Source organism: Lepidochelys olivacea (genome assembly GCF_965140295.1).
Source record: "Lepidochelys olivacea isolate rLepOli2 genome assembly, chromosome: 24".
Taxonomy (NCBI): Eukaryota; Metazoa; Chordata; order Testudines; family Cheloniidae; genus Lepidochelys; species Lepidochelys olivacea.
Window position 1 is genome coordinate 7695030 of NC_140434.1, and position 105709 is coordinate 7800738.

The window sequence follows — 105709 nt, forward strand, 5'->3', positions numbered from 1 at the left end:
ACCCTTAAGTCTTGTTTCGATCACCTAAGTGAGACTTAAGTGATGTGTAGGCCTTGTGCTAAACCGCCTTTAATTCAACTGAGCAAGTACTGCAATAATTCTGACACACACACACACACCAATCCTGCAAGGCAGTGAGCGCCTTCCGCTCCCATTGAGATCGGTGGGAGTGGGGGGCTCTCAGCACCTCCCAGTATCTAGGCCTTAAAGCCCAATCCAGCAAACAGTTATTCCCAGGCACGGTGGAAGTAAACATGGCTGTTTGGAATGAAGGGTCAGGTCCTTGGTGGGAGATATAATATGATAGCGCCTCTTACTGACCAATCTGTTAAGATACCCATCGGCTAGTGAGAATCTGGTTTGAAAGGGTGCCTCCCCTGCTGAGCCACGTGCTCTGTGCCCAGCACAGTTTTCATCACGCTGTTGAAAGACAACTGTGGAAATATTTTCTTGATGACCTGGGCTATAATTTCATCTGTGAGGGATCATTTTGCTCTCATTACTGGGAGTGCCTGAAACCCAATGCTGTCACATTTCTGAAGTATTTATGAAGCTTCTGTAGCAGCAAACACAGCAAGGAGTCAGGGAGAGCAAGCAAGTCACAGCCCCAGCCAGACTGCCTAGGGTAATGAAAGTGTCGCACCACGGGGCAGAAGATGGGAGCTATTGAAAGATCCTTTGGGGTAGGTAAGGAATGTCCAGAGGTCAATAAAATCCAGACACGTGTGAAGGTAATGGGTCGCCAATGTTATATTACACTTAGAAAAATCTTTATACAGTGTGTACCTTTCTGTGGATTCTGTTTCTTTACATGCTATTTCACGTGTGTCTATAATTGTGCTCAAATGATATATAGTGCATGCGATGTAATCTAGCTGTCTAGCCCCATACACACCCCTCTCTCTTGCAAATGACATATGGATGGTTACGAATTTTTAAAATGCTATTGACTTTTCACCATCAATGCTGTTTGTTTATACTTTTTTTGCACATTTGGACAATGGAAGGAGGCTACTTAGTTTCATTTTCTGTTTCTAGTCAGTTTCACTTTCTGGCTAGCCAGAAGCTGCTGCATTTCTGTTTCCAGCACTAAAGGGGAAGATTTTGATGACTGTGTTTTCACCACATTTTTTAATAAATAGAAAATAGAACTTGTGTTCAGAATAGAAGTTAAAACAAAATGAGGGCTATTCTTTGTCTTATTCAACCAGCGATGCTGGAACCATTTTATAGTGGGGTTGCTGAGAGCCATTGAACCAAACTGTAAACCCTGTATGTAATGGAAACCACTTCAAGTCAGGGGGTGCTGCAGCACCCACCGCACTCCTACTTCCAGCACAGCACCTATGTATTCAGCCTAAATTCGGGGGCCTACAGTGTGACAATCTCTAAAAGAACTGGCTGTTCAGTGCCGAACTAAAACAGTGTCACTTAGAGCATTGCTCAGAATTAATACACAAATAGCAACACATTTCATCAGCAGCCAAAATTACTAAGGTCTGGTCTACACTTAAAAGTTTTCCAACAATTTTGTCAGGAGCATGAAAAAAAAAAATCAAAGCCCAAATGACACAGCTGTCCTGGCAACATCCCTAGTGTAGACAGTTATTCTGTCAAACCATGACTTTTGGCAGCCCAGCTAATTTTGTTCAGGGAACTGGTATAAGATACAGCAGCAAACAAACTGTTTTTGCCTGTATAAGCTGTCTCCACTCAGAGGGAGTGATGGTCTAGCTCGATGAGTTTGGATACATTGGCAAACCCTTTCCAGTGTAGGCAAGAGCTAAGATTGTGCAGTGAATGTTCAGTCTGTTTTGTGGAGGGAGAGCTCTATAATGAATGGTTTAAAAAAAAAATCATTCTGGTATGGAAAGTGGCTTAAAAAAAACCTTCTATTTGCATAGCTGCTGCCAGACGGAGATGACTCACGCCCTGTTCTTGTTAAATCACTGTAGCAAGGTTGAACACTCACCGCCGTGGCGCCTCCTGCTAGTCATCCGGGAATTAGCTCAATTCCAGCACTCAGAGCACCTCCTGCTGGCCAGGGTCCCTCCCAGACCCCAGTGCCCTTTGCCTTAGGGTTCTGCCCACAGCAGTGCCCCCACACTCCAGGTCTCCCTTCCCAGGGGACTCCCCAACCCCTGTCTACTTTGCCTCAGTGGCTACTACCAGTCATCATCTAGCCCTATTTCTCTGGGGCAGACTGCAGTCTGTAATGGCCACTCATCAGTGGCAAGGGGGTTGGACCAGCAGCCTCTGCCTATCCCCAGGTTCCACTTCTGCAGCCCCAGTACCTCCCTAGGCCTTAACAAGGCCTCAGCCTGGGGAGTTGCCAGGCTGAGGCTCCCCGGCTCCTCTTGCCCTTCCCTAACACTACCCTGGGCTCCCAGACAGCCAGGTCCTTCCCACTCCAAGGCTGGAGAGAAACACTCTGTTACCTGTCTCACCGCCCTTTTATCAGGGCCAGCTGTGCCCTGATTGAGCTAGCCACACCTGGAGCCAGGTAGCCAGCCAGTCTTCCTCAACTGCTCTTAATCCCTTTTCTAATTGGTCCCAGCCACAGCCCTCTCCAAGGGCTGCTTTTAACCCCTGCTCTCCTTGAGTGGGGCAGGCGCCCCACTACAATCACATACTCTGATATCACAGAAATGCACAATCGTTATCATGAATGCATTAGGCAGTAATTTACATCTGTACCTATATGAAACTAATAATGTATGTGTACTCTAGCAGAGAACCTTGTACCTACATAAAAGATACATAGACTTTAAGGGCAGAAGGGACCATTAGATCATCTGGTCTGACCCCTTATGGAACAGGCCAGAGAACTTCTGTACTGAAAGCAATAACTTGTGTTTGGCTAAACATCTCTTTCCGAAAGGCACCCAGACTTGATCTGAAGACGTTAACAGACAGAGAATCCACCACTTCCCTTGGGAGTTTGTCCCAGTGATTAATCAATTTTGCACCTTATTCCTCATTTGAATTTGTTTGGCTTTAACAAGCCAGTTATAAGCCAGTATATAATTATACTTGAAAGATGTAGAAAGAATCTATAATAAAGACTCAATCATCTTTAGCTACAGAATGCCAGGTGTAAAAGCAAAGTCCTTCCATTGCTTGCATGTGCGCCTTGTGCAGGTGTGCCGTGTCCATACAGTCACATTAGGATGTTTTTAAATAAGGAAAGACACAGCTTTAAAGCTTGCTGTTAACACTCCGCTATGCTCTACTTTCCATTCTCCAACCACAGACTCTTCCAACTTCCCACGAGGCATTCTGAATAATGGTATCTACGAGGCATTTCTTGTACTGAGAAGCCCTGTAATGAGAACTGCCACTAGAAGGCATTCAAAAAACTACAGACCATGTTGTTGAAAGCACTCAGGCCTCGTCTACATTTAAAACTTAGGACAACCTAGTTACATCATTGGGCTGTGAAAAATTTCCCTGTGCAACCTAGTTAAGTTGAGCTAACCCCTACTGTAGATGCACGTAGGTCAACAGAAGACTACTACCTCCCAGAGAGATGGATTACCTCCACTGATGGAAAAACCCCTTCCGGCAATGTAAGACGCGTCTACACAGCTGTGCCACTATAGTGTAGACATACCCTCAGTATTGTTCTAATGCTGTTCCCATTAAAGATGAAGGAGCAGAGTTTAGACTAATGTCGGGTGCTTTAGGAGTAGGGTTACCCACTCTGACAGAAGCTATTCCAGGAGATTCCCCCCCCTCAACATGACGTACTGTCCTTTTCTTAAAATATCCTATTAAAATTTCCTGGATTGCTTTCAGTAGTGGGAGATCGATGGCGATTCCAGGAGACTCCAGGCCAATCCTGGGGGGTTGGCAACCCTATGTAGGAGCAGAGAGCAGCCAAGCCTGACAGCTTTGCACTGTTGCATCGCTGGAAATAAATCTTTCCAATGAAATCCCCATTTATCTCATTGTCTCGTGACAAATATTTTCTCCTCCTAAATTGGCCTGGATGCCCCATACCCACTCCTTGGAGATCTGATTGCTAAGGCTCTGGACTTGGCATTGAAAAAAAATCTTAGCTATGTTTCTCCTGTGACCTTGGGTGAGCCACTTGAACCCAGATCCACAAAGGTATTTAAGGGCCGGAACCCCACTGATTTTAATGGGAGTTCGGCATGTAAGTACCTTTGAGGATCTGGCCCTTCATTTTCCCTCCTGCCCTTTGTCTCAGACTGTGAGCTCTTTGGGACAGGAATTGTCTCTCCCTATGTGTCTGTGTTGCTATAGTAATTCAAATCGTGATCTGCAACTTGTGAGTTGCAAAGGTCAAAAGCAGCCCTGGTGTTACAAATCAGTCAGCGCCCTGATAGCATGGCTGAGCTGTTGTTTTCTTAGCTGGGGGGCAGGTTGTTTACCAACCCTGCTCCTGAGTCGAAATTTCCTTAGCAAAGGAGCAGCTACAGCTCACTGTTCTTTTTCTTGGTTTTGCTGGAAAGAGAAAGATTTTGATTTTCTCACAATTAGGAGCTCGGCAAACTCTTTACACTGGCGTTGGAGAGGTGGAAAAGCACCACCAGAAAAACACACAGCCTGCTGCAGCATGGACGTTGGAAATCACAATTAGGATCTGAATGCAGCATAACCACAGCCGGCCCATGACCTACTGTTCCGCCCATCATCTGCCATGCCCTCGCTAGGCGTTACTAATGGGAGTCAATGAAATGAAGATGGCTAAACAAAAGGGAGCGAGAAAACAGGGAAATTCCGAATCTTTGCCATCCAAAGCACCTGGAGGCATGTCTGTTTGGACGAAAAACAAGGAGGCATTGCAGATCTTCTAAAACTGTAGCTGTTTTACGCTGGGCACTGCTGCAATTGAGGGCGTCAGAATTTCCACTGTAAAAATCTTTCTGCTGTATATGCCGCGTAACGAAGCCTAAAAGACGATAGAAACAGCCCCCCTGAGAATCCTTCCCCAACACAGGGGGCCTCCCCAGCCTGTGTGGAGCCAGCACAAGAGTCCTGCACTAGCCTCCGGTGAAGGGAGTGAATTGTGCCGTAGCCAGAGCTCAACGCACTGTGGCTAAGTTCTGCTTCCCAGGGTAGTGGAGTGTAAGTTAGAGCAGCTGCAGGATTGCTCTGACTTACATCAGGACTGGGCAGGCCCAGAACAAGTTGAGTGCAGTTTGGGGATGTATTAGCAGGAGTGTCATAAGCGAAGCAGGAGTAATTCTTCAGCTCTACTCTGCGCTGATTAGGCCTCAACTGGAGTATTGTGTCCAGTTCTGGGCGCCATGTTTCAGGAAACGTGGACAAATTGGAGAGAGTCCAGAGAAGAGCAACAAAAGTAATTAAAGGTCTAGAAAACATGACCTGTGCGGGAAAATTGAAAAAATTGGGTTTGTTTAGTCTGGAGAAGAGAAGACTGAGAGGGGACATGAGAACAGTTTTCAAGTACATAAAAGGTTGTTACAAGGAGGGAGGAAAAATTGTTCTCCTTAACCTCTGAGGATGGGACAAGAAGCAATGGGCTTAAATTGCAGCAAGGGCGGTTATGTTGGACATTAGGAAAAACTTCCTGTTGGGGTGGTTAAACACTGGAATAAATTGCCTAGGGAGGTTGTGGAATCTCCGTCATTGGAGATTTTTTTAAGAGAATGTTAGAAAAACTCCTGTCAGGGATGGTTCAGATCATTCTTAGTCCTGCCAGGAGTGCAGGGGACTGGACTTGATGACCTCCGGAGGTCCCTCCCAGTCCTGAGTCCATGATTCAAGGCACCTTAACATGCAACCTCCCACATGCTCCTGCCCCAAGGGCAGGAATGGAGTAACTGAGAATCAGGCCCAATATTCTTACATCTAAACATCAGCATAGGAGATGGCTAGTCTGTTACACTCCTTTAACTCTTTCCTTCATGCCCCTGTGTCTCTCCCTCTCCCGTGGATCAGATACACTTCAGGGGTGCAACGAGAACGGGAGGTTGAATGGGGACATCACTAACCCTGACTGTGAGCACCTTGATCCCTCAACGATCTGCTTCTCCCACAGGTCTCTTACCACCACCACCTCCCACGCGGCCCACAATGCTGGCAACATCCTCCTCGAGCTGATCCACAAAGCTACTCGCTTGCCTCCAATCTCAGACCCACTGATTTCACGGTGCTCACAAGAAAATGTCTAATTATGGGCAGGCCGATGGGCAGCCATGAGGAGGCCTAAGGAGAGGAAGGGTGGTCCAGTGGTCAGGGGGTGGCTGACTTGGGAGAGCTGGGTTCGGTTCCACAGGTTTCCTCTGTGACACTTTAACAGCCACGTCAGACTTTGCTCTAACAGTCTGGTTACCGAACAGCTTCTGTTTGTTTCTGTGCCACCTCCTGGCCCATCAGGGAATTGCAACTCAGTTTGACTCTACAGGTTTAGTGGCCTATGCAAAATGAGGTTGGTGGGTCTCGGTATATCCCCAAAGAGACAGATGTCCACACGGCACAACCAGCACCCAGGCAGGCGATATCAGACATACAAACGCTAGTGAGTTTGGGGCCTCATGGAACCTCAGTCCTTGCCCTACTACAGAATCCCTGTGTGACATTGGGCCAGTCACTTAGTCTCTGTGACTCAACTGCAAAATGTGATTAATAGCCCTACTGCCCACTGATGTTGTGAGGATAAATACAGTAAACATTGTGAAGTGCTCCAATATTGCAGTAAAGGGGGACATATTGCAGTAGTGCCACGGGGCCAGTCATGGATCAGGTCCCTATTGTGTTAGATGCTGTATAAACACAGAACAGCCTCAAAGAGCTTACAACATAGTTCACTTTTTGGCAGGTTCGGCAAAGACGCCAAAGACTGAGCAGGCGCCGGCGTCTGAGCGACTCTCGATCGTAGTCCTCCGTAGGGAGAGAGGCTTCAGGGGAGGGGGAATTAGGGATGCTTGCCCTGCTTCTGCCCACGTTCTCTGGATAAACAGAGGACTCCAAAGTCACTGAGACAGTCCATCCGGCACCTTTCACCAGTTCTATTCTACAGAGGTCCTTACACCATGCTCATCACTGTAGCATTTGAGCTCGCAGGGGCGCGCTAAGCAACGTGACTACACATCTGAAACAGTGAAAATACACCAGTAGTGAAATCACGCAAGAAACAACCCCCCACCAGACATAGGATGGGCATGTGCTAAGATTTCAGCCTGGCATTTTCAGTGTCATTTTCCCCTGGAACTAAATGGACATCAGGACGTAAACAAGTTATTTATAAACTGAAATTCACCATCATCTTGATGGTGAGTCAGGTCATGTATCAAAGGTATTTCCATGCATCACGTCGGGTTGAGCACTTCACCCTCTTTAATGTCTGTATCTTCACAACCCCCCTGGGAGGTGCTATTATCCTCAGTACACACATGGGAATGGAAGCACAGAGGCAGGCATGCTCCGAGTCCCCTGTAGAGCATAGCTACCAGATCAGGCCCCCCACAAAACACAGCAGAAGGAAGAGCTGCCACTCCATAGCTCAGTGGTTAGAGGGCCGAAGCCTGCATCAGAGAAGGAACTTGAGTGTAGGTCTCTCCCCTCTGAGATGAGTGCCCTACCCAGTAGGCTAAGGGGTTTTTCAGGGTAGGCCTTTCTCCAGCTCTCCTCTTGAAGCTGGTCCACTTTGTAGATATAGAGAAATAAACACGAATTGGGCCAGAGTGAGAATGAATGTATAGCTCAGTGACTAGGGGAGTGTGGGAGAGTCGGGCCTCTCTTCAGAGCACTTCTTGGTGCATAACCAAGGCAGTACGCGCTGTGGCATGTGCCTTAGGTGGAATGTGCTTGCTCCGGGCTGGGGTTGATGGGCAATGGAAAGAGCTTTATAAGTTTATGGAGGGGGGTGATCCGAGGAGATTGCCTGCAATGACACATGGCCCATCCACGACGGCTGTTAATAAGTATCTCCAATGGCCAGAGATGGGACACTAGAGGGGGAAGGCTCTGAGTTACTACAGAAAATTCGTTCCCAGGTGTCTGGCTGGTGGGTCTTGCCCACATGCTCAGGGACTAACTGATCATCACATTTGGGGTCAGGAAGGAATTTTCCCCCAGGTCAGACTGGCAGAGACCGTGGAACCTTTTTTGTCTTCCTCTGCAGTGTGGGGCCTGGGTCACTTGCTGGTTTGAACTAGAGTAAATGGTGGATTCTCTGTAACTTGAATTCTCTAAATCAAGTTTTGAGGACTTCAGTGACTCAGCCAGAGGTTATTTATGGACCTACTGCAGGAGTGAGTGGGTGAGGTTCCGTGGCCTGTGAAGTGCAGGGGGTCATAGGCAACAACTTTTCCCGGTGCCGGTGGGTGCTCCCCCCTGGCCCCGCCCTGATTCCACCCCTGCCCCGCCCCCATTCCAACCCTTTCCCCAAAATCCCGGCCCTAACTCCGCCCCCTCTTTGCCCCTACTGCACTCCTTCCCTAAATCCCTGCCCCGGCCCCGCCTCTTCCCAGAGCGTGCCGCGTTCCCCCTCCCTCCCAGTGCTTGCCGCTGCGAAACAGCTGTTTCGCAACGGCAAGCGCTGGGAGCTGGGGGAGAAGCAGGGAAGCGGCACGCTCAGGGGAGGAGGCAGAGATGGACCGGAGGTGAGCTGGGGCAGGGGGTGGGGCAGGGAGTTGCAGGTGGGTGCAGAGCACCCACCAATTTTTCCCCATAGGTGCTCCAGCCCCGGAGCACTCACGAAGTCGGTGCCTATGCATGGGGTCAGACTAGATAATCATGATGGTCCCTTTTGGCCTTAGAGTCTGTGAGCTGAAAAACCATGATTTTCTGCCACGGCAGGTAATATGGTCCTTCTGATTCCATACTTAGCTCTTTGGGCCAGGGACTGTCATTGTGTTGTCTACAACACTGAGCACTATGGGGACTTAACTGGAACCCCCGGGTGCTATCACAATACAAATTATTATCAACAATCATGATTTCCTTCCCAAACTCTGCCATGCAGGTGATGGATGTGCTGGAGCTCAGAGGACGGAGAAGGGAGTGAAGGCAGAGCCCGATGGACAGCCCGACAGTGCAGCCATACGTCGACGTGGACAAGGGATTTGCCATTGGGTTTGTCATCCTGATGTGCTTCTTCCTGATGGCCATGATTGTGAGGTGCGCCAAGCTGATCGTGGACCCGTACAGCGCCATCCCCACCTCCATGTGGGAGGAGGAGCAAATCAATTGACTGGCAATAAAGAGGAGGGAAATTGCTAATCAAGTCTATGTGTTTGACTCCTTTGCTGTCCCTGTAATCCCTGCCCCTGCAGGGAAAAAGAGGATTCCATAGTTTAAATTGTGCATTTGACAGAATCTGATGCTAACGATAATGCCTGGTACCCTCCATCTGAGGATCTCAAAGCACGTTTCAATGAACTCAGCTTCATAAAACCTCCGGGAGGTAAGTGAATATACTAAACCCCTTGTGTCAAGTGAGCCACTGGCCAAACCAAAACCTTGAATTTAGGAATCTTGACTCTCTTTGTCTGAAACAGTAGATTCCTTATTGAAGAAGACAGTAGCAGCCATCTGGGCTAGCCGACCCCAACAGCAAGACGGAGTAGGAGACGGTTGCTTATGCCAGGCAACTGTTTCTACAAGGGGCAAGCGAGAGGCTGCAGACTCAGCCACTCTGTCATGCCTGCACACCCACCACCGTGGTATCTGTGCACGATTAGCATAGGTCGCCTGGTGTTTCTCTCCTGTGATTCTGCGCATGTGTAATCACCCCAGCGAGGTCCTCACCAAGGTGTGAACTCCCTCAACCTCCAGCACAGGCCTCTCCCGTTTGAGATGAAGGGGCAGCAGTAGTAGGCTGTTATCCCTCCGGCGGTCCCACCGCTAGGGCAGGGGCACGTGGCACCCAGCTACGCGCCGCTCAGAGGCTTGTGCCCAAGCAGCCCCCGTGACTCCAGCAGGGATTCTGGAAGTGCGTGCCGGGGGCGGACTCCTGGGTTCCATACGCGGCTCTGCCACTGACTCGCCGTGTGATCTCGGGCAAGGCCCCCTGCCCCTTTAAGAGAAGCCTCAGCCCGCTGATGCGGCGCCTCCCACAAGGGTCTCGCAGCTCTCCCAGCGCATGCGCACCGGCCCAAACAGAGCGACGGGTCGCTAGCCCTTTAAGAGAGCCCCCCACCCCACCCCAGGCGTCATTGGCGCATGCGCAGTATCCGCGCGTGTGCTCTCGTCCCGCTCTCAATCGGAGCTGACTTGAGCTTCGCGGGCTACCGTCGCCGGAAGTGTCGTGAGGTCCCATCCGGTCCGCTCCCAGCGGCGGCTCCTCAAAAACAGTGCCCCCCCCCGGGGAGAGGTGAGGGCTGTAGGATCCGGGGGTGGGAAGGGAAAGATGGGGGGGGGAGTTCCCTGGAGGCGGGGCGGTGGGGAGGGTTCCGGGGGGCGGTGGGGGAGGTCAGGCGGGGGTTCTGGGGATCCAGGGGCGCGCTGGGGCGGGGCACATGGTCTCTGGAGGCGCGGGGTTGGGGAAGGGGCTTGGGCGGCTCTGGGGAGCCAGGGGCTGATGGGGGAGGCAGGGACCAGGGAGTGGGACTGGGGGAGGGGGGCTGGAGTGGGGGCCATGCGGGTGGAGCTGGTTGAGTGGTAGACGCATAAGAGGTGGCTCTGGGAGGCTAAAAGACGGGAGATGGCTTAAGGGAGTCAGTGGAAGGAGGGCTGGGAGCCAGGAGATGGTGGGGGTGGAGCCAGGAGCCCTGGAGAGGAGATGACCTTAGGGAGCCAAGGGGGTTGGAGGTAAGGGTTGAGGGGAGAGCTGGGGAGCCAGAAGATGATTGCAGGGGGGAGGCCGGAGCCATGGGACCAGGGGGTAAGCAGGAGAGTCAGGGAAGTAATGAGAAGGTGGCTGGAGCCAGGAAGTGGCAAAGGAAGTGGGATGGCATAGGGGAAAGACAGGTGTTCTGGGATGGAGGGATGGCTGGGGAGCTGGGGGCCGGTATCTAGATGCTGTTGTGATGATCCATGTTCTCTACATGGATGGATGCGTAGGGAGCAGTCTTGGGTTATTTTCATGTACGTAGGCCGGGGGTATTGGATGCCAACCGAAGGGTTATGGTATCTTTTTCTCTTTGGTTAGGCAAGTAGAACTTGTGTTAGCATGGGAGCGAGCCCAGCAGTGTCTCAGATGGCTACGAGGGGGATTGCTGGGGGTTGTTAGGGGAAGGATGGTGAGGTGTAAACTTTGAAAATTCAGAAGGCTTGGAGAATTTGTCCAAACTGAAATTCTAGATGTTTTAGGGCCCCTCAGCCCCCTAATTCATTTACAACCACTTCCAGCAACCCAAAATGTAGATGCGTCAGTTTAAAGGTTCTGTATAAACAAAACAAGATTACCTGGAAAAACTAGCTTTGTGTTCCTGCTTCCTACTCTGTTACTGAGTAACAGCCGTGTTAGTCTGTATTCGCAAAAAGAAAAGGAGTACTTGTGGCACCTTAGAGACTAACCAATTTATTTGAGCATAAGCTTTCGTGAGCTACAGCTCACTTCATTGGATGCATACGATGAAGTGAGCTGTAGCTCACGAAAGCTTATGCTCAAATAAATTGGTTAGTCTCTAAGGTGCTACAAGTACTCCTTTTCTTTTTACTCTGTCACTGGTGTATTGGAAGCAGCATTCTGAATAGTCATATTCTGTGTAGCTTCTTGTTTCGAGAGGAAGGCATGATATTTTAAATTATGTTGAACATTTTATTGATTCCATCTTTACATTCAGTCAACTCAAGTTAAGCACCAGTTCATGTGCACCTGTTGGGGATAGATCACTTGACGGTTACCTGTTCTGTTCATTCCCTCTGGGACACCTGGCATTGACCACTGTTGGAAGACAGGATACTGGGCTAGATGGACCTTTGGTTTGACCCACTATGGCTGCTTTTATGTTCTAATGTTTATATGCTTATGAGGCCTTTTGCTACAGTCAGGAGAGTATATAATTGTAAAATACATAGGCTGTGGCTTACAGTGTGTGTGAGGAAAACCTTGAAACCTTACATGTTGTCTCATATTTCTTTATTGCTTTGGTTTTAGCAAAAATGGATTCTCCGGAAGTAACAGAGTTGCAGCAAGAAGTGATGGAAGAGTTGGGGATCTCTATGGAAGAGCTCCAGCAATTCATTGATGAGGAGCTGGAGAAGTTTGAGTGTGTGAAGCAGCGGAAACAGCAGCTGGAAGAGCTGGAAAAGAGCGTGGAACAGAAAGAAGCAGAAGTGGCATATGTCGACCAGCTCTTCAATGATGCTTCGAGGTGGGCACACTTATAGTGGCAGCTTTGTGTTGAACAGTGAGTTAGTGGAGGTAGCAAGGAGCATTCTGGAACAGGGAATTGGGTCTCAGGCCTTGTCCGGATCGGTGGGCAGTGATCGATCCAGCAGGGGTTGATTTATCGCATCTAGTCTCGTATAGACATGATATATCAACTGCTGACCACTCTCCTGTCGACTCTGGTACTCCACCAGAAGGAGGAGCGCAAGCAAAGTCGATGGGAGAGCATCAGCTGTCGACTTACCACAGCAAAGACACCGTGGTAAGTAGATCTAAGTACTTCAACTTCAGCTACGCTGTTCACGTAGCTGAAGTTGTGCATCTTAGATCAACCCCGTGCGGTAGTGTAGACGAGCCCTCGGGTTCTATTTCCATCTCTACCACTGACTTTGCAGCGTGATGTGTAGGCAAGTTTTCGGAAGTGTTCACTAACTTTGTATGGTTCGGTATCTGTTTGTGTGTATGTCGTGCAAAGCCACGTTCTGTAGTGGCTTTGAGTCCTTCAGGTTAAAGTTTGTCCAACCCCTAATTATGGTTTGTTTACTGAGGTGAAGTCACAGTTCTTCTTAGTGCTAGTGATGGCAGCAACTGCTGAGTAGCCTCTTAATGTAGCAGGTACTGCTGTGCAAAACGTTCTCCTCCTTCTGGGAGGGGTGGGGTACAGCTGTACTCATCTTGGAGCTTTCTCTCTGCCCCTCTTTTCCCCCAATACTCTGCAGAGCCATTGGTAAATGCGAGATACTGGTAAAAGATCTCTACTCCAAGCTGGGCCTTCAGTATCGTGAGAGCAGCTCTGAAGATGAGGACTCAGCTTCCAAGCCGATGGAAGTGATCGAAATCCCAGATGAGGATGACGACGATGTTATGAGTATTGATTCGGGTTGGAAGCGCAGTTCAGTGTTCCATATGATGTTGGGGAGTGGGTTGGTGAAGGGTGGGGGAGATGAAAATGTATCCCTGGAAAGAATAAGAAGGGGAATGAGGAGTTGGTGAAGGAACATCCTCAAGAATATGCATTAGGACTATTGTTCCTCAGGCTGTGGAGACCAGATGGAGACTCCTGTGGAGTCTGTGGGAAGTGTAATAAAGAGTGGTTCTTGCGAGGTCAGTGCATTTGTTCCTGGAATTGAAAGGAGTTAAATTGGGAAGCTCTCAAATGACAACCCCCCCTCCCCATTCTCCTGCTGTCTCAGGAGTAGTGCAGATAAGCTGCATCGAGCACTCAACAGCCAGAAGGGCCAGTTAACTCATCCCAAAGCACAGCTTTCTGGTGGGGAAGGAGAAGGATGAAATGGGAGGGGATCCTGGGGAATCCTCTCTCCTCAAAAAATGAGGCAAAATTTGGGTCATGGGCTGAGATCCTGAGCGCACTCAGCTCCCATTGAAATCACTAGGTGTTGTGCATGCTCAAGCTGTGGCCCTCGGTTATCCTGAGATTCTGTTTATAAGGACTCCCTGTTGGAAGAGGGATGGCTTAATGGTATAAGCCTCAGTTTTGAAATAGCAGGACTTCTTGGAACTACACGTTTTAACCCTAGAAGGATTGGCATGTCCCTCCAGTCATTCTTAGGTATATAAAATGAGTTCCAATAGAGACTGGGAGTGGCTGGGTCATTACACGTATTGAATCTATTTCCCCATATTAAGTATCCTCACACCTTCTTGTCAACTGTCTTAATGGGCCATCTTGACTATCACTACAAAAGTTTTTTTTTCTCCTGCTGATAATAGCTCATCTTAATTAGCCTCTACAGTTGGCATGGCTACTTCCACCTTTTCATGTTCTGTGTGTGTGTGTGATTATTTTTTATATATATATATATATATACACACACACACACACCTCTTACCATATGTTCCATTCTATGCATCCAATGAAGTGGGCTGTAGCCCATGAAAGCTTATGCTCAAATAAATTCATTAGTCTCTAAGGTGCCACAAGTCCTCCTGTTCTTTTTATTAAGATTACTGTGCATGTATTTCTTGGGAGAGTCCTTGGAAGTTAAGATTCTGGATGACCTGCATAGATTGTAAACATTCTGTAGCTCTTAAGAGTTAAGGCCTGTCCAGGTCTTCCGTCCCAAAACTTTCCCTTGCCTGTTGACCGCAACGCTTGTGTGCCAATTATCCCTCTTTAATGGTGCCTTTCACCTCAGAGGTGGCTGGATTTCATGGGAACTGTGAAACTTGTCTTAAGTGGCCCACTCCAATGACCAATGTAAATCTTTGGCTTAACAGAGTGGATCTTCTAATACATTTGTAAAAGAATTATACTCTAAATTATATTTCTCCTTTTGGAATGGATGTTTTCCTCTGCCCCCTTCAATTTGCTTTGGTGTCTTGGCAGGAGGAGATTGTGGTCTGATTTAGACTCTTTTCCAGCGTCAGTTCCAAGCTTCAAGTGCTTTTTCTGTTTTCTTTCATTTAAATATAGGTGAAACAAGTAACAGAATCTCAAAGGATCAGACCCTGGTGAGTTGGAAAAGACTTGTTTTGTAATGCGTTCTTGTATTACAAGTAACAATCCGGGTGCGGTTGTGCTAGGCACTGGGCAAACATTAAAAAAGGTACTCCTTGCTCTGGAGAGCTGCCAATCTTACATTTTGTTGAGTTTTGCTGCCTTGAGAAACTTATAGGACAAACGAATCATGTTAAAGTTGCAACTCCTCAAAAAAAAAAAAAAAAAGTTTATATTGAAAAGCATCTTCATTTTTACCTCCTTCTTCCCTCCCTGTAGCTTCGAGAAGCCATGGCTGCGATGAGGAAGTCTGCCCAAGATGTTCAGAAATTTATGGAAGCTGTTAACAAAAAAACAAATGCCCAGGACCTGCAAAAAGGTGTGTTTGTGTGTGAGAGAGTGAGAGGGCTGTCCCATTACTGGCGTAACCATGTGCCCAGGCCTTTTATCTCAACCAAAGACAGGTCAAGGCTGTTCTGAGATAGAAAGTCATTGGGAGGATTGCAATAATCCATCTCTAGAATGTTACAGAAAGACCATAGTCTCTTCTTTGCTAATTGCCTGCTTGAAGGAACTGTCAGGTGGTTCATGCCCCAAGTTTAGGTTTTGTCTCTTGACAATCTTTTCCAAACCCTAATAGTAATAGCAACACTTCATAACACTGTGTTTTTTGTTAAAAGGGCTTAGTTTACACCTAACCCTGCAGGGTTTGCCAACCAAACATCACTGAGCTGGAGCATGAGAACCTGAAAGTGAAACTAACTAGCTTAGGCTGAGTGAAATAGCATAAATGGTGGCAAGCTAATGAGGTTTCTAGCTTGTCCAGCTCTAAGCTGAAGTGGTTTTTGGTTACACAAGTAAGAAGTTTGCTTTGAAAAATGATTTCGACTTCTCTTTTTTGTTCTCTCCTTGACAGATGGGCTATCCTCTCCTCCGAGCTCTGTTGGCGCATCCCAGCAGGTGAGCTCTGCGCTCGCTGGGGGTGACCTCAGCAATGATGGTGACCTGGTGGTTGGTATGCGTATCCTAGGCAAGAAAAGGACCAAGACGTGGCACAAAGGAATTTTGATTGCAATCCAGGCAGTAGGTGAGTGAGTCCCACAGTCTTGGCTGTAAACTAGCCAGTGGTGTCTCGAGGTGAATGCAATATGCGAAGCGTCATTGTGAATTTAGTGACCAACATGTGCTAGATTGCCAATCTTCCGTGCACAGAACAAGTACAGCAAGCGGAGTAGCAGTGCAGTTTACTGCCATGTGGCCTTGTCAACTAGATTTGGACTACCATCTTATTTGACTTGCAGTGGCCAGCGTATTGTATGTTGCCATGGCAACTACACTCCCATCTGGCCTGGTTTTGAACTTGCCACCTACAAGTGAAATGCTATCTTAAGGTTTTCTGCTGCTACATGTCGCCATATCCGAGCTCTTCATATCCTTAGGGCCATCCTATCTTTCCTTCAGATTAAGAGATTAAATATTTGAGTTTCAATACATAGTCCTTTGCTCTCCTCACCAGCTGTAGATCAGAGCAGCTTGCTTCGGGTAAGAAGGAGTCTAAAGATCGGTGGCGATCTACTGGTTATTTAATGTTTTCTTGTTGCTAATACCTGATGTTGAGGAAGGTACCTGAACCTTCTGTTTTAGCATCGCTTAGCTCAGGGTTGGCCAGACTCTGGTATCTTTCCTCTCAAGAACTTGTGTCCTTGAGATGGCAGAACTACACTGTTAGGAACATAGGAATTACTATACCAGACCAGAATATTCGTCCTTCTATTCAGGGGACCTGTCTCTGATACTGACCAGCTGCTTCAGAGGAAGATGCAAGAAACGCTGCAGGAGGCAGATGTGGGATAGTCGGGCCCCAGGGAAAGTTTCTTCCTGACCCCCATTGGAGGTTGTCTTTATAGTCTGAAGCAGGAGGGTTTATGTTTTCCCAAAACTTCTGTTTAGTTTTTACTACTAGAACTGTTCCTGCAGTTGAGCTAACAGTAGTAATGGAATAAGTGTGTGTTCCAATATTTGCAAAAGTACTTGGAGGTAACATGGGCTCTCTATTTAAAACAGGAGTTTCGTCAAGATTTCCTGCATTCTAGTCCCTGTTTTATCATGGAGTAGATGGCGGGGCAAATTGTTGTGCCATTTTCCCCCCTGTGTAAAAGGGCATAATACTTGAGTGTCTCACTGGGGTGCCAAGGTTGAACGGTTGTAGGTGCTTTTACATCATTGGATGAAAAGATACTGGATAAATGCAAAATATTCTAACTAGGGATGATAAATGATGTGGTCTTGCTAGTAATCTTCTGAATTAAACTCGTCTTAAGTGTTTCTATCTTGGCTCTTAGACTTGAATGGATGTTTTTGCTGCAAGATATGTTGTAGTTCAAAGGATAATTAATACAGGGAAGTCCCATGATTGTGTTTTATGCAGGAAGTCAGACTGGATGATTGCAATGGTCACTTCTTGCTTTATAATCTAATCTGACGTTCTTTTTGGTAGTGGGATGTTAGTGTGAAGTGATGTGGTTCTCACTGACCATAGCCCTCTTTAAAACACCTTTCAGGTGCTGGTAAGAAGTTCAAAGTGAAATTTGACAACAAAGGGAAGAGTTTGCTTTCTGGCAATCACATTGCGTATGACTATCATCCCTCTGCCGAGAAACTCTACGTCGGAAGCCGGGTTGTGGCCAAATACAAGGATGGGAATCAAGTCTGGCTCTATGCTGGCATCGTGGCCGAAACGCCAAACATGAAGAATAAACTGAGGTATTAAACAACCTTCTCCTCCATAGTGGTGGTCCCAGTCTCGGGGGCAGTATATGTAGAATAGTAAGACTATAGTGAAGTTGAGGCTTTGTCTCAGATTCTAAACCTTGTTGTGAATTTGGGTGAACCAGCTTTTTAGTGAAGTGGTTTGGATCTTTGATGCTGAATCGCCTGAGAAGCATTCCCATCCCACTAATCACACAGTCAGAATTGCTATTCTGTGTGCAACTTTCTTCTGAGAGAGTCAAATCGCACCTGCTAATGCCATGACCCTCCTGCTACAGGGTCTAGGAGTTAGGGTATGTCTACACTGCTACAACAACAACAAAAAGTGTCAGGTTTCAGAGTAACAGCCGTGTTAGTCTGTATTCGCAAAAAGAAAAGGAGTACTTGTGGCACCTTAGAGACTAACCAATTTATTTGAGCATGAGCTTTCGTGAGCTACAGCTCACTTCATCGGATGCATACTGTGGAAAATACAGAAGATGTTTTTTAAACACACAGACCACGAAAAAATGGGTGTTTATCACTACAAAAGGTTTTAACATCCATTTTTTCGTGGTCTGTGTGTATAAAAACCATCTTCTGTATTTTCCACAATATGCATCCAATGAAATGAGCTGTAGCTCACGAAAGCTCATGCTCAAATAAATTGGTTAGTCTCTAAGGTGCCACAAGTACTCCTTTTCTTTTTGCGAATACAGACTAACACGGCTGTTACTCTGAAACCTATCTAAAATTAACTGCATTCAGAGGCTATATTGAAAATACAACTTATTCTATAGGTGATCAGTGATCTTTTTGTAATATAACTTCAACTAGATGCTATTGTCCTAAAACTGTTGTGTAGTGTTACTGTATACCATTAAACTGCTACCACGGTCCACTCTATAAATCCATAGCCCCTGTAATCTCAATACTCCCGGCCCCCAGAAAAAGTGATTCCAGGGATTGGTTCCTGTTTGGTTTTGTTCTCCTCTCCTCCTCTGCAAACACAAACTATTTCTAACTGCCCCTCTGCTTACCCGAACTGCCCAGAAAATAAACTCCTCCCTCCTGGGTGCATGCTCTGTTTAGGTATGGGATGCCACTTGAAGACTATCGATCCGTTGTGGAGCACAGCTCTGATGTCAGTGTTTCAAGGGTGCAGAAGTGCTGCTGGGGAGTGCTTTTTGCCTCTGGGGAGTAAGCCCTGTCTGTGGGAGTGGCTGCAGCTTCTTGTGGTTTGAGGCAGAGAGCTTTCTACTGTTGAATGGGAGGGTGGATCCTCTCTCTGCCATGCTCATATCCAAGGCTGGGAAGAAGTCCTGGCTGGGATCCCTGCCCTGCTGTTGCTTCTTGCTGCTGAGGTATCTTTGGAGCCTCTCTTAAGGAAGCGCTGCTTCTCCTTTCCACAGCCCCTGCAGCTAAGTGGGAAGGATTCCCTTGTAGTGTGATATCTCCACTGTTCCGATCTATGGAGAGGAAGTGGAAGTATCAGATAACTTTGATTGTAAACTCTCTCGAGCAGATGCCATCTCTTTGTTCTGTGTCTGTACAGTGCTTAGCACAATGGGCTATGACTTGGGCTCCGAGGCACTATGGTAATACAAACAGGCTGTGGGTGAGGTCTTCAGCTACATTCATGAACACTACTCTCATCACGTAAGGCAGCTCCATAGCCGTATTAAATACATTTTCCAGGTTCCTGATCTTCTTCGATGATGGCTATGCTTCTTACGTCACTCAATCGGAGCTGTACCCAATCTGCAGGCCATGTGAGTTCTCTGTTTGTTTGCAAGCTTCTATGCTTTGCTAAGACTCTAGCTGGGTTCTGTCCTAGCATTGGAATTAAACACTTTGCCTGGAAAGATTTGCTGTGCACGAGAAGCTGCAGAACGTAACAATCAAATGTTACTAGGGCTGTCAAGGGATTAAAATAATTAATCGCTATTAATCGCACTGTTAAACAATAATAGAATACCATTTTATTTAAATATTTTTGGATGTTTTCTACTTTTTCAAATATATTGATGTAAATTACAACACAGAATACGAAGTGTACATTGCTCACTTTATATTTATTTTTGATTACAAGTATTTGCACTACAGTAATCACTCTATTATGATCCCTCATTGTCTTTTAGACTGTCCTTGTTCACTTGCCTGTTTTAACTAAAATCCATCTGAAATATCACTGGAGAGGCTGCGGAGAAGGTCTTTGTAAAAGCCTTCTCCCCTTTTTTCCTTTCCTAATAGTAAAGAAGACCTGGGAAGACATAGAAGATGTTTCCTGTCGTGATTTCATAGAGGAGTACATCAGTGCTTACCCAAACCGTCCCATGGTATTGCTGAAGAGCGGCCAGCTGATTAAAACAGAATGGGAAGGGACCTGGTGGAAATCCAGAGTGGAGGAAGTGGATGGCAGTCTGGTCAAAATCCTCTTCCTGGTATGAAAGCATTCCCTACCCCTAGAATGGGGGAAGGTTGAGTTTATTTTGCTGAGATGTTTCCAATCAGGGGCTGAGGACTTTCCTTCTCCAGTAGGTCAGGCTGGACAAAATGAGTTTCCTTGCCATGGGAAGTGACTTAAAAGGTGTTTTGGTTACTGACCATGGTTAGAAATGGGATACTGGATTAAATGGGCCTCAGCTCTGATCCAGGCTGGCAGTTCCTCTGTTCTGCATGGAATATGGTCTGATAGCTGTAGGTTGACTTGGAGGTGCCACCTGAGAGACTTTTATATTTAAAATGAGTGGGTCAAATTTTCCAAAGCACTCAAGTCCCATTTTCAAAAATGACTTTGGCTCCTAGGTCACATAGGTGCTCCTAAAAATGTCTAATTTTTAGGCTCTGTATCGGATAGATGTGTATGTTCAAATTGAAATAGACAATACAAGTTTGTTTTTTCTTTTTTAACGGTCTATGGGAAGTTCTTTGTTTTGGCTTCTTTCTGACTGACTGTAAACTCCTCCCAGTGGCCTCCTGAATCCAAACATAAGAGCACTGTGCTAGTGTGAGAGAACTGGTGTGAAACTGACTAGAAGCTTAAATGATAGTCTTATCAGAAAGTAACACTACTGTTCCCCACCCCTCCCTCTGCTTAACTCCCTTCCCTGATTTCCTGTCTCTTTCCATGCTTATCTAGGTATTGTGTGGGCTCCATAGTATGTGAAATCCTGGTGGTAAACACTAATCAATTTATCCTTCAAACACCTTTTAAGGCAACAAAGTATTGGTCTTGGAACGGAGACTCAGGGAGATTACTTGCCCGGCATCACCCAAGGAGTTGATGGCAGAGCTGGAAATAGAATCTAGGTCTCCTGGGTACCAATCCAGTGCGTTAGCTGCAAGGCCATCCGTTAAATGGAAGCGCCTAGTCCTCCCCTTCAGAACGCAGTCCTTTCTGTATCTTTTGCCAGCTTTGCCATCTTCTACCTTTCCTTTGCACGAGTCTCCTAACTAGTGCTGGCACCCTCCCTTTCTAGCTGTAAAAATCTCACCCTCTCTATTCTGTATTGTACATCTAGTGTCTCTAGAGCACCAGCTCGTCTGCACGCGTTTGACTTGCGTGTCCTGTTGTGTGATTCAGAGCACACTGTGCACTATGGTTTTTAAATTCTGCGTTTTAATACTCTGTTTCCATAGCGTAAACATTCATGCACTTTTTTAATGTATACTTCAAATCTTGACGTCCCCTTAAACACACACTTCTTGTCTTGAATCTCAGACAGATGCTGTGAATGTTACAATGTTCTCTCTGCCACAGGACGACAAACGCTGCGAATGGATTTACCGTGGTTCCACACGTCTGGAGCCTATGTTCAGCATGAAAACCTCCACGGCCTCCACTCTGGAAAAGAAACAAGGAGGGCAGATGAGGACTCGTCCCAATGTTGGTATGTCCCTCCCCCAAGTGTCTGTCTCAGGGCACGAACCTAGACTGCTTTCTCAGGCAGGACTCCAATGGAAGCTTTGACCAAATCAGGGCTACAAGATTGGCCCATCATTCGCTAGTTTAAAGACTTGGCAAGGAAATTAGTTGCATTAAGAGTCCAGTCTGTTGGAGAGAATTGGCAACACCGGTGTCTTGCAGCACTAGAAAATGGGATTCTTGCTGTCTTAACTTTGCTAATGTGGACTTAACCTTTCTTGAGTCTACGCATCTCCCGCTAGCTGCAACGTTGCTATGTGCTAGATATTCAGAGCTGTGGTTGTCTGCCTGAAGTCCTTCCAAAGAATAGATTGGATTGTTTAACAATTGTTCGCAATTCAATTGTACATTTTTCTGTGAGCGGTAACTGGAATCTCCCAATATCGTGTAGTTTAATTAATGCACCAATCTTTGGCTGAAGTAGAGATTCTCTCTTCCTCCAGGTGCTGTGAGAAGCAAAGGGCCTGTAGTACAGTACACGCAAGAATTAACAGGAACCAGTCCTCAGTTTAAACCTATAGAACAAGTCCAAGCAATGTCTCTAGCTGCACCATCTGTTTCCCCACAGCCTGCTGAGATGGAGTAAGTATCCTATTAATTCTCTGCTTTTTCTCTCTGCTGCACCAAATATCTCCAGTTCTTAGTTGTTACTGGCTCCATCCCTTCCTGTGGGAAGGAGTCTTCTGATGTGGGTTTCTTCCATCACTTGGCTTATTTCTTGGTTGCACAATTGTTTTAATTCCAGTGTGGGGAGACGGTAGATAAAGGCTGATGAGTATCTTGGGGCGGGGAGGCTGACAGCACAGTACCCATTGAGTAAAGCTTCTTGTCCTTGTTCAATCCTAATGCTTCACACTTGATATATTTCCAAGTTACAAAGTTTGTTGCTTCTCTGAATTACTCCCTCATGTCACGATCCAGGCATTGGCCCCCTGCTGCTTTGCATTCCTCAACTTGGACTGACCGGCTCATGGACCTCACTGACTTGCAAGGCCCTGAGAATTCAGAATCATTGGTTGGTCTTGATGGTCACGGACCAGACCTGATCAAGCCAATCTCCAACAAAATCCAACACACAGCTTCCGCCGCAAGAGGCACGATTTGGACACGGTCAGAGGCACAGCCTAGTGCCGGAGGAGGACTTGACGAAGGAGAGAAGCAACATTGCAATGGAGATTGTGGGTTGGAGAATGCAAGAAAGCATGTGTACTGGGACTTCAAGATAAACTTCCTAGGAGAAAAAGATACTGTCCCTGTTCACTTTTGTCACCACTGTGGATTTCCCATCAGAATTTATGGACGCATGATACCCTGCCTACATGTCTTCTGCTATGACTGTGCCGCTTTGCATGGGGAAAAGGGAGATAAGAAGTGCCCGAGCTGTAGTGAACCAGTGCAGCAAGTCGAGCATTATACCCGAGATTCTTTCCAGACGTAGCAGCATGCAAGTAACCCAGTCTGCGCTGCTGCCTGTAGCCCCGAAAGCCAGTGTAATACAAAGCCTTCTGCCCTGAACGTAGTGGCCAACTGGTAAATGCCCCCTCCACACCACTCTAACCCTAATGCTTTCCCAAGGCTCATGAATCCAAGCTGTAGTTTCATTCTTCCTCTTTTCGTTGCCAAGGTGAGTCCTACTCCCAAGTGGTGTCCTCTCCACCTTGAAGAACACAGAGTTTGGCTTCTCATTCTCCGCTCCCAGGGCCACGTCCTCAGGACAAGATCGAAACTACTTTGCTGCCATTGAAGTAACTCTAACTGAGGAGGCTACAGGAATGATAGACAGCAGCACTACCTGTAGACTGATAGAAGTCTATTACACTAAACTACAAGATACAGACTCCCTCTAGCTGTCCAAGCTGCACGCTTCTGTTATAGAACAGTCATTGCCGTGGCTGCAAGACACTCTGGGATCTTAAATCTTTTTTTTTTTTTTTTTTAAATCCTGTCTTCAAAGCACATAGTTGCAGACAAGTGGTTCGGACTACAGCTATTGTTCTAAGCCCCTTTGCCTTTAGTGCAGCAAACTGCTGTAAAGACGTTAGCTTCTAGTATAAACTAAAAACAGACTCCGTACTTTGAGTATTGCTGCTGTTCAAAGGGGCATGGTTGGGTTAAAAAATCCTACTAGTAAAGACTTTTAAGATTATGATTAAGATTATTAAAACTGAAAGAATGGCATCTTTGCCTTCGTGTCTTTGTGTACTCCTAGTTTACTGACGTTGCCTAGTCTTGTTTTGATTTCTAGTCTTTCACTTTCAGGTTCTTATGCAATGTCACAGTGTTGGGATTGCAAGTGCTGCAGGGTAACAATCTCTTCTTCAAGCCATTTCCCCCTGGATTTAAGTGTTCACAAACATTTCTCTTGGTCCTGGATTTTAGAATGTCTTATATAAATGTAGCCCCTCTGCCCGCTTTCCCCCCAATGTTTGACATACAATGGTTGGTTTCACATGTAGTGTGTTCTGTCAGTCAGTGTGTAATTTGGATTGGAAATTGCCATAATCTCTGCAAAGAATGAGACTTAATTGCTCTTCTGAGCGCCTGGCATCTTCCAGTATAGATGTTCTACTTCACTCAGCAGTTGGGCTTCCCTTTTGTAATTGATTCATGCAGCTCAATAGCAATATAGAGAGGAGACCTATATTCCCCTCACTCTTGCTGCTAGCTGATATGGTAAGGAGAGCATTACAACTGGAACGCTTTTTAATTTCTCACTGATGCTGAAAAGTGCCCCCAATACAGATTCCAAGGGCTCTGCTTTTAGTCTGCCAGCCCACGGATCTTCGGCTGTCCAGGTTTCTCTGAAACGCCTGAAATTAGTATAATATTCTCAAGCACCTGCCCCACTCCCCAGAAATCCCCTGCATGCCAACATTTTTTAAATGTAGTTTTGATATTCAACCTGGGATCCCTACAGTGTATGTATCCTATTGAGTTGAACGAATCATACCATCACACAAAATCTTTTCTTGAGTTTGTTTCTGGCAGACAGTAGAGGGCTGAGCTCTGCTGCGGTGTGGGGCAGGATCATGAATTTTCATAGTGTTTTAGGTGCCAGGTTCTGTTTGTTAACCCCTGCCACTCATGAGAGCATCTAGTCTTGAAATCGTGCACCGTTCTTCTTCCTTTATATAGAAGCCCTGAAAGTCAGCTGGCTCAGTCCAGAAAGCAAGTGGCCAAGAAAAGCACGTCCTTCCGTCCTGGCTCTGTGGGGTCTGGACACTCTTCACCTGTTTCTCCTGTCCTAAGTGAAACTCCTCCCATGGGGAAAGCTGCAGTGAACCAGCAATATCGGTAAGCAAGCTCTAGTCTGGTTTCCCTTTAACATGCATGCTGCAGAATCCCTAGGCTCGTGCATATTTTACATGAGAATATGTGCTGTTTGTACAGCGCCTAGCACGTTAGGTTCTGGTCCATGACCAGGGCTCTTAAGTGCTGTGATATTACTAATAATGAAAAGACCTGTTCTCTCTTTACAATGGTGCAGGTGTGCTAGCCAGCTCCTGGTATAGAGTTGAAAATCTTGTCCCTCCTCAGCCACCGTAGGGTCATCCCCCTATTCCCTGTGGCTTTTTGCTCAGTGTAGTCAGTGGTGCTTCCCTAGGGAGCCTATCTTACGGTGTCTCTGAGGAGGGCTTCATGTGCCAAATCAAGCTGTTAGTGTTGCCTTTCTCCAGGGGGGAGGATCCTTAGTGTATCTTCTTTGCTGTCTGTCTCTCTCCAGTGGAAGCTATTCCAGTGGCCAGCCAGGCAGCAGTGCGGTGCAGCCATTTCACGGCATGATGGATCGGGTGCCCAATGAGCCCTCGTACCGGGCCCCGATGGAGAAGCTCTTTTACCTGCCCCATGTCTGCAGCTACACCTGCCTGTCGCGGGTCCGCCCCATCCGGAGCGACCAGTACCGCAGCAAGAACCCCCTTCTCATCCCGCTTCTCTACGACTTCCGGCGCATGACTGCCCGCCGCCGCGTCAACCGCAAGATGGGCTTCCACGTCATCTACAAGACGCCGTGTGGGCTGTGCCTGCGTACCATGCAGGAGATTGAGCGCTACATCTTTGAGACGGACTGTGACTTCCTCTTCCTGGAGATGTTCTGCCTAGACCCCTACGTGCTGGTGGACCGCAAGTTCCAGCCCTACAAGCCCTTCTACTACATTGCAGACATCACCAAAGGCAAGGAGGACGTGCCGCTGTCCTGCGTCAATGAGATAGACACTACCCCTCCTCCACAGGTGGCTTATAGCAAGGAGCGCATCCCGGGGAAAGGAGTCTATATCAACACCGGCTGGGAGTTCCTCGTGGGCTGCGACTGTAAAGACGGCTGCCGAGACAAGTAGGTGACTCTGTGCAGTTCCTCACATCTCTGGGCCACACGTTGAGGAAAGACTCTGCAAATAGGCCTTGCTGCGTGGCCTGAATGTTACCAGCTCCTGGCTCGGTTGCACATAGTATGTGGGGGGTGGTAAGGAAGCAAATCTCAGAGGCCAGGGCTCCCCATGGAGAACACTGTCCCCAGTTCTGGGGTACTTGGCTTGAGCCTCCCAACTCGCTGCAGCAGCAGGAATGCTCTATAAAAGTGTGTCAGTAACACTGCTCTCGTAAGGTTGAGACTTAAGTTACCGTTTCTCAGCCGATTCCCAAGTATTCGAAAATCCACCTGTTTCTTCCGATTGTCTCAAAAATCGTTTCCCCTGGTGCGGATGCAAGTTAGGGTTGGTGGCCCCCGCTGATGGAGTGGGGGGTTCCCACAATAGCATTTTGCTTGTTCTAATTTCTTTTGCACATACCAAGGTCTCAGATTATGGCACAGATCCCACTGCCTCAGGATTGCTCTTGGCTAGTGTCCTGCCACCGCAGCTCCTTTGGGGAAGCAATGTTAAAAGTTTGGGGTAAAGGTTGGCTCTGCAGTGTGGCTCAAGTCATCTGAGCCTGTGCAGCAGGACAGGGGCTCTGTTGCAAGCCAATGTTTGAAGGTAACCTGCCATCAGAGTAAGTTTGAGGGGAGGAGGGGGGGCTCAAAGTGACCCGCTGTAACACTGTATAGCAAGAGTCCTGCCCTTGGCAGAGAGTCCCAAATGTTCATACCCCGTCACTTGTATGTGACTTGAAAGGTGTGACTTCTTTGGGGGGGCTTTGTGACCTTCAGATCTAAATGTGCCTGCCACCAGCTGACAGTCCAAGCAACAGGCTGCACCCCCGGTGGGCAGATCAACCCCAATTCTGGCTACCAGCACAAGAGGCTGGAGGAATGCCTCCCAACAGGGTGAGTAGAGTGGCGCTGTGCTTTTGTTAAGCTGGATTTCTGAGACCAGTATGGTCAATCTGACAACGTATTGGAGAGCTAGTCATGCACGTCGGAACTCCTGGGTTGTGTTCCTGGCTTCCGCTTCCGCTTTCCCTGGCATTTGACAATCCATGCCTGACTCTCATCGCTGTAGTTACTGAATACCTCACAATTTTAATGTAGCTATTCTCAACCAAAAAAAAACAAAAAACCCCACCCAACAAATAGGGCATTACATGATTCCTATTTTACAGATGGGGAAACTGAGGCACAGGCTTACGTGACTTGCACCTAGTTGCACAGGAAGTCTGTGATGAAACAGGGAATTGAAGCTGGGTCTCCTGAGTCCCAGTGTCATAACCAGTGCACCGTCCTGCCTCTAAGAAACTTCCCCACTTGCCAGGTGGGGGTAGTGCAATTCTTCCTTTCATGTGTTCTTGCAAAATGAAATTAGCTGGGAAGCACTTTGAGCACCTCTGATGATTTGACTGTTCAAGTCCAAGATATTGCTAAGGCTCCATGGCAAATTGGTCCTAGACATGGCACCAGGGAGGGGTTCAGCTTCTGTGGCACTCAAATGCAGCCGGCTGGATATTCTGTGACCGCTTCAGATTCACTGCAGAACTGAAATGTTGCTGAATGTGGTGAATGCAATCAGTGGGAGCCGTCTGTCACATTGCTTAATGCTCTAATGGAAGGCACTCGGGTACCGTAGAAGAGTTGCTAAATTGTAGAGGACCGACTGGTCAACTGCAGTTAAGGTTTATTTTTATAGTAATGCTGTCCCTGAATTTTCAATGTACTGTTGATTTATGTATTTATTTGTATTAGTAACACAAACGCATTGGAGAAAGCAGGGGGCTTCTGCACCAAAGTAATTATGCATTATTTCAGTCTACAGCGATCCAGCCTTATTACATGGGGTGTGTCAAATCCCCCAGTACGTCACTAGAAATCACTCACTTCTTATGGCAAGCGATTTACTTTGAATGAATTTTTTTCTCTACACAGCAAAAGCACACTTCAGATGCAGGGTTATGTCTGGACTTCTGTCCACTTCTACCTCTAACAGGGATAGGTCCAGTGCTCTTCAGCTGGGAAAACTGCCCTGAGTGGGTTTTATATCAGTTTTTGTAACAAGCAGTACCAATGCTATGCGCCCTCTAGAGTGGAAAGCTGGGATTTCCCCATTTGTCAAAATATCACATGCACAAAACCCAGGCAGTGCTAATGTAACATGGCAAGATTCAAAAGGAAACCAGGCAAATGGAGTGGCCTAGTCTCTCCTCTGTTTGGGGGGATTTTAAGAGCTCAGTCTGGGCTTTGAAACTTGCAGCAATAACCATCTGCTTTCCCTTCCCCAGAGTCTATGAATGTAACAAGAGATGCAAATGCAACACAAACATGTGCACCAATCGCTTGGTACAACATGGACTCCAAGTCAGACTCCAGCTATTCAAGACTCAGAACAAAGGCTGGGGAATCCGCTGCCTTGATGATATTGCCAAGGGCTCTTTCGTCTGCATCTATGCAGGTACAGGTGCCATGCCGCAGTGGTACTGAATATCCACCTGGAAGTCCTTTGGTTAAAATCGGGCACGACTAACACAGATCTGTCTTATGAAATGTCTGCTCCTACTAGACTGGGCTGCTATCGCCAACGGTCACAGAAATCCTAAATTACCCTTTCTTAAACAAAACAAATATTTATGTAAAATGACACCGGCATTCGGTTTTCTTTTTACAGAACTTCAGACGTGAACAGAATTGTCACAGACCTCCTCGCGTGCATATTAAACTCATTTAAGGATGCATTGCAGTTTCATCCCTGCCTTTCCCCGTAAACAAGGAAATACAGAAACCATGGTGACTGCGATGCCAGTATTGAAAAGTGAAGCATTTGCCTAGAGCGAAGGCTTCCCTTGCGGCATTAATTCAGCAGCATTGCACAGATATAGCTACCTGCTTCCTGTTTGTTTAAACAATCGAGCACTGGGTTGCCAATAATTGAGTGTTGATGTTGCTTCAGTGCTAGTTTCTTATACGAACTTGTGTTCTTGGCCTACGTGACTCCAGATGTCATCGCCAGTGTAGAGACTGGACACTCTGGCTAATCAGTCCTCTCTTCCAAGCGTCCCTGGCTGGGTAGGGCTTTCATGCAGTCATGAAAGTGCAGTAGGTTTAACAAAACAAAAAAAGGGCCTTAAACAGGGCTGCTGTTCTCCCTGCTGGCTTTACAGCTTGTTTCAGTGACCTGCCGGGGAAGGTCCGCAGTAGGGCAGATTGGAAATGCTGCCCCAGTGCCTCAGAGCCCTCACTCTCTGTGGGCTGGGCTTCCTGGCTGTACTATTTTCCATGACACACTATGGGCCCTCCTTTTGCTTGTGCTTGCATTGTGGGAGATGTAGTCCCTCTGGGGATCCCAGCATGTAGAGGAAAATAGGGACATGAAGGTCCTGAACTGCAGCTCCCATGAGGCCTCGTGGTGGCATTTCAGATTAAAAGTTCTGTTTTCTGGTGTTTGTTTTTTTTTTTTAGCAAAGTTGAATTTTTCCATGGAAGCCAGACGCCTTTTTTTTTTTTTTTTTTCACTTAAATTCTTGAGTCCAAATCCAATTATCCAATGAAAAATAGCTTCAGTGGAAAACTTTCCACCGGCCTTACTCAGCTGTTGTTATACTTTCAGCTCCCTGATTTGGGGGTCAACGAGGGTCATCTCAGGCACACCAAGCTGTTTTAACCCTCCTTGCCTTAGCCACAGGCATAGCCTGCTTTGTTTTCAGAGCATAGCTTGGGAGTAGACCCAGGCCTGTTTCTTTTTGAAGGGGTAACACACCCACTAAAGTTCATGCCGCGCTCGTTTTCCAGGGAAAATCCTGACGGACGACTTTGCCGACAAAGAAGGGCTGGAGATGGGGGATGAGTACTTCGCCAACCTGGATCACATTGAGAGCGTGGAGAACTTCAAGGAGGGCTACGAAAGCGATGCCAAGTGCTCCTCCGACAGCAGTGGCGTGGACCTGAAGGATGAAGAGGAAGAGAACACCGGCACCGAGGAGCAGGATGAGTCCAACGAGGACAGCTCTGATGACAACTTCTGTAAGGACGAGGATTTCAGCACCAGCTCGGTGTGGCGCAGCTATGCTACCCGCCGGCAGACCCGGGGCCAGAAGGAGAATGGCCTGTCTGAGACAGCCTCCAAGGACTCCGGCCTCACCAGGCAGATCAGCCATGACGAGGTCGCTGTGACCGCCGCCTGCAAACTACCCGTGTCTGAGGAGACCTCCAAAAACAAAGTGGCCTCATGGCTGAGCTCCAACAGCATGTCGGACAGCTTCCAGGACAATGATAGTGCCTCCTCGTTCAAGATGACCGAGGCCAGCGAGGTCAAGGCAGGCAAAGTGGAAGTCCTGGGTGACCGAGAGAAGCCCTCCACTTCTGGGCTTGGGGGCAAGGAGGCCTTTGGCTTGGATGCAGACTCAAAGATGCAGAAGAAGGAGGTAAGAGAGAGGCTGATGTGGTGATGCTCTAAGTACATGGCATTCCCAGTCTCTGGGGAGATGGAGCATCAGCACCCCTCTTTATAGATGAGGTGCAGAGGAGGGGAATGCCTGGACCAGCCATGCCATGTAGCATTCCTGGATCCCAAGGCTGTGTTCAGCTAGGCTACAGTGCCATTTTGTACAGCCGGCCTCGCCTTGGTATCTGTGAAGTAGGGAAGCATTCTCCTGATTGCATGCGTGGGAAAACAGGCGCAGAGAAGGCAAGTGACATGCCCAGGGTCAAACAGGGAGGCTGTCACTGAGCCAGAAATAGAACCCAAGACTTCAGTCCCAGGTCAGTGCCCCCTCTGCTAGATCAGTGGTTCTCAATTAGGGGTCTTAGGCCTCCTGGGGGGGCCCTGAGCAGGTTTCAAGGGGGCTGCCAAGCAGGGCCAGCTGCATAGGGTTGAAGCCCAGGCCTGAGCCCTGCCACCCAGGGCTGAAGCCGAAGCCTGAGCAATGTAGCTTCATGGGGGCCCCTGTGGCATAAGGCCCCAGACAGTTGCCCTGCTTGCTACCCCCTAACACCGGCCCTGGCTTTTATATGCAGAAAACCAGTTATTGCATATGGGGCCTCAGAAAAAGGATGAGAACCCCTGTGCTAGATCATCCTTCCTACAGCATACACGTTAAACTTGTTCAAGGGAATTGCAGCATTGAGTAGAGAAGTATCAAAAGACCCAAGTGCTAATTTGCATAATACCTAATTACTTGGCCAAGCGGCAACTAACAGGAAGGGTAGAAGCACTGAGGGATTGGAGTGATCCAAGGGCTATTACTCGAAGGAATGGATGACATTAAGAAGGGGAAGAATGCAGGGAAGACTTAACAGTTTGATCTGTTGCATCGTGGAATAGTCTCCTAAGGGAAGGTGAAGTGTCCTATTGTAAGATACTTAATCCCTTAAGGCCCAAACCTGTGCTGAGCAGCGTCAGTGGACTTTATGGAAATGAGATTGAAAATTAAGCCCTTGTAGAAGGCTGGAAAGCCCCAGATGAGTATATCCGGTGGAAACCAGTCCCCAGAAGAGTCTCTGTTTATAGCACCTGGGTCTTATGGCTAGTGGGTTACAGTACTTCAAGTCTCTGAGATGCTAGATCTATATTCACAGAAAGCGAAATGCAGCCTGCAGAAGAGGTGTTAACTGTCTCTTACTTTTTTCACTTTGTAGGAATCTGAAGAGCCAAACAAGCTTTCGCTGTAAGTGTTGAAATATTTGAATTTGAGTGAAACGTTGCAGTTTACCAGTGCTCTCTGGGTATCTTTACTGACACAATCACTGTCGCATGTAGATGCCTCCCCGGTAATTAAGCTAGCCTCTGTGTACAGCCAGTGAGGGAGGTCCATGGTAGATGAGTGAGAAACCAGCTCCATGCCAACAGAGGGGGCCGGGAAAGCTGCTGCATTACTACCGAGGCTGGTTAAGCCCTTGCATGTTAGGCCGTGGAACTGGACTGGGTAGATTAGCAAGTTATACAGTCAGCTGTGAGCGTCTCTTACCTTCTCCAGTTCTATGTTAGAAGCTCTCCTGGGCATCACTGTGTTTCCGAGTATCCCTAGGACAGGTGGGGGAGATGGCTAGGAAGCGGCGTGCGTGACTTATTTTGTTCTTGCCCCCTCCAGGGCATCTGAGACAGGCAAGGTGTATGGCTATAATCCAAGCCCTATGAAACTCGAGGGGATCCGGAGGCCACCAAGCAAGACGATCATGCATCAGAGCAAAAGGCACTTGGCTCCTCCCCAGCAAGCGGCTGACGTAAGAATCGTGCTTTAGGGCCTGATCTTTGAAGACTGGCCTGTGCCTTGTGGGCTTTTTGGTTTGCACTGCAAAACGGCAGGCGGTGTGAGGCTCTCTTTAAACTCGAGCTTTACATGCTCCAGCCTGATTAAGAGCCAGCTCCCAGTCCAGTGGATTATGATTGCTAGTTCCTTGTGATTACATCTTTCCAGGGTTTGCTTTGAATTGCAGGCACCTGTATTTGGGTTTTGAAGGCTCTGGCTCACTATGGTAAAGCAGCTGTAGTGACTTAGTCTAAATGGGGTGAGGGATTCCGCTGTGGGGACTCTTCCATGCGTGGTGTTCAGATGATTGCCAGAATTAGTGTTAAGAAGGAATTGTCCCTAGGGCACATTGAGAGGGACCGTAGGTTTCCTTATGCCTTCCCCTAGGACACTGAGCATCTGTTTGGGTCAGATAGACCTATCCCATGTGGTTGATCTCTCACAATTCCAGCGAGCGTGGATGGATCTTGGCACTTATTTCTTTTTGTAAGAGATCGTTCACTCCAGGCTGCACGACAACCACTTGTGTTCTGTGATCCTTAGCTCTTTGTATGAAATATATGACACACACAACATTATGCACTGAATTTGGGGTTTTTTAAATCAAAACACTTTTTTTGCATCATTAACTCATAATTGCAGAACATAAAAAAGGAAGCTAATCAAATCAGCCCTTGTTGCTATTATAAAAGTTGATGAAACCAAACTTCTGACCATTAGTGGTCATTAAAGAACTTATTTCACGCAGCGAGGGGAGGCATGTTACCTCCCAGTGTTCTGGTCAAATTCCACCTTGGAGTTACTAACCAGCCTCTCTGATGTTCCCCCTGCAGTTTCAACCTGAACATTATTCTTTTCCCATTTAATAAACTGTGGACTGTAGTGCTGCTTTGTGCTGTTAGCTGCCACGTACCACCTCAGAGGTGGCTAAAATCCTTCCTGTCCAAATAGTCTTCAAGCCAAAAGTTGCTATAGAAATTTTTCTGAAGACTCTAGGCCTGTTCATCAGGGTTCCAGGACCCAGGGTTCTGTTCCTGCCTTTTTCGTGTGTGTATTTAAAATGACTTCCCAAGGGTATCGGAAGCTTTAATGAATGAAAGGGCTTTGATAGTTGCTGAAAGGTTCTATAGAAAGGCACAATATTTAAGCACAGCTCCTTGGAAAAAGGGGAATTAATACTCTCTGAGGCTTTAGCAGCATGCTGGAGAAGGTAAAATGATGCTTTTGGCCTGCATTGCAACCCCTCTGAGACGCTGGTACACGTGCCTGTTTCCAGGATGTGCTGACACTGTCAAGTAGCACGGACAGCGAGGGGGAGAATGGCCAGCCGGCAGCAGGACAAGCGCAGGGCAACACGAATGATAGTGATGACATCCAGACGATTTCCTCTGGCTCCGAGGAAGAGGACATTGATGATAAAAAGAATTCCTCTTCCGGGCTAGGTAGGTGCAGCAGGGGCATTTGGCGAAGGGCTAATGGGATTGAACAGGGAGCTCTGTACAGAGGGCAGATGCAGGAGAAGAAACTGTTCAGAAGCAATAGGAGGTGTTGCTAACATGATGACAAATGTGTCTCCAGTGCCCGGGGCAGAACAGCCGTTTCTACATGTTACGCTGGTCCCAGTGCAGCTGACTACAGACTAAATTCTAATTGAGGGCTAAAGTTTCTCAAAGTGACTGGTTTTGGGTGCCCAACTTGAGACACTTTAAAGGGACCTGACTTCAGGTAGGTGCTCGGCCCTTCCTGAAAATCAGGCCCCTCACAATGGGCACCCAAAATTACTCCTCAGTCTGGAAAACTTTAAGCCTGAGATTCTGAAGAAAGAGAGCGATTTATTTTTCTGTGGATTTCTGGGCATGGACTGGCGTTGAGCAGGGATTCCAGGATCCCTGGGTCCCAGCTTCAGAGAGGATTCAGGATTTTTGTCCCAGCTCTAGAAGCTGAATCCTGAATGGTTTGAGTCTTGGCTGAAACAGGACAGTTTGTTAGCAGGCAGCGCTGATTGAGTTGAACTGATTTCAGCTAAAGTACTATCACTGTCTTCGATCCCTTTAAGAAAGTGAGAGGAAACCTTGCGGTGATGATTTCTCTGGTTTGGCAGGTCCCATTAAAAGGCAAGTGGCAGTGAAGTCCACACGAGGTTTTGCCCTTAAATCGACTCACGGGATTGCCATAAAGTCGACCAATATGGCATCAGCTGACAAGGGGGAGAACATGCTCGTGCGCAAAAACACCCGCCAGTTTTATGACGGCGAAGAGTCCTGCTATATCATCGATGCCAAACTCGAAGGGAACCTCGGCCGTTACCTCAATGTGAGTTCCCTGTTCTTGCGTGCTCTCCTAGGCAGTGCTGCATGTGTCCTCTCGGAGCATCAACAGTGCTGTCTGGCTCTCGGCTTCTGTTTGATTTGAGCAAATGTTGCACAGGAGTTTCACTTCTCTTAGGTAGCCTTGTGGGTCTGAAGCAAGTTCCCCATTTGCCGTGCTTCGAACTTCAGCCCTGTCGCGGAGGGTTTCCTCCTCCGGCTGACATGGTTAGGTGGGAGACCAGTGACTGCCAGTTCTGGTGGCTATTAAGTCAACACCTATCCACTAGGGACCGAACTGAGTTCGGTGTCGCTTCAAACATCCGTTACTGAGCTGTCCCAGTGCAGGGTGCTGGACTTCACCTCTCCAGGTCCCACCCAGCCCTCTAGTTCTGTGATTTAAAGGTGAACATTAACCTGCAGCTTGTCTGCTTTGGGTTTGTACGGGGTTCTGTTTGTCGCTCTGTGCTCGACTCTAGACCTGCTTAGCAAGGAAGTGAAACCTGTCAAAGCAGCTGCTCCATAGTGGAGCGCATTTGCTCTTGCTGTTGGGTGGGGGATGGAAATGCAAGAGTTGAAGACGGATGCGAAGTGCGGTTGTGTGACATACACGCAGCTACTAAAGCTATAGCTTAGCACTTATTCCATGTAGTGCGTGTGGTAAGAAAATAGTAACCCCTATTTCAGTGGGCTTAAATCGGACTCAGTGACTTACTTACTGATCTACCTGTTTAAAAACACTGTATCCCACAGCCTGCTTGTTCCCTGCCTGCCACAAGTGCCTGTTCATAAAGTGGCTTCTCTTGTCCCTTTACAGCATAGCTGCAGCCCCAATCTGTTTGTGCAGAATGTTTTTGTGGACACGCATGATCTCCGTTTCCCTTGGGTTGCCTTCTTCGCTAGCAAGTAAGTGATCTGATGCTGAGGGGTTTTGTTGGCTGTCGGGCTGCTGCTGGTGCCGCTGGTTGCTTTTTAGTTCCTGATGGTTCAGGAGGTTGAAAACTTCACCAGGAGGCAAGACCTCTTCAGAAGTTGTACTTGGCTTGTGCCATGAGGATTCTAATGTGGTCTTGGGGAATCAGGGCTTCTGGTTTCTTTTCCTAGCTCAGTCCCTGGCTTATTGTGAGCTTGGGCAAGTGGCTCGTGGAGAGACTTTCAAAGTCACAAGGTGCAGTTTAGGCACCCATCTGCCTTTGAAAGTCTTCCCCCCAGGGCCTGCAGTACCAGCTCTTGCCAAAGTAACTGGGAGCTGCAAGTTCTCCGCGCTTCTGGGGAAAAAGGTGCGGCCAGTTAATCGTTGGTGAAATAGTGACATTGCACCTTTCACAGATCGTGAAGCTTAATCTCTCAAGTACTTCTGTGGCCTTGATTACTGTAGCATATGAGCACCTCAGATCTTTAAGGAGGTAGAACAGGGCTTTTATGCCTCTTGTACAGATGAGGACTGAGGCCCAGAATGGTCTCTAGGACCTGGCAGAACAAGGAATTGAACCCAGGTTTCTTGGGTCGCAGGTTAAGGCTCTAACCACTAGGCTGTCCTGCCTCTGAATCCTATAACGAAATGTACTGGACCAGCCTTCGCTTTCTGGTCTTCCCAAAAAGAGCAACTACAGCACCCCTGTGGTGGTCTGGCAGTAGCAGGGAAACAGTCTTGGTCCATAGCCGCTGGCTACGCTGCCCTCTCCCCACCCACCTCTTTGTCACATGGGCTTCTTCCTTGTAAAGCTTGTGAAATGCTTCTGTTCCGCTGAGGCTGGTGGCACTGCCAAGGCACGGATCTCACCGATCAACAGGCATAAGCTTTGCCCTGTGTCTGCTGGCCGAGATGCACAGACTTCCTTGAGGCCAGCAACTGCATCCCCTTCTGCTAGTTAAGTAACATGCTCACTTCCCTTTCTTCTCAGGAGGATACGAGCCGGGACTGAGCTGACCTGGGATTATAACTACGAGGTGGGCAGCGTGGAGGGCAAGGAACTCCTGTGCTGCTGTGGAGCTATCGAATGCCGCGGCAGGCTGCTCTAGCCATGCTGGTGCCCGCACAATGAAGGACAGGGGCTGCTGGCCCTGGATTCCCCACAGCTCTGCTTCTGAGCCAGGAAAAAGTTGATTCTCAGCCACAGGCCTGGTCCCTACCCTCCCTGCACTACCTTTTGTCTGGGAGGGTGATGTACTGTATTTCAGTGGGAGCTGTTTTAATTACACCATGTTTGTCATTGTAGCTGTTATAAAGCTGGTGCCAGTAACTTGGAGCTGCCCGGTTCACTTGAAAAATATGCCTGCAGGTGCACGGACCACAACATGATCAGGCTCACAGAAGGGGTGGCTTGGCGTTGTGCAGAGGGCTGGGATGGCTCTCTGCCTTGGTGGGGTGCCTCCACGATCAGGTATTCAGCTAGCTGAGAGAGACTTAATACCTGTCATCATGACAGCTCAATTCAGGCATGAAACACACAAGGCAGGCAGTACAGAAGGGTCCCCTGCTTTGCCATCCTGCAGCCAGCCTCTACTGCACACAAGTCTGCCATGTCAAATCCCCCATCCCCCCCAAAACTAGGCAACTAGTTAGAATTGGTGCCCTCTTGTTGAAATAATGACAATGAAGGGCAGCATTTTAGAGGCACTAGGGGTAGATCATCCACTGCAGGAACCTTCTTGGGATTTCCCCGTGCTATTGCTGAACATGCTGGTAAGGCCCTGGGGGAGTGAACCAATGTTGGAGTTCAAGCAGAAGACCAAGGAGTTCAGCAGAAAGGCGAGATCTGTCCTCCTCTCTCTGACCTATTTGTGTTGTAAAAAAACCTGTCTGCTGTTGAAAGCAATGGATGTGTTTCTTAAAAAATAAAACCCCCACCCTGCAGAACAGTGTGAACTTGAAAGTGGCTGGTGGCCTGCTCTTGGGAAAGCAGCATTTCTGGGGTGGATTTAGACCTAGCTGGGTAGTGGCACATGGGATTGTGCCTAGGACTTGGACACTGGGAACACCACTCACTTGTTGGTTAGTGAACAAACCCAGGTCTGTAAGGCTTCTGTACAGCTGCTCCCAGATGATATAGGCATGGAGGAAATATGATCAAACTTCACTGGAGGAAGGGATGTAGCACCTACCAGTGTGTATAAAATACTCAAAGCAGGTGTGATTAAATCTGGCCCATAACTCCCCAGGCTTCAGTAGAGCCAGACCAAAACTGGTACAAGGCCCTTACTTGCTGTAACTGGAGTAGCCATGTTGGTTCCAGGGTATGTGTGTGTCAAGGCAGGTGAGTAATAGTTTATGGGACCAACTTCTCTCACCCTGTCTCAGTAGAGGAAGCAAGGGCACAAAACCACAGTTTTAGGAGGCTGGTGCTCAGTTATACAGCTGAGGATTGTTCTAGGGTTAAGTTATAGCTACATCAAATAGCAGACTAAGTCTTCTACAGGGCCAGGACTCTAACACACTATGCTGCCTGCCCTGGGCCAGGTGAAGGCACACTGTCTTTGAGAGCTTTGCATGACAACTAGCCCCCTCAGGGCTCATTGTCAAATTCCTTCACCCAGCTTTCCCTGTGGCTAGAGATGCCAGGGCATGTTGCTCACATTGGAAACAAATCTAAAAATATCTGCTCAGAGAACATTTGTAAAGATGTGGGTGCATCTAGTGGCAGCTGCAGGTTTGCATGAAGAGCTTAATCTAGGGTGGCATGGGCTGCTAGCAGGGACAAATATCTACTGCTAGGCTCCAGCTGACACTGGCAGGAGTAAGCTTGAGCCGCTGTGGTGTCTATTTTGACCTGCTCATGGGGTTTCTCAGGGGCCAGTCTCAGCCTTCCAAGACCAAAGGGTTATGGCTGCAGGTGAAGCTAGAAGTGGCTCCTTTCCTTAAAGCAGATGTGTAATTTCAGGCCTCTTTTTACAGGTGTAGGCGGTGTAGCCTGTCCAAGTCCCTGCACATCCAAAGGGGTTGAGTGATTTCCTTGTCAGGGTCTCAAACTAAACTGCACTTACAAAGGGATGCACTTGTGTCCTAAACCCATAGCAGGTTCTACTCAACTCCGCCTAGAGCAGCAGGTTTAGCTTAACACACATTGGACCTTGGGTGGTTCTGGCAGATTCGTGAGGTGATAGTGCCCAATCAGCACATGGCACCTGCCACAGCATCTAGAGGAGATCCCTAGGCACCAGCTGTCAAACCGCAAAGGCCACGGGCAAGTCTGAGTTCATGGTGATCATGAGCGAACCAAGCTAGGGGAAGTACACTGTTCCGGTTGCTCCCCCCTTTCCAGCCTGCAGGGGCACGTACAAGCCAGCTCAGGGTCAGACCATCACCACCCCACAAGGCACAGAGCTACAAAGAGCATCAGTGCAGGCCCCCTCTACTGAGCTAGTCAATGAAACGAATGGGTCATGGGAACGGAGGTTCCCTGGAGCAGCAAAGGGGGTCACTCCTGAGCAGAGGTACTACACACATGTGGAGAAAAGGGACTCCACCCTTGCTAATGGGGGGAGAGAGTCTGACATTGGATTTTAAAGTAATTACCTTTCCTCGGACATCTGAAAGCTCATCCCGTCTGTCCTTTTGAGGGGCTGCATGGGAATCTTGCAATGCTAATAGATAAGTGCTATTAATAGCAGGGTTAAATCAGCAGCTGGTTCCTCCCAAGCTGCCTGTAGGAACAGCTGCCAGTAGCCACACTAGTATTTCAACCGTGCAACCTCAGAGGGCTGTAGCAGGTGGCTTTTCTAGGAAGTGGGAGGCCAGTTGTGTTTAAAAGTAGGGCAGTAGAAAGCATATGAAGTTCTGAACCCACATTCTGGGCTTGGTTCCCCCAAGTGTTCAAGCTCTTAACTAAAGGCCAGACTTTCAAAAATTCCCCACACCTCCCAGTGGCCTCATCCAGGTTTCCAGGACACCTCAAAACCCAGCATGCTGAGTGCTTTTGAAAATCTGGCTGCTTATTTTGATGCCTTAAAAATGGGAGCTGATCCCTGCTATTGTAGTGACCATGTTACCACCACAAGGAAAACCACCTGTGAAAACCACACCAGCTCAAGTCTTGCAAGCCTAGCACAGCTGATAGAAAAGCTGTGCATTTCATACTGATCCAAACCCCTCAGATGGGCGGGGTGGGAAAAGGGTGACACTCCCCACAGAAAACACCACGCCTGTTTTTACAGAAGTTTTAGTTTTATTTAACTTTTAATAAATTTTAACTTTTAAAAAAACAACATTTTGGTCTGAAGTTAGGTTAATGGTCCTTTTCTCCAACCCCTCTGTCTAGCCTGGAAAGTTTTAATGCCTTCAGCATTTCAGCCCCCACCAAATCTGGGTTTACAGGGAAGGCTCTCTGCGCTCCAGTTCCTCTTTGTACTTAGTCCTCGCTTTAAAACAAATAAATAGGAAAAAAATTCAGTTGTAAATTCATGTGTTGATTTACAGCCTGGGCAGAGGGGGGAGCAGCACGTTAGAAGGGAAGTGGAATAGATTGTTCTTAAGGGGGATCAGGACCAATTCTCATAGAGCAACACAACGGGACGTATTAAATCCCACCGAAATAGGTATGAGGGAGCATGTCTAAACCACACAGCTTCCTTCCAGCAAGTATTCCATAGTGTCTATTAAATCAGCCATTAATACCCAGACCTTCATCTACTTAATCTAGCCTCCCCCCTGGTAGAACAAATGTCACCTGATCCCACAAGTCTGTTACTGTGGTGGTGAGCTGTAAACAGAGCACAAATTCATTCTGGCTGCTCTTCCTGCCTGCTCCCCCAATTCCTTTGCTTTTCTGGGCGCAATGGGCACATTTCGGTCACGCTGGGGAGCCAGCCGCCAAAGCTTTGACCTCCATTCACTAACTGTGGCAAGTAGCAAAGTCAAAATGGGGACCAGGGTCTTCTTTCAAAACTAGACCCCTTCATCTTAGTCCCTGAACTCCTTCACTCTGCAGCTGAGCAAAAGGCTCCCAGAAGGGCCTGAACTGCAGGAATCCACTTAGCTAAGAGGCAGAGCTGAAACTGACAGGACAGTCTCTGGCCTGCCTAGGCTTTGATTTCATGGTTTTACTATTACCCAAGAAAGCAAAATTCTATGCCCCTTCTGCATGGGAAACACTACAATTTCCTCTGCAGCTGGAAAGGAGTTTGGGGAGAGGGCTTGCAGTCATTTAAAAAAAACCCAACAAAGGGGAATGAGCGAGTCTTTGCAATTGAATCCAAACCCTCAGAGGACATTAAAGAGACAACAGACTTCCGCTTTTTGTGCGTTATTTCCACCAGCAACACAGCTAGGGAATTCCCTTCCAGAAACTTGAGAGGTGAGAAAAAAGCGACTAGAGAGGCAATGAAACCATACCTCACCAATAAAACAGACTGGGAAGGAACTGGCGCCAGCTTTCTCTGTGTGTGTGTGTAAAAACACAAAAAAAGTGAGAGCAATTTGCCATCTCTCCCTCACATAGCAATCTGGCTGTGCCTTCCACTATGCCCCTAGAGTTGGGGATGGGGCCAGATAGTCTTGCAGAAGGGAATCCTTGCATCCCAGTTTGGTTTTAAGGCAGCTGGGTGAGGATACAGAGAGAAAGGACGCTACTGTATGGCGGTGGCACAAAGTGCTACCACCCCTCCCCCCCCACAAAGTTGGCACATTTCCATCTGCAGCGATAGGAAAGAAAATTGACCTCAAATGATGTATTCTAAGCACACGTGTAGGTTGGTGCTGCCACTCCAGGATCCATGCCTTTAGCCTCCCCCCTAGATGGGTCAGCTATTTCCTTCCACTAGATCAGTTTTGGGAGAAGAGGGGGAGTAACTATTTATAGGGGACAGGAGGGAGACCCTGGCACTACTCTTGGTGGCAGGGTGGAAGCTGAAGTTCTCTTAAAGTTTTGGCCTTCTCAGCTCACGCCCGTGGTGGTGGGGCCGGGCGGCAAGCTGGCAACACCTCCACGTGTGCCTAAAATCAATCAGTTTTCCGGTGGTTGTTGTTCAGGACGGGGTGCCCGTTGGAAAGGGGCCCGTTCTTCGTCACTTCCTCCTCTTCCGTGTTGTCGGTCTCTTCGCGATCACTCCTCTCGTCTTCCACCACCTGGGGGGATCGAAAAGAAAGGGGCTTCATGAATCAAAGTGAAACGGGGCAAGCAGGCTAGAGCGGAGTGGGACTGGGTGTCAGGACTCCTGGGGTCTGTTCCTAGCGCTGCCATTGACTATCTGCGAGATCAGTTTTGCTTCTGTGCCTTAGTTTCCCTGTCTGAGGCCCACTCCATCCACAGCCCTGCCCTTCCTCCATTAGTGCCATCTGCAGAGGTAGCTTTGTGAGCCAGGCACTTGACTGGGAACTGGGCGAAATCCTCCCACACAAGGGCCACCGCACACGCTTTAGATGATAACAGCCACTGCCTGGGACAGAGTTTGCACTCGCAACCGCGATGTGAAAGGCCCCCTCTCCGTTTACCCCAGGGCTCACTGACCCCCTACTGCCTTGCCTTCCCTAGATTCGCTCCAGGGCTTCGCTGCTGAGCTCTGGCTTCTCCCTGCCTCTACCCGCTCCATGCTGTTGCCCTAGTGAACTTCTCCCGTTACTAGAGCTGACCTCCCCTAGAGCCACCACCCAGCATGTGGCCCTACCCGGTCTGGATGCCCTGGGATGTGACACAGGCACCTCAAATCATGCTGCTGCTTAAATCCCCAAGGCCCAGATCCTCATAGGTATTGAAGTGCCTAATTCCCATAGGAATCAGTGGGAGATAGGCACCTGCATTACTGAAGATCTGGACCAAAGGTTTTTCTCTATCCTCAAAAAGGCAATAGAGGCCCCAGTGCTCACCAACACCCCCGCCCTCACTCACAGCCCCCCACCCCTCTGCTCCTCTGACAGGAATCTCTGCACTGTTGCACCACAAACAAACCAACAACCCTACAATGTGGACTAGGGTGTTTATCGTGTTATTTGTCTCCATTAACCAAGACAAGAAAAGGCCCCCAAGCCGGTCTTAAAAATTGCTGATCTCTTCCACTTCCCCATCCTCCCCAGAGAGGTGGCTTCCCTTTGCTTCCCTCCTGGCCCCTGGGTTCCAATGTAAGCGAAGGGTGACCTGGAAACAAACAAAAACACCCTCCCTCCCCACCAGAGAGAGTGAACCTGCCTTTCCAGTTATGAACTTGTGGGCCATGCGGATGATGAGATACGCCCAGAAGACATGCAGCGATTGGAGTACCACCATCATGAAGTTGAAGAAGTAATAGCCGAAGAAGGGCGGGTACAGGTCCAGAGGATAGACCACCGTGCAGTGCATGATCCTACAGGAGAGCACAGGAGACCACTGTACTGAAAGTGAGGCGGCTACGCAACCCTCCTGGTTCACCCTGCTCAGAAGCAAAATTGGCAGCATGGCCTAGTGGCTAGAGGGCCACCCTGGCTCTCAGGAGCCCTGGGTTCTATTCCTGGCTCTGCCAGGTACACGAAATGCAACAGCTTGGCCTCGTGGAACATCATCCGACGGCCAGCTTTTCCGCCCCACTGCCTGCAATGCTGTCCCAGGCCTGGCAGCAGCAGCCGCCCGGTGGCCACGGTCAGAGGCTCGCTCACCAGAAGGGCAGGATGACGAGGCGCGTGACGATGAAGACGGCGGCGAACACGATGAAGATGTTGTTGCAGGTGTTCTTCCAGCCGGCGTAGTTAAACATCTTGGCAGACTGGGGGCGAGAGGCCAAAGCCACAGTAAGCTGCAATGCCTTTGAGGGGTGGGAGGGGGCAGAGCGTGGGCCTTGGGAGACTCAGATGAGTCACTGCGTCTCTCGGGGGCTCTCCCACCCCTCGTCAGTCTCGACTGGGAGCTCCTTGGGGCAGGGGCCAGGTCTCGTTCTGTACATACAGCACCTCGCACAACAGGGTCCTGCTCTTAGCTGGAACCTCTACGCTCTAAGGTAGAGCGGCACTGCTAACAGCAGCTGCATGGTTTGGTTTTCAGGCAGGGCTTGCGTCTGGAGAGTAGCCCCCAGCTCCCGACGATGGACGTCTCTTAATGAAACGCAGAGTCATCCATTTCGCATCAGGTGTAGTGCTGAAGCACCCAGAGGTCCCCATGTGCCAGGTGCTGCCCAGATACAGAGTGAGACACTGTCCCCTGCCCCAAGGCACTCAGAGTCCAAATAGACCAGGGATGAGTCTCTGGACTCCTGGGTTCTGTGCTGGGCTCAGTGGGGCAGCCCCCACACCCCATGGGAGTGAGTCCCACTGGCTCCATGGGGGCGCCAGGGGGTCTGCTCTCACTGGCATGGTGGTTGTATGGTGCATCAGCCATGGGGAAGAGCCGCAGGGACTGGGTGGGGGGTTGCGCGCTGCTCCCCCCACCCGGCTCACCTCCAGCAGGTAGTCGGAAGAGTCATGCAGGGCCATGATCAGCGTCCCCGCCCGGATGTAATTGGCGAACCAGGAAAAGCTGATCAGGATGATGGTGGCCACGTGATGGATGATCTGCTCTTTGAAGTCCTGCCGGGAAGAGGGGGGAGGGGAAAGGAAGGGATTAAGCCCCGCAACACACAAGAGGAGGGGTCAGACCCCAGCCCAGCCCCTCCTGCCCCAGATACACCAGGCCCTGCCCTGCCAAACCTCCTACCCCTGCCCCATCCCCAAACACACCAGACCCTCCCTGCCCAGCACTGCCAAGCTGTTCACTCCCCCAGCCCTGCCCAGACACCCCCAGCCCTGGACACAGAATCCCATGCAATATCCCAATCCGGGAGGTGGAGAGGGGCTACCTGGGGATCACCAAGCAACTACACCCATTTAGTGGGGGAAGGGCCACATTCCTAGTACCAGGGCTGGTTTGGGGGCCATCGCTCGCCCTATGGAGCTAGTGGAGGCAGCCCCAAGTAGAAGCCCTCTGACCCCAGCAGACCCTTCCCTCCCATGTCCTGGAGGCCTAGAACTGATCAGGGCAGAGGGGATTCTCTCCAGAGCCCCACAGGGTCGGTAGGAGCAGCCCACAGCCACCAGATCTCATCCCCATTCAGCAGCAGCCCGGGACTGGGGATGCACATGGATCTCCATCCAGCCCCCCGCCTTCCCAGAGACCCCTGCCTCCTGCACAGCCGGGCCCGCAAGAGACAGCCTACCTTGCGCTTCACGTCGGAGGCGATGCTGAAGAGCAGGGACCAGTAGAACGACAGCTCAATCATGTAGTACCAGTACTGCGACGGCAACGTGGTCTGCAAGGCAAAGGGGGACAGAGAGCGAATCGTCACAATGCTCTGCTGAAGCATGCGTGCGCGCCCTCTGCTGGATGGGATCAGAATGGCACCACTGTGTGTCATAAGCCCAATTCTGCACAGAACTAATGAGGATTCTCTAGTAGCTCAAGCAGCAGGGACCTGAGCTTTGGAAGCAGGAGGATCTGAGCCTTGACATCACCCTGGATTTCTAGATGGCCACAGGCCACATATTGCACTATCCCAGCAATTCCTTAGAACTCCCTCCAAGTAGATGTTATCCACCAAGTAGTTGCCAGGTAACCATCCTGACTTCGGAGCCCATGCACCAATGGACGCGCGTCCCAATGAAGCAGGGAGCCCGTGCTGCGTGGGCAGCTATGCTGGAGCCTGAACTGAGCCAGGACTCTCTCTGTCCAGCGGCGCTAACCCGAACAGCAGGCGCATGCTGGACTCACCTGGATCGGGTACCCTTTCCACACTTCCTTCAAGTCGTAGAACCAGGGCTTCTGTGAGGAAAAGCGGGACGGGGGAGACACGGTAGAGGTTAGCAGGGCAGCTTGGCCAGGATGGGGTGAGAGACCGGGAAGGGGTCAAAACGGCAGATCTTACTTACGTCCACTATGACGGCCATGCCAGCAATGAAAGCAATAAGGTAAAAGGTGAATCGCCAACTGGAAAAAGGAAGCAGATGATTCTCAACAGAGGAGCCCGGGGCAGGGTGAAGGGGAGAGAGAACACATCATGGGCAGGGCCAGTAGGGAGCCCCAGACGCTGGGAGCTCCAGAGCGAGCCGGCCCAGGGGACACAGGGTTGAAGCGTCCGTCTGGGTCACGGGGGACCCTTTCTGTGCCTCTCTCGCGATCTAGCAGGGACGGAGCCTTGTCCTATGCCCTGGGAGAAAACTGGAGAGGGGAAGGAGCTAGCCTTGCAGCTGCTGGGTTTTAAGAGTCCCCTCAATCCTGTCACCCTCTTGCCTTGAAGCTGGAGCCGGAGCCGTGCTCAGAGCCGAGCTGGGCTCAGAAGCAGCGCTCACCAGCCTGGGCTGGGGAGGGAACAGCCTCTTCCACTCCCACGCACTCCCTCCCCCAACCTGCCTGCTCAGTTCTGATGGCAGCGCATGGGGGTGACAGGGCACTATGGACTTAAGGGGATCACCCCAAATGGACTCCCGGGGCCCCCCACGCTGCCGTTCCAGCACTCACAGCCCACAGATGCTCCCTTCACTACCACTGGAGAACCACCCACCTGCCAACCCCTGCCGGGTCTCATTACAGCGAGAGCCCCGGGTCCGCCCCACGGTGCCCAGCTCAGCAGAGAGCACAAGGGGGTCCCGAGTTCAGAGAGATGGGCTGCAGGGGGTGCTGCAGACACCAGGGTGCGACAGGGTCGCTGTTGCACAGCTGGGCGAGCGGCACCAGGCTCTTACCTGGCCTCCCGGAACTTCTTGAGCAAGCTGGGCCTGTCCTGGTTGCGCCTGCGTCGGAACCAGCGCTCCACCTGCCGGACCATGCAGCCGCTCTTCTTGGAGAGCATCTCGACGTCGCCCTGGGAGGGGAGAGACCCGGGGCAGTGACCGGATGCCAGGGTGACCCAGGGGCTGGCTGGGCCCCAAGACCAGGCCACAGGGTGGTCAGTGGGAGACAGGAGCCACTCATGCCAGGGGAAGCAGAGGGCGTCTGCCTGATAATCAGGGCTGTGGAATGGCAGCTTGCGTGGAGCTACCCAGGCTTGCTTTGGTCTCATGAGCTCAGGTACTGACCATAGCGAAGACGCCGGGTGGGGGCATCTAGCCCATGAGCAACTCTGGGGGCCCAGACTGGCCCTGAGCTGGTGCTGCTGCAGCTTCGCTGCTCCTGAGCTCGCTAAAGCGGGTCCGTCTACACCCACTGCAGCCACAGCCCGCTGTTACTGCGCAGCCAGGCCCAGGGAGCCGAAAACGGGTTTGTTTTGAGCCTTCAGAGCCAGTGGCCACAAGGGCTGGGGGGCGCAGGTGCATGAGAGAGTGAGAAGCTGAAAGCGACAAGTGCAGGGTACTAGCTCCTCTGCAATCCTGACCCACAGGCTGTTAGCCTCGCATACCCCGCTCTGCTGGGGCCCCTCAATCCCAACCCACCCTGGCTAGCCCAGCTCTGGGTTTACCCCACACAGAGCTCTGCCCAGGCCCCTCATTCTTGACCCACATCCCCATGCTATCCCAACTCCTGACACCCCCAGCTCTGCCGGTGCCCCTCACTCCTACCCGGCAGCCCCCTGCTATCCCAGCCTTAGGCTCCTCAATCCCAACCTGCATCCCCCCCTGCTAATCCAGCCCGGGGCTCCCCCTCTGCCCCAGCAGCTGTGCCAATGCCCCTCAATCCTGCCTTGTACCTCCTCCCTGTTATGCCAGCTCTGGGAACCCCCCAGGGCACAGGCTGCCATTCTGGCCAGCTACCTACTGGGGATGAGGCAGAGTGCCTGTAATGATCAGGAATGGACCCCCACCCCACCGGGGGGAAAGACCAGTGCTTTAGCCCCTGCATCGCTAAAGCCGCATGCAAAAGCGCCCCCGAGCGCTAAATGCAGCCACTTCGCTCCTCAACTTGCCTCCCGGTTTCTTCCAACACACAGAGCCAGATTCATTTAATACCATCACATTAATGCCCCAGCCGCCTGGCTAGCCCCGTACAGATCAGCTCCCAGAGACCCCAGGTGGGAGAGGGCAGCCCGGGCACCTGACCCACAGCACCCGGGTGCAATACCAGCACCATGCCTGTCACAGGCAACACACGTCGTGTCGACCCGTCCCCCCTGCCGGTGGCACGCGCTGTACCTGTTTGGGGTGTTTTGTGGATGAAGCGTAGAACTTTTCTAGCACGGGATTCGGGGTGGCTTTTAATCGGATCTTCTCCTTGACATTCAAAAGCCCGGCTAGTGGGGTAGCCACATATCTGGGGGTGGGGCGAAGCGGGGGAGAGGAATGGGGAACACAGGCAGAAAACACATGGTTAGAATAATGCTTTAGAACATGGAGGCCCTTCCCTTTGTGGCCATCTGGCGTTGTTATAAGATGGGGCCACAGTCTAGAAAAGGGAGAGCACCACGGCTTTCACACAGCTTTTCACCATCTGTGCAAGGCGGAGGAGGACACGGCTCTCCAGAGTACAGCACTTTGAGATCTATGGATGGGAAGTGCCACGGAAGAGTTAGGAGGAGGAGTTATTAGTGTGTGCAGCACCTGGCACCATGCGGCTATTAGGTGCTACCATAATACGCCTAATTATTAGGTAATAACTCTTCAGGGCAGGAACCGTGTGTCACCCTACATTTGTGCAGCTTCTGGCAAAGACACACCCATTACTGCTTGCCCTGTAGGCCCTACCATAACACAGATCCATATGGACAATCAATTCCCTCCTGCAACCTGACAGCCCTCAGATCAGAACTCCAAAGCTGCCTGTAAAGTCACTGACAAGAATTCTGCTGGGCAGTGGCCATTAGGTGGCAGTCAAACCCACATGACAGAGCAAACCTACCTGAGCCAAAGGGATGCAGATGGCTCGGGAGGAATCTTTAACATCCTTCCCATTTTACAGATGGGGAAACTGAGGGACGGAGAAGGGACTGGACTCACTCCCCTGTCATACAGTTGGTGAGAACAAAATCCAGGAGTCCTGTCTCCCAATCTCTAAGCCCACTCCTGTCCCAGAGCTGGGGACAGAACCCAGGAGTCCTGACTCCTAGCAGTTGGAGCAAAGAGTTAAAGTCAACAATGTGTGTGTTTTGATCAGAAGACCTGCCATAATGGAGGTGACTGACAGGCGCAGGGGAAGTAAAGGATTAAAAATCAGAGTGGGGGCTCTGAACTGATGGCTGGGGAGACAGAGTGAAAGAAAAATTAATTGAGGGAAGAGAAGAAGAAACACTCAGAGGGAGAGAAGTGAATGATATGAAAGCAAAGAGACAGACTGAGCATGTCTTTAACTGAGGGGAGAGGAAAAAAAGAACGGGCGACAGGAAAGATAGAAAGAAAGAGAAAGTCGAAGGCTGGGAAAGTGAATCTTCCCTTTGCTACACAGAAAAGAAACATCTCTAGCCCCCTTCTTCCCAGTCCAAGGCCCCTGCTTTCATCCCACACAGGTTTTGTATTTACTGACAACATGTGGGGAGACATCCCCACAGAAACCCAGCCCCCTCCTCCCCCAGCTTCACACTGCTCCTCCCACCCAGCTGCGATCACAGCAAGATGCTCACAGGCATAGAGCACCCAGGGCGCGCACACACAACACAGGCGGGCAGCTCCCGATAGAGCTCCACCCACCCACGTGCCTGTGCCGATCCCCCAACAAAGCCAGCTCTGTTCTCAGGTCTCTGTTTGTCACCATGACAGTGGTTTATACAACAAATTGCTCTTTAATTCCTCGGCCCAGCTGTTCCTGCCTCAGCCCCCAGCATTGCTGAGACAGTTGGGATCGGGGGCTGGACTGCACAATGCAAGCATTTGTGCAGTGCGGCCTGGGATGGGTGCATATAAATATACTCCACATGCTCCGTATTCCTAGAAGCTAGGAGGTTAGAGACCATCTACCAAGCTTTATCTCATTCCCACAGAGGTCAGTGCAGGTCGCAGCCTGCAGTCCATTGTCTGCTGCTTCATGCAGTCTGGGTTTAGGACTTTTTACTATTTTGGAGGGAGGGACAGCGTGTGTACGATGCTGTCTACACTGTGTACCTTAGCTGTGCCGCTACAGCCATACCGTTGTAAGGTACGCAGTGCAAAATAAAACCACACCCAACGAGGGGCAGTAGCTTTGTTGGCGGGAGAGCATCTCCCACCAACAAAATGCTACCCACACCAGCACTTTCCATTGGTAAAACTTTTGTCAGTCAAGGAGTTTTTTTCACACTCCTGACTGACAAAATTTTGACGGAAGCGTAGTGTAGACACAGCCCAAGTAAAATCAGGAGATTCTCCCCCGTTCATTTGTCCCGTCCCACCCAATCAGGATCTGATCCAGTGTCCATACCGCCCAGAAGGCGCCCATGGCCCACACACTGGACTGGGAGATTCAGGACTCCTGGGTTTTGTTCACAGCTCTGGATGGGGAGTGGGGTCTAGTGGGTTAGAGCAGAGGGCTGGAAGTCAGGACTCCTGGGTTCTACTGCCAGCTCTGAGAGAGGAGTGGGGTCTAGTGGACAGAGCAGAGTCAAGACCCCTGGGATCTATCCCCAGCTCTGGGAAGGAGTGGGGTCTGTGGTTAGAGCAGGGGGGTCAGGATTCCTGGCTCTGGGAAGGCAGTGGGATGTGGGGATTTGAACTGGGAACGGCCAGATTTTCTAGACCGCTCAGGCACCTTAACAAGGTCTGGGTTTGCAGAAGCACCTAATGTGCACCCAGTGTTATGAAAATCTGCCCTCAACTGCCTGGCATTAAAGACAAAACTTCCTCTAGGGACTGGATATTCCCTCACTGTCCGCCAGGGGGAGCTCTTTGCAGCTGGCTCCAGCCAGGCTGCAGGAACGGAGGCTGACCTGGCCTCCCCAAAGGGTACTCACATTTCGAAGAGGTGCCTGACGATGAGGAAAAGGAAGGCTAAGGGGATGGTGATGTAGAGGTCCGAAGCCTTGGCATAGACCCGCCCATCCTGGTCTTCCAGGTCCGACCATGTCAGGTTCACTGGCAACCAGAGCCGGTCCCACCAAAAGTAATTGTATAACGTCTGGAACATCCTGCAGGGGGAGAGAGACAAATGGAGTGGCTCATTCATGCCCCAGGGTTCCCTGAGTCTCCTACTCATGCCCCTGGGCAACAAAGACCAAGGCCCCCGCCTCCACCCTTGGATTCCCACCTCCCAAGCTACAATAAGCAGCATGGACACACATGACTTATCACGGCTGCTCCAACCCTCGCAGCCCTGGGATCCCACCACTCAAAGCACAGGCCCCTGCCTGTCCCAGAGCAGGAGGAGAATCACCGTAAGCCCTACAGTGCTAAGGACACAGAGGAAAGTGGTGAGAACATAGCTGGCCCGGGGGGGCTGAGAATGGGTGTGTGCGCAGAATGCTGCAGCTGTTTGAACACCACACGGCAGTTTAGCAAGGAGAGAACCTTGGATGTGACTGAAATCACAGGGGAAATCCAGGAATGCCAAGTGTGGAGGGTTGAAAAGTGCTATGGGGTCTACAGTGGCTGCAAAGGGTCAGGGTTGGGACAGATGTACAGCCGGTCACATGCCACGTTCAAGTCCAGACACTCTCTTAAGTCCAGATGTGTACGTCCTTTGGGGCCGGGACTGGCTTTTGGTTCTGTCTGTACAGCACCTAGTGCCAGGGGGTCCCGAATGGCGACCCTAGGTGCTACTGCAGTAAAAATAAACAGCGTCAGTAGGAGGCGCCAGCAGCACAAATGCACCCAGCTCTGCATCTAGCCTTCGCTCACCTCCATGCAAAGTTCCAGCGTCTAGTCCCCCTGCCCAGCTCATCCCAGCCACGCGTGAGAGACCCAGTTACATTCTGCCTGGGGCTCAGAATAGAGGAGGCTGAGCGGGTGACAGGGGCTTTCCCCAGGATGACTGCAGCACCTGGCTGTGACACACAGGCTCCTTGGCAAAGGGTCCCTGGCTCTTTGCGAACTCTCACCTCAGACCTGACAAACGCACCACACCAAACATGTCTTACAGGATATTTATCCACCAAGAGTAAGCTATAAGGTGGGGTGAGCAAACTTTTTGGCCTGCGGGCCACATCTGGGAATAGAAATTGTATGGCGGGCCATGAATGCTCACACAATTGGGGTTGGGGTGCGGTAGGGGGGGGGGGGAGGTCTCTGGTGGGGGCCAGAAATGAGGAGTTCAGGGTGCAGGAGGGGGCTCCAGGCTGGGATTGAGGGGTTCGGAGAGCAGGAGGGGGATCAGGGGATTTAGAGGCTCAGGGACACAGGCTAGAGGCAGCGCTTACCTCAAGCGGCTCCCAGAAGCAGCAGCAGCAAGTCCCTTCTCTGGCTCCTATGTAGAGGTGTGGCCAGGTGGCTCTGCATGCTGCCCCCGTCCGCAGGCACTGCCCCTGCAGCTCCCATTGGTTGCGGTTCCCATTGGCTGCAGTTCCCAGCCAATGGGAGCTGCAGGGGCCAGCGCTTGGGGCAGGGGCAGCATGCAGAGTGGAACCCCTTGGCTGCCCTTACACATAGGAGGCAGAGCGGGGCCATGCCGCTGCTTCCGGGAGCTGCGTGGAACAGCCCCCGACCCTGCTCCCCGGCTGGAGCATGGCAAGCACCAGACCCTGCTCCCCAGCAAGGACTCGAGGGCCGGATTAAAATGGCTGGTGGGCCAGATCCAGCCCGCGGGCCGTAGTTTGCCCACCCTTGCTGTAAGGTGTCTAAAGAAAGCTCATAACTTGTCAAGATTCACAACTGTACGGGTACTAGCAAGGACTAATGTATTTCTACTGACAGTATGCTTTATGGACTTGCAGTAAAAAAAAAAAAATAGTCACCAGGATATAGGTCTCGGTGACAGCCCACGCAGGCAGGAGGGAGTTGTCATGCCTCCTCTATTTAGCGCGTGATGCAATGCAAGGCTCCTTTGTTTAGCCTTGCGCCATACAAACAATCAAAACCTCTTAAAGGTGAAAAAGGAGGATTGCAACAAGCCCCGGGCTCGCCCTGGCTGTGAACAGGAACAAAACGCTGTTTCAGTCTTAACAGAGGACGGAAGGGCTCTTTGGATCCAGTCAAGGAAGAAACCCCTTTGGGAGCAGGGGTGTTTTCACCAACGTTTGGATCCTGGTTCTTCTGCAACAGGTTGAACATTGGGGAGAACCCGACTTTATTAGCTAGGAAAGGGAACTATTGATAAGTGCTGACCCAGCTTTGCGTTTTGTTTTGTATCGCAACCTTTTCTCTCCACTGCTTGCTCTTGTTTCTAGTTAAATCTCTATTCTCTCTCCAATAAACCGCTTTGGTTTTATTAAAAGTGCTCACAAGTGCAGAGTGGTTTACGGTAAACTAGGGCACACTGCTCCTGCGGGGACAGAGGAGCTGGGATTTCTGTGAGCATCAGGGGCCCAGGGGAACAATTCAAAAGGGCCTCTTGGACTGGGGCGCATCTCTTGCTAACCAGCAAGGTAAAGACAGGGCTGGCATAGCCTGGAAGAGAGTGCCTGGGCGGCAGAGAGGCTGGTGGCATATGACCAGCCAGGCATGGCCAAGACTCAAGCTGGAGGCAGTGGGTGGTAAGATGGCTCTCAGTGCTGACTGTCAGGCTGGCTCTCTGCCGCCCTCCCACCCCAGCATGTGCAGAAGACCACCCTCCAGATCAGCCATGGGGCTGGCTCCCAGATACAGGGGTACTGCCCTGCCACTCTGACAGCAACTCAGTGCAAGCGGAGCGGATGTCTCCTGATTACCGTTTGCCTCCATGTCACAGATTCCAGTCCAGCCCACTCCCAGGCAGTGAAGCCAGAGAGAGGAGGCTGCCCAGTGTCTGGGTCGAGGCCCATCTCAGTGTGAGCAGCTTGTACAAAACAGGGCTGAAACCCACTAAACAACTCCCCTTCCCCATGTGGCTGCATAATATGCAGTTCAGTCTGGGACTGTGCTTCACCCCAGAGATTGTTGCCCTCCATCAGTGCTGGAGAAACACAAGATCCACCTTCCCCCTTCTTGCATCGGCAGGGCACCTGGGTTCTATTGCCAGCTCCGCCACTGCCCTCAGACAAGTCATTGCCCTGTATGCCTCTGCTTTCCCTCCCAGCCTTTGCCTTGGCTATTCGGACTGTGAGCTCATCAGAGCAAGGACCGTCTCTCACTCTGCGCCCATGCAGGGTCGTGATCTCTGTGGCTGTTGTAATACTCTACAGCTTAACAGGGAGCATGGAGCACTAAAAAGCTTAATGGTGACCAGATACTCAGCACAATATTCACAACAAGGGGGAGGGAACGCAAGCCAAAACAGGGACAGAACAGGTTAAAGAATATTTAGCTAAGTTAGTCAAGTATTCAAGTCAGCAGGGCCTGATGAAATTCACCCTAAGGTACTTAAGAAGCTAGCTGAAGCAATCTCAGAACTGTTAGCAATTATCTTCCAAAACTCATGGAGGAGAGGTGAGGTCCAAGAGGACCGGAGAAGGGCAAACACAGTACTGGTCTTGAAAAAGGGGAACAAAGAGGACCCAGGGAAATATAGACGAGTCAGCCTGACTTCAATACCTGGAAAGATACTGGAACAAATTATTGAACAATCAATTTGTAAGCACCTGGAAGGTAACAGGGTGATAAGCAATAGCCAAGAACAAATCATGCCAAACAAACCTAATTTTCATCTTTGACAGGATAACTGGCCTAGTGGATGGCGTGAGGCAGTAAATGTGGTATATCTTGATTTTAGTAAAGCTTCTGACACCTTCCCACATGGCATCCTCAATTGCACACTACAGAAATGTGGTCTAGCGAAAGGTGGGTGCACAGCTGGTTGAAAGACCATACTCAAATATAGTTATCAATGGTTCGGGATCAAACCGGGGGGGCGGGACACATGACATGACACACACGACAGACAGATTTAGTGAGGTTATGCAGGGGTCAGTCCTGGGCTGGTACTATTCAATATTTTCATTAATGACCAGGATAATGGAGCTCCAGAGGACACCAAGCTGGGAGGAGTTGCTGACCCTTTGGAGGACAGGATTAGAATTCAAAATGACCTTGACAAATTGGCCTGAATCAACAAGATGAAATTCAATAAAGAGAAGTGCAAAGTACTTCACTTAAGAAGGGGTGGAGGGAGAAATCAATTGCACAACTACGAAGAGGGGATTAAGTGGCTGGGTAGTAGCACTGCTGACAAGGATCTGGGGGTTATAGTGGATCACAAATTGAGTAAGAGCCAACAATGTGATGCAGTTGCGAAAAAGGCTAGTATCATTCTGAGGCATGTTAACGGGAGTGGTGTTTGTAAGACAAGCGAGGTAATTGTCCGGCTACATTCAGCACTGGTAATGCCTGCATCCAGTTCTGGGTGCCACACTTTAGGAAAGATGTGGACAAACTGGAGAGAAGCCAGAGAGAGAGCAACAAAAACGATAAAAGGTTTAAAAAACATGACCTAAGAGGAAAGGTAAAAACCTGAGCAAGTTTAGTCTTGAGAAAAGGAGACGGGGGACCTGATAACAGTCTTCAAATATGTTAAGGGCTGTTACAAAGGAAGGTGATCAAATGTTTTCATAGAATATCAAGGTTGGAAGGGACCTGAGGAGGTCCTCTAGTCCAACCCCCTGCTCAAAGCAGGAGCTATCCCCAATTTTTGCCTCAGATCCCTAAATAGCCCCCTCAAGGATTGAACTCACAACCCTGGGTTTAGCAGGCCAATGCTCAAGCCACTGAGTTATCCCTCCCCCACTGGGCATAGGACAAGTAGTAATAGGTTGATTTCTGCCTCTATGCCTCAGTTTCCCAGCCTGTGGAAAAGAACTAACACTTGCCACATGGGAAATACAGAAGGGGCTATATTCAAAATCCTTTAAGCCCCTTAGAGGAACAAGACACTAGGGTGTAGCTTAACAGCTGCCCCTCCCCTGTCCAGAGGTGGCTGCATATTGGTGCTGGATGGCAGCATGCAAGGACAAGCAAATCTCCCACCCCATCTCCTGCTCCTGGCCTTGGACAGCCCAGGCCCTTCTCCCAGGTCAGCTCTCTAGTCCAGACAGACACTGGGGAGCAAAGGACCTGCCCAGCGCAGAAAGTGGGTAACCAAAAAGGCCAATATTCACCTGGCTTTGCCTGGAGCCAACTCACCAGAAACTGACTTTGCTAAGTGGCACCCTGCCCGGGCCGCTGGACAGACTGGCACAGCCACCCCACCAACACGCAGTCCCTCCTGTTGGGGGCAGACTCAAGCAAGGTGGACCCTCCCTGCAACATGCTGCCTCACCTACCAGAATGCCCCCCCATAAAAGGCTTGACTGAGGTGTGGGTGAGACAGAACCGAGGCAAAAGGACACAGTGGGGCCACGGCTGCAGGGTGCACCTGTTCAATAGGAACCAGTCACCGCTCGGCAGCCTGGTGTGGAGCTTAGCTCAGTGGGGGAGGGAGCAGAGCACATGGGGCGTTGAAGCACTAGTGAACCATTTCCCTAGCACTTACCCTTCCCTGCAGCACACATGAGAAGGAATCCAGCCACGAATGCACTGCTGTGAACCATGGTGAGCATGGGCAGTGTCCACAGAGTATTAAGCATTACCATTGTGGGCAGATTCGTTCTGAACCAAACAGCCTCTTCACGCACACGAGGGTGGATTTTATCAGCACTAAACTCCAGGATAAATCTGGAATCACGCCACCAGCCTCAGCATGGCAGCTCCCCGCACTGCCAAGAGCAGGGGCTGGCCCTGTGCCTCAATCAAAGCTGGTTGAAAAATATCAACCCTGGAGGTGACCGAGATCGAAACTCTAGAGCTTTCTCCCCCCCAGCACCACTGACAGCCCAGACACCAACAGCTGGGCTGGCCAGTTTCACTTCCTGGTTCTTTCCCCTCCTCTGTCTGCATCTCCCTGCCCTACCCCTAACCTGTCCATCACACTCCCCCTCTGCTCTCTTTCCATCCCCTCATCCACCCATCTCCCTCCATTCCCTTTTAACCCCGAACACAGACCTGAGCCCCTTTATTCTGCCCTGCCATTTCCTCCTTATCCCATACCATCCCCCTACTCCCTGGACACCCAGCCACTGGCCTCTCCCATTAGACCCTCAATCCTGTCTCCCTCCACTGGCACCCACCCATCTGAATAATACCACCAAAAAAAAAAAAAAAAAAAAAAAAAAAAAAGGGAAAACCCCAACCAAACGGATGATCCAGGTGCGGAGTAACCAGCCCCCCTCCACTACCCCACTGATGATTAGTTAGAGTTGTTGCCCCATCAAGTGGCGTGTCTCATCATTAAAGGAAATCTGGGTGCAGATCCACATTAAAACTTGCTCAATAGCACAACTGCAGATCCAACACACAGCCCCCTGCACAACCACCAAACACCGTCAACCACGCCACCCTAGTGACACCATCCCAACACGCAATGGCAGCCAATAGCCCAACCCAGAGCAGGTGGCGACAGGTATTACGTGTATTATAGCAGCACTTTGGGACGCAAACTGAGATCAGGGCCCCGTTGTGCTGGGCACGGCACAGAGACAGAGCGAGAGATGGTCCTTCACCCAAAGGAGCTTGCAGTCTAAAGAGACTGAGCAGGTCGAACCTAATTAGGAAACGGAGGGGAACCTGAGGCGGAAGAGGGGCTGTCACTTGCTAAAGTCATCAACAGGTCAGTGGCAGAGCTGTGAATAGAACCCAGACATCCAGAGTCCCACCCCAGAGAAGCAGTGTGGGATGCATGATCTTTCACAGGAGTCAGATCCCGCCCCCATTCCCGCCCACAGACCCTTCTACCCCATCCTGTGCAACAGAGTTCACTGCTGGGGGCCAGGAGCTGCCAGGTGTCTGGAAAGTGCCCATAAACCCTGCCCCGCCTCTCCTCTCCCCCCTCCCCCCCCACAGCACTAGCTACGTTCTTCAGCGCAGGCTCTCTCTGGGGCAGCCCGTGAGCTCTCTCAGTGGGACGCGACGAGCCCAGGGCACTAGAATAGCCTCAGGAGCAGCAGCGTTGCAATCTGTTGATGCAAACGTCCCAAAGGAGACAGCATTCCGGGCACGGCCATGGCCCCACACCAAGTTCCCAGCCCTCGGAAACCAATGACACAGCCCCTAGCATCGGGTTCTACGGAGGGCTGGGATGCCCGCACACCACATCCCTGCAGGCACAGAACTCAGAGTCCCCCCAGGGATCTATGGGCAAGAGTCACAGCTGGGATAAGCCAGTGCAGCATGGAGAGGAAGGGCGCTGGTCTCGGACTTGGGAGAGTCAGAGTCAACTCCCTGCTCTTCCACACTGCCTATGTGAGCTTGGGACAGTCACTTAACTGCTCTGTGCCCCAGTTTCCCCATGTGTACAGGATAACGGCACTCCCCTGCCCACAGGGGGATGACAGGATAAATACACTATAGAGCATGAGGTGCTCAGGTACTAAGGAGACGGGGGCCTAATAACGTCTTATGACATTCCAGCTGCACTGAGGTCGGTGGGAACACACCCATTTACCGTAGCTGAGCATCTGACCCTGGATTTTCCAAAGGGCAGAGAAGGGTTCAGCTAGGGAAGCCCTGGCACAAGGAGGGTAAGTGGTCTGGTGCAAGGCCACAGAGTGAGCCAGTGACACAAATGGGATTAGGACCCAGGAGTCCTGATGCCCAGTCCCCTGCTCCAACCCTTAGACCCCACTCCCTCTTGGTTAATTTTAACCTGACTTTCCCTTCTTTGCAGGGTCCCCTTGATTACAGCAGTGGCTATCTAGCCAGGCATACAAGCCACAGAGATCCTCTCCCGCTGATGAGCTCTGTGTTCACCCTGCCATTCTAGGGACTGCGTGGATTAGGTTCAGGGGGAGAGTTGGGCGCAGAGACCCACCCAGGGTGCATTTGGGCACCTTGGTGCCCAATCCCCCAAGTGGCTGCATGTCCCCGGCAGGCGCAGGGCCTTCTCTGCTCCTGCCAGTCAGTGGGAGCGAAGGCTGCGTGGCAGCCAGGAGGATTGGGACCCCTTAAAACTGCCGTAGAGGGCAAGCAATAGGGCTGCAAAGCAGGGCGAAGGGGAGGATTCCTGAGTGCAGCGCCGTCAGGGGCAGGAAGCTGGGTTGTTGCTGCCACCATCTGTCAGTGGGGTTGGGATGGCGGCAGCATTGCTGCATGAGCTCTCCAGAGTAGCAGTAACACAAAGCAAGGTTCTCCCACACCCCCACCTGCGGGAGCCTCATTACCTCAACCCCCCCACGTGCAAGACCTGGGAGGTGGCAGTCACAGGGGATGTGTGACAGGGTGTGCTGAGTCAGGGGCTAATGCAAATCCCCACCAGACTCTTAACCAGAGCCTAACTGGAAGGAAGGCAGGGAGCTGATGGAGGGTGCCAATTAACTGAGTACAGCTGCAGCTGAAGGGCTGTGTGAGGGGGAAGCGCCCCAGCAGCTAAGGCTGTCTAAGCAAACAGGCAGGAAGTGCTGAGGGGAGTGGGGAGCCTGACGGAAGGCAGCAGTAGGCAGGACTGGCTGCTGCAGCAGACAAGTGGGGAACCTGGTGCTGAATGGAAACAAATATAACAGAGCATGGCATGGTCAAGCCCACCAAGGGTGGCTGTGGGCTGCGACTAAGGCTGGAAAGGACTGTCGGGACCACTCCATGACAGGATGCTTCTCCAGTGCTAGAGGCAAGGGGCTTGTAACTGCGGCTGGGCTGCCCTGGCATCGGAGAACTGGAATGGACTGCAGTGGGTGGGGAACCCTGGGTTGTTTTTTTCTTCTGCAGCTGGAGCCCACAACAGCTGATCCACACAGAACCCAGATGATCCTGGCATGTATGTGGGGAGAACCTGGCTCCTAGAGGTGCTGAGCAACAGCAAGCCCAGGACAGCTGCAGAGACTTTGCACCTCTGAAAATCCAGGCCCCAGGTTGAGTACTCCCTGCACAGAGAGCAAGAAGCCCGCCCAGTTTGCACATGACCCTCAGTCCTCAGCCCCATCGCTTCAGCCACTCCTTGAGCCCCTACAACAATCAGATGGGAGCCCGCCAAGCCGCTGCGCTGCTGTATGCACACTGCAGAGATCAAAAGCAGAGCGGCAAACCAGAGCAGCGAGCCCGGCTTTCACGCTGCCAGCATGGATGGGCTTTTTCTGGGGAGGAATGCGGGGGGGGGGGGGGGAGAGAAGACATGGCTCATTTCCACTGCACAATTGCACCAAAACCCCTGGCCTGCAGCCCAACCAGAGATCTCCCAGCGGTCCACCATGAAGAATCAGGTCCAGGGCATTTGAGCTACTTGGTGCAGCTGGGTAACAGCGCTGGGGAAGGGAAAGCGGGCTTGGAAAGCAGCCACAATAGCCCTGCCCAGGCCTCTATCAGAGCTGTGCAAGCAACATGTGGAGAATGCACATGGGCTAAATGAATACACAGCGCGGCCAGGGCCAGTGCTCAATAGGGCTATTCAAAATGGATCTGTCCTCAGCAGCTGGGCAAGAGAAAGAGCGATCACTGCAGGACATGCCTCCATGCATACACACAGGCTGTGCTCGCGGGGGGGGGTCTCCAACAGTCCCCGAATTACAAAAGGGATGTCCCTTATTTACATAGAAAATTGCCTGTCCAGTACTCAATCAGGATGCCTTCTAGTATTTCAACAGCAGGCGGCCAGTACTCATGGGTGCCTCTTTCCACTCCCCTCTGACTGGGGGCCTTCAGTGCGGCTGTGCAGGGAAAGCAGGCAGGGCACACTCAAAGGCCAGGCCAAGGTTGGGAGGGGAATGGAAAGGTACACCCATGAGTACTGGCCTCCTGCTGACTCCAGCCCTTGCGTGCATCCCCATCTGCTTTCCCTGAGCAGACTGTCTGGCAGGGCAAGTGGATGGGGCTGTATGCCCTGGAGCTGAGCTGAAGGGCCAGGGTCAGGAAAGGACTCTGTCAGAGGGCAGTCATTACTCCCAGGGCGTAGCCTCCCTGCTCGCAGTCACTGCCAATGTCCCCAGCAGAGAAGCATAACTGCTGGTTGGTGGCTGGCTACGTGCTGCAAAAAGCAGCAAGAAATACCCCATGTGAACATAGGTGAGTACTGCTTAGTAGTATTATTATTGATGATGACACCGAGAGGAGGGGTGAGGCAGGAGTGCTAAGACAACGGCCCCTTATTTTTGAAATACAGTGTCAGCAGCCCTAGTGGGGGGGGGGGAGAAGATACCTCTTCCCTCACCCTGTGCCCATCTAATCTATTTAGACTGTAAGCTCTACTACTGTGAGTTTGTCCAACACTTAGCACAACAGGGCCTCTCAGCTGGCCCTTGGGCACTGCCATAATAAATGGGATTAATCCAAAATTTAAAAAAGCCATCCCAATCCGAATGAGCACAGAAGCAGGCACATCCTGCAGCGATCAGTGGAGCTTCACAATGCAATTGCATAACACACATCACACCCCTGCCCCACCTAAGTGTCATTTGCCCAAGATAGATTTAAGCAACTGCAGAACAGACCAGGGAAGGGGAGGTTGAGTAGGACAGCGTTCTGTAGGATCAGTCAAGACCTGAAGGAGAAGGCAGCCGCATAAAGGGTTCCACCCTCTAACTGCTAAGGTCAAATCAGACCCCAATGAAGGGGCACACAATAAAGCATGTGCTGAAGTTAAGCCATGCCTAATTTGTGCTGAATCCAACACACGGACCTAAGTGTTATGCTAATTCCTAGAACAACTCACACTGATGCTCACAGCGTTTCATGCAGCTCCAGGCTCATTAAAAAAAAGCCAAGAAGGGACTAACTTTCAATCACAACCCCTCTTCCCCTGCCCCATCACCGCAATTTGCAACTGGCTGGGTGGAAGTTTACCACCTGCAGTTACTCACACAGCATTTAAGTAGCAAAGGGCCAGACAGTTACCAGATGAGCAGAGGGGCCCAGGCATTCAAGAATCGCAGCTCTTATTTAGGCACCGAAAACAAGGGCAAGGTTAATTAACAACATGCTTCTGAAATGCTGAGCTCTTGTTACAACCCCGGGCCCTTGTTCTGGTGCCTAAATGGAAGCTGAGACTTGTGAAAATTCTGGACCAAGTGAGCAAACCTGCACCTACAAACAAACTGGGACAAAGGCGGTTCTTGAGAATCTGGTGGGCAACAGACAATCCTGGACTGATGGGTCTTTGCCACATGATATATCAACAAGACACTCCCCTTAAGTCTGGTGTTCGAGAACCTCAAAGCATTGGAGCAACGCTCTTCCCATTCCACCACCTCCATAATGACATCAAAAGTCAAGGCATTAGGAGGTCAATCAGGAAAAGCAATGCAGATTCAAGTCAGGCTAGTAAACAACCCTGAACATGCCGGACTTGGCTCCTCATGTTGGGGCAAAGGGACAGGCTGAGTGCTGAACTTGAAGACACTAGACTTTGATTTTTTTTTTTTTTTTTTTTTAAAGAAAAGGCAACTCACCACACACCGGTTTCCACTGGCTCCCACCCTCCAGAGAGAAAAGTGGCTGTGGAGCCCAAACTAAGTCAGATGTCCCACCCTCAGAGAAGGATCTGAAGAAAAAACTCTGAAGAGATCACAAAGCACATTAATCTTTCTGTTAGGACTTGCACACAGATTTATAAAATACGCAAACACCCTTTAATCCAGGTTTTAGGGCTGAGCTGATAAGCAATCCTGAGGCATGCCCCAAAAGGAGATTAAATTTGCAAGTTAGACCACCACACAATCACTTTATGGGTGATATTTCATACCTATTGTTACAGCAGGTGGCGCTGTTACAGCTGCCCAAATTCTTTTCTTGGTGTGTGAGCAAGCGTTCCACCTCAGGAAGACATGCTGTGACAGATTTGCTTAGACAAGGTTGCGGGAGCTGTGGGAGCAGTGCAAATGTTTGCTCTGTGCCTGGGCCCTGATGGGAGCCAATTCTTGACACAGATTTGCTCCCTGGGAACTAGGCACTGGCACTTCTCTGAGGTTCCTGGGAGAAGGGATTGCCCTGTGTGCTGTTTGACGACCCCTGTTCCAGGACTGGTGTACGTGTATAAATAAAACAAGTGACCTTTCGAATATACCCAGCCTCTGCATCACAGATTTCCCTTCCACAGGGAGCTGATCTGCAAGGCCCCAATATCTGGTGTTAGAAGGAGGGGCAACAATACACAAAGACTATATAGTATCACATCATTTGTTCCCAACCATAGTGCATTACATACACTCAGTAACCCCTCTTCTACACACTCCTGGTTTGCTGTGTAACTGGGGCAAACTCGCTGCTAGTGTAATGCTCTACCAGTTCACACCAGCAGAGAATTGGGCCCAGCGTGTGCCTACAGTCTATTAACATGGTTGGTTGGTTGGTTTTGCTGAGGTTACTTGAATTCTTTGACTCTTCCACATGTTGAACTCACACTCTCTCTCTCTCTAATGAACTCATAGGTTTGTTCAGAACATGAATTTGGAAGGTATATTTAAAAAGTGAATATCTTGGGCTTGATCGATAAGTCAGTCAGTCAGTCACAGAGCATAAGGCCAATGGGGATCACTATGATCATTTACTATGGCTTCCTGCATCACAGGTCAGAGAACCTCATCCTGCAATTTCTGCATCCAGCCCATAACTTCTGGCTGAGCTAGAGCAGGTTTTTGTTTGTTTGTTTAAAAAGAGGCACCCAGCCTTGAGTTACAGATGGTTAGTGATGTAGAATCCTCAGGGTTGTTCCAAAGATCAATTCCTCTCCCTTAAAATTTTACACTTTATTTCTAGTCTGAATTACTCCCGTTTCAGCTTCCAGCCTTTGGAGCTAATTCTGCCTTTGTCTGCTCACTTCAAGAGCAGAAACCTTCTCCTGATGTTTGTGTCTATAGACCGTGATCAAGTCGCTTCTCAATCTTCTCTGATTACAGCAAAGCAGCAGCTCCGCTATACGTAAGTTTGAGACTAGGGGCTGAACTATACTAGAAAAATTACGTCAACCCAGTTACATGGCTCAGGGGTATGAAAAATCCACACTCCCGAGCGACATAGTTAAGCCAATTTAAGTCCCCATATAGACAGTGCTAGGCCAACAGAAGAATTTTTCATGCAACTCAGCCACCATCTCTCGGGAAGATGGATTGACTATAGCGATGGGAGGGTTTCTTTGGGGCAGCTGCACTGCTGTAGCATTGTAAGCGTACACACAGCCTAAGTTACTGTTCAACAACCAGGTTTTCCTAGTGCTCTAAAATCCACATGCTATCTCACATCTTCTTGGAAACTCCTGTGCCTCCTGGGGCAGGGTTAGTGGTCAGAATTTGGGCTCATTTGAGCAAGGGATCCCAGAGAGACAAGCTACATTCATTGAGCTGAAGTCTTTCACAGTAAGCAACATGAACGGTCTTGTGTTGCTAGCACCCTTCACCCCCAAGTGACTGCTTGACAAACCCATGGCCTTGCTTTAGACTAGGTTCATGCCCCCCACTCACAAGTAGAGGGGCTGGGGAAAGGGCTGCGTTTCAAGGCTTGGAAGCGGCGGGATTTAGAAAGCAGAAGAGCTACTAGTCCAGGTGGTGAGAGGACAGGACAGAAGTGGGACGTTTGCGTGTGCACACACACACACACCCTGCCCTTAGCAGTTTTAGCAGATTAGGAAACTAACCATGTCAGGACTTGTCTTAAATACCATCCATGGAAAACAAATGACGCCGGGTGACCAGACGTCTCCAGAGCAAAGCAGCTCCTCCCAGGTTCTCCCACTGCTGCATCTCTCAATGCAGAGCTACAGCAGGGATGCTGGTGCTGGGTCTTGTGCACGCTGTTGAGGCTCGACGGGTGGGGCAGCCAGACAGCAGAGGTCATTGTGGAACAGCTATAGAGCACCAGCGCCTATTGGCCAAGCAGGTTGTGCCTCGCCATGCCAGGAGCTACAGAAACACACTGAGGGAAGAGTCCCTGCAGCTGCACTGACTGGTCCCATGCTGATGTGCTACATCTCTCTCTTTCTCTCTCTCTCTCACACACACACGTAGGTGAAGCTGGATTGATCAGTTAATGCATTCACTGAACAGAGAGAACAAACAGTGGCTTTCTATGACCTTTTGCATCCATAGATCTTAAAGGGCTTTGCAAAAGGTGGGTCACTGTCACGCCCCCTCAGTTTATGGGTGGAGAAACAGAGGCAGAGAAAGGCAGAGTGATTTGGCCAAGCAGTTAGTGGCAGAGCCAGCAGTGGAACCCAGGAATCTTGACTCCCAGCCCCCCGACCCCATCCAGTAGACCCCACTTCCCTCAGAGCTGGAAATAGAACCCAGGAGTCCCAACTCCCAGATCTCCTGCTTCCGGTGATCACCATGCAGGGGTACCAAGGAAATGTATACTGCAAACGCACCTTGTCACTTCCACCTGTTCAGCTGGCACACAGGAGCACATCTCCCGCAGTCCCTCTGCAGTGCCTGCTCCTACATTCCGGGGTGCCCTCAACAGCCCTGAAGTTCTGTCTTCAACACAAGAACCCCCTACGCCAGACAGGCCACGGGTGTGTTCACCCCAGATGCAGGGAGCACAAGAGGAATGAGGGCCCTGATGGCTGTGTGGGGAATTGGATGAGTCGAGGGGCTCCCAGATCACAGTGAGCAAGAACAATAAAATCCCCCCCACTCAGCAGCCTCTTCTTCATTGGATCCCCCAGTCCAGGGGCGGCCCTGACCCCAGAGGGATATGCTATGGCCCAAAGCCCTTAGGCAGACAATAGCTGGTATCTCCTTTAATCAGAAGCCCAGATGTGGGGTGATCCCTGACAGCAGGGATGCTGAACCCCCACGCTCAGAGACCCCTGGAAGGAAGCACCAGGAAGCAGGTTGGCTACCTGCCAGGGTCCCCTGAGAAGCCAGATGGATCTGATCCATTGAATGCACAGCATCCTGAGCATGGCCAGCTTCGTGCAAAGGCTGCCAAGACATGATGGGCATCTGTTCTGCAGGACGCTGAGGCACGTGGGAGCTGCCAGGGTAGGATGAGGGAGCTGGGAGCACACAGACAGGGTGGTGGGGCAGTGTGGAGCAGGCAAAGGGAGCAGAGACATGGGCAGCACACGGAGATCTGGAGTGCGAAAGTTGGGGAAGGGTGCAGATCTTGGCTGCAGTTGCAGAGACAAAGCTGTGCCCAGGGCCCTACCCCTCCACTCCCCACAGCTATTGAAGTGCTGCTTCAATGCATCTGCTGAGCAAGACCCTGGAAGGAGACTGCCCCGCTTCCCAGGGCACGGGCCTAGCTAGGAAGCCCAGGTCACAGGAAGCTGAGAAAGGGTGCAGCTGGGCAGGTGTGTGGCAAGAGCCAGGGACACCCAGTGGTGCAGCTTGTCACAAGCTGTGGTTTCCTCCTGAGTCACATGGGGTGTCCAGGGTGGGGTGGGGCAGGGCAGGGACTTCCTCAAACTAAGTCAGCACTCCTTGCCCAAGCGCATTGCAAGTGTCCACAGAGGTGAGCCAAGAGGCTCACATTTGGGAAATAAGAGGGGAGAGGTTACACCACAGTATCTCACACACACCCAAAACACCCCGTGTGCACAGCTCGCTCACACACACACCCCAAGCCAGGTGCTCGCACTCTCTCACATAGTTGGATTTGAGAGCACTGCAGCAACACAGCATCAACAGCCAAGCCATTAGGAATAACTCAGTGATTCGAGAGGAAGAGCCACGTGGCGAACACACCCATGGAGAAGACACACTTGTGTTTGCAAGCCAACCAACCTAGCTGCTCTCAATGCAACATACACAAAATAGACACACAGACTGCAGCTGAAGATGACAGTAGCCAGGAGATGTTAGATTTCTCCATTCTGGGCCTGCTGCAGCCTAGCTAATAAGGCACAAGTTTGCAAATGGGGACTCCTGGGTTCCTTTCTGGCTGTGGGAACAGATCTAGTGGTTAGAGCTAATGGGGCTAAAAATCAGGACTCCTAGGGTCCATTCCCAGCTCTCTCTCTCTGACTGGCTGCAAAACACTGGGCCCTCTCTGCCCTGATTCCCCCCTCTTCAAATGAGGGACCTTGATCTTCCACCCACCTCCACAAAGTACCAGGTTTGCTGGGTACAAAGTACTACTATTGGGAGCAGTGCAATGTTGGCCACATCCAAACGGGAATTGGAAAATAAGCTCTCCCCTGCCCGCTCTGTGCTGAACTGGGACCCAGACTCTGCAAAGCAGATTGTGCCAGGTCCTCAAACCCGAGCTCTTCTACCCCTCACAAACATTTGGTGGGCGGAAGCCCCATAGCTAGAAGCAAAGCACAGACACTAGACTGGGCCCCAGCTGGGGCAGCAGACAGGTTTGCTATGCCATGACCTGGTGCAGGACCGGTGTCTCAGGGAATCCCACAAGGGCTGAAAAGGCTACTGCAGGAAACACAGACACAAGGGCAGAGCACAGACAGCTGAGCAGCGTTTGCAGGCATTAAGGGAGGGCTGGGAAGTGACTTAAGGTCACACATTTTGGCTCAGGCTAGGCGGGGAGACAGCACACAGTGGAATGTGTCTGGAGTCCCCCAACAAAGTGACGCATCCAGTCCTCAGAAAGAGTCCTGTCGCTGTAGCAGTGCAGCAAAGGGTACAGCTTTCTCTTTGCTCTGGCATGTGCCTGTTACTCTAATGGCTCATCCAGGCCAGACCAGCTACCTCAGTTACCCAGGAGGCTGATCCCCATAGAATTCAGGCCTCAAAAAGCTGGGGGCTGCCCACCCACTTCACAAAAAGCTTTGATCTCTCCCAGGACCAAGCTTAAAGTTTCCCTGCAGCTCTTTATAGAACATCAGTTGCAACAAGCAGCTACACTCCCGCTGCAAAGCGGTTCAGCGACTGATTGGAACCCAAGTTTCCACAATGCAGTGCACCAAGTTTCATTCTCCACTTACGTGTTCAAATCCCCAAGTGCTTGCCAGGATGTCCTCAGAGGTCCAGCACATCCTGTGCAGTGGACTTTGCCCCCCGCACTCTCAGCCCATTGATCCATGGCAGAACCCACAGCCGGCTGCGTTCCAGCCAAGCCACCATAGCCAGCAGCCTCTTTCATCACCTGGCCTTGCAGTTCACCAGCATGTCAAGCGGCATGTGAAAGGTGGGATGTGCACAAGAAAAATCAACCCAAAATTTAATCTCTCTGGACCTTCAACTCCCCATCTATACAGTGGGGATAACAGTACTTCTTTTCCGCTGTCCTTCCAAAGAGACAGCATTGTTCAGTGGATACAGCACAGGCCTGGGAGTCAGGAGACCTAAGTCTTTTCCCAGCACTGCCTCTGACATAGGGCAAGTCATTCCCCCCTCCCTTTTGTATTTGTAGACTGCAAGCTCTGTGGGGCAGGGACTGTCTCTCATTGTGTATTCATGTCGCACAATGGGGCTTACAAGCAAGGTCCTGGGACAGGTCACCAAGGGTCATGCGACAGCACCACCCAGTGGCGTCATTTCCTATAGGAGGAAGCCCCAGGGTCAGAGAAAGAGCCTAGGAGCGGGTTTTGCTCCTGATAAATGATACCCATAAGCACCAGGAGTAGCAGCCTTAATGGCGAGAAGCTTTAGGGCACCAGGACCTAGTTGGGGAAAGAACTATAGAGCCTGGGAGAGATTTGTCATTGACACTGCAGTGCAATGATATTTTAATAAGCCACCCACCCAGGAAGGGCTGTTTCCTGATTCACAAGCATCTAAGGGGAGCCGAAGGGAAACTGAGGCAGGGGACACATGGCCTGACCCCACGAAAAGGTGTATAGCTGCTACTGCAATACGAGCAACAAACTGAAACAAGACAATGCACCAGTTTGTCCAGTATCCCACTCCTAACACCAACTCATACCAGTCAACCTCCAATAATGCTCTAAACTCTGCAGGAATGGTGGAAGCAACCCCAGTTCATAGTTCAAGCAACGCTCATAGTTGTACCTGTGATTACTTGCATAGTTGCACCTGGGATTGTTGCAAGGACCCACCACATCAAGGAATGCGTATCATCTCCTACCCCTTTTCCAACCTTTTCTAAACTACTTTGCTGTTGCTGCAAGTTCCATAGGTCAGCAAACCGGTGCCGATTCAAGCCAGGCTGGCCAAGTGCACAGCCTGTTCCACTTCCCTAGTACTAGCCAATCCAGAATCTGCACGTGTGTTGTGATGCCATCCCTATCTCCAGAGTGTTCCAGTCAACAGCTGCAAGGAGATGCTGTGTTATTAGTAGCCATTGGGCAGGGCTGAGAACAAGTCAAGATAAACTCCCTGAAGGAGCCAATGTGCCTTTCTAGAGAATGGTTCTTTGGCCAGGGCTGGTTTGTTATAAAGACAGTTGGGGAGCAAGATGCCTAAGGTTTGATTTATGAGCTCACTTCTGCACCCGAGGGCAAAGGGAGCTTGCAAAGCCCTTGCATGTCTCAAACAGTCCCTTCACATCAGACTCAATCACACTAGTGTGTCGTGGTCCTTGACTGGAGCCCCTAAGCAATACCGCAGTGCACCTAATAAATAATAATTACAGGTGCCTAGAGACACCAGCTGAGATCGGCGCCCCATTGTGCCAGGCACTGCACAGACAGAGGACAAGAGACCCAAAGAGCTCACGGTCTCAAAGATAAGCCAGACAAAGGAAGGATTATGATCCCCATTTCACAGATGAGAAACTGAGGCCCAGAGATTCACAGCTCCATTCACAGTTTTTGTTCAGGTTTAACTCAGTTGATTAGGGGTGGGATTTTCTGCCACCATAATTAAACTGGAACAACCTCTAGTGTGGACACAGCAATACTGGTATAAAGGCACTCACAAAGACTCATGCTGTAGTGCTGTACCGCTTTAACTGTAGCAGTTTCTAAACCAACGTAGTTAAAGTACTGCATGCCCTTAAGCACATGCCTAACTTTAAGCACATGCTTCAGTCCCGTCCCTGTGAAGGCAGGCTGAAAGTTAAGCATGGAGTTTACTCACTCAGGGCCTCAGCCAAAGGAGTGGTAGAGCTGGGAACTGAAGCCCAGTCACCCGAGTCCCAGCCCAGGGCCTTCACTTCTCTGTGATTCCCTGCTCCTTTATTCAATCTGAAATATGCACCTAGGTCTCACAGCTAAGGAGATGCAGAAGATGGGTGCTGTAGAATTTGATTTAATCCTTCCTAATCATTTTGAAAGCCCCAAATCCTTTTACAAAATTACAAGCCATCTACACAATTCCCTTCAGCCACTATAAAGATGCAGCCACCTCTGGGTTGGAACGTGGCAGCTGCTAGTGCTTAACAGCCACATGGTGACACTAAAAAACACTTCAGGATAGGAACTGATGATGGTTATTAGATCTCAAACGACTTTACAAAGGAGGTCAACATCCTTACCCATTGTATAAATGGGAAAACTGAGGCACAGAGGACATTACTCACCCATGGTCACCCAGCAAGGCCAGAACAAGGAGAATTCTGCAACCACTTAAAGCAACAGAAGAGCTTCGGGAGGGGAAACGAGGTTACCCTATTGCAGTTCAGGTTTAGCACAAACAACAAATATATTGACCAAATTATGACAGCAAGGAGGTGCAGGGGAGTCATGTTACTTAGGGACACTGCTGCCAAGTCAGGATCAGCTGCATGCTGTCATGGAAATCCATGCCTAGCCCTTGAATCAGCACCCCCCCCCCCCCCAGTAGCCAGGGATGGGCACTAGGGAGGTCTTATCCACCAGATCATTCAGCAAACATTCTCAAGCCCACCTGACCCAGCCAGTCACCACAGGGTTGTGAAATTGTTGTGCTGCTGGCATGTTGGCCAAAGGTTTGGCTCAGGGACTTTGCCCTCATTCTGGAGGGTCACAGAGAGATGATTAACCGAGCTCCCTGACCTAAGACCTGGTGTAAAAAGACTCTCTGGGTGCTGAAGAAAAATCCAACAGGATCTGCCTTAGTGGGAACTGCTGTCCTCGCTGCACGTCTAAGAGCCAGATTCTGATCTCAGGGGCATGGGCAGAAATCCTGGGTAGCCCTCCAGACTCTCAGCAGTGCATCAGATCCAACATTCCTCCAGCGCACAGATCACACCCACACTGCCAAAGCAGTCACAGGAAGTGGGCAGGCACTTGCCTTGAAGGCATTAGTTCTTGCCAAACATCTCCCCACCCACCAGCACAGACTGGCACCAGGATCTCCCACTTTGAACATTTCTTGCCTCCTAACAGGGACGGAAAATCCCCAGGATCCAGCCATAGGGCCATGGAACGGGCACACCTTTAAAAAGACTGTTAAAAAAATAAACAGCAGCTTCCTCTACTCAACCAGTCTGCTCAGGATGGGGATGCACAGCCGCAGACTTTAAACACAGACAAAGGCCTTACTGGAGGCTTGGTCTACACTACAGAGTTAGGTCAGTGTCGTTCCTGCTGATGTAAGCTGACCACTACACCAACCTAATACCTATTGTGTTGCTTACATTGCCTCTTGGCTGTCAGCCTTGGGGCAGGGGGCTCCACCCGTCAGTGTCCCAAACAGTTAAGTCGGTGGAAGTGCTCCTGGTCAGGACATGTACCACCAACAGAGCGGGCGCGGTGTGGACATGAACACCGCAATAATTACTGCAATGGCTGTAAATTGACCTAACTTAGGTCGACTGAATTTTGTAGTGTAGAAAAACCTTAGTAACTAAGGGCATTTGCATGTGTATAATCAATGCAAAACCTCAATGTAAGAGCTCTGCAGCAGGCAAAGCAGGCTTACACCATCAATCTTATTTCCATCTGGGACCAGATTAAATTGCTCCAGGAAAAGTGTTTATATGGGCATAACTACACTGATGCACTAATACCAGCATGAATTTCTTTAATGTAAATTAACACTTTTTTCTTCTATTAGTATTGCAAAGTCTCAGCACAGCTGTGGCAGCAAGAGCCAGAACAAAATCTAGCTCATGCATCAGAATTAACTAACCCTGACTACCTGAGAGGCAGAAGTCCTCGTCTCCACCCTCAAGATCCCAGAATGCAAGGACGACAGAACAATACCCCTCACCCAATTTTTACTCTTAAACTACGCAAGTTCAGCATGGCCAACATTCATGATTTTATCTCACAAAATATTAAGAGACTTGTTTTTTTCCTTAAAGCCCCATCTCCTGGAGTCCTGTGATCACATGATAATCTTGGCACAATTTTAAAAAAAAAAAGAAGGCAAGTTTCTAGCTAAAATGATGGTGGAGAAAAGCTTGGACAATTGACCCTATAAGGGTCCAAGACACAGGAAGTAAATACAACAACCCACTATTAAGATCTCATGAGTTTTTTTGAACCACCCTCATCAGATCTGAGCACTGAGGGGGTTGGCAGATTCTCTCTAGAAGACATCATCTAGCTATTTAGAGTGTAGGCTGTTCAGGGCAGGAACTGGCTCTCACTAGATCTGTACAGGGCCTGGCACAACAGGACCTGATCTGAAATCAACAAGATGAAAGATTACGGTGGCTATCGTAATAAAGCTAAGAAAACCACGATCAATATGGAGCCCCATGGTACCATTTTTAATGGAGCAACGCTGTATTTTCAGAAAGATTTCATACCCGTTAGAAAAGGACAAAAATAATGGTCCTGAAATCAGTACATCTTAGCCAGGTCTACACTAGAAAGGGGTTGCCAGTGTAGCTATAACCAGCAAACCCTCCTAGTGCAGATGCATCGTATACTGGCAAAAAAGGGCTTTTGCCAGTATGGCTTATACCAATCAAAATCAGCTAGACCAGCAAACCCACTTTCACGCTGGAATAACTGTGCCTGCACTACAGTTTTGCTGGTACAGAAGAGACGTTAAATAATCAGTCCCTTAAGCTACATTACTCTACCAGCAAAAGTTTCTAGTCTAGATCTGGCCCTCCAGTCGTGATATTACATTTGGGGAAGAAATTGCTGTTAAACTATTTCTACTTATTAGGTGTATTACGGCACCTCTCCGCCCCAGTCATGGATAGGGAATCTATGGCACAAGGCGCTCCACAAAGCGCTGAACAAGAGGACAGCCACTGCCGGACAGCAATTCCAATCTACCCCTCAGCAATGAGTGTGTGGAGTGGATTCTACTCATCTCCCCGGACCTAAATACACACAACAATGCTACTTTATTGTGTGTATTATGGCAGCACCCAGAGGTCCCAGCTCAGGGTGGGGTCCTCTTCTACCAGGTGCTGCACAAATGTAAAGCAAGAGATGGGCGGGAGAAAGGATCTCCATTTTACAGATAGGGACCCAAGGCCCAGAGAGATCATTTAACTTGCCCAAACAAGGTCGCACAGGGAGTCGGTGGCTGAGCTGGGAATTGAAACCCAGATCTCTTGAGTCCCAGCCCAACGCCTTCAGCCCCAGACCATCCTTCCTCTGTTTGCTTAGGGGATTAGCAACCAATGCTCTGGTATCCCCTCTGAAGGCATCGACTGACCACTTTGCAGAGATCTATGGCCTGGTAGACTGGGGATTCATTCCCCAGCATGGTTGCTACTGCTGCAAATTCCTTAGCGTGGACACCATTTGTACCAGGTTAACAGCACTGATGTAACCCATGTACACATTAGGGGTTTGCATTAGTGCAGCTACCCCAGTGCCCAATATCTGCAATGTAGAGCAGGTATTTGTCCACCTGCATGCACTCACCTCCTAGAGGGATGCCAGTAGAAACCCTAATGCTCAATGCTTATGCACACGGGCATCACCAAGCCAATGTTCAACCATTCATGAAGCCCCAGTCCCTCTCCACTGAGATATGCATTAGTTCCAGTTTTACAGCTAGGGAAACCGAGGTACAGAAAGTGTTTGAGCAAGACTCTCTGACGCAGAGGTAACTCAGGACATCCCAGCTCCCAGGTCTGCACGCTGGCTGCTACAACAGGCTGCCTCTTGTCAGGAGTAGCTACTCAGCTTGCCGCTGGAGCCATAAAGTTATAGAAAAGTTGGGCTGGAAGGGACCTTGAGAGGTCATCTAGTCCAGCCCCCTGCACAGGAGGAGGACCAAGAATACCTAGACCATCTCTGACAGGTGTTTTTCTAACCTGTTCTTAAAAACCTGCAGCCACGGGCATTCCATCACCTCCCTTGGAAGCCTATTCCAGCATTTAACTAACCTTATAGTTGGAAAGATTTTCCTACTATCTAACCTAAATCTCTGTTGCTGCAAATTAAACCCATTACTTCTTGTCCACCCCACTGTGGACATGGAGAATAACCAAGCACAGCCCGTACCATATTTGAAGACTGTTCTCAAGTCCCTTCTCGGTCATCTTTGTCTCATGACTGAATGTGCCCAATTTTTTTTACCCTTTCCTCATAGATCAGGTTTATCATTTTTGTTGCTCTCCCTGTGGACTCTCGCCAGTTTGTCCATATCTTGCCTGAAGCGTGGCACCCAGAAGTGGACACAGTCCCTCAGCTGAGGCATTACCAGTATTAAGCAGAGTGGGACAATTACCCCCTATGTCTTACACACAACACTCCTGTTAACACACACCAGAATGATATTGGCTTTTTTCACAGTTGCATCACATCGTTGGCTCAGATTCAATTTGTGATCCACTATAACTCCCAGATCCTTGTCAGCGTACTACCACCTAGGCAGTTATTCCCCATTTTGTAGCTGCGCATTTTATTTTTCCTTCTTACGTGAAGTATTTTGCACTTCTCTTTACGGAATCTCATCTTGTTGATTTCAGACCAACTGGTCAAGATTGTTTTGAATTCTAATCCTCTCCTCCGAAGTGCTAACAACCCGTCCCAGATGGAGGTCATCTGTAAATTTTATAAGCATACTCTCCACTTCATTATCCAAGTCATAACTGAAAATATTGAATACTGGATCCAGAACTGACCCTTGTGGCCTTCCCAATCTGACAGCGAACCATAGATAACTACTCTTTGAGAACAGTTTTTCAATCAGTTGTGCATCCACCTTATAACTGTCACCTTCTTCATCTATTCATAGAATCATAGAATATCAGGGTTGGAAGGGACCCCTGAAGGTCATCTAGTCCAACCCCCTGCTCGAAGCAGGACCAATTCCCAGTTAAATCATCCCAGCCAGGGCTTTGTCAAGCCTGACCTTAAAAACCTCTAAGGAAGGAGATTCTACCACCTCCCTAGGTAACGCATTCCAGTGTTTCACCACCCTCTTAGTGAAAAAGTTTTTCCTAATATCCAATCTAAACCTCCCCCACTGCAACTTGAGACCATTACTCCTCGTTCTGTCATCTGCTACCATTGAGAACAGTCCAGAGCCATCCTCTTTGGAACCCCCTTTCAGGTAGTTGAAAGCAGCTATCAAATCCCCCCTCATTCTTCTCTTCTGCAGGCTAAACAATCCCAGCTCCCTCAGCCTCTCCTCGTAAGTCATGTGTTCTAGACCACTAATCATTTTTGTTGCCCTTCGCTGGACTCTCTCCAATTTATCCACATCCTTCTTGTAGTGTGGGGCCCAAAACTGGACACAGTACTCCAGATGAGGCCTCACCAATGTCGAATAGAGGGGAACGATCACGTCCCTCGATCTGCTCGCTATGCCCCTACTTATACATCCCAAAATGCCATTGGCCTTCTTGGCAACAAGGGCACACTGCTGACTCATATCCAGCTTCTCGTCCACTGTCACCCCTAGGTCCTTTTCCGCAGAACTGCTGCCTAGCCATTCGGTCCCTAGTCTGTAGTGGTGCATTGGATTCTTCCATCCTAAGTGCAGGACCCTGCACTTATCCTTATTGAACCTCATCAGATTTCTTTTGGCCCAATCCTCCAATTTGTCTAGGTCCTTCTGTATCCTATCCCTCCCCTCCAGCGTATCTATCACTCCTCCCAGTTTAGTATCATCTGCAAATTTGCTGAGAGTGCAATCCACACCATCCTCCAGATCATTTATGAAGATATTGAACAAAACCGGCCCCAGGACCGACCCTTGGGGCACTCCACTTGATACCGGCTGCCAACTAGACATGGAACCATTGATCACTACCCATTGAGCCCGACAATCTAGCCAGCTTTCTACCCACCTTATAGTGCATTCATCCAGCCCATACTTCCTTAACTTGCTGACAAGAATACTGTGGGAGACCGTATCAAAAGCTTTGCTAAAGTCAAGATATACATCCACTGCTTTCCCTTCATCCACAAAACCAGTAATCTCATCATAAAAGGCAATTAGATTAGTCAGGCATGACCTTCCCTTGGTGAATCCATGCTGGCTGTTCCTGATCACTTTCCTCTCATGCAAGTGCTTCAGGATTGATTCTTTGAGGACCTGCTCCATGATTTTTCCAGGGACTGAGGTGAGGATGACGTCTGCCAAGAGGGTTCATTGGTGAGTTTTTAAGTGGCTGAGGAGCCCAGTTCTTGCCCTGCAGATTTTCCCACAGAAGTGATAGGTGTAATCTTGGAGGAAACATAGTTGTTGGCTGAAGTGTTGTGCCCTCTCTTTCCTCCTTTGTCGCTTCTGTCTCTTGAGCACGTCTGTTCACCTCAAAGCGAGATGTGACTTGGTGCATGGCGTGGCGTGGTGTCACTGTTCTGTTCCGTGCCGAGTCCTGCCAGTTTGTTGGGTTGATGCCTCTTTTTAAGATGTAGTTTCAGAATGTCTTTGAAACGCTTCCACTGCCCTCTGCAAGCCCTTCTTCCCTCACTTAACTGAGAGAAGAGCACTTGCTTCAGGAGGCAAGCATCAGGCATACATACACAGTGGCCAGCGCAGCGGAGTTGGTATTTCATGACCTGTGCTTCTATACTGCGAATGTTGGCTGCAGAGAGAATGCTGACGTTACTGTGTTGGTCTTCCCAGTTGATCCTGAGAATCCTCCTGCGGCAGTGCTGCTGGAACCACTCCAGCTGCTTGAGATATCGTCTGCAGGTTACCCAGGTCTCTCATCCATAGAGAAGGGTGGGGGTGACAACTCCCTTGTAAACCAAGATCTTGGTACCTGTTTGTAGATCCCTACCATTGAAGACTCGTTTGAATAGTCGTCCAAACAACGTGCTGGCACAGCGGATCTTGTATTCAATTTCTGTGTCAATGCTGGCTGTTTGAGAGAGGTGGCTGCCAAGGTACGGAAAATGGTCCACATTTTCTAGGGGTTCTCCGCTGACGGTGACTTGTGGAGTACGAAGAGTAGTTTGTGCAGGTGAGGGCAGGTAGTGTACCTTGGTTTTCCCGATGTTGAGAGAGAGACCCCCAGGCTGTGATAGGCATCTGCAAAAAGATTTAGTGTGCTTTGCAGCTCGGCCTCTGTGTGTGCAAGAATGACAGGCTGAAGGTCAGAGATGCCAATTTGTGATCTTAGATTTTGTTTGGAGGCATCCAAGATTCAGGAGTTGGCCACCCATATGATACTCAATCCCTATTCCAACAGGAAGGCAGTCGTGGATGAGAATCAGGATCATGGCAAGGTAAATGGAGAAGAGTGTTGGAGCAATGAAACAGCCCTGCTTGACACCGGTGCGAATGGTTCGGTCTCTGAGCTGTTGCACAAAATGGTGGCAGTCATCTCATCATGGAGTAGAAATGAATTTCTGTGGCTAAAACCTACACAACACCTTCCATAGAGCATCACGATTGGTAGAGTCAAAGGCCTTGGTTAGGTCGATTAATGCCATAAACAGTTCCCGGTGTTGCTCTCTGCACTTCTCCTGAATCTGTCGTGCCATGAAGATCATGTCGGTTGTAGCTCGGGATGGCCTGAAGTCACACTGTGATTCGGGGAGGAGTTCCTCAGCAAGGGAGAGAAGGCAGATTAGTAGGATCTGGGAAAGAATCTTCCCTGCAATGGAGAGAAGAGCAATACCTCTGTGGTTCCCGCACAAAGATTTGTCCCCTTTCTTGAATATTGTAACAATGCTGGTGTTCTTAAAGTCAAGTGAAATTTCTTCACAGGTCTAGATTTTGTCAAGGAGTTGGGAAAGTTTGTGCTGGAGCATTGTTTCACCAGCTTTAAAAACTTCAGCTGGGATACTGTCTGGGCCTGGTGCCTTCTGATTTTTTGCCTGGGTGATGGCATGCCAGACTTCCTCTGAAGATGGGGGATTAGCAAGGTGTTCCATTGCTAAGCATTGTGGAATAAACTCGATGGGGTCTTCAGAGACCATGGATCTGCGGTTTAGTAGGCTCTCAAAGTTCTCCTTCCAGTGTTGTTTAATGGCCGCATTGTCCTTGAGGAGGGTTGAGCCATCCGGAGAATGTAAGGGGGTTAGCCCTTTGGAGCTTGGCCCATATATAGGTTTTGTTGCTTGAAAGAAGCTTCTCATGTCACCCTAGTCTACGAAACCATGGATCTCAGAGGCCTTCTCTTGCCACCACTTGTTTTTGAGGTCACGTAGCCGACTTTGGCTTTAAGAAGGTGATATGCCTCATGTTTTTGTTTGTTAGAGGAATCATTTTGCCAGTTACAAAATGCACCTTATAGTAATTTCATCTAGACCGCATTTCCCCAGTTTGCTATTGAGAATACCATGTAGGCCTGTATCAAAGGCCGTACTAAAAATCAAGATATATCACATCTACAAGACCAGTAACCCTAATTTGTTCTTGACAATTCCACATTGGCTATTAATCATCACCCTATTATCCTCCAGGTGTTTACAAATTAATTGTTTAATAGTTTGTTCCAGTATCTTGCTAGGTATCAAAGTTTGGCTGACTGGTCTATAATTCCCCAGGTCCTCTTTGCTCCCCTTTAAAGATCGGTGCTATGTTTTCCCTTCTTGAGTCCACTCGCACCTCACCCCTCCTCCATGAGTTCTGGAAGATAATTGCTAATGGCTCCGAGATTGTTCCTTAAAAAGCCTAGGATTAACTTCATCAGGCCCTGCTGCCTTGAATATATCTAACTTATCTAAATATTTTTTAACCTGTTATTTCCTTATTTTGTCTTGCATTTCCCCCCCACCTTGTTGTTAATATTAATTGTGTCAAATATCTGGTTACAATTACAATATACCTTTCTAGTGAAGACTGAAGCAAAATAGACATTAAACACCTCGGCCCCCTTGATATCGTCCGTTATTAGCTCTCCTTCCCTGCTAAGTAGAAAACCTACACTTTTGTCCTTCTTTCTCTTGCTCCTAATCTATTTAAAGAACCTCTTCTTATTGCCCTTTATTCCCCTTGCTACGCAGAACTCATTTTGTGCCTTAGTCTGATTTTGTCCCTATATGCTCATGTTATTCCTTTGTACTCCTCTTGGCAATTCATCCGTATTCCCACTTGTTGTAGAATTCCCATCTTATATCGCCAGCCCAATAGTCTATGATGCCACTGTAGTTACATGCACTTCTACAACATTGGCAGAGATGAGGGGTGGGGGAATTCAGGGCTGGAATGGCAGTAAATTGGGATCGAAGCAGCAGTGATGTAGGAGCGTGTAGCCAGGACTGGAAGAGCAAAGAGTGCTGCTGGCTGAGGTTTAGCAGAGCAGTAGCACTTATGCACCCTATGCCTGAGTGACATTAGCACATCCTCACTTCCACAGGTGCTAAATTCCAAGGCTTCAGCTTTCCTAGGGAAGGCAGTGCTGGGTATACAGCTATGCTGGCCGCCCTCCCCCTGCTGCAGAGGAACCAGAACGACAAAGAGGAAGGAAAACAATCCCACAAAGCAGGATTAGACACCAACACAAACAGACCACACTCTCAGGTTTCACTAAGTAAAGGACATCGGATGACTGAAACCAGAGCTAAGGATCAGGGAACCAGACCAGGGTTCTGGTTTTCCTCAGTTCAGGGTTGAGATTTCCAGAATCAGGGACCTAACCAGAGGCACCTAAATCAGCGGCCTGATTTACAGCTGTCACTGGGAGCTGCGGGGACACAGCGCCTCTGGAAATTAGATCCTCCCCTTTCAAAAAGCCAGTGCAAAGACCCCTCCCCACTTAAATCCATAATCTCTGAGTTCAGGCACAAAAGGGCATTTACGGGATATCTAAGAGGTACCACGGTACAAATCAAAATGCAACCAGGGGAGATTTAATACTGTAGCACCCAGAGTGCGGGGAGGGAAAACATCCCAGCACAGGTACAAGATGCAGAGCAGGTAGGGTATGTAACCCATTGCACTAATACAGATTTAATAGGGCCATCACACAGGGAGGTAGCACAGGCTGGGAGTTAGGAGATACAAGTTCTATTCTCAGCCCTGACCTTGGGCAAGTCTCTCCATTTCCCCTCCCACTTCATGTCCATTAGATGGTTGGCTGTTTGGAGCAGGGACCATCCCCCAAGGGGTTCATCTACACTGCAATAAAAAACCCAGAGTCTCAGGACATAAATCAACATGGGCTCGGGCTGTGAGGCTAAAAAATGTCAGTGTAGACGTTCTAGCTTAGGCTGAAGCCTGGGCTCAGAAAACCCGCTGTAAAGGGTGGGTCCCAGATCCCGGGTTCAAGCCCAAGCCCAAACAACTACACTGCAATTTTTAGCCCCACAGCCCGAGCCCGCATAAGCCAACCTAGGCCAGCCACAGGTCTTTTATTGAAGTGTAGACATACCTTATGTGAACGTACCACATCTAACATGATGGGGCCCACATCTCAGTTGCAGCCCCTAAACGCCAATGGAATGTTATACATTTGTAAAGTGTTTTGAGCTCTCCAGATGAAAAGCACTAGATAAGAGCTGAAGGGTTGTGTGAGATATACACATCGCTCTAGCTCTTACCTACCGATTTTCATCTGGAGATCTCGAAGCACTTTACACAGGTGGTTTCAGTCTCATTGTCCCCAAAAATGAGGCACATGAGGGAAAGCAACTTACCCAAGGTCACCCAGAAGGCCCGCAGCAGAGCTCCGAACAGAACCCAGGTACCCTGAGGTTCTATCCGCCAGGCTGCAGAGAGAGGATGGGCGAGAAGGGAGGAGCGGAGCTGTCCCATGAAAGGATTTTGACGTCCCAAATTACAGGTTTGAATGATAACCAAGAACCGGCCCCTGCTGGCATGACCCTTCAGCCTTGGGAAATTAGTGCCTCTGGCACCTTTGCCACACAATCAATATTTTACTTTCAGTGAAACTAGGGATGAGTGTGCCAAGTCCCTTGATTGACTTGCTGGCTCAGGAAGGTCTGCCCTGCCCCGTGCCAGAGCTAATATTAGTTTGTCTACTTAAAGATTCAATAGACTGCGGGGGAGGGAGTTACACTTCTTCCAAGGAACTTGGTTTCTATTTGCCTGTCTCCTCACCCGCCTCTTCAGTCTTGAAGCTTTGCTAAGTAAGGAAGATTTGTAAGGAGGAGGGAGGGAAAAGGAGAGCAAGAAATCCATGCTGCTGCTAAAACAAATAGGAGCAAGGGCTGTAATTGGCATGGATCAAAGCTGCCATATTAGCAGAGTTAAGCACCAGAACAGGTTACCAACAGGGATGCGGAACCTGTCATTAGCGGTTTTTAAGAGCAGGTTAGAAGACAAACACCTGTCAGGGATTCTGTAGGCTTACTTGGCCTGCCTCAGCGCAGGGGACTGGACCAAATGACCTCTCGGGGTCCCATCCCGCCCTGCATTTCTATGATTTGATGACTGTCAAAGGCACAAAGGGCAGGCAGGTGCTCTGTGATGCTAAAGCCCTACTCCCCTAACACCTTGCATTACAGGATCCCAAAGAACTTGACACTGATTTGTCCTCACAACCCCCTCGTGTGGGAGGAAAATCCCATTACCCCATTTTACAGATAGGGAAACTGAGCAGGGAAGCAACTTGCTCAAGGTCTCCCAGCGAGTCAGTGGCCAAACCAGGATTAGAACTCAGGGGGTCCTGGCACCCAGCCCCCTGCTGCACCCAACAGACTATGGTCTGGTTTAGTAGAGGAAGGGGGGTAAGCATTATCTTCTCTTTATAGATGGGTTAGATTAAAAGCTTTTTGGGACAGGGGCTCTCACCAATAAGGGGAAGTGACCTGTCTGATATCATATGTCCAACTTGGTGACAGAAACACAATCTAGGAGTCTCATCTCTCAAATGGCTCTAATCACTACACATCACTCCCTTTATCTCTAGATCTCAAAATGCTTTACAGAGGAGGTCAGTATAACTGTCTCCCCATTCAACACACGGGGAAACAGACTGAGATGGGAAGTGACTTGTCCAAAGCCCCCCAGCCAGCCAGCGGCAGAGTTGGGAATAGAACTCGGGGCTCCAAGTCCCAGTCTAGTGTCCTACATGCCAGGACACATAGCCTCTCATTGTATTAAAAACAATGTAAAAGGAGATTTTCAGAAGCATCAAAGGGATTTTTAGGTGTACAAATTCCATTCAAAGTCAATATGACTTGGTCCCTAAATCCCTTGGGTACTTTTGATCACCTCCTTCCTTACTGCTTGGTTTGTTTACTAATCTGTACAGCTAATCAGAAGTATTTTAGTTTTTAAAGATCACTGTGTGAGAGTCTCTAGATCGCTAACAGAATTTTTGCACAGACTTCAAAAATAGCTACTTAAAAATATATATTTAAAGAAAGAACCCATGGGGTGGGGTGTGGGGGTGAATCAATCTCTCAGTTACTCTTCTACCAATCCTTTTAGCTCAGGGGAGTGCAAGGGTTAACAAGTGCTGCGGTCCATTTTAGGGATGGGATGACTAAAGCAGCATCATTAAGTCTGTTAATATGCTTTTCTGCTCATTTTTCATTTATAGATTCATAGATTTTAAGACTGTGATCATCTAGTCTGGCCTCCTGAATAGCACAGGCCCAAGAACTGCCCTGAATTAATTCCCGTTTGAACTAGAGTGTCTCTTAAAAAACACCCCCAGCCTTGAAGAAAAACATCCAACAGTTGTATGGCTCTGGTCCATTCCAATTGTCCCACTGCCATGCCTGGCTGATGAGACATTTCCAAAAGTTTGGGCAGCAAATGGCTCAGGCACCAGACAGGAACTCAAAAGACCCAGGTCCAATTCCCAGCCCAAGTCACTTGGCCTCTCTGTGCCTCAGTTTCTCCTCTAAAGGGAAGACTATAGTTATTTCTTTCTCCCACCTTTGTCTAAGGAATTCAGGCCAAAGACTTTGTCGCACTACGTGCATGTTGGTTTGGTTTAGTCTGCAGAAAACCGAGGGGGATAACAGTTTAAGTACACAAAAGATTGTTACAAGGAGTAAAGAGAAAAAAATATTCTTAACTTTTGAGGATAGGACAAGAAGCAATGGACTTAAATTGTAGCAAGGGCAATTTAGGTTGGACATTAGGGAAAACTTCCTGTCAGGGTAGTTAAGCACTGAAATAAATTTCCTAAGGAGGTTGTGGAATCTCCATCACTGGATATTTTTAAGAGCAGGTTAGACAAACACCTGTCAGCAATGGTCTAGATAATATTTAGTCCTGCCTTGAGTTCAGGGGACTGGACTAGAAGACCTCTCGAGGTCCCTTCCAGTCCTATGATTCTGAGTATAGTACTGATCACAATGGGGCCCTGATCCAGTCGGGGCTTCTAGGCATTGTTATGATGTAAATAATAAAATAGAAGGATTATGACTGCTTCACATCATCCTAACCACAAGACCACAGAACCCAGATGCTTAGACTGGCTACCTAAACTAGTCTACCAAGAAAACCACCCCATCCTATGCTAATCAAGAGTAAACTGATTGTTAAACTCATTGCCAAAATAACATCTTCATTGTTCCTTCAGTGTGTCACAGCAGCACACTGAGACACTGATCAAGGCCCTGTCACACTGGGCACTGCACAGACTGTGTGAGGATCATACCCTGCCCGTAAAGAGCCCCCAATCTAAACAGACCAGGCAGATAAGGACTGATCATCCCCATTTTCCAGAGTAAAGCCCCGATCCTACCAACACTTATGCACGTTTAATTTTACCTCCATGAGTCACTGTTAGGCACATGATAAGAAGTGTTTGCAGGATCAGGGCCTAACAAACAAAAGCTAGACAGACAGACAATGGGTGGGATGGAAAAGAGAGGCCCTGAAAAGGGAATCACAAGGTCAAACAGGAAATCAATGGCAGAGCTGGGAAGAGAACCAAGGTCTCCCAAGTCTCAGGCTGGTGCCCTACCCAGTAGGCCACAAAGACACTCTGATGGAGAACTGTGCTAGCTGATGAGTTAGAGAGAGCCAGACCATTAAGAGGAGAGATTTTTGGCAGACAAAGAATATAAGCAACTAACTGAGCAAAGTGCTGGATTCAGAGATCTAAACATAGGCAGACACACAGCTGCAAGCTATGAAAAAGCTTATCAGCTGCTTTTGGAATTTACTCAAGTAGTTTGGGTTTTGTTTAACTAATTCCATGATTTTTTTTTTAATTTAAAAAAAAATGAATGAATGAGATTATGTGCTTGTGATCCCCAAACCCAGGGAAATCTGTAGCGTTGACAGTGATGCTCCTCAGAGTTAAAGGGACAACATAAATTTAAGATTAGTCTCCAAATTTATGGTTAGCAGGGTTGTCTTTTTAAAAAATGGCATTATTATTTATACAGCACCAGAAGGAATCTCATGTGCTCTGCAGTATTAAGATGCCAACACCTCTGACCTCACGCTGAAGGCATCCTGATTTAAGTTGATAACCTTACAGATAAGAGATCAGGGTGGGGTTACAACAAAGAGCAGTGATTAAGCAGTGGAGTTTGGTTCATTACCTCCACAATTTCCATTTCCTTTTTTTTTTAAATATACATACATAAAAACACAGTTTTCCAATTATTTGGAGAAGGCTTTCAGAGGGTTAGAAGGGAGAAATAGGATTTATTTGCAAAGAAATGTTGCCAAATCTTGAGTCTTTTGATAATTGTTGCTTTTCTTAAAGCACCTGGTCCTGCAGTCAGGAGGTTACATGAAAATCTTTCACTTCTAGCCCTTGTGGTCACAGAGAAAAACTTGAAAATATGACCCCTAATGGCAAAACAAAAACAAAATACACCACACACACCACAGAAGGCAAACAAACAGAACCCAGCAGTGCAGCCTAATGGGTAGGTCACTGGACTGGGACTCAGGAGACTTTGTTCTATTTCTGGCTCTGCCACTGATTTTCTGGGTGACTTGGGCAAGTCACTACCTCTCTGTGTGACTCAGTTTCTCTGTCTGCATAATGATACCTCCTTTGCAAAGCACTCTGAAATCTAAGTGTTAAGTTCTGTTTATTTGCCTCCCGATTTCATTTCATGGTTTTGTTTTTTTTTAACACATTCATGGGACTACTCATAACAGTAAAATGTTTAATTTGTGTGTAAGTGTTTACAAGATCAGGGCCTTGAGTGCTTTTGAAAAAACCACACATGGATTTCTAGGTAGCTGTACCAAACAGCTGTACAAGGGCAGGAGAACCAGAAAGTGAAAGTAACTAAAAACAAAAGTGAAACAGACTAGCCTATGTAAACATACACATGGAGCAGTAGTGATGACAGGTCAATATTCTTTAAATTCTTTCAGTCTCACCCATCCAACATCCTGTAATTCCTGAGTGACAGCTAGGGATTTATTGAGAATAGAATCTTCTTGTCTTCATAGTTAACACATTACATCTGGGCAACTTCTGCTTTGCCACTGCTGGCTTAAAAATAACAAAGCCATGATTTTCAAAAGCAATGAGTCATTTTGTAAGACCAAACCCAAAGCGCTTTAAAAGGGGTTTGAATTTCAGAGTGTGTTAAGTACCTGCCATACCCACAATGGAGCTATGACAGTTTACACCAGCTGAGGATGTGGCCCAGGGTGTTTCAAGTTGGGCACCCAAAAACAGAAGCATCAAAATAAAATCACCAGTCATAGTGGTGGGGGGGAATCTATGCCCCAAAATAGATAGCTCAAACTCTCCACTGATGTGAATAATTAACCTGAAGGAGTTGAGTCTTGATTGTCTAGCAATTCAGATCACAGAGCTAGGGAAGGGGGAGGGAAAATGCATGGATTATTAACATTTGGCTAACTGGATGCTCAGGAATAGCTCACAAAAACCCCATCCTGCAATCTGACCTCTCCACGCAAAACCCAGCTCAACAATGTGGTTCCACATGGGTGCAGGGAACCACCTGCTCAAACCAGACCAAAAGATCAGGCCAAAGCACTAGCAAGAAACAGAAGTGGTAATGATCCTGCATCCCACATTTGCTTCCGATTGAAAGCTCTTTATGGCAGAAAACCCTTCTTTGCAGAGAGAATTTAAAGTGCCAGGCGCTGCATGTACCCCCACAAGATTCTGCTCATTCAGCCAAGTTGTTTTTTTTTTTTTTAAAGGGGGAATATTTATAATTCCAGTTATGATGGCAAACAGAGGAAAGAGTAAATAAAGTATTTTCCACTGACAGCCTTGCAAGATTTGCTGTATAAATAATGCTCCTTGGAATTAACCCATCTAGATGGGAATGGAGAGGAGGGTTGTTTTGGGATGAACTTGGAATCAGAAACTTTTGCTTTTCAAGTGTTTTGGTTTGCTCAGCACCAGGGTTGTCAGCTGGAGCCACCACTAACAAGGCCAAAGATTCAGGCTCCCCAGTAAATATAAACTAGAACGACCCTGGTTACAACAAAATTAGAGGTGAGACCTTTATCTCAAAGATAGAAACATACCCCCTTTAACAAAGCTACCAACATGCCAGAAATTCACTGTTTTCTGTACAGAGTAGGCTAATTTTAAAAGGTGCCCAAGAATTACATTATAGCATCAAGCAGGTTACACATTCTACCTTAAGGTCCTTATCTGACCTCCATTATTGTAGCGTGTGAGCACCTCACAATCTTTACCATATTTATCCTCCCAAACCCTCTGTGAGGAAGGATCACCCCCATTTTACAGTTGGGGAACCTCAGGCACAGACAAACGAAAGCCAAGATGCTCAAATGTATTTAGGCTTTTAACTTCCATTAATTTCTGAAGTGACTTGCCCAAGGTTACAGAGGAAGTCTGCAGCAGGGCAGGAAATTAAACAGATCTCCCAAGTCACAGATCAGTGTCCTGACCACGGGGCCATCTTCCTCTCTATTCCTAGATTGTTAAATTATTCAGTATGCTGATCTTGTAAAGTTATTGCAGATTCTGACTGTTCCCATACCTTTCGTACAGTCAGAGCTGATAAGGGTTCTGACACATTGGGCTCCTGTCCCCTTTCCTCCCCCCGCCCAAATATGGTAATTGAGAACCTGCATTGCTGAATCAATGAACATTACGAACAGAGTCTTTCGTTCCGTTTAAGAGAGAGCCCAAAGGTCCAGCTATCTTACTTTGGAAGGCAGCCTCAGATTCTGTATAATGAAACCTTCTATTTTACTGAATGCTAGAATTTACTCACAGATGAAGCATGGGGCTGGGAGCCAGCAATTTCCCTGGCCTCCAACTTACTGTGTGGTCTTTCTTGAGCCACATAAAACCGATGAAGTGAGCTGTAGCTCACGAAAGCTTATGCTCAAATAAATTGGTTAGTCTCTAAGGTGCCACAAGTACTCCTTTTCTTTTTGGGGTTTTCAGAGTACCCTAGGGGAGTTAGGAACCCAGCTGCTATTAAATTTGCACACTTTCCAGCCCCTTAAGCCCCACTAAAAGTTCACTGATTCAATCCCCTCCGAAACATGGGGTGTCTGAAGATGAACATTTATGCAGAACTTAATGCATAATATGGAATCTTTTCCACAGACTACAATCTGCTTTGACTCAGGCCTGTTAACTGGCAAGTCACATTATGGCTCCTGGAATTCAGAAAGTGGGAAGTCAGCAGCCCAGGAGCTTAAAAAACATAATGGGACTCAGCAGAGATATGTGCTGTTTAACATCTGAAGAGTCAAAACAAGATAAACTCCCGTAATTGAGGCCTCGGAAAACATACTCCCTGCAAACGTTTCCCAGTTGCATTAAGCGTTCTGCAAAGTCGTGTGCTTTGGAAAAGTCTCAAACTCACCACAGCAACAAGGCTGGAGGCAGGGCAGGTTCCCCCCACCCCCCAAAAAAAAAAAAACTGGAAGCAAAAGAATAAAATCCTTATAAACGTAGAAAGCATGTACCCCAAATGTAGGGCATATGGTGGGGAAGAGACCTTAGATTACTTGGAAAATAATTATATCCCACACACGCATCGTCCAAACTCCATAAGGCACTACCCTTCGGGGGGGGGGGGGGAAGCACTTTATCAACAGCGGGACAACAGCCTCTCCTCCAACTTACTTTCTGCTCACGATCCACCCAGCCGGCTGCATTCCCTCATTTTAAGGGGAGCGTGCAAGGCCCTTCCACACCCCGCCGGCTCAGAAGCGGCTCTGGCCAGCCGACGCAACCCCGCCGGAGTGCCCAGCTTTTGCAAACGCTTCCAGCCTCTCCGCTTGTTGCAAACGGGAGAGCCGATGACACGACCCCGCCGCCGCGGCACGGAAACTTTGCAAAACCCTCCCTGCCCAAGGGAAGGGCAGCGCGTGGAGACGATAAAGAAGACAGGAGAAGGAGTGGGGGGGGGCGGGGGGGGCGGTTAACGCTTTTCGTGACTGTTTCAGGCCCGGGCGCCATCAAAGGGAATAAGGCAGAGCGGGACCGACCGCGAAACGACCCCCCTTCCCCACCCCACCTTCGTGAACCAGTTTCGGGTAAACGCTTCACGTGGGTGGACACGGGCTGAGACGCACCGAAGCCCATTTGAATCCATTAGTCATGGCAAGGGAAGGGGAAGGGGGGGGGATGCGGCAGAAACCACCCCCCCTCCCTTTTTTAACGGCTTCCACACACAAAAGAGGAGGAGAAATCGACAACTCCCCACCCCCCCCCATCAGAGGGGGTAGGTGCCCCCAGCCCCCCCCATCCAAGGGAGGGGTGCCCCCCCCTGCACACGCCCCCTAGCGGGGGGGGCCGTTGTTTCCCTCGCCCTCTCTCGGGCCGCCGGGGCGGGCAGAAGCCGCCCGGCGAAGCCCCACCCTGCAGCCGACGCGGGCGAAGAGCCGCGCGTCGCTTCCCCTCAGGCGCCGCTGCCAACCGCCCCCGGGGGGGGAGGGGGAGGGGGGGAGCCCCCCGACAGACAGACAGACACTCACTCACCTGTGGAAGAGCGGGAGCGGGCTCCCTGCGGCCTCTCGCCTGCGCCTCTCGGTCCCCGCCCCTGCCGGGCAACGCGCGCCCTGCCCCGTGACGTGCCCGCCGCCGCCGCCGCGCGAGACGCTGGTCCAGCCCCAGCAGTCGACCGCGGAGAAAGCGATCGGCCGCCCGAGGCCTCAGCCGCCGGCGGGGAGGGGCGGACCCGGGCTGAGGCCACGCCCCACCCTGCGGCGGCCGGCGCCGCGCGGCCGCTCCTCCGCTGTGGGGAGGGGCGCGACTCGCGGGGCTGGAGGGCAGCGGGCTGAGGCGGCCGTGGCGGGAGGCGGCGGCGGGGGGGGCGACAGAGGGATAGATACGGGGATCGACTGATAGGCTGAGACGGGGCTCCATAGATGAATCAGTAGCGAGAGACGGGGATCAATAGAGACAGAGAAAGAGATACGCGGGTAGCTGGATCGATAGATACGGGGCTCAATAGAGAGCTCGATAGATACAGGGATCAATAGGTGAGGTGTCTGAGGATCATAGAATCATAGACTATCAGGGTTGGAAGGGACCTCAGGAGGTCATCTAGTCCAACCCCCCCTGCTCAAAGCAGGACCAATCCCCAGTTTTTGCCCCAGATCCCTAATGGCCCCCTCAAGGATTGAACTCACAACCCTGGGTTTAGCAGGCCAAATACTGTACAGGGATTAATAGAGAGATGAGGTGTATGAGGATTAATAGATACATGTGGGGATCAATAGAGAGATGGATACAGGGATCAATAGAGAGATGAAGTGTATGAGGATTAATAGATACATGTGGGGATCAATCGAGAGATGGATACAGGGATCAATAGAGAGATGAGGTGTGTGAGGATCGATAGATGCATGTGGGGATCAACAGAGAGACGGATACAGGGATCAACAGAGAGATGAGCCTACAGAGGGTTATGCAGAACCCCCTCCCAATACGCTGGCCCCAGCAGGGGGTGTAGCAGCTAGGGATCCCCTCCACTCTCCCTGGTTGCCTGCCAATGGTCGATGTGCTGCTCAGAGCCCATTGCATACCACCTTCCTTCCTCCCCAGAGCCACTCCAGCCTTACTGGCCCATCCCTGCCCCAAGGAGGAGGGCAGAGCTGGTAGCTGAGTGGCAGTGAGGTGCTCCCAGGAAGCCTTCTTGCACCCTGCAATAGTGTGCCCTCACTCCCCCCGCTTCCCCCAAACAACTAGGGAAATTCACTGCCCCAAAACTTTGTTATTGGAGCGTTAAGTCTGGCCAGCCTCTTGCCTTTCCAGAACGTCGAGGGGCCCCCTTACTTAAACCTCTGAAAACTAGGAAATACCGAGATGCACACCAGCCCTGCCTCGCAACCTGAACTCTGCCCCTGGAGCTAGCAAGAGCCGCTGGGGAAGTCCTGCCAGTAAGTCTGGCTGATGTGAAGGACTCTAACCCTCAGACCCCGTCTTTGTGTCACCTGATGCATTAGCTTTTTAGAGTGCTCCTTTGAGCTGCTTCTCTGTGGGTGCTGTTGCACTGCCTGGAGGAGACACACAGCTTGAGCATGTCATCAACATGATGCAAGAGTGGCAGGTGAGAGAGACCGAGAAGAGGAAGCGTGTAGTGGAAAGTCTCTGGGGGCCATCATAGCTTGAGAGTCAGCAGTCCCACCCTCAGTGTACCAGGATGTCCAGTGGTAGTACAGTGAGCACCCAGTGAGAATCTCTATTATGGCTTTTGCAATGCCAATCAATAGGGAGGGGGAAATCTCTTTGCTGCTTTCTTGGTGCTTATCTCCAGGGACACAAAGCACAATGTTGCACCACAGTTCCTGATGCTTGGGTGAGAACCCAGCTTGGCTTATTTTTTGGTGTATCAGAGGCTGGAGAAACACTGCGGCACATCAACTGTATTTGCAAACTCAAGAGGGCAACTGGACGCACCCTATCCCATTGCTACAGCGGCAGGTCTGACAAACCCCGCCTGGAACCAGCTAAAATACATTCTCATTAACTCCTGCCAAGGCACAGAGTTCTCCTGTGAAATCTGGGTGTTGGTGTTAAACACAAAGGATCTGACAGGTAGACAGTGCAACCCTGCCTGTTAGTGGGAAAACAAAGAATCTTGCCTGGCTACAAGATTAAACCTGAAGTTGGCCAAAACCAGACATAGGAACCCCCTGTTATCAGGGGGAGAAGTAGTAGGTGCTCCCATAGAAAAATGGCCCTTGAGTCTGGATTTAAGAGGCAACAAGGTGCTGGCAAGGGACACCAACCCAGAGCTTTTAATAAAGCTCCCGATGGCACTCGGCCAGGGTTTTGTGTAGGTAGCTATGGAGTGAGTCCAAAGAGGAGTAGACAAACAGAGCGCCTCAGAACATGAGGTCAGGAATGCTGCTTCGGTCCTTGGTGCTCCGTTGTTCTGACCAAGCTATGAGCTGCCAACTTCCTTTACCCAACATCGCAAGAAGGAAGGAGAGTCCATTGATTTGGGCATTAGATGAAAACATCAATAGTCTTGCTGGAAGGTTGCAGCATAACACGACTTTATTTCTTAAACTCCAGACCTTAACACACAAGAACCAAAACCAGAGAGAGACAAAGCAGGCTGCTCCCTAAGGCAGTGAGCCACACCTTACCCAATCTTTCTCTAGCATGGCTCTTTGCAGACTGGCACTGACTGCTGTTAGGCCCATATCACACGCTTCCCTACAGAGCCCCCTAGCCTGCTAGCAAAACCAGGAAGGCCCCCTGAGAATTTAAAGTGACAGTTTACAATTAACACAGTTTTCAATGCACCACAATTCGCACCAGTTGCTGTCCTGTCAATGCTGTCAACAGAGTCAAATCCCTAGCTCTTTGCATCCATAGATCAAAACGTGCTTTATGAAGAAGGTCAGTGTCATTGTCCCCATTTTACAGATGGAGAAACTGAGGTCACCAGCAGAGCTAGGAATTGAATTTGGGTCACTTGAGCCCCACTCCAGTGCACTGTAAGTCTAAGTCCTCTTCCTTTAGCCCCAGAAAGTGACCCCACGAACTCGCCGTTGGGGGCTGAAGGGTCCTCCTTCCACTCACCCAATAGACTGCAGCACCCGCCTGTGGAGCGCCCACTCTTCATGGATGTGTGGCACAGTCAATCGGCCTAGGAGGCATCTAACGCACACGGTGGGTCCACGGTGGTGAGTCAGATGCCTTTCTGCTGAGCAGACAGGTTTGCTGCAGTTGCGGCAGCAAGCCTGCTCAGACCAAATGGAGAAGTGTGCGTTTGGGGGCGGGGAGGGCGTATCACTGACTGGTCTTAGTTCTGTGATTTGCAGAGACACCCAATTGGTGGCTGCAGGGAGTACTCCAGGGCCAGAAGACTTAGGGAATGGCTACCCTGCCATAGAAGACCCCCGGCAGCAAGTGTCAGAGCCTGGGTCAACTGACTTGGGCTGGCACTACAGGACTAGAAATAGCAGTGTAGAGAATCGGGCTGGAGACCCAGTGAGGAGGGAGGGTCTCCAGCTCAAGCACAAACAGCTACACTGCTATTTTCAGCCCCCTAGTATGAGCCCAAGTCAGTTGACCCTCACTCTGAGGGTTGCTGCTAGGGGTCTTTTCTTTGCACTCTAGATCTACCCTTAGAGGGATGGAGGTTTCTGCCCCCTCAGTAGGGTGGGCGAAGCATCCCTGAGTGTCAGGGAGGGATGTGTGTATGTGTCCAGTCATCCATAAAACAGCAACTAAAGAGTTAATGGGTAAGGCTTAGAAATGGCGGGAGTGAATACATGGTGTGTTAAACACGGGGGCATGGAGCCGTGACACTGGGGGAGAAGGCAGGGCGGGAGATTTGGTGCAGTGGTCAGAGCACTAGCCAGAGACCTGGGGTCAAGTATCTGCTCTGCCACAGGCTCTCTGTGTGATCTTGGGCCAGTCACTTAGCCTCAGTTTCCTCATCTGTACAATGGTGATAAGTGAACTACCTTGTCTCATGGGGGTGGTGTAAGGATAAATACATTAAAGACTGTTACGTGCTCAGATACTAGGGTGGTGGGGGCCAGGTCAGACCTAAGAGAGTGTGGCATGACAGCAGTCAAACAAACCCTTCCCCAGAGAGTAAGGACAGCCTAATGGTTAGCCCACTAGCCTAGGACTTGGCAAACCTAAGTGCAATTCCTTACTCTACCCAGGCTCCTTGGGCAAATGACTGGGGACCAAACCTTTGAGGATTAGAGCCTCCGTTTCCCCCATCTGTAAGTGGGGTCCATAATAGCACTTCCCTATTTCACAGGGTGGGTGTGAGGCGCTCAGATGCTCTGGTAGTGGGAGGAGCCCTGTAAGTACCTTAAATACAGCTATACGGTCATCCCTTTTCCCAGAGAGCCCAGCTCCCCACAGTACTAGGGACCTGCTTTCCAGAAGCACCCTGGGTGCCGAGACGCTCACCAAAAGTGACCCTTTTGGGTGCCGGGCTGGAAATTTGGGGCACTTGTTCTGCTAGCCGAATGGGAGTGGAAGTGTTTAGAAAACCCTGGGTCCCGGCCCCAACTGTGGGTGGTGAGCCCTTGGAAATCTGCCCCATGGTGTGAAAAGGGTCTGTTGAGGCCCCGATCCTGCTGCCCCATGGGATTGCACATGCGGGCAGGGGGCCCAACTGCAGGATCAATACCTAGACTCGTCGCTGAGCCTGTCTGTCTGTCCAACTTTGAGTGCCATTCAGAGAATGCTAATTATTAATACCAAGATGCATAATTACCTTCCACCAAATCCATAGTGGGTTTAAGGGTATGTCTACACTACAAAAAAACAGATCCATGATGCACAGCACTGGCCGTGGGATGCCTTGCCTAGGAATGCAGAAACACACCCTGATGCAGCTTTAGCTGGTACAGAACAAGGAATCCTATCCGCCTAGCAACCCCGATCACTGTAAACATACTAGCCTGGAAGTGGGGGGGAAGGTCCCTGTCGTGATTTTCATAACCTTCCATCAGGTTAGCCCTGGCCGTCTCACTCTCTGCAACCTGGACACCCACCAGAGCCCCTGGCGCCATGACACCGTCCGGGCCCCATGCAGAAGAATGCATGCCAGCCACCCTCTTGGCCAACATACCAGGATTGAACCAGGTGCTGCTGCAGTATGATTCAAAGAGCCAAGCCTCTAGCGTGCAGGACTCCTGGGTTCTCTTTCCCAGTTCTGGGAGGGGAGTGGTGTCTAGTGTTTACAGCAGGGAACTGTGACTCAGTTCTACGCCCACTGCTGGGAGAAAGCAGAGTCTAGTAGTTAGAACAGGGGCCTGAGAGTCTGGGCTCCTGGGATCTATTCCCAGCACTGTCTGTGCAACTTTAGGCAAGTCTGGTCCCTGCCCTGTGCCTCGGTGTCACCATCTGTAGAATGGTGCTGATGGGACTGTAACAAGTCTGTGACCACGCAGGATTCTACCCAGAGAAGGAATTAAATCTTTTGTTCCTGCTGGAACGTGTCACTGCCGGAAAGCCCCTGTGAGTCAGGCTAGGGCAGGATGGGATTACAGGCCATATGTTTCCCACTAGTTCCCATCACACCCTATACAGTTAGAGCCCCCAATGCAAGTTGGGGACACTGATCGTTCTGCTTCTCTGCACATCTGTCATGCACTAGGCAGTGTGCGTGGTGGGTCCCCCTGGGAAAGAGAACCCAGGAGTCCTGGTCCCTCCCCCCCTTCTCTAATCACTAAACCTCACTCCCTTCCCAGAGCTGGGGATAGAACCCAGCAGTCCTGCCTGCCTGCCTGCCTGCTCTTCTAACCACTAGACCTGACTCCCCTCCCAGAGCTGGGGACAGAACCCAGGACTCCTGATGCCCAGACCCCTGTTCTAACCCCGCTTTCCTTGGCTGGCTCTTAAAGGGCTATGCAAAGAGCTTGGCACTCTCCACTTCTTTGCTTCCATTCCTGTCTGCGTCTTTGGAGTAACCTCTTGCAGGGGTGGGGAACAGGGGTGCAGGGGGAGGACAAGCAGGACTTAGGGCCCCAGAGCTCAGGGTTCTGTTGCAGTAAAACAGAAGCCCAGAATGCCAGGGCTCGTAGTCACTGCCAGGCCATTGACGTCTAGAGAAACACCCCCCTAAACTGCACCCCCAAGATCTCAAACTCCAGCTGGCTCCTTCCACCACCCCTGGGCACAATGCCACTGCAGCTGGCAATTCAGTGGGCCCAGAGTACACCCCCCTGGCTGGCAGGGAGCAGGAGGGCCGAGTTGCCAGGGTCAGGGGATGTGACTCAGAGACACGCAGGGAGCAGGTTGAGTAAGCGGGGCCAGTGTTTTGCGCAGTCACTTCTCTGGCCCGAAACACATTCCCCTGAGCGTTTCCTCTACGCGGCCTCAGCAAAGGTTGCGACATTCTTACCCTCTCCCCCCGCCCTCCTGTGGCCCCGATCCTGCAGTGATCTGAGCAGGGACGGAGCCTTCGCCCCATTTCGGCTGTCGTTCTGCTGCCACTGAAGTCACTGGGCAAACTTCCCCAGGTGGTCAAATGAGAGCAGAGTCAGGTCATCTGCTGAGTCTCCCAGGGCCCGACTCAGGAAATTATCCCTATGCAGGCCAGTGCTCGCACGCACGTGAGACGTAAGCACGTGCTCCAAGTTAGACATGGAGAATCAGAGAAATGTCTGGCTGGAAGGGACCTCCAGAGGTCATCTAGTCGAGCCCCCTGCGCTGAGGCAGGGCTAAATAAACCTAGGCCATCCCTGATGGGTGTTTGTCCAACCTGTTCTTAAAACCCTCCTGTGGCGGGGATTTCCTTGGTAGCCTGTTTCAATGCTAAACTGTCCTTACAGTTAAACCGTTTCCGCTAATCTCTAACCTAAATCTCCCTTGCTGCAGATTGAGCCCATTACTTCTTGTCCCACCTCCAGTGGACACAGAGAAGAGTTGATCCCAGGGCCGCCCCCGAGGGGTGCAGAGCCCAGGAAAACCCCACCCCCTCCACCCCTTCCCCCAATCCCGTGTCCCGCCCCTGCTCCGCTCCTGCCCCGCCTCTTTCCAGCTTCCGCCTCATCCCACGTGCGACGCCTGGGGTCACTGCTGCTGGTGCCAGGCCCCTCACTAACCCCCTGGGCCAGCCTGGCCCCCGCACCCTAACCCCACCCCTCTGGGCCGGCTTAGTGCCCCCGCATGACAGGCACACAGAGCTGTCCCTAGGGTATGGTAATTTGGGGTGGCTGCTGGGGGCCCCCCAAATCATGGGGCCCAGGTCGGCTGCCCTGATTCGTTGTACCCTAGGGACGGCTCTGGATGATCCCCATCCTCTTTATAACAGCCCTTAACATATCTGAAGACTATCAGGTCGCCCCTCAGCCTTCTCCTCTCTAGACTAAACATGTCCAGTTCTTTCAACCTTTCCTTAAATCCTGCCCCGGATAGGAACACTGGTTAAAATAGTCAAGCAATTCCAGAGCGTCAGCCTCAAGGAAAGCCAGTGGGATCTGGGCTCCTAAATTACTTAAGAACAGGGGTTCTCAAACTTTTGTACTGGTGACCCTTTTCACACAGAAAGCCTCTGAGTGCAACCCCCCCTTATCAATTAAAAACATGTTTTTATATATTTAACACCATTATAAATGCTGGAGGCAAAGCGGGGTTTGGGGTGGAGTCTGAGAGCTCGCGACCCCCCCATGTAATAACCTCACAACCCGCTGAGGGGGTCACGACCCCCAGTTTGAGAACCCTGCTTAAGAACGTTTGAAAATTTGAGCCCTTTCCCTGCATGTCTGTTCCAGACCATCTATCTGCAATCGCCTCTCGCCTGCCTTTGCAGGCTGCTGGCCTGCAAACAAATTCGTAAGCAAGTGAAATCATGATGAGATTATACCAAACCAACAAGAGGGCATGCACACTAAACAATACAAGCATGATTGCACCATTAATTATGAGTAACAGTTAATTAACAATCAGCATTAGCTGATGCTTTGATAACATTTTATCCCAGGCTCCAGACCATCCATTTTTTGAACGGTGTTCGCCAAAAGGCCCAAAGAGTATGACTGGTTTTCATACTGAGGAAAAATGTGTTCTTCCGAATAGTGTGTATGCGATTTATAATAATAATTGTATCATTATATTATACATTGAAATGATTATTAGCTAGCTCTTATCCAGCACTTCTCATTCCCAGATCTCACAGTCTCTTAGAAAGGAGGTAGGTTTCATTATCCCCATTGTATAGATGGGGAAACTGAGGCACAGAGCAGGGACATGACGTACCCAAGGTCACCAGTGGCAGAGCGGGCAATAGAACTCAGAATAAAAGAGATTTAAATTAAATTTATTTAGTCATTTGACACTTGGGCTTCAATCTACGTTGACTTCTTAGAACTTGGTGCCGCTCTGGGCCCTGCCCATCTGACTCCAGCTGTGTGATCAGGACCTGAGTCTTTCCCGAAACTCATCCTGTTTGGCTCATCTCACGGAATGAAAGCCAAGAGCTGCGCTCCTGAACTGGGTAGGGCTTTACAGTCCGAGGTTTTAGCTTTTGTTGTCATTAGGCCAGGAGGGCCCATGAGCCTTGAAAAGCCCAGCTGGGGAGAACTAATTTACCAGACCTACAGCGCTGCTGAGTCACTGCCGAGCAAACGCTTGCAATACAAACATCTCTCTGTTTACTCTGCTGCCATCTGCTGCACCTTGGCAATATGAAGCGGAAAGGCGATCAGCATTATTATTATTGATAAGAAAAATAATAATTAGGAGCAGGAGCAGTGATCTGCTTCGCGTCCCTGGAAAAATTGCATACTCACAGCTGAGGATTATGTACGGAGTGCCTTCAACAATGCAACCCGCTCTTCTCCAATTCAGGTCGAGAAGTGTGGTTTGTTAATAGGTGGATTAAAAGCTAATGAATGCACAAGGCTTTGAAAGAGAAAAGCACTGTAAGTACTGAGAAATATTAAGGTTAAAGCAATGGGGATCATAGCCTGCTGGGAAATGGAGTTTAAGTAACGACCAATTAAATTAATAATATTGTAATGGACTGCAGAGTTTGTGAGAGATATTGAAGGAGAGCTGCCCTCTCCTGGATAGAACTGAAACAACTCAATTGTGTGTCATATGCCCTATACATAAATGGAGATTCTCCTTTAGCTCAGGTGGTAGGGGCATTGGCTTTGGGAGAAGAATCCACATGCTATTCCCCCTCTTTCTATAAAGTTCCCAGAGGCTAGCCCTGCAACAGCACCTACATGGACAGATTTTCTTACCAAAATAATAATGGTACTTTGCATTTCTCTCACACCTTCTATTGGAAAATCTCAAAAATTTCCCAGACACTAAGGAATTAGACCCCTTGCGTCTCTGAGAAGAGCTGTGATCCCAGTTTTATAGGTGGGGAAACAAGTCAAGTAGCAGAGTCAACAACAAAACCTGCATACGTGAAGAATAGAAATTAGAGAAAGGACTCTCGAATACCAGGGGGTGTGTTATGATTGCATGCAAGTCATGATGCAGGGTATCGGAAGAGCTGGGGTTGGGGGGCAGAATAGCGGGTGATGGGAGGCCTGTAGGTCAGAATTAAGAGGCATCGGGAAAGCTGTTTTGGGCTAGCTCAGGGCGTCAGGGCAGCAGCTGCAGGTTGGAATTGAAGGGCATCAGCAGAGCGGGGGTCGGGGGAAGCCCAGGGCTGCGGGTCGGGACTGAGGAGCATCGGCACAGCTGTGTGAAGGAAGTTTGCCCAATATCTGCCGGGACTATATTTTTCTCTGTACAGCCACGAACAGGCCTGGCGCAACAGGGTAACATGCCGAACAATTAGCAGTTCCCTCCTCTGACGAGCCTCTCTCCTTTGGCATTGCCCAGCTTCCCAGAACAGATTTATAATCAGATCAGATAATAAACATCTTGTGCTTTTCATCCTGGGATCTCCACTCTCTGGGCAAAGGGAGGTCTGTACCGCCATTTGGGGGGGGGGGGGCGGAACTGAGTCACGGAGCACAGAAATGAGATGCCAGGGGGTCACACAGCATTAGGATTAGAACTCAGGAGTCCTGCCTCCCTCTACCATGCTCTCATCTTTCGCTTATTAACTGTTTGGCTCGCAGCAGTCTTTTTGTTCAGTCTGTACAGCCCCTAGCACTGTGGGGGTCCTGGGTTCAGTGACTGGGGCTCTTGGACACTACCATAATACACCTAATAAATAACAATAATAATAATAGCCCTCACTGCCGTTCAGACAAAGGTGGGACGGGCAGAGAGCAATAAGGAAGCTATGCCAGGCCGTCTGGGAGAAAGCAGAGAGAGAGAGAGGGAGGGGGTGTGAACGGCGGGATGTTGAGAGAACTGGCCTATTTACTGCAGATCTATAGCATCAAGCAATAATAATCTACCCTCTAAAATTGGATCATGCAAGAGTCTAAACTCCAGGGGACAGTGTGGCCTCATATTGCACCAGGAAATTCAGTCAATAAAATCTGGCCAACTCAGGGTGTGGTACAGCAGCTTCCCTCCCTCCCCAGCTGGCTTTGCCAGGCAGTTAGTCCGTCGGACCTCCGGTACCAGGAACCTGTCCACAGCCTGAGAGATCCTGCAGCAGTATCTGTCTTCAAAGCTGCTTGGTCCCTGTCCAGCCCACAGAATCTCTGCATCAGAGGCAGTTTGACTGGCAAGAGGATCTGGCTCACTGGCCCCAGGGGTTTATTCCAATCTTGGGGATGGAGCCTGTATGCCGGAAGCTCCCACTGCTGCCGATGGGAGCTCTGGGTCTGTGAAGAGCACAGGGTGGGGCCCTGGCAGCCAGGCACTCCCAACTCCATTGCTGCATTACAGTGGGATGCAATGACTACTTTTTCCACGCAACCTGCCATTAGTCAGCGGAACTCACTGCCACATGATAGCATCAAGGCTAAGAGCTTAGAGGGATTCCAGAACGGCTCAGACACGGATGTGGGTAATGAAAATCTCCAGGGGGGAGGAATGAAAGGTGCTGGAAAGGCTGTAAACCTCTCTCCTTAGGGGCATAAACTAACCTCTAGCTCCCTGGGATCAGCCAGGGACTTTCCCTGGGGGGCAGGTTATCCCAGCGCTGCAAGGTTCTTGCTCCTTGCTCTGAAGCATCTGGTATTGTCCACTGTTGAAGACAGGATGCTGGGCTAGATGGGCCCATTGGTCCAATCCAGGCTGGAGAGTCCTGTGTTTCCTAATGATCCCCACACCGCCCACCTCCTCCACTGCCGGGATCCCTTCCCAACCTGTGCTGCCCAGGCCACCCCTCCATTAGCATCTCTGCACTAGCTCACGAGGCCCAGGAGCAGCGTGCGAGAGGTAGGCAGGTTGGGCGCACGCACGCGTGCAAGCTCACACACAGACACACGCAGGCACATGCAGGCAGGGCCAGATTTAGGGGCAGGCGACTGCCTGGGTTGCTGGGCTCGGGGGGCGCCGGGCTCGGGGGGCTGGTTTTGTGGCTAGCAACAAAAGGGAAAATAGAACGTCTGAAGTAAAGTGTTTCCGGTATTCTGTACGTGGCTTCATTTTTCACTAACCTAGAACGTTGTCAGCCCTGCCCTGTACATTTCAGTTATTCTTAAAAGGTTTCCATAAGCTTAGAGGAAACTCATTTTTTGTTATTTGCTTATGTCCGGCCCGAATAAATACAGCTGTACAGATCCCAGTGCGCAAATTGGTCAGCTTATATGACAGGGATAAATCACACAGGCAAATCGTGCCTCAGCGTCGTGACATGGGCTACAAACGCAATCAGAAAGAAGAAAAGGAGTACTTGTGGCACCTTAGAGACTAACCAATTTATTAGAGCATAAGCTTTCGTGAGCTACAGCTCACTTCCTCAGATGCATATCGTGGAAACTGCAGCAGGCTTTATATATACACAGAGAATATGAAACAATACCTCCTCCCACCCCACTGTCCTGCTGGTAATAGCTTATCTAAAGTGATCATCAGGTGGGCCATTTCCAGCACAAATCCAGGTTTTCTCACCCTCCACCCCCACACACAAATTCACTCTCCTGCTGGTGATAGCCCATCCAAAGTGACAACTCTTTACACAATGTGCATGACAATCAAGTTGGGCTATTTCCTGCACAAATCCAGGTTTTCTCACATCCCCCCCACCCCCATACACACACAAATTCACTCTCCTGCTGGTAATAGCTCATCCAAACTGACCACTCTTCAAGTTTAAATCCAAGTTAAACCAGAACATCTCGGGGGGGAGGGGGGAGGGAAAAACAAGAGGAAACAGGCTACCTTGCATAATGACTTAGCCACTCCCAGTCTCTATTTAAGCCTAAATTAATAGTATCCAATTTGCAAATGAATTCCAATTCAGCAGTTTCTCGCTGGAGTCTGGATTTGAAGTTTTTTTGTTTTAAGATAGCGACCTTCATGTCTGTGATTGCGTGACCAGAGAGATTGAAGTGTTCTCCGACATATATGGCATATATCATATATGGTGATATATGTCATCATGTGCCAGCAATGCCCCTCTGCCATGTACATTGGTCAAACTGGACAGTCTCTACGTAAAAGAATAAATGGACACAAATCAGATGTCAAGAATTATAACATTCATAAACCAGTCGGAGAACACTTCAATCTCTCTGGTCACGCAATCACAGACATGAAGGTCGCTATCTTAAAACAAAAAAACTTCAAATCCAGACTCCAGCGAGAAACTGCTGAATTGGAATTCATTTGCAAATTGGATACTATTAATTTAGGCTTAAATAGAGACTGGGAGTGGCTAAGTCATTATGCAAGGTAGCCTGTTTCCTCTTGTTTTTCCCTACCCCCCCCCCCCCAGATGTTCTGGTTTAACTTGGATTTAAACTTGAAGAGTGGTCAGTTTGGATGAGCTATTACCAGCAGGAGAGTGAATTTGTGTGTGTATGGGGGTGGGGGGGATGTGAGAAAACCTGGATTTGTGCAGGAAATAGCCCAACTTGATTGTCATGCACATTGTGTAAAGAGTTGTCACTTTGGATGGGCTATCACCAGCAGGAGAGTGAATTTGTGTGTGGGGGTGGAGGGTGAGAAAACCTGGATTTGTGCTGGAAATGGCCCACCTGATGATCACTTTAGATAAGCTATTACCAGCAGGACAGTGGGGTGGGAGGAGGTATTGTTTCATATTCTCTGTGTATATATAAAGCCTGCTGCAGTTTCCACGATATGCATCTGAGGAAGTGAGCTGTAGCTCACGAAAGCTTATGCTCTAATAAATTGGTTAGTCTCTAAGGTGCCACAAGTACTCCTTTTCTTTTTGCGAATACAGACTAACACGGCTGTTACTCTGAAACCAATCAGAAAGAAGGTATTCAAAGGTTTAACAAATGGGAGGGGGCATCAAAGACGCTCCTCACCTGGGGCGCCATGTGATCTAGGGCCAGCCCTGCACGCACACGCAATGACACATGCATGGACACACACTCACACACCCCAAGTCCCAAGGGCCCAGCAGTGCCCACTTGCCAGGACAGGGAGCGTCAGCCTTAGGCCTGCCCCCTGCAGCTGCCTGATACTCAGCCCAGCTGCACTATTGCTCCCCAGCTGGGCTGCGGGCATGTGCCCGGCTTTCTGGCTACCAGGGCTGCTAAGCCGGCAGCCAAGACTTCCTGCCCCTTCCCTCTCCCTAGGTCCCTCCCCTGGACCTGAGCAGCTGCAATACAGCCCTTCTCCAGGAGGGGACAGCATTGCTCAGGAGCCGGGGGGGCGGGGAGACAAGGCATGTTGGGGGGCAGCATTGGGGGGAAGGAGACAGGCGCAGAGGGGTGAGGAGATGCAGGGGAGGGAAAAGGCTGAGGCTGGGGGGAATAAGTGGGGAGTCAGGCCAGGGAAGTGGGGGAGATGGGGCTCTTTGTGGGGCTGCAGCAGGTGGGCTGGGGAGGGGGCTCTGCTCAGGTGTGGGGCTGGGAAGGGAGACCAGATGCCAACAGAAGAGTTCAGGGGACGCTTGACAGCAGCAAATACCCTTTGGGACAAAAGAGCTGGGGGGGCGACTTTGGCTGGGGAGTCAGATGCCATGGGGATGGGCAGCACATCCAAGCCCTAGCTAGGCAGACAGGCATGTGTAGGGATAAGATAAGATTCCTCACCCTGAGTGTAGAGATGAACCCCAAACCCAGGATTTAACCCCTCTAACTTTGGGGGGGATTCCGAGTTCCCAACTCCTCCTCTCCACCCCCAGTTCCAAATACCTCCCCCCCCCACGGCAAGAGCTTTGGAACCCAGCGCTGGACTTTGCTCTCTGCCCTCCAGCAGCGACTGCCCCACAGCACTCCAGGCATCAGAGCCAGGTGTCAGGTGCTGGCAGGTACGGAAGCCTTTGCCATGTTGTGCAAGCGGCCCTGGGCCCATCTGATCCGCCCTCCTCAGTGGTTTTGTTACTTATTCCCCCTTTCTCCTCTGAGGCAGGAATTGTTTGATCTTGTTTGACAAGGAAGGAATTTCTGCTAGGAATGCAGTCTGGCAGCAAGGAGCCCAGCTGAGTCACCCAGGGCCTCCAGGCTCCTTCCCAGGAGGTTGGAAAAATGGCCCAGGATTCCTACCTGCTTGAGATTATTCTGCTTTGGCCTCCACCCCATAGCCACTGATCTGTTTAACCCCAGGTGGGGAATAAAGAGAAGTGAATTCAGCCTGGGAAATACCATCCACATTTTACAGGTGGGAAACTGAGGCATGAAGTAGTTAAGGACCTCACCCAGGAAGTCTATGGCAGAACAGGGAATCAAACCCTGGTCCCCAGAGCCCTGGCCCAGGGCTGTATCACAAGGCCATCCATTCTCCCCAGCCTGTTTGATGACTGAGACGGTGGGCCGGGCCCACTGGACCAAAAGGCCCCACACTCCTCAGGTGTGGGAGGGGCCACAGGACCCAGATGACAACTGAGCATGGGGGACAAAAAAAAAGTAGAGGGATGGGAGTGCAGGGAATAGGGTCAAAATGAGGGACCCAGAAGGGTACACCGAGCAGAGTGCCCGCTGCCCCGAAAGGGAGTCTGTGGACGCCACCCAGAGGAACTGTATGTGGACACATGCCTGGTAGAAGCCCCCAGTCACAGAGCTCTCCCCGACCCATTCCAGCTTTCTCCTGCTGGCTTGACGGACAGGGCCTCAGGAGACAGAAATCCCCTCTCTAGCCCCAGAACAAGCACAGCATGGGGATGGCCGGGGCAAGCTTTCCTCATCCCACCTGGCTCATTGCATGCAAACCACCCACCGGCCGCCGGCTCGGGCGTTTGCTGTTCGCACCCTAGAGCCAAGCGGCTCCATATCTCACTCCCCTGAGCTGGAAGCGCTGGTCCTAGGCGGCTCGGCGTCAGACTGGCTGGCTCGGTGCCCCCCTTGATGCAGCTCCAGACAGCTGGGAGACACCCCCGCGTTTTCAGCCCGGCACACGCAGGTGTGGGGGTTTATGCAACAAACGCACCACTGGCCACCTAGACGGATCCAGCCGACACCAGCTTTTGCTTGATAAGGGGCAGCAGCAGCTGCTTCTCAGCCAGCGTGGCTGCAGGATCAGTGGGGGCCAGAGGCACAGGGCTCTGAGTTTGTGGGGGCTGAACTCCAACGGTCCCGTTGAACCCTACATTCCATGCTCTGCGCTGTCTCCTTCTGGCATTCTCTGGTGGCAGCTGGGTCTACTGCAGCTGCTCCAGCCCTACCAGACCTTCAGTGGCAGCAGGTGGTGTTGCACCCCACAGTACATCAGTGGGGGCACTGGGTGGGCTTAGCCCCCAATGATCCTACAATCCACACTCCTCTGCCCAGTTTCCCATTTTAACCGACCAGAGACGCCCTTTCCACGCCGTGCACTGTGTATCTGGAGGGGTAGGTCGTTCTGCCTTGAGAACCTTCCAGGTAAAGAGGTCTTTTCCAGAACGGCAGGCTGGGAATCTAACTCCGCCCCCAAATCCCAGGCTCCACCCACAGCTAGATGTGGCTCCTGAGTGACATAGTTACACCAATATAGGTCTGCAGTGGAGACCTGGCCTAAGTCCCAGATTTCAGGGGTAGTTAGTTACCTACATATCCTTGCATAATGACAGGTTTCAGAGTAGCAGCTGTGTTAGTCTGTATTCGCAAAAAGAAAAGGAGGACTTGTGGCACCTTAGAGACTAACAAATTTATTTGAGCATAAGCTTTCGTGAGCTACAGCTCACTTCAAATGCATCCGATGAAGTGAGCTGTAGCTCACGAAAGCTCATGCTCAAATAAATTGGTTAGTCTCTAAGGTGCCACAAGTCCTCCTTTTCTTTTTGCTAAATATCCTTGAGGATCTGGGCCTAATTGACTTGCCCAAGGTCACAGAGGCAGCGGTGGGAGTTGAAACCAGGTCTCGCTACAGGCAGGCTGGTACACTAACCCCTCCGCCACCCATCTTCTCCACTGAGCGATCTACGTCGGCAGGCCTGGCCTCTTGCCAACCGCTCTCTGGCTTCCCAATGGGAACCTGTCCCCAGGTCATGCTGTAGCAAGTCCACTCGCTGCCTCCCCACTAAGAAACCCACAGCCGGTCACGGTCCCAGTGCCGCCCGCCCCAGTGCTCCCCCTGGGGCACGGCCCGTCTGGTGTCCTCCAGCAGGAGCGAAGCTTGGCACGGTGCACAAGCCAAGCTGAGAACCACCTGACACCCTGCTTCCACCCACCCTGGCTCTGGAGCGACACGCTGGACAGGTTTTTCTTTGCACTTCTCGTCAGCAGCTCCATGCCCAATGACTGATCCCCGCCGGGGAGGGGCATCCCTCCAGTGCCCACTGTCCCAGCGGGTCCTGGCTGGCGGTGGATGTCACGTCAAGCTGGGGACTGCGCAATACAATGCAGCCAGTGTCCGGAAAAATCCGGGTGCTGGGAGGATGGACAGGCTGTATGTGTGGGTTGCCATGGCTGCTTCTGGGTGGGTTAGGGGGCGGAGGGTTGTTTATATGCCCCCGCTTGTCCCCACGCCTGCACAGGAGGGTGTTTATTTGGGAGTGGGACAGATGATACACGCCCACCAGTTGTGTGGACCTCAGCCGATCAGATTTCTTTAGTCCTGGCCACTCCCTGCATCAGCCGAGCACACACACTGGTCGGGTCATAGTGTGCACTGATCCGGACTCTGACTAGTGCGGCTTGGGGTAAGTGCAGCCTTGTCAGGTCTGTCTCAGTCTCTGAGAAATCCAGCTCTTCTGCTGGCCAGCTGAGCTGCAAACAAGGAGAGTCAGGACCCCTGGGTTCCTTTCCTGGGTCTAGGAGGGGAGTAAAGTCTAGTGGTTAGAGCAGGGGGCGGGGCGCGGGGGTCAGGACGCCTAGGTTCCCTTCTCAGCTCTGGAAGGAGAGTGTGTTCCAGTGGTGAGGGCAGGGGACTGGGAGTCAGGACTCCTGCGATCTAGTCTCAGTTCCCCCCGACTCCCACCATGGCCGTGGCCCACTCACTTTCCCCCTCCGCGCCCCAGTTCCCCCATCTGTGGAATGAGGATGATGCTAATTAACAGGGGTGGATCCACAGCTGGTGATCAAGAGCATGTCCAGTACCTAGATCTCAATGGGGATTAGCTGGACAGACACATACATCTGCCGGCTTCCCACAGCGTGGATTAATTAATTAATAATCATTCTTAGCATTTCTATGGGGAGCTTAACTTCAATTAGTGCTTGAGATGCTGTGGGGAGATGGAGCCCCAATAACTGGCTAGGCTGCCTTACACTTTAGGGGGACT

At 50.0% G+C, this 105709-nt stretch overlaps 2 protein-coding genes across 6 annotated transcripts; one reads left to right on the forward strand and one right to left on the reverse strand.

Moving 5' to 3' along the window:
* Positions 1-10158: 10158 nt before the first annotated feature.
* SETDB1 (SET domain bifurcated histone lysine methyltransferase 1) lies at positions 10159-37195 on the forward strand (the record flags this gene model as incomplete). 5 transcript variants are annotated; one of them, XM_084613532.1, is made up of 22 exons in its annotated part: positions 10159-10309; positions 12038-12254; positions 12991-13163; positions 14706-14743; positions 15009-15108; positions 15646-15816; positions 17291-17492; positions 19176-19249; positions 19731-19921; positions 21241-21370; positions 21849-21987; positions 24541-24699; positions 25130-25738; positions 26552-26668; positions 28054-28223; positions 29558-30189; positions 31403-31431; positions 31855-31987; positions 33290-33455; positions 34115-34326; positions 35137-35225; positions 36224-37195. In XM_084613532.1, the coding sequence occupies 22 exons, from the start codon at positions 10159-10161 to the stop codon at positions 36339-36341; spliced, it is 4020 nt and encodes a 1339-aa protein (XP_084469658.1). In that variant the 3' UTR covers positions 36342-37195. The 5 variants fall into 5 exon arrangements, with proteins under 5 accessions (XP_084469658.1, XP_084469659.1, XP_084469660.1 ...); XM_084613533.1 differs by lacking the exon at positions 10159-10309 and adding an exon at positions 10829-11022; XM_084613534.1 differs by lacking the exon at positions 10159-10309 and adding an exon at positions 10829-11022 and having other exon boundaries at positions 12991-13151.
* A 2269-nt stretch (positions 37196-39464) lies between these two features.
* Positions 39465-88222, reverse strand: CERS2 (ceramide synthase 2). The gene is made up of 11 exons (XM_084613563.1): positions 88057-88222; positions 50040-50213; positions 47317-47434; positions 45934-46052; positions 45121-45178; positions 44963-45013; positions 44412-44504; positions 43657-43785; positions 42883-42989; positions 42440-42593; positions 39465-41382 (listed from the first exon to the last, which is right to left on the reverse strand). The coding sequence occupies exons 2-11, from the start codon at positions 50210-50212 to the stop codon at positions 41257-41259; spliced, it is 1128 nt and encodes a 375-aa protein (XP_084469689.1). The 5' UTR covers position 50213; positions 88057-88222; the 3' UTR covers positions 39465-41256.
* Between the last annotated feature and the right edge of the window lie 17487 nt (positions 88223-105709).

Bases quoted from the DNA above. Each gene is read 5' to 3' on its own strand.
- CERS2 (XM_084613563.1), bottom strand. From the start codon at position 50,212: ATGTTCCAGACGTTATACAATTACTTTTGGTGGGACCGGCTCTGGTTG. The intron at 46,053-47,316 runs GTACAGCGCGTG...CTCCCCTCCCAG, and splicing joins CCACAAAACACCCCAAACAG to GGCGACGTCGAGATGCTCTC. The intron at 42,594-42,882 runs GTGAGCGAGCCT...GCTCTCCTGTAG, and splicing joins CTCGTCATCCTGCCCTTCTG to GATCATGCACTGCACGGTGG.